The sequence below is a fragment of the Ascaphus truei genome, chromosome 4, assembly GCF_040206685.1.
Source record: "Ascaphus truei isolate aAscTru1 chromosome 4, aAscTru1.hap1, whole genome shotgun sequence".
Lineage (NCBI taxonomy): Eukaryota > Metazoa > Chordata > Amphibia > Anura > Ascaphidae > Ascaphus > Ascaphus truei.
Window position 1 is genome coordinate 198,411,080 of NC_134486.1, and position 144,179 is coordinate 198,555,258.

Below are 144,179 nucleotides of genomic sequence, written 5' to 3' on the forward strand. Positions count from 1 at the left end.
AATAAAATGCTTCAATCCCTGCCTGAAAAATAACCCAATGTACTCGGGCAGAAAACAGTCACAAACCTCAATACACCCGGGTATACCCGAATTCGTGGGACTAGCCGAGCTCGAATAAAGTGTGTCGCCAGTGTATACCAGGATTTATATATTTTTATTTTAAAGATATTAAAGAATGTACTGTATTGTATTAAAAACATGTGACTGTAAACCATAGTGACTGACCAATATTTTCACACCCTGATGAAATACTGTCTCAGTGTACTCTCAATTCTCACAGTGCTGTGCACATCAGATTTACATTTCAAACAACAGGCCTCTAAGGGTTGGGGGAGGGGGATGGTGTGATTAGACGCAGGCGTACTGTGTTTGTAGCTTGGCTATGGGCGGTTTAAGAACACAATGGCAATATGCTTGGCTAGGGAGGGATTAAAAACTCTGGAGGTGTGTGGCTGAAATAGTTAACAGCAGTGTAATTTCAAAAGGCAGTTCATCATAATAATTGGATGAATAAACCCCCAAAGACAACCCCAAATACAGCACATAAAAAGCAAGTCACTTTAACTCCCTTTGCCCCATGCACCAAAAATGTTTTGTGGCAGAAGAATTTAATAAAGGCTGTAGAATGTATTATTGTGTGTTGATGTTTTGAATTGCTGTGCACTTTAAATGTTTCAACATTGTACAGTACTGTACTGTATGTGTAAATAAATGTTTTTTGTACTGACTCCACCAATAAAAGAATAAGTTGAATTGCCTCAAATTGTTTCCATTTGCTCCTTTGCCAGTGTAACAAATGTACTGTAGAGGCTTGCTGCACTGTTTTTTAACTGGCAGGTCGCGCAATTGGCGTAGGAACTACGGCAATTGGCGTGGGAACTAGGTCAATTGGTGTGGGAACTTCTGTTTTAGGGCACCTAGAAATAAAATTTATTTGGCCCCTAGATGTTAGAAACCCCTTCACTTGACCCCAACAGGTTCCGAGCAGTAAAGCCGGCGAGAAAGGGTCACGCTGGCGAGGAGGGTCCTACCATTGAGCGTAATGGCAGAGAAAGCTTTGAACCAGCTAAGTCAGAATGAGCAGAAACCTGTAACCCACAACTTCAGTTCTGTTCAACCTAGAGGGCTCAGATTCGGTCACCATGTAGTCCTAGTTGCGGCAGGATTGCATGGCAAATTGCGACCCTCTCGTGGCAACAGAACGGAGTCAGGGTGATGTTAAAGTTCAGGTTTCTGCCATTGACTTGCATGGCAGAAAAAAAGCCACTTTGGTAATGTGCTTTTAAACTGTCTTTTTGTACCTCCGGTTCCGGGGGTTGTGCAAGGCTGATATTTTGAAACTATGGCAAGGGTCCCCCCGCATGAGGACCAGGTAAATTTCAACCCGCTCACACCCACAGAACGGGTTATTTTACATTTTATTCGTGCAATTGGCATGGGAACTACATAGGGCCGCGGTCATGTTCACGGGCAATTGGCGTGGGAACTTCTGTTCTAGGGCACGTAGGAACAAAATTATTTTTGCTCATAGATGTTAGGCACTATATACAACTTGTACAGTATATCGTAGAAGACAAATAATGACACGATACTGAACATTTAGAATAAATGCATAGTTTTATTTATTCGGGTTTATTACACAGTACAGTATACTGTACGGCCGGAAAACATCAGCATACAGTACAATATTACAAAACGAAATACCCCCATTAGCCGTTTTCTTTTCTGAGAAAAAACAAAAAGAAAAGTTTTAATGTACAGTACTGTACAGTAATGGTCAGCCCCCTAAAGAAGTACCCAGCCAGCCCCACCAAAATAATACGGCAACAAGACAGTACTCACCATTGAATTTCCCATTCAGCTTGCGCTGGCGCCGGTCCACTGCCAGTCCAGCTTTCTTCATCATCCACGTCGATAGTTGGCAGCGGGACTAGTCCACCTGTAGTCAGCAGGTGAGGCTGGAAATCGCTTAGGTACATGCAAGCTTCATCAAAACTGCACGCCAAATCCAGCTCAGCCTCAGGCTCAGGGTTGTCACTGACAGTGGGATGTCATTGGAAGCCGGTGCTGGTGCTGGTGCTGGTGCATTGCTTGGCAGCGACTTTCGCTTCTTAGTTGGTTTTAACACGACCCTTTGCCTTTTGCCGCCTCCATGATCATAGATACGGGAAATATCCGGTGACACACACCAATACCCTCCAACGAATTGGGGCTCAATACGGTGAAAACAGGGGTCACTTTTCCTTATTGCACGCTTCCACGTATGAGGAGTTGGCGAAAATTTGTAAAAGTCATAGTTTTCGATAAAATACTGATAAATTTGAGCAACTGTTGCCATCTTATCATCTGTTGCATTAATCGCGGCCCATATCAATTACGCGTAACTTCTGTCAGGTTTTTGGAAAGCAGGCTGCACTTGAACACTTATGGCGGGTGGGTCTCTGGAGAATAGTATAAGACAAACTGAAACTGGTCTTTGTCTTTCTTTAATATGAAAAGCCTAAATTGATACATTTTTGCAACCTCTTCCTTCAGTCTCAAGGCCAAGGCCAAGTTACAATAGCACACTGTGGTACGGTATCTTTTTTAAACGAAACACCTGCAAGCCGACACATTACTGATTCGGCGCATTACAATTCATGAATTTATGCCATCTGGCGGACACGCGAAGCATTGCAGCGTATTAAAATCCGAACCATTATCAATAAACACATCAACCGCGCGTCAGCCGGGCATGACCCTGGCTGGGAGCCTGGCATGCTCCGGATGAACAGCGTGGCATTCCAGGAACATGCCAGATACAAGCCAGTGATTACTTCGAATAAAAGCTGCCGGAGCAGTATAAAAAATAGAGATGAACGATTCCCTGTAGCTCGCCACTTTATGCACTGTCCATCCGGTTCGTCCATCCGGTTCATTACACAACTTAAAATTCAGTGCTATTGAACATATTTGTTTGAACACTAGAGGCGGTGACAGGGATTCTCACCTCAATCAGGGAGGGATGTACTAGATTTATGCACTGGGGACATTAGCACCCAGGGGCATGAATCTAGATTGGGAGCTTAAACATTTTTTATGATTTTTTTATTATTTTCTTATGTTTTCTTCCCAGGTGCTTCCCCCCCCCTTCTCCCCTCCCCCCCCTTTCCCCCCTCCCCCCCACCCCCCCGTCATCTCCCCATCCCCATTTTTTCATTCTCCCTATCTCTTTCCTTCATGCATTATTGTGTACTTTGGTTTTGAGTTATGACTATCTAGTCTCAATAATATAATATCATATTATACAAAATATTGTTACCCATATATTGCTCTAGTTTTGTGAAGAATATATTCAGACATGTAATTACTATGTATAAATTAAGGTGAGGATTTGGGATAGCACTATGATGTATATTTGTTACTTTATTGTAATTGCAGGTTTGGTGCTATCTTTTATCCGCTATATTATTGCTCTAGTTCTGCCCACCATTTATGGTATCCTGATATTTATTATTATGATCCCGTTTTTGTACCTTTTATTGCAACAGGTTTTTGCACAGAGCAATTAAATATACTTATCTGTACCCTCTTGGTTCATTATCCTCTGAACTGTTTAACCCATGATGTTGTTATATACTCTTATTATTACTATTAGTTTCCTCCGATGACAGGTTATATGTATTGTTCAGGTTTTTAATCTACATTTCTTGTTACATTTAATGTTGTTTTTATGTTGCACTCATTTCCTTTGTATATGTTTTCCACACTGTCAGTTTGTTTCACATTGCCCCGCAACCATTCCTCTGCTGACCGAGACGCATTCCCAGCCTAGTACAACATTGGCTACTAGTGGGAACCAATTATAGTACTCACGGACGTATTCGCGCCAATAATACACTTAGTGACGTCACAGCTGGGGGCGGGGCTATGGATACTTAACAGACGCTGCAGGCGAACATGAACACACTCTTTGACAATGGGATCCATCCCGAAACGCATCAGAGTGTGTTCTGACCCCCCCACCACCACACAATAAAGGTTTTTAATATCTTTGCTAGACTGTAGCTCCTGTTTGTTTCACTGCCGCTGTGCTCCACTTCCCGATTCTATGGACTGTTTTCCCCATTTCCTTGTATATCTGGATTAAAATACTGTGAATCTTAAATTTACATCAATGGTGATTAATTTCTTGGATCTGACCATATATATAGAAGACAATATGATCAAGACTAAAAATTATTTTAAAGATGTTGAAAGTAACAATTTTATTTTACCTACTAGTTGCCAAGGAAACTGGATTCAGAATATACCGTATGGTCAATACCGGCGGTTGAAACGTAACATCATGCTCCAATCAGCAGAGCACTCTGGGTACTTAAGGATGTAAGGGAGCAGTCCCCTCCTCCTAGCCTATCAGCCTTGAGGAAGCGTACATACGCAAAACGATCATCAGCAAAGGCTGACTTGATTACAGGCTGCATCACTTCGGGCTCCTGACACGTTGTTAATGCAGCATTTTAACTACTCAGACTTTTAGTTAAGGTTGCGATTTTGAGGTTAGTGGTTACAAAATACCACATAGACTGATAGCCTTATTTACCATACTACGCTGGTGATCAGGGAGACCATTTTGGACAATGCTAAGAGAAGCATGCTGATCACTTTATGCTGAGAGTGGCTGTGTATACAGCTGATTATACTATAAGAGCTCACTCATCCAGACACAGACCCAGCACCCTATCCTCTTACACTTTGAGGATTTTTATATATCCTGCCTTGCTAAGGTGTCATTTTCAGCCAGACAACCCACTGCATACTTACATTAATTACTGCTATTGGCAACTGGTGGTATGTTTAACAAACTGCTGGGGTATGCATAGCTATATCATTGTAGCTGTGCTGATAATTATGATTCCTATATACATATATTGAATAAGACAGTGCACACTGTGATTATACACTGCTGGTGACACAGCTCACATTTGATGTGCTGCATATAGGTATACCATAGTATATAGTTTGGTTCACACTGGAGTTAGATTATCTAACCAGACCATACATATACTATCCTAGTAGGCAGTTTGTCTAATCAGATTATATAATTACTATTCCAGTATGCAGATACACTATACAATGGGTGGTCTAGCTAAATAATACTCTCAAATACTCACGGTATTATTCAGGATTGAAATTTGGTATGCTTATTTTAGCACCTTATTCATGTGACCCTATAGTATACAAGGCAAGATTTTATATGTTGTACTGTCCTTAAGTTTGCACCACTTTAGTTTACCCTACTTAGAGATTAATAAAGGTTATTTTAACTAATCACAAGGTTATACTATGTCTGGTTATAGAGTGCTAACTAGCCGAGTTCTTTCTCTCTATTATTGACAATTAGTTCATTTCTCAGCGCAGCACCATTTACTATATATGTTCTTCAGCCACACGCAAACAGGCAGAGCAGACGTTAACTCCCTTCCCCTTCTCCCCACAGGTATTTTATAAATAATACCAAACTATTATGAGATAGATTTAAAGCACTATGGGCCTCATGCAGTAAGCGGCGGAAAATTGCATTCGCCAGGGGTTTGAATTCGCCATGTTTTTGGCGTATTGCCCTCGCTGTATGCAGGAAGGGCCGAATCCCTGTCAAATCACACTGAGAGCAACATTCCCAAACATGGCGATTAACCGGTGGTGAGACAGTCTGCCTGGCAAGAAGCTGCCGAGAAGCCGCCCCCTGCCGAGATGTGTCTGCAGCAGAGAGAGATCCGCCGCTCTCTCGGCGCAAACATCGGCAACATTAAAGAATCTTTTAAATACAATTTTATTCATAGTGTACATGTGCAGGGGGTCTCCGGAGCTGAACCTCATTAGTTTCAGGTCCGGGGACCCCCTGCTTCCCGAGATACAGGCCCAGTTATGAGGTGCCGGTATCCCTCTGCATTTCAATGTCCCGATCACGTGACCGCGGAATGTAAACAAAGCAGAGGGATACCGGTACACAATAAAGGGGCCTGTATCTCGGGAAGCAGGGGGTCCCCGGACCTAAAACCAAAGCGGTTCATCTCTGCTATGGTAACGAAGCAGCATGAATGTATTTTTAATAATAGTGTACTGTGAGCAGAATGTCCCCTGCGCTGAACCGCATTGATTTGTGGATCAGGGACCCCTCTGCTTCCCGAGTTAAAGGCCCCGGTATGTGTCAACGGGTGCCAGTATTGCCGTCATCTTCATAGCGTCCCATATGCGACATGCCCGCTATAAAGATGGTGGCGACACTGGCACCGATGCCCCAAACCGAGGCCTGTAACTCGGGAAGCAGGGGATCCCTGAGCCACAAATCAATGCGGTTCTGCTCAGGAGACCCCCTGTTCCCACACAATATTATTAAAATACATTAATGCTGCTTCATTACCATAGCGGATATCCACTAAGGCAATGAAGGGGTTAAGGCATAATAGCATGTTTATTGGGGACAATTGCCTCCAATAAACATTGCAATAAACAACATAAACCCCCTGTGCCCCCAACAACCCCTATTCCCACAGTACATATATTAAATTTTTGGGATGCACAGCATTGATACTATAGGCCTGCAGTACCAAATCTATGCCCCCCCCAAAAATTAAACAACACATAAATACTTTTCAATAAATACACCCCCCCCTAACACATACAGTACAGTAATGTGCTAAATAACTATTATCCAGATATGGATAATAGATTATTTGCCCATTATGAAACACATAAAACATGCATAAATAAAAACATGAAATGTTCATCTTAAAATCACCACATTGCATCTTAAACCAGCAGCTAGACAAATGTGTATCAAATGTCAAACAATTGCATTGTGTGTACATGATGCAATTAATGTGTGCATCATGTAACACTATGCAAATTCAATTTCAAAATAAAATACACTATGCCAGACACTATATAGCCACTATACATACAATGCCAGACACAAATTCAAATAGAAACTAAGCAAGTAAACATAAATACATTTACCATCAATCAATCAATTTCCTAAATCAATTACAATACAATCCAATCAATTATTCAATTCACTATTCAATTCCTAAATACAAACCAATGAGAAAATAATTCTAATTCAAAGTAACCACCATCATACTAATCTAACTACCAGAAATAAGCCATTATTCAAAAGCAAGACCCTGAAATATACTCCTGCAAAGAGGAATTAAAATGACATTGAACTAAATACAAATTAAATTACACACACAACAATGTAGAAATAAAGCAGCTAAATACATTTGAAATACATGAAAAAACATCAACATTAGCAAATCAATCATTTATTATTCCTGTATGTCTATCCATATATATATAAACATAACATACAGGGGCAATACAAGAGCATACAAAACAATGCATTTCCATCGAAAAAAATCTGTGTGTGCTGTGCACGCGCATAGTAAGTGATACTTCTTTGACTTTTGTCACAGAAATTGTATTTGTATTGGGGATGTTTTAATTAAAAATCAAAATACAATTTCTGTGACAAAACGCAAATAAATTTGACTTATAATGCGCGTGCTCAGCACACATCCCCTGTATTAGCTATTTGCACTAAGTGTGAATTCCTTGTGTGTATGTGTCTCAGTCAGTGTGTGTGTGTCAGTGTGTGTGTGTCAGTCAGTGTGTGTATGTGTGTCAGTCAGTGTGTGTGTGTATGTGTGTCAGTCAGTGTGTGTATGTGTGTCAGTCAGTGTGTGTGTGTGTGTGTGTGTGTGTGTGTGTGTGTGTGTCAGTGTGTGTGTGTCAGTGTGTGTGTATGTATGTGTATCAGTGTATGTCAGTGTGTATGTGTATCTGTGTCTGTCAGTGTGTATGTGTATCTGTGTCTGTCAGTGTGTATGTGTATCTGTGTCAGTCAGAGTGTGTGTGTGTGTGTGTGTGTGTGTGTGTGTGTGTGTGTGTGTGTGTGTGTGTGTGTGTGTGTGTGTGTGTATGTGTGTCAGTCAGTGTGTGTGTGTATGTGTGTCAGTCAGTGTGTCTGTGTATGTGTGTCAGTCAGTGTGTGTGTGTGTGTGTATGTGTGTCAGTCAGTGTGTGTGTGTGTGTTTGTGTATGTGTGTCAGTCAGTGTGTGCGTGTATGTATGTGTGTCAGTCAGTGTGGGTGTATGTGTGTCAGTCAGTGTGTGTATGTGTGTCAGTCAGTGCGTGTGTGTGTGTGTCAGTCAGTGCATGTGTGTGTGTGTCAGTCAGGGTGGGTCAGTGTGTGTGTATGTGAGTCCGTGTGTGTGTGTGGGGGGTGTGGTGTGGTGTGTGTGTGGGGGGTGTGGGTGGGTCAGTCAGTGTGCAGGGGTGTGTGGGTGGGTCAGTCAGTGTGCGGGGGGAGGTGTGGGTGGGTCAGTCAGTGTGCGGGGGGGTGTGGGTGGGTCAGTCAGTGTGCAGGGGGGTGTGGGTGGGTCAGTCAGTGTGCGGTGGGGTGTGGGTGGGTCAGTCAGTGTGCGGGAGGGTGTGCATGGGTCAGTCAGTGTGCGGGGGGGTGTGGGTGGGTCAGTCAGTGTGTGTGGGGTGTGTGGGTGGGTCAGTCAGTGTGCGGAGGGGTGTGGGTGGGTCAGTCAGTGTGCAGGGGGATGTGGGTGGGTCAGTCAGGGTGCGGGGGGTGTGGGTGGGTCAGTCAGTGTGTGTGTGTGTGGGGGTGGGTCAGTCAGTGTGCATGGGGGGTGGGTCAGTCAGTGTGCGGGGGGGTGTGGGTGGGTCAGTCAGTGTGCGGGGTGTGTGGGTGGGTCAGTCAGTGTGTGGGGGGTGTGGGTGGGTCAGTCAGTGTGTGGGGGGGTGTGGGTGGGTCATTCAGTGTGCGGGGGTGTGTGGGTGGGTCAGTCAGTGTGTGGGTGGGTCATTAAGTGTGTGGGGGTGTGTGGGGGGTCAGTCAGTGTGTGGGGGGGGCGTGGGGGGGTCATTCAGTGTGTGGGGGGGTGTGGGGGGGTCAGTCAGTGTGTGGGGGGGTGTGGGGGGTCATTCAGTGTGTGGGGGTGTGTGGGGGGGTAAGTCAGTGTGTGGGAGGGTGTGGGGGGGTCAGTCAGCTGTGTGGGGGGGGTGTAGGCGGGGTCAGTCAGTGTGTGAGGGGTGTGGGGGGGTCAGTCAGTGTGTGGGGGGGTGTGGGGGGGCCAGTCAGTGTGTGGGTGGGTCAGTCAGTGTGTGGGGGGTCAGTCAGTTTGTGGGGGGGTCAGTCAGTGTGTGGAGGGGTTTGGGGGGGTCAGTCATTGTGTGGGGGGGTGTGGGGGGGTCAGTCAGTGTGTGGGTGGGTCAGTCAGTGTGTGGGTAGGTCAGTCAGTGTGTTGGGGGGGTGTGGGTGGGTCAGTCAGTGTGTGTGGGGGGTGTGGTGGGTTAGTCAGTGTGTGGGGGGGAGTGGGTGGGTCAGTCAGTGTGTGGGGGGGTGTGGGTGGGTCAGTCAGTGTGTGGGGGTGTGTGGGTGGGTCAGTCAGTGTGTGGGGGGTGTGGGTGGGTCAGTCAGTGTGTGGGGGGTGTGTGTGGGTGGGTCAGTCAGTGTGTGGGTGGGTAGTTCAGTCAGTGTGTGTGTGTGTGTGTGTGTGTGTGTGTGTGTGTGTGTGTGTGTGTGTGTGTGTGTGTGTGTGTGTGTGTGTGTGTGTGTGTGTGTGTGTGTGTGTGTGTGTGTGTGTGTGTGTGTGTGTGTGTGTGTGTGTGTGTGTGTGTGTGTGTGTGTCAGTCAGTGTGTGTGTGTATGTGTGTCAGTCAGTGTGTGTGTGTGTATGTGTGTCAGTCAGTGTGTCTGTGTATGTGTGTCAGTCAGTGTGTGTGTGTGTGTATGTGTGTCAGTCAGTGTGTGTGTGTGTGTGTGTGTGTATGTGTGTCAGTCAGTGTGTGCGTGTATGTATGTGTGTCAGTCAGTGTGGGTGTATGTGTGTCAGTCAGTGTGTGTATGTGTGTCAGTCAGTGCGTGTGTGTGTGTGTGTGTGTCAGTCAGTGCATGTGTGTGTGTGTCAGTCAGGGTTGGTCAGTGTGTGTGTATGTGAGTCCGTGTGTGTGTGTGGGGGGTGTGGTGTGGTGTGTGTGTGGGGGGTGTGGGTGGGTCATTCAGTGTGCAGGGGTGTGTGGGTGGGTCAGTCAGTGTGCGGGGGGAGGTGTGGGTGGGTCAGTCAGTGTACGGGGGGGTGTGGGTGGGTCAGTCAGTGTGCAGGGGGGGGTGGGTGGGTCAGTCAGTGTGCGGTGGGGTGTGGGTGGGTCAGTCAGTGTGTGGGGGGGTGTGCATGGGTCAGTCAGTGTGCGGGGGGGTGTGGGTGGGTCAGTCAGTGTGTGGGGGGATGTGGGTGGGTCAGTCAGGGTGCGGGGGGTGTGGGTGGGTCAGTCAGTGTGTGTGTGGGGGTGGGTCAGTCAGTGTGCATGGGGGTGGGTCAGTCAGTGTGCGGGGGGGTGTGGGTGGGTCAGTCAGTGTGCAGGGGGATGTGGGTGGGTCAGTCAGGGTGCGGGGGGTGTGGGTGGGTCAGTCAGTGTGTGTGTGGGGGTGGGTCAGTCAGTGTGCATGGGGGTGGGTCAGTCAGTGTGCGGGGGGGTGTGGGTGGGTCAGTCAGTGTGCGGGGTGTGTGGGTGGGTCAGTAAGTGTGCGGGGGGTGTGGGTGGGTCAGTCAGTGTGTGGGGGGGTGTGGGTGGGTCATTCAGTGTGCGGAGGTGTGTGGGTGGGTCAGTCAGTGTGTGGGTGGGTCATTAAGTGTGTGGGGGTGTGTGGGGGGTCAGTCAGTGTGTGGGGGGGGCGTGGGGGGGTCATTCAGTGTGTGGGGGGGTGTGGGGGGGTCAGTCAGTGTGTGGGGGGGTGTGGGGGGTCATTCAGTGTGTGGGGGTGTGTGGGGGGGTAAGTCAGCATCATTGCCTTTAAATGACGTCATCATCCCCCCAAATCACATGGTTTTCACGGCCCAATCAGGGCCCTAGGAAACATTTGACGAAAATGTGACGTCATAGGCCTATAAAAGCCTATGTCGTCTCATTTTGAAGCCAGACGCAAAGGAGGATGGACCTCCTACAGATAGAAGAGGACCAGGGCGTGGTGCTAGAAGAGAAGAAGACCCGGAAGAAGACAGAAGACAGAAGAAAGAAGAATACAGATTACAGACGAAGCCCCCCTTTGATGAAATGGATTACAAATAGAAGACAAAAACACACGTGGATTGTAAGTGTTTATTATTTTATGGTTACCTTTGGTTTGGTTCGAGAGCTTCTGGTTCACCTGGATTTCGGTGAGTGGGCATCTAATGGTAAGTAAACAAAAGAAAAGTTTATTATTGTAACTTTTACAGGTTTTTTTGATTTTTTATTCATGGTTTTTTTTTAGAAAATTCAGGGGCATTAAATGGAAAAAAAAAACCATGAATAAAAAATCAAAAAAACCTGTAAAAGTTACAATAATAAACTTTTCTTTTGTTAACTTACCATTAGATGCCCACTCACCGAAATCCAGGTGAACCAGAAGCTCTCGAACCAATCCAAAGGTAACCATAAAATAATAAACACTTACAAACAGATGGTTTGTTATACAAACATTCAGGGACACTGAATGGATGTATTCTATGTGATTTTTTGATGGAAATGCTTTGTTTTGTATGCTCTTGTATTGCCCCTGTATGTTATGTTTATATATATGGATAGACATACAGGGATAATAAATGATTGATTTGCTAATGTTGATGTTTTTTTCATGTATTTCAAGTGTATTTAGCTGCTTTATTTCTACATTGTTGTGTGTGTAATTTAATTTGTATTTAGTTCAATATCATTTTTATTGCTCTTTGCAGGAGTATATTTCAGGGTCTTGCTTTTGAATAATGGCTTATTTCTGGTAGTTAGATTAGTATGATGGTGGTTACTTTGAATTAGAATTATTTTCTCATTGGTTTGTATTTAGGAATTGAATAGTGAATTGAATAATTGATTGGATTGTATTGTAATTGATTCAGGAAATTGATTGATTGATGGTAAATGTATTTATGTTTACTTGCTTAGTTTCTATTTGAATTTGTGTCTGGCATTGTATGTATAGTGGCTATATAGTGTCTGGCATAGTGTATTTTATTTTGAAATTGAATTTCTGGTAGTTACAGTAGAGGCAACGTTTATTCTAACATTTGCCGTAAACTAGCCGGGTTACATTCTGGGTATGTGCTGGGTATGTGGTGGGTATGTTCTGGGCTAGTTTGAGGCACGTTTAAGGCATTTCTGCATTGACTAACGACCCATAGGATTAACACAGCAGTGATCCCTGGCAGTCCAATTCAGTTTGAATGGGACTGCCAGGGACCCCCGCTGTTAATCTGATAGGCCATTAATCAATGCAGAAATGCTGGGGCTAGTTTAAGGAAAGTTTAAGGCATGTATTCAGAATGTACCTGGGTGTTTCCTGGGTTTTTTGGGGAATTGCCACTGGTTTTTGTTCGAATAAGAGTTGCCTCTACTGTAGATTAGTATGATGGTGGTTACTTTGAATTAGAATTATTTTCTCATTGGTTTGTATTTAGGAATTGAATAGTGAATTGTATAATTGATTGGTATTGTATTGTAATTGATTTAGGAAATTGATTGATTGATGGTAAATGTATTTATGTTTACTTGCTTAGTTTATATTTGAATTTGTGTCTGGCATTGTATGTATAGTGGCTATATAGTGGCTGGCATAGTGTATTTTATTTTGAAATTGATGTTGCATAGTGTTACATGATGCACACATTAATTGCATCATGTACACACTCAATGCAATTGTGTGACATTTGATATACATTTGTCTAGCTGGTGGTTTAATTATAAGATGCAATGTGATGATTTTAAGATGAACATTTCATGTTTTTATTTATGCATGTTTTATGTGTTTCATAATGGGCAAATAATCTATTATCCATATCTGGATAATAGTTATTTAGCACATTACTGTACTGTATGTGTGTGTGGGGGGGGGGGAGGGGTGGGGGGGGGGCGGGATTTATGTATTTAAATGGATAGGACAGGTTTATTTTTTTTACATACAGGGTTGGTTCCCTTTGGTCTGTGGGGACCTCTGGAGACCACCTGAGTGCTCCTCTGGCTTCTCACAGGTAAATGGCTGGCATGTCCACGGGTGACACCTGTGAGGAAGAACCGGTGGCCCCATCTGTGGGGGCACTGCAGACCCGTAGGGACCACCCGTGGGCCACCAGACCCCTGTGGGAACCACCCGAGGCCCCTCAGACACCTGTGGGTATGATCCGCAGCCCTCCAGAAAACCGCGGGCCTACCCATGGAGACCCCATTGTGGCCCACGGTGACCCATGGAGACCACGTGGTGGACCACGGCGCCTGGCGGGGACCACCCGTAGGCCTCAAGACCCTGTTTGACACATGGTACTGGGCTACTGTGAGGTCTACGGACACCAGTCAGACCCACCGGGGACTCCCGTGGGCCTGGGGTATTAACCCTGTATGTAAAATAATAAATCATGTATTTATGGGGGGGCACAGGGGGTGGGTTATGTAATTAATAAATATAATGATGTTTATTGTGGGGCTGTGTATTGTTTTTATTGTCGGTACTGGGGGTGGGGGAAGGGGGTATTGGCCGCAAGGGTATGTGGGTAAGCCTCCCTTGTGGGTAGTGGGTGAGGGTTGTTAAGCCTCAAGGGGTGGGGGGTTAGTGTGGGAGGGTATGTAGGCCTCCCGAGTGGTGGGTGAGGGTGGGTTAACCCCTTAATGACTGTAGCAGTTAATAACCGCTATGATGATTAAGGGGTTAGGGGACATTACATTGGCTTTTGTTATTCTTGTTAATGTTTTGCAGCATTGGAGAGGGCATGGACGGTGATGAAGATGAGGATGGCCTTCATCGTGGCAGCCGGACAAGGGTGAGTGCAATATGTATTGAATGTATTTATTGCTCTTTATGTATTTTAAATGGGCAAATGCACTATTATCCACTGGTGGATAATAGTAATTTTGCACATTACTAGACTGTGGGGCCTCTGCAGTAAACTGCGAGAATGGCCATTCGCTAGACTTAGAACTCGCCATGTTTTTGGCGGATTCCCTTCGCAGTATGCAGGAAGGTGCACATACAGTATCTGTGAGAGGAATCTGGCAGAGAGATGGCGAGCCCTGGCGGGAAGGGCTCCGCTGGCGAGATCTGTCAGCAGAGTGCGAGATCCGCCTCTATTTGCACTAGTCTCGCCGGGAATTAAAAAATATTTACATAACAATTTGATTAATATTGTAGATGTGCAGGGCGTCTCCGGAGACAAACCGCATTGATTTTATGTCCGGGGACCCCATGCTTCACAAGATACAGGCCCCGTTATGAGGTGCCGGTATCTCCTATGCATGGAGATAGCCCTATCATGTGACGCAGGAAGTTTCCATTCATAGGAGATACCGGCACCCCATAAGGGGACCTATATCTCGGGAAGCAGGGGGTCCCCGGATATAAAGCCAACACGGTTCATGTACGGAGACCCTCTGCACATGTACACTATGAATACAAATACTGTAATGCTGCTTCAGTACCTTAGCGGCTACACGTTAAGGCAATGAAGGGGTTAAGTCACTGTAGCATGTTTATTGGGGACAATTGCCCCCGATAAACATTGCAATACACAACACAATCAGCCTCTGTGCCCCCAACAACCCCTAACACCCCCCCCTTCTACACATAACCATAGTTATTTTTTAAGGCACAGGAATGGTACTATTACGCTGGCGGTGGCCCTTGGGATGTTCCCGCAGGGATCCCCGCTTGCCTACAGTATCAAGTCTGTGCCCCAAAAAAATAATTAAAAAACACATAAATACTTTAACATAACTACACCCCCCCTTACCCACCCACCATCACCCCAACACACCGGGAGGCCTACCCTCCATCCCTTGGGGACAATAACCCCTACCCCCAATACCCACATTCAAAACAATACACACACCCGCAATAAACATAACAATTATTAATAAACTATACATAACCCACCCACACCATATAGCAAATATATTGTGGTGTTACTTAACCCCTTAATAACAATAACAGTTAATAAGCGCTAAAGTTATTAATGGGTTAAGCCACCCTGCACCCATACATTTGTAGAGTGGCTTCATCATTCTCTTTATATATATATAGTGGTTGACAAATCACCAAAAAATCTACTCGCCACACAAAAAAATCTACTCACCACCTAGTACCAAACGTGTGCTGCTTGGGCCAATATTTACTCGCCCGGGGATTAAATCCACTCGCCCGGGGCGAGCAAATGTATAGGTTTGTCGAACACTGTATATATATATATTGTGACAGAAACCAGGGGATGGTAATATATTCCATATATAGGGCTCCCAGGATACTGAACAGGTTCTATCCTGTTTGGCCTGGGAGTGCAGCCTTATAATACATGCACTCCATCCCACAGTTTGGCAAGCGCTGGAACTGAGGGATGAGAGATCCACACCAGAGTTTGTCTTCTGCCTGATTTCTGTCACCTATCATGCTAATTAGAAATCAGGTATGTAAGACTGATTTCCTGTTTGCTCTCCCCCTCTCCCCAAGAGCCTGGAGGCTGGAAGGCTGCAGAACTACAGAGGGGAGAAGCTTCTTCCCCAAACAGGTTCAATCATTCTGTTCATTTGTCTAAGTCTGCAAAAGTACCTTGTTTTGTTGTTGGAAGTGGAAAAGCCACTTCCACCCTGAGTTAGGGAAAAGTCTAAGTTAAGTTATCGCTCAGGTGAGCAGCTTTTGTTTTGATGTGTTTCTGTTGTACTGTATACACTGTTGCAGTCTCAGTGCCTGGGACTGAATAAACCAGGCATAGCCTGTTTAAAGGAACAGTACGGGATGCCTCATCATTTAACCTACCCTAGAAGACCGTGTTCTAACAGTCCCGGACAAACGGCGGAGCCCCGGAGTAAGCTGTTTGTCGCAATATATATATAAATATATATATATATATATATATATATATATATATATATATATATATATATATATATAATATAATATTTTAAATATATCTTTATAAATATATGTAAAATATAAGTATGATTAAGCAATCTACAAAGAAATGGGAAAGGATATGCATATAGCAATTTAAAACATCTGATCTGTAATTGACAACATCACTGCCAAATTACAAACAAAGCCAAATGAAAATATAAACACATCTCATAAGAGAATATAGCAAGCACCTATCCAAACCAGTAAAGATTAAATTGCAATAAAACATACAATTGAATAATGTGTACATGATGCAAATAATATTTCCATCATTTACACAATAGCAATCAATGATCCAAAACAAATACACGATTGAAAGTAAACATTCAATATAAACAAAGCAAGTAGACAATAATAAATTACCAACACACAATTAATGCCCTCCGAAATACATTACAAGCAAATCTCAACCAAAAACCCTAATCAAGATTGTTATGCAAACACAAAACCATTGCAAAAATAAATCTATTTCTAACTAACAACATCATACACAATCAAAATTCACCAAATAAGCCACAATAAAAAATTAAGGCAGGGTCCCAACATAAACCCATGCAATCATCATCATCTGAAATGACATAACTACTTCTACATTACATTTCACACACACAATAGTAACCAAACAGGGAAAAGACTTGTAGAAGACATGAAAAAATGCAATAAACATGTGAAAAACAACCCTTTAATAAACATGTATGTATATAGCTCCATAGGCATATATATATATATATACATATATGGGCATGAAATGGACATTAAAAAATTAAATCAGACTTGTGAGAAAAAAACTAAACAAAAAGTTACAACTTGAATAAAATACATGGCTTTACTTTACTTACCATTAGATGACCAATGACCGACTTCCGGGGGAACCGCTATGTCTGCAACTAATCCAAAGACAGGAAACAGGAACCCATTAAAGAATAAACCATTGTAATCCAATGTGGTGTCTTCTTTCTTGTCTTTATAATCCATACCATCTGTGGTCTTCTTTTCTGTGTCTTCTTCACCGTCTGCGGGGTCTTCGGGGTCTTCGGGGTCTTCTGGCTTCTTCTTCTGTGACACACGTCCATCTTCTTCAGAGGGGAGGTCCTCTCCCCACGGCGTCAAGCTGGAAATTGAGACGACATAGGCTTTTATAGTCCTATGACTTCACATTTTGCATCAAATGGTTCTCACGGTCCTGATTGGTCCGTGAAAAGCATGCGATTTTGGATAAGGCTAACACAAATGATTATGTCATTTAAAGGAAATGAAGCCAGCCAATCAGAATGGCTGTGCTTCATTTCCCTTTAACATGACGTCAACAAAACCAACATGGTGCCGTCACATGGGACTACAGCCAATGAGATCGTGGAAACTAAATCAACGATCTCATTGGCTGTAGTCACATTGTTCAATTGTATGTTTAATTGCAATTTACTCTTTACTGGTTTGGATAGGTGCTTGCTGTATTCTCTTATGAGATGTGTTTTTATTTTCATTTGGCTTTGTTTGTAATTTGGCAGTGATGTTGTCAATTACAGATCGGATGTTTTAAATTGCTACATGCATATCCTTTCCCATTTCTTTGTAGATTGCTTAATCATACTTATATTTTACATAAATTTATAAAGATATATTTAAAATATTATATTATATATATATATATATATATATATATATATTTATATATATATTGTGACAAACAGTTACTCCCGGTGTATTGGGGTGATGGTGGTTATGCCTCACAGGGGTGGGTAGTGGGGGTTGTGCTTAGGCCTTCAGAGTGGTGGGTGAGGATGGGTTAACCCCTTAATGATGGTAGCGGTTAATAACCACTACGGTAATTAAGGGGTTAGGGGACATAACATTGGCTCTTTTTATGCTTTTTTATTTCAAAGTACACTGGCGACACGCTTTATTGCGCATCGGCCAGATCCGCAAGCCGGGAGATTTCCCGGCTTGCTAGTGGCCGCCCCTCGGCGTGCCGCGCGTCATAGACGCGCGGTCACGCGTCTTCGGGAGCGTGCGCCCCCTGCACGCGCGTCCAGGGGCTCCCCGAGGGAGCCCTGGTGTCCCGCGATCGCGGGACAGCGGCAGGGGGTTCCGGGGGACCCGGCGTACCCGGCAGCGGTAGGGAGAGCGCCCCGATCGGAGGGCGCTCTTCCGCTGCTTCGGCGCGCGCCCGTCACTCTCGGGCGCGCGCCAGGCTACTGCTGCGGCACAGAACGGGCAAATGCTCGAATAAACTGTGCCGCAGCAGTATTTATGTGTGTTTTACTTATATTTTGGGAGCACACACTTGATACTGCAGCCAAGCGGGTACCCCTGCGGGAACACCCGAGGGCCACCGCCAGCCTATAGTGTTATTGCTGTGCATGCCAAAACTGTTAGGGAGCTTAAGGGGTTACTGGTGTATTATTTATTTATATATATATATATATATATATATATATATATATATATATATATATATATATATATATATATATATATATATATATATATATATATATATATATATATATATAATTTGTGAGAGAAAGAAGTGACCCCGCATCCATGTGACAAATAATGGCAACTACAAAACCGACAAATAGGTAAAGATGTAATCATCTGTCGGTGGTGCTAAAAGGGCGTATAATATTGTAAAAAGAACAAAAGAGCCCCAATAAAAGCACTCAAGTATGCCTCACAATACAAAACCACATTGTTTATTTAGAAAGTGTCACAGAACATAAAGTAAAAATAAAAGCACAGAAAATTAAAACACGGCATGGATCCCCTGAGTGGTGCAAACTTGATGAAAACCTCTAATCAGGGAGTGACCCTGAGGGACAATACAAAAGTCTATATAGACAGATAAATGCTGGCAAAGTACCTGACAAGGTATATAACACAAAGCTATTAACAGACACAACTCAATAGTTAAGTAAGGTGGCTAATACAGTGGGTAGCAGAGTAATGCTGTCTCCCTAGTTCTGGGGACAAGTGTGTAACATTGCAATGTCAGCAAATTCACAGTTGAAAGCACATAGATACTCACAGAAAAGCACACCATAGTCTGTTACAGCAATAAATAGATACTTCACCTTATGTCAGGTACTCAGCAAGGTCTGTAGAGGAATCAAGGAGCAAAGCTCAGAGCACATAAGAGTGTCCCAAGGGGGGGACAAAACAGGGGATCCTGCCTACTGGACCTGCTCCTACGCATTTCGGCCTTTGCCTTCAACTGGGAGGGGTACTGTAGGCAGTAAAACATGCACTTTAAAAAGGGATCTAATTGGGCTAGTGATAGCAAACACCTGTAATGTTTAATAAGCAGCACATGGGATAGGGAGTATACTTGTGTGTATAAACGCTGTATCTTGAATACATTAAAGACTGAAAGCCAATGATTGGGATGTATTCCCTGAAGTCCTACCCACAAGAGGGCATAACTGGCAAACAAATGTCCCTAAGGTGGTACTGCGCATGTGCATGACGTCATGCACGATCGACTATGCCACGGGTGTCACCTAGAATGCGCCATCCAAAGGCCAACAGGATGGGGAAGCATTGAAAACTCCTCCTCTCCTAAATTCAGGGCACCGAGGGCAGGAACATGCATCACGACTGCAACCGCGCATGTCCATGATGTCATACGTAACCGCCCCCGGCGCCCTTCACTGGTCGTGGAAGGGATGGCAAATGCCTCAGATCTCACTAAACTCAAAGCGCCTCACTGCGCATGCTTGCCCTTAGTTGGTTGGAATTGCGCAATCCTGATGATATATATGACGTCCATGCTTGACATGCACATGCGCAGTATATACATCTCACCACAGTAAGGAAAGATCTGTCTTAAAGGGATATAACACATAGTATATAGATAACATAAATAAGCTGTACAACAAGCATCTATTGTCACACAGCAAGGGAGTTTTAAGTTATCAGACAGATAATGATTGCATATCAAATACTATCTTGACAATATTTGCTGTTGGTGACCAGTTATTAAAGAAAATCATAGTCATATGGATAAACAAGGACTGGATAATCAATTATATTGTCCTTAATGCAGAGATATCTGTACTATTGTTAATGTCCATACATATCAATAGCATGGGTTAAACATCCCTTGTAAACAAACGACAGAATCAGGAAAATCAGAAAAAACGAGCATAGCTTTAGGAAATCCCTATAGAGCGATCTTATATCAGAATAGGATGCATTTCTTTCTGTCCAGGCATCACATGTGACCTGAAAAAAGATCATGTATCCAAGGATTATACAATAATGATGACAAAATGATTTTTTCCTTCACAAGGGCTAGGTGATTTTGGTTCGCAGATGTTGGCAAAGTTCCATGGAAGAATATGTTGGAGACTCAGTCCTGAACATGATCGTTACATGGATGTCCCATCTATGATAGTATATTTCTCTTTTCATAATATCTTAATGGTCCTATTTGTTGCAGAGAATCTATACTCTGATCTGTTGGTGACTTTAAACACAATGGAGTAATTTTCAGGTTCTCAAATGTCCCATGCAAAGCACACTGAAGTTCAAACAGAGTTTGTAGAGTACCATTCATTTTTAGTCCAATGTTGTCAGTTCTTGGGTGATGTATTCCTCATTTCCGAAATTCCTGATGATCCTCTTCATTACAGCCAGGGCTCTTTTTACAGTCAAATTCGTTATGCAGATTGAGATGTAGTATAGATCACATCCTAGTGCTGAACTCATGCGGAGCAAACCCAGGACTCTGTAGTTGAATGCAGGTGGGAAAAGAGAGGAAAAAGGGGAGAGAGAGGGAGGTGCATGAGATTCTTATCACTACACTTTAAAAGCGAAAAGTTCTAACAGGGTATGCATTAAACAGGGCGGGAGCATTAGTGGTAATATCTAAATGAACATCGCGAAGCCCAGGTAGTCGTTCAGGTCTCGCGGTATCATTGAGTCCACCTGAACAATCCACCTGGACTCCCTTCGTAAGAGTGCCTTTTCCAAATCACCACCCCTTAATCCAAGGCTCACTTTCTCTATCGCAATTGCCTGTAACAGTGTCACATCTGATGCATGTGTCAGACAGAAGTGCCGTGCAACGGATGTTATTTTCTTAAAAGCCAAAAGATCTTTGGAGGCATTTTTTATGTTCCTAACGTGTTCGAGAACTCTGACTCTTAGTTCTCGTGTGGTCATCCCAATATACGGAAGACCACAAGGACACATTAGACAATAAATCACTCCTTTTGACTTGCAGTTAAGACAATCCTTAATTTTGAAATGTTTTATTTTGTTGGAGTCTGTAAACACATCTGTCTGACACATGTATCGACAGGCAGAGCAGTTTTTACATTTGGTAAAGCCTTTTCTTTTTATTGTGGTGAGGAATGTTTCCTTGGGAGTTGGAACAAAATTACTTGCCACAAGTTTGTCTCTAAGGTTTGGAGACTTGCGACTCGTCATTGTCACCCTATCACCCAGTTTCCTTTTAAGGTCAGGGTCAGTCATTAGGATGTTCCAATGACTTTGCAATGTCTGGCGTAGCTGATGCCACTGTTTGTTATACGTGCCAATAAAACAAATTTGATGGTCTTAATTAGTTTTTGTTTTTGGACATAGCAAAGTTTCCCTGGGGGTGTTAAGGGCTTTCTTGTAGCCTTTCTCTACACATCTGTTGCTATACCCTCTCTGTGAGAATCTTTTCCTCATCTTTCCTGCTCTCTCACAAAAAACCCTTTCTGTGGAGACATTGCGCTTCAAGCGCAGGAATTCACTGGTGGGGATGCCTTTAATTTGATGTTCCGGGTGGAAACTAGAAGCATGCAGTATGGCATTTGTGGATGTTTTTATGCGGAAAATGTCGGTGTATAATGTACCGTCAGGCCCAAGATTCACATAAAGGTCCAGGAATTCAACCTGTGTCTTACTGCAACTAAATGTTAATTTGATGTTCATGTCATTGTGGTTGAGAACATCGACGAAGCCCTTGAACCCAGCTACTGTCCCCTGCCAGAGGATCAGCACATCGTCGATGTATCTCAACCACAACAACACATGCTGCGTAAATTCAACATTAGCCTCCGAGAACACAATCTCCCTCTCCCACCATCCCAGGAAGAGATTTGCATAGGAGGGGGCACATGTAGCACCCATTGCAGTGTCTCTCTTCTGCAAATAGTACCTGCCCCTGAAGATGAAGTAGTTATGAGTAAGGATAAATCTCAATAACTTCAGGAGCAGGTCCATCAAGCCAGCGGAGACATCTTGCATGGCCAGATAAAACTGTGTGGCGCGCAAACCATCCTCGTGGTCTATACATGTATAAAGGGACTCTACATCACAGGTCGCAAGTATTGTCTCGTCATCGACCGTGATGTAGGCCAAGCGCGCCAGCACATCCATTGTATCCTTAATATAGGATGGCAGAGTCTCCACTGACGGTTGCAGAAAAGAGTCAATAAATTGGCAAATGGGCTCACATAACCCCCCTATGCCCGACACAATGGGCCTTCCCGGGAGTTGGGTCGGGTTCTTGTGCACCTTAGGCAGAAGATAGAATGTTGGGACTCTGGGGGATTTGGTGGTGAGGGCCTGACAGTTACGATCTGTGATATATTCATCTAACACCGCAGACCTCAATATATGATCAATCTCAGCTTTATAGCGGATTGTCGGGTCTGATGCAATTTCCGCATAACATACAGTGTTCTTTAATTGTTTATATGCTTCTTTTTCATACATCACCTCAGGCCAGATGACTATGTTTCCGCCTTTGTCACTGGGTTTGATGACAATGTCTCGCATGGCTTGTAGTTCTTTAATCGCTGTCAGCTCAGATTTTGTGAGGTTGGCATTTTCCATCTTTGTCTTGATCTTTTTGAAGTCCTCAGTAACCAGTTTTAAATAGACCTCTACTGGTGGACACGTCTGCCATGGAGGGCAGAATATCGACTGGGGTTTCCAATGCGCTAGGATGTCCTTTTCCTCAATCTGCATAACTCCTTGTTCATGAAACAAGGATTCCAAGTCCTGTAACTGAGCATTCTCCTGTGTGCTTAAGTGTACAAGTTCAACATTATCATTAGTGACATCACGATCTTTGGCAAAAAATTTAAACAAAAGAAGTTTCCTACAAAATAAATTCAGATCCTTTATCCACTCAAAGTGGTCCATACAGGATGTGGGGGCAAAAGAGAGTCCTCGTCGCAATACTGAGTTTTGGTTTTCAGTGAGAATAATATCGGATAGATTAATAATCGTCATCTCAATATCCGTATTAGTATTTGTATTACTCACTTCGTTTTTTGTGTGACGAATTTTCGTCCCCTTAACTCTCTTTGTTCCCCTCCTTGTCCTCCTTCTATGACCGGTGTCTTGGTACCTGGATCTAAAAAATGTAACCGGTTATCTTGATTGGATACAGATGGGATACTCTCAGCATCTGAAAGTTCCAAGTCTGATGCGGATACCCCAGAGGAAATGGAGACCGAATTAGTTTTCTTATGGGACTTTTTGTAGGAACCTCTATTCTTAGTAGATCTATTTCTACTATGCCACTTATAGACCGTGTTATTTTTATAATCTTCTTGGTCACGGTCAAACTTGTTTTTCTTAAATGCAATAAGATCTTTTTCAAACCTGTCAAGATCTTTTTCAATATGTTTGAGCTGAATAGTTTCTGCCTCAGTTAAATCTTTCTCAATGGCATCAATTTCAGCAGTCAGCTCTCTTACACATGCCTGGTCATGTTCTATGAGTATTTTTAACAGTGCAAAGGAGCAGGTATTTAAGCTTTCCTCCCATTTATTTTTGAGTGAAATGTCCGCAAATTCAAATGAGGGGAAGGTTTGCACTCTTAACCCCCTTGGTATGAACTGGTAAAGCAGGTATTTTTCTAAGGCGGTTTTGTTCCACCAGGACCGCAGTCTTTTTTGGGATAGCTATTTAAGGGTTTTAATTTTATCACCACTCCCTGTTGTTTGTGAGGGTGGATTTAGGAAAATATCAGGTGTATTGATATTGAATGCCTCATTAGCATATGCACGGCGGCGTTCTTCACTAGCCACAAAATCCATTAAAATTATGTTCTGTGACAATAACAAAAAATAGTCACAGGAGCAGGGGTCTAGAGACTAACCAAGTTAGTTTGATAGATAATTTGTGAGAGAAATAAGTGACCCCGCATCCATGTGACAAATAATGGCAACTACAAAACCGACAAATAGGTAAAGATGTAATCATCTGTCGGTGGTGCTAAAAGGGCGTATAATATTGTAAAAAGAACAAAAGAGCCCCAATAAAAGCACTCAAGTATGCCTCACAATACAAAACCACATTGTTTATTTAGAAAGTGTCACAGAACATAAAGTAAAAATAAAAGCACAGAAAATTAAAACACGGCATGGATCCCCTGAGTGGTGCAAACTTGATGAAAACCTCTAATCAGGGAGTGACCCTGAGGGACAATACAAAAGTCTATATAGACAGATAAATGCTGGCAAAGTACCTGACAAGGTATATAACACAAAGCTATTAACAGACACAACTCAATAGTTAAGTAAGGTGGCTAATACAGTGGGAAGCAGAGTAATGCTGTCTCCCTAGTTCTGGGGACAAGTGTGTAACATTGCAATGTCAGCAAATACACAGTTGAAAGCACATAGATACTCACAGAAAAGCACACCTTAGTCTGTTACAGCAATAAATAGATACTTCACCTTATGTCAGGTACTCAGCAAGGTCTGTAGAGGAATCAAGGAGCAAAGCTCAGAGCACATAAGAGTGTCCCAAGGGGGGGGACAAAACAGGGGATCCTGCCTACTGGACCTGCTCCTACGCATTTCGGCCTTTGCCTTCAACTGGGAGGGGTACTGTAGGCAGTAAAACATGCACTTTAAAAAGGGATCTAATTGGGCTAGTGATAGCAAACACCTGTAATGTTTAATAAGCAGCACATGGGATAGGGAGTATACTTGTGTGTATAAACGCTGTATCTTGAATACATTAAAGACTGAAAGCCAATGATTGGGATGTATTCCCTGAAGTCCTACCCACAAGAGGGCATAACTGGCAAACAAATGTCCCTAAGGTGGTACTGCGCATGTGCATGACGTCATGCACGATCGACTATGCCACGGGTGTCACCTAGAATGCGCCATCCAAAGGCCAACAGGATGGGGAAGCATTGAAAACTCCTCCTCTCCTAAATTCAGGGCACCGAGGGCAGGAACATGCATCACGACTGCAACCGCGCATGTCCATGATGTCATACGTAACCGCCCCCGGCGCCCTTCACTGGTCGTGGAAGGGATGGCAAATGCCTCAGATCTCACTAAACTCAAAGCGCCTCACTGCGCATGCTTGCCCTTAGTTGGCTGGAATTGCGCAATCCTAATGATATTTATGACGTCCATGCTTGACATGCGCATGCGCAGTATATACATCTCACCACAGTAAGGAAAGATCTGTCTTAACGGGATATAACACATAGTATATAGATAACATGAATAAGCTGTACAACAAGCATCTATTGTCACACAGCAAGGGAGTTTTAAGTTATCAGACAGATAATGATTGCATATCAAATACTATCTTGACAATATTTGCTGTTGGTGACCAGTTATTAAAGAAAATCATAGTCATATGGATAAACAAGGACTGGATAATCAATTATATTGTCCTTAATTCAGAGATATCTGTACTATTGTTAATGTCCATAAATATCAATAGCATGGGTTAAACATCCCTTGTAAACAAACGACAGAATCAGGAAAATCAGAAAAAACGAGCATAGCTTTAGGGAAATCCCTATAGAGCGATCTTATATCAGAATAGGATGCATTTCTTTCTGTCCAGGCATCACATGTGACCTGAAAAAAGATCATTTATCCAAGGATTATACAATAATGATGACAAAATGATTTTTTCCTTCACAAGGGCTAGGTGATTTTGGTTTGCAGATGTTGGCAAAGTTCCATGGAAGAATATGTTGGAGACTCAGTCCTGAACATGATCGTTACATGGATGTCCCATCTATGATAGTATATTTCTCTTTTCATAATATCTTAATGGTCCTATTTGTTGCAGAGAATCTATACTCTGATCTGTTGGTGACTTTAAACACAATGGAGTAATTTTCAGGTTCTCAAATGTCCCATGCAAAGCACTGAAGTTCAAACAGAGTTTGTAGAGTACCATTCATTTTTAGTCCAATGTTGTCAGTTCTTGGGTGATGTATTCCTCATTTCCGAAATTCCTGATGATCCTCTTCATTACAGCCAGGGCTCTTTTTACAGTCAAATTCGTTATGCAGATTGAGATGTAGTATAGATAACATCCTAGTTCTGAACTCATGCGCAGCAAACCCAGGACTCTGTAGTTGAATGCAGGCGGGAAAAGAGAGGAAAAAGGGGAGAGAGAGGGAGGTGCATGAGATTCTTATCATGCGCAGTGAGGCGCTTTGAGTTTAGTGAGATCTGAGGCATTTGCCATCCCTTCCACGACCAGTGAAGGGCGCCGGGGGCGGTTACGTATGACGTCATGGACATGCGTGGTTGCAGTCGTGATGCATGTTCCTGCCCTCGGTGCCCTGAATTTAGGAGAGGAGGAGTTTTCAATGCTTCCCCATCCTGTTGGCCTTTGGATGGCGCATTCTAGGTGACACCCGTGGCATAGTCGATCGTGCATGACGTCATGCACATGCGCAGTACCACCTTAGGGACATTTGTTTGCCAGTTATGCCCTCTTGTGGGTAGGACTTCAGGGAATACATCCCAATCATTGGCTTTCAGTCTTTAATGTATTCAAGATACAGCGTTTATACACACAAGTATACTCCCTATCCCATGTGCTGCTTATTAAACATTACAGGTGTTTGCTATCACTAGCCCAATTAGATCCCTTTTTAAAGTGCATGTTTTACTGCCTACAGTACCCCTCCCAGTTGAAGGCAAAGGACGAAACGCGTAGGAGCAGGTCCAGTAGGCAGGATCCCCTGTTTGTCCCCCCCTTGGGACACTCTTATGTGCTCTGAGCTTTGCTCCTTGATTCCTCTACAGACCTTGCTGAGTACCTGACATAAGGTGAAGTATCTATTTATTGCTGTAACAGACTAAGGTGTGCTTTTCTGTGAGTATCTATGTGCTTTCAACTGTGTATTTGCTGACATTGCAATGTTACACACTTGTCACCAGAACTAGGGAGACAGCATTACTCTGCTACCCACTGTATTAGCCACCTTACTTAACTATTGAGTTGTGTCTGTTAATAGCTTTGTGTTATATACAGTACCTTGTCAGGTACTTTGCCAGCATTTATCTGTCTATATAGACTTTTGTATTGTCCCTCAGGGTCACTCCCTGATTAGAGGTTTTCATCAAGTTTGCACCACTCAGGGGATCCATGCCGTGTTTTAATTTTCTGGGCTTTTATTTTTACTTTATGTTCTGTGACACTTTCTAAATAAACAATGTGGTTTTGTATTGTGAGGCATACACTGGCGACACACTTTATTCGAGCTCGGCTAGTCCCACGAATTCGGGTATACCCGGGTGTATTGAGGTTTGTGACGGTTTTCTGCCCGAGTGCATTGAGGTATTTTCCAGGCAGGGATTGAAGCATTTTATTCCCGCTGGCTGCAATACTGCACAGTATATATATATATACTGCATTACAATTCATGAATTTATGCCATCTGGTAGACACGCGAAGCATTGCAGCCTATTAAATCCTAATCATTATCATTTAACAGATCAGCCGCCCGTCAGCCAGGCATGAACCCAGGCTGGGAAGGCAAACGCAACGGGACTTGTCAGAGGTGAGGAGTGGCGCATTCCAGGTATCTGCCAGGTACATACTGGGTATTTGCTCGAATAAAGTGTGTCGGTGCAGTACTTGAGTGCTTTTATTGGGGCTCTTTTGTTCTTTTTACAATATATATATATATATATATATATATATATTGTTGTTAGCATGGATGGGTGCAGTGTGTAATCGCCCCAACAGTGGTTGTTTATGGGTTGCGGGTGGGTCGCTGGAGGGCTTAACCCCTTCATGACCGTTGCGGTATTAACCGCTATGGTAATGAAGGGGTTACGTTGACCCGCAACCCCCCTGGAAGCCATAAACACACACCCCAAATTTCAAATACCCACTTAATCCACTGCTTCTCTCCACCCAAAGCATGGTAATGGATGGTTAACCCCTTCATTGCCTTAGCGGTTGGCCGCTAAGGTAATGAATTGGGCTGTTAATGCATTATTCCTGCTTCGGATACATGGGGGGGGCTTCGGTGCTGGTATTACTGGGTATCAGCTCTTGGGCCCCCCTGCATGAATCCGAGGCAGGAAAAGTGCCTGTTTTTTTTATATGTCCCGTATCGCCGCTCAGCACCAGCTTTTTGCCAACTTTTGTTGGCAGAGCGATTTGGAGAAAATCTCACCATTTTATAGCGCCAATCAGCGCCGAAATGCTGATCGGGACTACTAGAATACAGTGGGTTTTAAAACTAATATGTAGAACAAAAGGTGTACAAACAGCGCTTATACAATCAACAAATGATAAAACCTTAGATAAATTGTCCGAATGGTAGTCCTGGAGCTGCCTGTTGAGATTGTTCTGGTATCTTGCACCCAGACTTGAATTTGTGGACAAAAGCAACCTCCTCTGGCGCTGAGGTGGGGACTTGAATTTTCTTCGTATAGACTGTGACCTCAGGAAAAACAAAAGTCAAAACATGCAGGAAGCCTGCAATAGTGTATTACCCAAGGGATACAAAACTTATATAAGGAGCAATTTATTGTTTGAATTATCTATAAAATATACATAAAAATATACATACAAATTTATAAAATATTTGAACCAGTGCTTGGCACTGACTGGTGATGTGAACAAGCTGCTTGCACACTGTCACAGTGGGAGGCTTGAAATTTGTGTCCAAGACTTCTGATCTTTGCTCCGCCTGGTAAAAATTGAAAACCTACTCACCAGATGTGAATAGGTCAAATGCACTGGTTAATGGTCTTTAAGGCCGGGATGCACCGTCTGCCTGGCGGTGTTTGCGTCTCCTGCTGCCGGGATCCTATCTCGTGCTCCGTTGTGAATCACTTCATGGAATGCACCCGATCCGCTCGCGCAATGACGTCACCAATTCTCGTCCACTGCTACGGTGTCCCAACAGTACCAAAAACCATCCAACGCGTTTCGAAAGCTCTATTGGTGTCTTTCTTCGTCAGGGATATGTGCTGAAAGCATCTATGCTGCTTTATATCTCAGTTTTTGATTGCAAACGGTCCATGATTGGTGTGATTAAATTAAAACAGTGTGATATCAATGTCTCTTGATTCAGATATTTGAAAGAGTATACATGATTTAAAATAGAGATGGAAAACAGACTGCAAGAATATTAATATACTGCAAGAATGTTAATACAATTGGGAATCTTTGACATGTAAATTATAGATGAATTAATCTTCTCTGTGTGAAAATGAACATGTATCTAATACGATGTTGTATTAACAAACATATTTGTTGTTAATTAAGTGACTAATTATTTAAGTCATACATGTTCATAACCTACACAGAGATGTCTGTTGAAAATTCTCATGATGTAATGCATATCATGGTGTCATATAGGGCATATTGCCATGCACATATTATGTACAGTCAAATTAACCCAATCATACCAAACCAATCATTGTGGATGTAAAATGGAAATACATGTGGAATATAAATACATATGGATTGAAAATACATTGATTAGTTGAAAAAATACATTAAACATAGTTAGAGACATAATCACAAAGTAGATCATATGATAACACAGCAATTGTAACAAAAGAGTGCGGTACTTGGTATGGTGACCACAGTCATGGGTATATTCATAAATTAGATCCATAAATAGATCCATAAGGAAGGAAAAAAGGCAAATATATGCATGTACAGTGCTATTGAATGGTGATAGTGCTAAATTAGATTAGTATGTGTCTATAAAATATGTGATGAACTAATTCATAACTAAATATTATAAGTGTTTATTGAATTATAATATTATATAATGTGATTATTTTACAATTGTTCCATCACTATTTGATGAATTATTGAAAATTTGGTGAAAGAAATGTACATAAATTTATATAAAGTGATAATTATTTTTAAGAGATGTATATAAATTTATATAAAGTGATAATTATTTATTTAAAAAGGAAAATTTTTTAAGTGAACAATTTTTTATTATACAGCTAAACCCCGTTATAACGCGGGTCTCGGGGTCCACCCCGAGACCACCGCGTTACTAACGGGGTCGCGAAAAAAAAAAATGGCCGCCGCGCTTTAGCGCATATTCATCCCGCGGGACAGGAGATGGGAGCGGGCATGTCCCTCCGCTCCCCGCTTCCCCCTGTCACCGCGGGACAGCCCGCGGGGCAGGAGATGGGAGCGGGGATGTCCCTCCGGTCCCCGCTTCCCCCTGTCACCGCGGGCCTCCATGATGCAGTGGCTATGTCGTGCACTTTTAAAGCAACTGCGCATGCTCAGTATTAGTAAGTCAGACATTTCGCACATGAAGCAGTTCCGGTCTGCACCAGCTGTATGAGCCATGTGTCCAGCGAGAGCAGGGATCTGACACGCTGTTCCTGCACCGCTGCTCTGTGCTGAGCCTTGTTGATCATCTCCTACCCCCTGTGTGCCGAACTATAGTCTGCACCATGCCTCCCACCATCCTGCACCACAATGCTGCGGGTAATGCCAACCACTGTGTGTGTTTGTCTCAAACAGTGTGGAGTGATTGTGTACGCAGTGCCATGTGTCGTTTTGTCTGTTATTGTGTCGTGTGTTCTGCTGTTAAATCATGCAGTGCTATGTGCATGTATGGTTGTGTATTGTCATTGCGTCTTGCAGTCTTGTGACTGTGGCATGTTGTCATTGCATCATGCAGTATCCTGTTGTGCTTTTTATAATTGTCAGCAATTAACAAATGTCTTCTGATCCGGAGAATGGCATTTAAGTTAATAGTTGTGATTTCAAAGCCACTGAAGTGTTGGATGCTATTTATGCTGGAAATAACAAACTGCCTTAAGTACAGTAGTGAGTGACATTTAAACCATGTGGCAATCATATTGAATGACTGGTGTGGGCTGTCCATGTTGTGTAACCCCACTTTGAGGTGGTAGCCAAAAAATTTCAGATTGTGACCACATTCCCTATAATACTTAATTTTCAGTGCAGTGAGGCACTCTGATTGTTATATCCTGTTCGTGTTATTTTGTACATTAGTACAGCAATACAATTACAGATTACCTGATAGCTGTGCAACATCTGAGTGTCATGTGCCCTGGACCTTTGTAACTACAAACTGGTCTGCAATTCTCTGATATGACAGGCTGCCACACACACTTCCACATCACAATTCTGCCTGTGTGTTCAGTATTCTTGTTTGAACAGACACTAAAGCATAAGGTAACCCTACAAAGGCAGAATAAATCAATACAGGAAAAACTGCTATAGATGAATACGTGGACGTTTGCTATACAGTGTAGGTGTAAACATTAATTGGGAGCCATTTACAGGTGTGAGAGAGAATGAATCAAAGCCTGTTACAGGCGTATGAATGAATAAAGTTGCTGGATGCCTGCAATAGGTGTATAAACAAATTATTGAAAGGGAGTGTGCTATAGATGTAGGAATAACTATAAATGGGAGTTTGCTATTCAGTAAATGGGAACTGCTAGAATTGTATGAATCAATTTTAGCCTGCTGTGTGTGTGTGAGTGTGTGAGTGTGTGAGTGTCTGTGAGTGTGTGTAAGTGTGTGTGAGTGTGTGCAGTGTGAGCAATGAGCAGTGTGCAGTGTGTGCAGTGTGTGTCAGTGTGAGCAGTGTGTGTGCAGTGTGAGCAATGAGCAGTGTGTGTGCAGTGTCAGTGTGTGCAGTGTGTGCAGTGTGCAAAAAAAAAAAAATTTTTAAAAATTAAAATTTTTTTTTTTTTTTTTTTAAACGGGAGCCACGGGAAAACCGCGTTATAACCGAATCGCGGTATAGCGAGGCACGTTATAACGGGGTTTAGCTGTATATGAAAAAAAATTTTTAAGTGAACAATTTTATTAAGTGAACAATTTTATATATATATGGAAAACCTTCAATTACTCTATGAGGAGAAGCCATATGAGGAGAAGCAATATTATGGAACTGTAGTCTAGTCGGCAGACAACATGTATTGTAGTTATTGATTATAGAAAAGCTGATAGATCAAATTCGATGTTTAGACCCAATGGACTAAGTGTTTTTAATTCGAATATCCAGAATGATTCCCTTTTCGAGATGAGGTTAATTTTATCTCCACCTCTATTGCTGAAATTGGGACACTCAATGGCATGACACTTAAGACCTATGGGGCTCTGAGAGTGGAATGTTTTAAAATGCAGAGATACATTATGTAATTCAAATCCCCTTTTTATATTGTAGATATGTTCTCCTAATCTTCTCTGCAGTGTTCTACCCGTACGGCCCACATATTGTAGACCGCACGGGCATTCTAACAGGTAGATCACGAATTGACTATGACAATTGATAAGGGTTTTGATGGGGTATTTTTTATGTGTATTGTTTGATACAAAATGTTGGGTTCTGATGCTATACTGACAGGCTATGCATTTGGCACAAGGATAGTATCCCCTGATGTTGTGTTTGGTGGTGTTGTCTTTATTACTAAAGGGGCAGCTAGGTGACAAATATGTTTTTAGATTGTTAGCTCTTCTGAAGTATATTTCGGGCTTATCTCTAAGGTATTTATTTAATAATTCATCTTGTTTTAATAAACCCCAATGTTTGGAATTTTTTTTAATAATTTCAGGTGCTAACGTGTTATACTGTGTAATAAATGCTACTGTACCTTCACTATTTTCATGTTGTTCTTTTGGTTTATATTTTATTAGGTCAGATCTTGTCATGTTTCTCACAGTTTCCACTGCTAAATCTAATTGATGTTTATTATAGTCACGATCTAAAAATTTTTTTATTATAGTCACGATCTAAAAAATTTTGTTTGAGATCTTGTGCCTGTTGTTCAAACATACAGGGATCAGAGCAGTTTCTTTTGATCCTAACCAGCTGACCTTTGGGGATATTTTTTATCCAATTAGGATTATGGTTACTGCTGGCTAGGAGATAATTATTGGACTGGACTGGTTTGTAGTACGTTTTTGTATGTAGAGTATTATTTTCAACATATAATTGAAGGTCTAGGAATTCAATACTGGTTTTACTCTCTTTGAAGGTGAATTGAAGATTTCTATTGTTATTATTCAAAAAAAGTTTAAATACATTCAATTCTAAAATGGACCCCCTCCAAATAAAGATAACGTCGTCTATGTAGCACCGCCAAAGGACCAAATTCGCCCCCAGCTCTAGGTTGGACCAGATGAAATCGTCCTCCCACTGCCCCATGAATAGGTTCGCATAGCTGGGAGCAAATTTGGTCCCCATGGCGGTGCCACATACCTGTGTTTTAAAATAAAATCAATTGAAACTAATAAGAATTCTGCTAGTTTTAGTGATATTATTTTATCTTGTTGTAACTTGGATGCTACAGCATCACAGCCCTTCTGATGTGATATTACAGTATAGAGGGAGGTTACGTCTGCCGTCACCATTATGTATTCTTCATGCTACTCCATGTCCCCTAAAATTTGTAGAATATGGGTAGTGTCTCTAATATGGGATCGTAACTTAACTACATACTGCTGCAGATGATGGTCAATGAATTCTGATAGGGATGAGATCAATGATCCTATACCCGATATTATAGGGCGACCAGGTGGTCTTTGTAGATCTTTATGTATTTTAGGAATCATATAGAATATACGAAGAAAATTCAATTCTATACGAAGAAAATTCAAGTCCCCACCTCAGCGCCAGAGGAGGTTGCTTTTGTCCACAAATTCAAGTCTGGGTGCAAGATACCAGAACAATCTCAACAGGCAGCTCCAGGACTACCATTCGGACAATTTATCTAAGGTTTTATCATTTGTTGATTGTATAAGCGCTATTTGTACACCTTTTGTTCTACATATTAGTGTTCATCTTGGGTGTTAGCTGCTGTACAACACAATACTACATTCAATATCATTATGAGTAGTTTATTTCATAACCGTAGTACTAGGGGTCTAGACATAGATCTAATATTTTCATCAAAAGAAACCCCAGATACACCTATGATACAGGATGATATTCAGGTAGAAGGCTTAGAAGCCACGTATGATAGATTAGAGAAATTAATGATTCATGAATCTCGACAATTGTGGGATGCAGTAGCATTAGAAAAATATCTAGAACAGAAAATGATTCCCCGCGGTCTGAGAATATTTAAATCACCGACCACTGATTTTAATAATGATCAATTTGTAATTGAGTGGAACAGACTACTTGACAACTGTTCTTTCGAACTAATGAGATTTCTTATTTTAAATAGAAGAAAATTACTCCAAAAATTGGATAATGAAATTACCGAAATCCAAGAGTATCTTGAGACAGTAAATAGTCAGGAAAAAACATTTTATGAAGACAAAATAGACAAAAAGACAAAACAAATAGAAGCAGACATTAAAGAAAATAAAAGAATAAAACATCAAAGGGACAAAATAGACTATGCCCAAGGTAAATATAGAAATTGGAAAAAAACATCTAATCAAGAAAAGTCTCAGAATTTTTATAAAGGACGACGTAAAAATAAAAACACATATTATGATAAAAAACGAGCACCATCTAAGGATGGACGTGAGATATTACATGATAGAACACCATCTAGACATCAGAATGGAAATAACAACAAAAGAGATAACACGAAGGAAATTACAGATAAAAGGCAAGATAGAATTGAGAATAAAAATACCAAAGAGGATGAAATTGTACAGCCCAAATATCATATCAATTCCCCATTCCACCAATTAAGAGGGTTACATTTGGAAAACACCCATCAAGATAAAACAAACCCTCCCCATACCTCAAAATCTAAAAAACCTGATAGCCCCGAAAAACACACTAAGCCAAATAATGGAGAGACTAAAAAAACAGGGGGCTCACAAACTTCCAGTCAGGAAAAGAGGACATCGTTTTCTTTTTTAGACTGGAAGAGAGAGAGAGATCAGGAGTTTCAGAGGAAACCAGAGAAAAAATGGGAGTCTCCAAACTCAAGAAAAAGAAAAATAGAAAAAGGGGTAGAAGAGGAGGGAAAGAAAAGACTAGCCAGAGCAACTAGCGAATAAAAGAAGCGAAAATTTCAAAAAGGCAATCAAATATATTTAATATCAGCAAATATAAATTGACTAAATATGAAAGACAAGTTTTAAGCAAGGGCCTAACTTTCGCTCCAACATGTGGCCCGAATCATTTTGGCCTACATGTTGACGTACAAAAATTCGTCAGAAAGCTGGCATTAAAAAGATTCTTTGCAAAGACCAGGAAGGGAATGGATACAGATGAGTGATACAGTAGAACAAAAATCTAGCAAATTTAAACCTAGATCCACATTCTACCCAAAATTTGCGAGGGGTAACTTGGTAGAATCGTTTGCGGAAATGGTGACAGCAGACATGGAGAAATGTATACTAAAAGAAAAAATAAGGAAGGAAAATCTAAGTAAAAATGAAAAGGAAGCTATGAAGCAGTTGGAAAGTAACGATCAAATAGTAATCAAGTCGGCAGACAAAGGGGGAGGCATCGTAATTATGGATGCCTCCTACTACATTGAAGAATCAAGGCATATATTAGAAGACATAGATACCTATAAAGTATTAGACAAAAATCCAACAACACAATATCAAGAAGAACTAGGATCAATATTAGACCAGGCAGTTAAGGATGGAGTCATAGATGAGAGAGAACAGGAATATATAAATAATAAACATCCAAGAATACCAATATTCTATATGATTCCTAAAAATCATAAAGATCTACAAAGACCACCTGGTCGCCCAATAATATCGGGTATAGGATCATTGACCTCATCCCTATCAGAATTCATTGACCATCATCTGCAGCAGTATGTAGGTAAGTTACGATCCCATATTAGAGACCCATATTCTACAAATTTTAGGGGACATGGAGTGGCATGAAGAATACATAATGGTGACGGCAGACGTAACCTCCCTCTATACTGTAATATCACATCAGAAGGGCTGTGATGCTGTAGCATCCAAGTTACAACAAGATAAAATAATATCACTAAAACTAGCAGAATTCTTATTAGTTTCAATTGATTTTATTTTAAAACACAACTATTTTCTTTTTATGGACAAATTTTATTTACAGGTATGTGGCACCGCCATGGGGACCAAATTTGCTCCCAGCTATGCGAACCTATTTATGGGGCAGTGGGAGGACGATTTCATCTGGTCCAACCTAGAGCTGGGGGCGAATTTGGTCCTTTGGCGGCGCTACATAGACGACGTTATCTTTATTTGGAGGGGGTCCATTTTAGAATTGAATGTATTTAAACTTTTTTTGAATAATAACAATAGAAATCTTCAATTCACCTTCAAAGAGAGTAAAACCAGTATTGAATTCCTAGACCTTCAATTATATGTTGAAAATAATACTCTACATACAAAAACGTACTACAAACCAGTCCAGTCCAATAATTATCTCCTAGCCAGCAGTAACCATAATCCTAATTGGATAAAAAATATCCCCAAAGGTCAGCTGGTTAGGATCAAAAGAAACTGCTCTGATCCCTGTATGTTTGAACAACAGGCACAAGATCTCAAACAAATTTTTTTAGATCGTGACTATAATAAAAAAAAAATTAGATTGTGACTATAATAAACATCAATTAGATTTAGCAGTGGAAACTGTGAGAAACATGACAAGATCTGACCTAATAAAATATAAACCAAAAGAACAACATGAAAATAGTGAAGGTACAGTAGCATTTATTACACAGTATAACACGTTAGCACCTGAAATTATTAAAAAAAATTCCAAACATTGGGGTTTATTAAAACAAGATGAATTATTAAATAAATACCTTAGAGATAAGCCCGAAATATACTTCAGAAGAGCTAACAATCTAAAAACATATTTGTCACCTAGCTGCCCCTTTAGTAATAAAGACAACACCACCAAACACAACATCAGGGGATACTATCCTTGTGCCAAATGCATAGCCTGTCAGTATAGCATCAGAACCCAACATTTTGTATCAAACAATACACATAAAAAATACTCCATCAAAACCCTTATCAATTGTCATAGTCAATTCGTGATCTACCTGTTAGAATGCCCGTGCGGTCTACAATATGTGGGCCGTACGGGTAGAACACTGCAGAGAAGATTAGGAGAACATATCTACAATATAAAAAGGGGATTTGAATTACATAATGTATCTCTGCATTTTAAAACATTCCACTCTCAGAGCCCCATAGGTCTTAAGTGTCATGCCATTGAGTGTCCCAATTTCAGCAATAGAGGTGGAGATAAAATTAACCTCATCTCGAAAAGGGAATCATTCTGGATATTCGAATTAAAAACACTTAGTCCATTGGGTCTAAACATCGAATTTGATCTATCAGCTTTTCTATAATCAATAACTACAATACATGTTGTCTGCCGACTAGACTACAGTTCCATAATATTGCTTCTCCTCATATGGCTTCTCCTCATAGAGTAATTTAAGGTTTTCCATATACTGTATATATAAAATTGTTCACTTAATAAAATTGTTCACTTAAAATTTTTTTTTCATATATAATAAAAAATTGTTCACTTAAAATTTTTTCCTTTTTAAATAAATAATTATCACTTTATATAAATTTATATACATCTCTTAAAAATAGTTATCACTTTATATAAATTTATATACATTTCTTTCACCAAATTTTCAATAATTCATCAAATAGTGATGGAACAATTGTAAAATAATCACATTATATAATATTATAATTCAATAAACACTTATAATATTTAGTTATGAATTAGTTCATCACATATTTTATAGACACATACTAATCTAATTTAGCACTATCACCATTCAATAGCACTGTACATGCATATATTTGCCTTTTTTCCTTCCTTATGGATCTATTTATGGATCTAATTTATGAATATACCCATGACTGTGGTCACCATACCAAGTACCGCACTCTTTTGTTACAATTGCTGTGTTATCATAAGATCTACTTTGTGATTATGTCTCTAACTATGTTTAATGTATTTTTTCAACTAATCAATGTATTTTCAATCCATATGTATTTATATTCCACATGTATTTCCATTTTACATCCACAATGATTGGTTTGGTATGATTGGGTTAATTTGACTGTACATAATATGTGCATGGCAATATGCCCTATATGACACCATGATATGCATTACATCATGAGAATTTTCAACAGACATCTCTGTGTAGGTTATGAACATGTATGACTTAAATAATTAGTCACTTAATTAACAACAAATATGTTTGTTAATACAACATCGTATTAGATACATGTTCATTTTCACACAGAGAAGATTAATTCATCTATAATTTACATGTCAAAGATTCCCAATTGTATTAACATTCTTGCAGTACTGCACCGACACACTTTATTCGAGCAAATACCCAGTATGTACCTGGCAGATACCTGGAATGCGCCGCTCCTCACCTCTGACAAGCCCCGTTGCGTTTGCCTTCCCAGCCTGGGTTCATGCCTGGCTGACGGGCGGCTGATCTGTTAAATGATAATGATTAGGATATAATAGGCTGCAATGCTTCGCGTGTCTACCAGATGGCATAAATTCATGAATTGTAATGCAGTATATATATATATACTGTGCAGTATTGCAGCCAGCGGGAATAAAATGCTTCAATCCCTGCCTGGAAAATAACCCAATGCACTCGGGCAGAAAACAGTCACAAACCTCAATACACCCGGGTATACCCGAATTCGTGGGACTAGCCGAGCTCGAATAAAGTGTGTCGCCAGTGTATATTAATATTCTTGCAGTCTGTTTTCCATCTCTATTTTAAATCATGTATACTCTTTCAAATATCTGAATCAAGAGACATTGATATCACACTGTTTTAATTTAATCACACCAATCATGGACCGTTTGCAATCAAAAACTGAGATATAAAGCAGCATAGATGCTTTCAGCACATATCCCTGACGAAGAAAGACACCAATAGGGTTTTAAAACTGCCGAGATATTGCTTCTCGCCAGCCGCGCGGCGAGTTTTTTTTACCGGAAACACAAATCGGCGTATTTTCCTTATCTCGACAGTTTTTTGGCATTTACTGAATTGCTGTAGGCATATTTGCCAAAAAACTGGCGAGATAGGTCTTCTCGCCGGTTTCTGCATAGGCCCCTGTATGAGTTAGGGGGGGGGTGTATATTTTTTAAAAGTATATATGTTTTTTAATTATTTTTTGGGGGCACTGAATTAGTACTGCAGGCCCACGGGGACACCTGCGGGTAACACCCGAGGGCCACTGCCGGCCTATAGTATCATTGCTGTGCATATTCTGTATGTACTGTATGTTATGGGCGTATAGGGGTTGTTGGTATAATATCTAAATATATATATATTTATTGTGGGTAGCGGGGGTGGGTGAAGGGGTTATTAGCCCCAACGGTGGTTGTTTAGGGCTTGCGGGTGGGTAGCGGGAGGTCTTAACCTCTTCATGACCATAGCGGTATTAACTGCTAAGGTAATTAAGAGGTTAAGTCCACCCGCAACCCACCCCCCGCAAGCCCTAAACACTCACCAAGGGCCAAATACCCCTTCACCCACCCCCGCTACCCACAATAAACAAGGCACGGCTGGTTAACCCCTTCATTGCCTTCGCGGGTAGCCGCTAAGGTTATGAAGTGGGCTTTAAATGCATTTTTCCTGCCTCGGATGCATGCCGGGGGGCTCCGGTGCTGGTATTAATGGGTATCAGCTCCGGAGACCCCCAGCATCAATCCCAGGCAGGAAAAAGGCCTGATTTTTTCTAAGTGCCATTCCGCCTCTCATCCGCAGCCTCTCCCCAGCAACTTGCCAACTTTTTGGGCCGAGATGGATTGCCGTGAAAATCTCAATTCTAGAGTGGCGAGTAGCGGCGCAAAGTGCCTTTTCGCCGCGCCGATGGCGGGAAAAAAAACCGCCAACAAACTTGGTGGTTTTTTTGCTTTTTGCAAAGTTTTTCGGGGCTTACTGAATCGTTTTATACATTTTTGGCGCAAAATGGACGAAAAGTGAGTTTGCGCCGCTTACTTCATGAGGCCCTATGTGTCAGGGAATCCTTCTGGATTGATTCCCTTGAACTGTGCAACTAGCTTCCCTATTCCACCTTTGGGGGCCAGTTTACACCGTTGTGTACCCTTCCGGTCACGATTTTCCATCGGAACCGGCATCCACAGACGCCTACAGGGGGCTTTCCTTCCACACATGTGCATTAGCTTTGGATACCATGCCACTACCTGCATACATGCGGAGGCGATTCCTGCAGCAAGTGCCATAGAGTGAGTCCCAGCGCATGGGATCTCAATATAAACGAACTTAAATTGCTCCCCTGTCTGACTGATGATGATGCCGATCTGTTGAACATTTCGCTGACCTGGATACTCATTTATTCTTACTTACATGTAAGTTATTTTATTGCCTTATTGTTTAATACATTTACAATTTTTCCTTACCTTGGTGCGCTTGTGTGCTTCTTTTCTTGGTATGTATTTATGTATTTATATTGATTTATTTTTGTTAGCAATTTATAGTACACTATGCACCTCATTATAATATATTATTATTTATATAATTTTACTAACACCAACATTATATGAAATCACCATTAGCCGGTTTAACTGTATTGAATCAGAGGTTTGCTGATTCCAACCTTTTTGAGCACTGTAGCTTTATTTACTTGGTCTCTGCACTATTTAACTGGCTACTCTGCACTAATCAATCTCTCCTGAGGAAGTCACGCAACGTGATGAAACACGTAGAGACGAGGTGACGTCATCTTAGACGGATGTTTGAGAGGAGGTCCTGAGTTTCCTGATACCTTGTTCAGCTGATCCGCCTTCCCTTCCAACTGTGAATCATACACGGAAGTGATTTGAGCATTTTGAGACGCTGAAACTCTTTTTATACAGTTACTGAGGCCTTCCCTACGGGGACAGGTGGAAGACTATTCCCCTTACCCCACAAGGGGGTAAGGGAAGAGCAAGGACTGCTCCTGGTGGCTGGTGGCCAGGAGTGAAGGTCCAGGGACATCCTAAAGGTGAAGACCTGAGTGATAAGAAAGCATTCAGTGTAATATAATTTAACGTTATATTGCACTATTAACATTCTTAACTCATTTTTTACACAATGGGATATGTGGTTCTAAATATGCCGCTAGCTGATAATATGGATGCTATAGATATGAGGTATAACTCAATTGGAAGCTTGATGTTATCTATAGATAATCTATGTGTTCTTTCAACATCACATATATCTGTTTAGGCATACAATATACACCTTCTATGATTCTTGATGTGGGTATTCAACTAGGTGCCAATTTGCTAATATAATGTGTCTATAGAAATTTGCTCACTAATCATTCCATCCTTTTTATGTTATACCAAACAGCTTATCTTTACAATAACGTTAGGATTTAACTTCATGTCCTTGAGCGCTACATACAGTAAAAGATGGTAACAGATAGAGTCACTTGGGATTTTAACAAATCACTTTCTGTAGCTGCCAGGCATAAGTCAGATTTAGGTTATTATACTAATATGAAAGAATATGTCTCGAAAGCATAGACTCACTGTGTCATTGGCTGTAAATTTATCACAGTCAGTCTGCGCCACATCGCATCCATTGTGATTGACGGATGTACGCTGAGAATTCACCATAAAGGAGTCAACGTCATCACGTATGGTATTCCTCCTCCCCTGACGAAGTGTACGCACGTACACGAAACCTACTGTACGTTGGGATTGTTTACCGACGCCACTGTCACGGACGCCACTGTCACGGTAGACCAGTGCTTACCAACAAATTAATTCCGGGATTCGGGACTGAGCATACAAGATGAGTAAAATAAATTGTAATTTATTTCCTTTTTTCAGACAAACACACAATACTTCACAATTACAGTCAATATACACTTACTGGGATGGGGAAACGAAATAAAGTGTCCACAGAATGAAACAAAGTCTCTGGGAACCCCTGCACACATGCAAGTGGGCGCGCGATGTAAGCCGTGCGACAGTTCTTGGCTAGGGGCGCAACTTGCCAGCCCGCTATCTGTGCCAAAAGAAAGTATTTCGTAATGTCCTTACAGGATTCGTTTAGGAATCCTTAGCTCAAATGAATTCTGGAAGAGGGGTGCAATTCTTCGTTACAGTGTAGTTAACACCTTACACTCCGGAACCGCTGACGCTGTACTTGGACACTTCTTGGTAAAATGTACAGCTTATTCATGTTATCTATATACTATGTGTTATATCCCGTTAAGACAGATCTTTCCTTACTGTGGTGAGATGTATATACTGCGCATGCGCATGTCAAGCATGGACGTCATATATATCATCAGGATTGCGCAATTCCAGCCAACTAAGGGCAAGCATGCGCAGTGAGGCGCTTTGAGTTTAGTGAGATCTGAGGCATTTGCCATCCCTTCCACGACCAGTGAAGGGCGCCGGGGGCGGTTACGTATGACGTCATGGACATGCGCGGTTGCAGTCGTGATGCATGTTCCTGCCCTCGGTGCCCTGAATTTAGGAGAGGAGGAGTTTTCAATGCTTCCCCATCCTGTTGGCCTTTGGATGGCGCATTCTAGGTGACACCCGTGGCATAGTCGATCGTGCATGACGTCATGCACATGCGCAGTAGCACCTTAGGGACATTTGTATGCCAGTTATGCCCTCTTGTGGGTAGGACTTCAGGGAATACATCCCAATCATTGGCTTTCAGTCTTTAATGTATTCAAGATACAGCGTTTATACACACAAGTATACTCCCTATCCCATGTGCTGCTTATTAAACATTACAGGTGTTTGCTATCACTAGCCCAATTAGATCCCTTTTTAAAGTGCATGTTTTACTGCCTACAGTACCCCTCGCAGTTGAAGGCAAAGGCCAAAACACGTAGGAGCAGGTCCAGTAGGCAGGATCCCCTGTTTTGTCCCCCCCTTGGGACACTCTTATGTGCTCTGAGCTTTGCTCCTTGATTCCTCTACAGACCTTGCTGAGTACCTGACATAAGGTGAAGTATCTATTTATTGCTGTAACAGACTAAGGTGTGCTTTTCTGTGAGTATCTATGTGCTTTCAACTGTGAATTTGCTGACATTGCAATGTTACACACTTGTCCCCAGAACTAGGGGGACAGCATTACTCTGCTACCCACTGTATTAGCCACCTTACTTAACTATTGAGTTGTGTCTGTTAATAGCTTTGTGTTATATACCTTGTCAGGTACTTTGCCAGCATTTATCTGTCTATATAGACTTTTGTATTGTCCCTCAGGGTCACTCCCTGATTAGAGGTTTTCATCAAGTTTGCACCACTCAGGGGATCCATGCCGTGTTTTAATTTTCTGTGCTTTTATTTTTACTTTATGTTCTGTGACACTTTCTAAATAAACAATGTGGTTTTGTATTGTGAGGCATACTTGAGTGCTTTTATTGGGGCTCTTTTGTTCTTTTAACAATATATATATATATATATATATATATATATATATATATATATATATATATATATATATATATATATTGTTGTTAGCATGGATGGGTGCAGTGTGTAATCGCCCCAACAGTGGTTGTTTATGGGTTGCGGGTGGGTCGCTGGAGGGCTTAACCCCTTCATGACCGTTGCGGTATTAACCGCTATGGTAATGAAGGGGTTACGTTGACCCGCAACCCCCCTGGAAGCCATAAACACACACCCCAAATTTCAAATACCCACTTAATCCACTGCTTCTCTCCACCCAAAGCATGGTAATGGATGGTTAACCCCTTCATTGCCTTAGCGGTTGGCCGCTAAGGTAATGAATTGGGCTGTTAATGCATTATTCCTGCTTCGGATACATGGGGGGGGCTTCGGTGCTGGTATTACTGGGTATCAGCTCTGGGGCCCCCCTGCATGAATCCGAGGCAGGAAAAGTGCCTGTTTTTTTTATATGTCCCGTATCGCCGCTCAGCACCAGCTTTTTGCCAACTTTTGTTGGCAGAGCGATTTGGAGAAAATCTCACCATTTTATAGCGCCAATCAGCGCCGAAATGCTGATCGGGACTACTAGAATACAGTGGGTTTTAAAACTGCCGAGATATTGCTTCTCGCCAGCCGCGCGGCGAGTTTTTTTTACCGGAAACAAAAATCGGCGTATTTTCCTTATCTCGTCAGTTTTTTGGCATTTACTGAATTGCTGTAGGCATATTTGCCAAAAAACTGGCGAGATAGGTCTTCTCGCCGGTTTCTGCATAGGCCCCTGTATGAGTTAGGGGGGGGGGTGTATTTTTTTTAAAAGTATATATGTTTTTTAATTATTTTTTGGGGGCACTGAATTAGTACTGCAGGCCCACGGGGACACCTGCGGGTAACACCCGAGGGCCACTGCCGGCCTATAGTATCATTGCTGTGCATATTCTGTATGTACTGTATGTTATGGGCGTATAGGGGTTGTTGGTATAATATCTAAATATATATATATTTATTGTGGGTAGCGGGGGTGGGTGAAGGGGTTATTAGCCCCAACGGTGGTTGTTTAGGGCTTGCGGGTGGGTAGCGGGAGGTCTTAACCTCTTCATGACCATAGCGGTATTAACTGCTAAGGTAATTAAGAGGTTAAGTCCACCCGCAACCCACCCCCCGCAAGCCCTAAACACTCACCAAGGGCCAAATACCCCTTCACCCACCCCCGCTACCCACAATAAACAAGGCACGGCTGGTTAACCCCTTCATTGCCTTCGCGGGTAGCCGCTAAGGTTATGAAGTGGGCTTTAAATGCATTTTTCCTGCCTCGGATGCATGCCGGGGGGCTCTGGTGCTGGTATTAATGGGTATCAGCTCCGGAGACCCCCGGCATCAATCCCAGGCAGGAAAAAGGCCTGATTTTTTCTAAGTGCCATTCCGCCGCTCATCCGCAGCCTCTCCCCAGCAACTTGCCAACTTTTTGGGCCGAGACGGATTGCCGTGAAAATCTCAATTCTAGAGTGGCGAGTAGCGGCGCAAAGTGCCTTTTCGCGGCGCCGATGGCGGGAAAAAAAACCGCCAACAAACTTGGTGGTTTTTTTGCTTTTTGCAAAATTTTTCGGGGCTTACTGAATCGTGTTATGCATTTTTGGCGCAAAATGGACGAAAAGTGAGTTTGCGCCGCTTACTTCATGAGGCCCTATGTGTCAGGGAATCCTTCTGGATTGATTCCCTTGAACTGTGCAACTAGCTTCCCTATTCCACCTTTGGGGGCCAGTTTACACCGTTGTGTACCCTTCCGGTCACGATTTTCCATCGGAACCGGCATCCACAGACGCCTACAGGGGGCTTTCCTTCCACACATGTGCATTAGCTTTGGATACCATGCCACTACCTGCATACATGCGGAGGCGATTCCTGCAGCAAGTGCCATAGAGTGAGTCCCAGCGCATGGGATCTCAATATAAACTAACTTAAATTGCCCCCCTGTCTGACTGATGATGATGCCGATCTGTTGAACATTTCGCTGACCTGGATACTCATTTATTCTTACTTACATGTAAGTTATTTTATTGCCTTATTGTTTAATACATTTACAATTTGTCCTTACCTTGGTGCGCTTGTGTGCTTCTTTTCTTGGTATGTATTTATGTATTTATATTGATTTATTTTTGTTAGCAATTTATAGTACACTATGCACCTCATTATAATATATTATTATTTATATAATTTTACTAACACCAACATTATATGAAATCACCATTAGCCGGTTTAACTGTGTATTGAATCAGCGGTTTGCTGATTCCAACCTTTTTGAGCACTGTAGCTTTGTTTACTTGGTCTCTGCACTATTTAACTGGCTACTCTGCACTAATCAATCCCTCCTGAGGAAGTCACGCAACGTGATGAAACACGTAGAGACGAGGTGACGTCATCTTAGACGGATGTTTGAGAGGAGGTCCTGAGTTTCCTGATACCTTGTTCAGCTGATCCGCCTTCCCTTCCAACTGTGAATCATACACGGAAGTGATTTGAGCATTTTGAGACGCTGAAACTCTTTTTATACAGTTACTGAGGCCTTCCCTACGGGGACAGGTGGAAGACTATTCCCCTTACTCCACAAGGGGGTAAGGGAAGAGCAAGGACTGCTCCTGGTGGCTGGTGGCCAGGAGTGAAGGTCCAGGGACATCCTAAAGGTGAAGACCTGAGTGATAAGAAAGCATTCAGTGTAATGTAATTTAACGTTATATTGCACTGTTAACATTCTTATCTCATTTTTTACACAATGGGATATGTGGTTCTAAATATGCCGCTAGCTGATAATATGGATGCTATAGATATGAGGTATAACTCAATTGGAAGCTTGATGTTATCTATAGATAATCTATGTGTTCTTTCAACATCACATATATCTGTTTAGGCATACAATATACACCTTCTATGATTCTTGATGTGGGTATTCAACTAGGTGCCAATTTGCTAATATAATGTGTCTATAGAAATTTGCTCACTAATCATTCCATCCTTTTTATGTTATACCAAACAGCTTATCTTTACAATAACGTTAGGATTTAACTTCATGTCCTTGAGCGCTACATACAGTAAAAGATGGTAACAGATAGAGTCACTTGGGATTTTAACAAATCACTTTCTGTAGCTGCCAGGCATAAGTCAGATTTAGGTTATTATACTAATATGAAAGAATATGTCTCGAAAGCATAGACTCACTGTGTCATTGGCTGTAAATTAATCACAGTCAGTCTGCGCCACATCGCATCCATTGTGATTGACGGATGTACGCTGAGAATTCACCATAAAGGAGTCAACGTCATCACGTATGGTATTCCTCACCCCTGACGAAGTGTACGCACGTACACGAAACCTACTGTACGTTGGGATTGTTTACCGATGCCACTGTCACGGACGCCACTGTCACGGTAGACCAGTGCTTACCAACAAATTAATTCCGGGATTCGGGACTGAGCATACAAGATGAGTAAAATAAATTGTAATTTATTTCCTTTTTTCAGACAAACACACAATACTTCACAATTACAGTCAATATACACTTACTGGGATGGGGAAACGAAATAAAGTGTCCACAGAATGAAACAAAGTCTCTGGGCACCCCTGCACACATGCAAGTGGGCGCGCGATGTAAGCCGTGCGACAGTTCTTGGCTAGGGGCGCAACTTGCCAGCCCGCTATCTGTGCCAAAAGAAAGTATTTCGTAATGTCCTTACAGGATTCGTTTAGGAATCCTTAGCTCAAATGAATTCTGGAAGAGGGGTGCAATTCTTCGTTACAGTGTAGTTAACACCTTACACTCCGGAACCGCTGACGCTGTACTTGGACACTTCTTGGTAAAATGTACAGCTTATTCATGTTATCTATATACTATGTGTTATATCCCGTTAAGACAGATCTTTCCTTACTGTGGTGAGATGTATATACTGCGCATGCGCATGTCAGTTCCAGCCAACTAAGGGCAAGCATGCGCAGTGAGGCGCTTTGAGTTTAGTGAGATCTGAGGCATTTGCCATCCCTTCCACGACCAGTGAAGGGTGCCGGGGGCGGTTACATATGACGTCATGGACATGCGCGGTTGCAGTCGTGATGCATGTTCCTGCCCTCGGTGCCCTGAATTTAGGAGAGGAGGAGTTTTCAATGCTTCCCCATCCTGTTGGCCTTTGGATGGCGCATTCTAGGTGACACCCGTGGCATAGTCGATCGTGCATGACGTCATGCACATGCGCAGTACCACCTTAGGAACATTTGTTTGCCAGTTATGCCCTCTTGTGGGTAGGACTTCAGGGAATACATCCCAATCATTGGCTTTCAGTCTTTAATGTATTCAAGATACAGCGTTTATACACACAAGTATACTCCCTATCCCATGTGCTGCTTATTAAACATTACAGGTGTTTGCTATCACTAGCCCAATTAGATCCCTTTTTAAAGTACATGTTTTACTGCCTACAGTACCCCTCCCAGTTGAAGGCAAAGGCCAAAACGCGTAGGAGCAGGTCCAGTAGGCAGGATCCCCTGTTTTGACCCCCCCTTGGGACACTCTTATGTGCTCTGAGCTTTGCTCCTTGATTCCTCTACAGACCTTGCTGAGTACCTGACATAAGGTGAAGTATCTATTTATTGCTGTAACAGACTAAGGTGTGCTTTTCTGTGAGTATCTATGTGCTTTCAACTGTGAATTTGCTGACATTGCAATGTTACACACTTGTCCCCAGAACTAGGGAGACAGCATTACTCTGCTACCCACTGTATTAGCCACCTTACTTAACTATTGAGTTGTGTCTGTTAATAGCATTGTGTTATATACCTTGTCAGGTACTTTGTCAGCATTTATCTGTCTATATAGACTTTTGTATTGTCCCTCAGGGTCACTCCCTGATTAGAGGTTTTCATCAAGTTTGCACCACTCAGGGGATCCATGCCGTGTTTTAATTTTCTGTGCTTTTATTTTTACTTTATGTTCTGTGACACTTTCTAAATAAACAATGTGGTTTTGTATTGTGAGGCATACTTGAGTGTTTTATTGGGGCTCTTTTGTTCTTTTTACAATATATATATATATATATATATATTGTTGTTAGCATGGATGGGTGCAGTGTGTAATCGCCCCAACAGTGGTTGTTTATGGGTTGCGGGTGGGTCGCTGGAGGGCTTAACCCCTTCATGACCGTTGCGATATTAACCGCTATGGGAATGAAGGGGTTACGTTGACCCGCAACCCCCCTGGAAGCCATAAACACACACCCCAAATTTCAAATACCCACTTAATCCACTGCTTCTCTCCACCCAAAGCATGGTAATGGATGGTTAACCCCTTCATTGCCTTAGCGGTTGGCCGCTAAGGTAATGAATTGGGCTGCTAATGCATTATTCCTGCTTTGGATACATGGGGGGGGGCTTTGGTGCTGGTATTACTGGGTATCAGCTCTGGGGCCCCCCTGCATGAATCCGAGGCAGGAAAAGTGCCTGTTTTTTTTATATGTCCCGTATCGCCGCTCAGCACCAGCTTTTTGCCAACTTTTGTTGGCAGAGCGATTTGGAGAAAATCTCACCATTTTATAGCGCCAATCAGCGCCGAAATGCTGATCGGGACTACTAGAATACAGTGGGTTTTAAAACTGCCGAGATATTGCTTCTCGCCAGCCGCGCGGCGAGTTTTTTTTACCGGAAACAAAAATCGGCGTATTTTCCTTATCTCGACAGTTTTTTGGCATTTACTGAATTGCTGTAGGCATATTTGCCAAAAAACTGGCGAGATAGGTCTTCTCGCCGGTTTCTGCATAGGCCCCTGTATGAGTTAGGGGGGGGGTGTATTTTTTTTAAAAGTATATATGTTTTTTAATTATTTTTTGGGGGCACTGAATTAGTACTGCAGGCCCACGGGGACACCTGCGGGTAACACCCGAGGGCCACTGCCAGCCTATAGTATCATTGCTGTGCATATTCTGTATGTACTGTATGTTATGGGCGTATAGGGGTTGTTGGTATAATATCTAAATATATATATATTTATTGTGGGTAGCGGGGGTGGGTGAAGGGGTTATTAGCCCCAACGGTGGTTGTTTAGGGCTTGCGGGTGGGTAGCGGGAGGTCTTAACCTCTTCATGACCATAGCGGTATTAACTGCTAAGGTAATTAAGAGGTTAAGTCCACCCGCAACCCACCCCCCGCAAGCCCTAAACACTCACCAAGGGCCAAATACCCCTTCACCCACCCCCGCTACCCACAATAAACAAGGCACGGCTGGTTAACCCCTTCATTGCCTTCGCGGGTAGCCGCTAAGGTTATGAAGTGGGCTTTAAATGCATTTTTCCTGCCTCGGATGCATGCCGGGGGGCTCCGGTGCTGGTATTAATGGGTATCAGCTCCGGAGACCCCCGGCATCAATCCCAGGCAGGAAAAAGGCCTGATTTTTTCTAAGTGCCATTCCGCCGCTCATCCGCAGCCTCTCCCCAGCAACTTGCCAACTTTTTGGGCCGAGACGGATTGCCGTGAAAATCTCAATTCTATAGTGGCGAGTAGCGGCGCAAAGTGCCTTTTCGCCGCGCCGATGAAAAAAAACGGGAAAAAAAACCGCCAACAAACTTGGTGGTTTTTTTGCTTTTTGCAAAGTTTTTCGGGGCTTACTGAATCGTTTTATGCATTTTTGGCGCAAAATGGACGAAAAGTGAGTTTGCGCCGCTTACTTCATGAGGCCCTATGTGTCAGGGAATCCTTCTGGATTGATTCCCTTGAACTGTGCAACTAGCTTCCCTATTCCACCTTTGGGGGCCAGTTTACACCGTTGTGTACCCTTCCGGTCACGATTTTCCATCGGAACCGGCATCCACAGACGCCTACAGGGGGCTTTCCTTCCACACATGTGCATTAGCTTTGGATACCATGCCACTACCTGCATACATGCGGAGGCGATTCCTGCAGCAAGTGCCATAGAGTGAGTCCCAGCGCATGGGATCTCAATATAAACGAACTTAAATTGCCCCCCTGTCTGACTGATGATGATGCCGATCTGTTGAACATTTCTCTGACCTGGATACTCATTTATTCTTACTTACATGTAAGTTATTTTATTGCCTTATTGTTTAATACATTTACAAATTTTCCTTACCTTGGTGCGCTTGTGTGCTTCTTTTCTTGGTATGTATTTATGTATTTATATTGATTTATTTTTGTTAGCAATTTATAGTACACTATGCACCTCATTATAATATATTATTATTTATATAATTTTACTAACACCAACATTATATGAAATCACCATTAGCCGGTTTAACTGTATTGAATCAGAGGTTTGCTGATTCCAACCTTTTTGAGCACTGTAGCTTTATTTACTTGGTCTCTGCACTATTTAACTGGCTACTCTGCACTAATCAATCTCTCCTGAGGAAGTCACGCAACGTGATGAAACACGTAGAGACGAGGTGACGTCATCTTAGACGGATGTTTGAGAGGAGGTCCTGAGTTTCCTGATACCTTGTTCAGCTGATCCGCCTTCCCTTCCAACTGTGAATCATACACGGAAGTGATTTGAGCATTTTGAGACGCTGAAACTCTTTTTATACAGTTACTGAGGCCTTCCCTACGGGGACAGGTGGAAGACTATTCCCCTTACCCCACAAGGGGGTAAGGGAAGAGCAAGGACTGCTCCTGGTGGCTGGTGGCCAGGAGTGAAGGTCCAGGGACATCCTAAAGGTGAAGACCTGAGTGATAAGAAAGCATTCAGTGTAATATAATTTAACGTTATATTGCACTATTAACATTCTTAACTCATTTTTTACACAATGGGATATGTGGTTCTAAATATGCCGCTAGCTGATAATATGGATGCTATAGATATGAGGTATAACTCAATTGGAAGCTTGATGTTATCTATAGATAATCTATGTGTTCTTTCAACATCACATATATCTGTTTAGGCATACAATATACACCTTCTATGATTCTTGATGTGGGTATTCAACTAGGTGCCAATTTGCTAATATAATGTGTCTATAGAAATTTGCTCACTAATCATTCCATCCTTTTTATGTTATACCAAACAGCTTATCTTTACAATAACGTTAGGATTTAACTTCATGTCCTTGAGCGCTACATACAGTAAAAGATGGTAACAGATAGAGTCACTTGGGATTTTAACAAATCACTTTCTGTAGCTGCCAGGCATAAGTCAGATTTAGGTTATTATACTAATATGAAAGAATATGTCTCGAAAGCATAGACTCACTGTGTCATTGGCTGTAAATTAATCACAGTCAGTCTGCGCCACATCGCATCCATTGTGATTGACGGATGTACGCTGAGAATTCACCATAAAGGAGTCAACGTCATCACGTATGGTATTCCTCTTCCCCTGACGAAGTGTACGCACGTACACGAAACCTACTGTACGTTGGGATTGTTTACCGACGCCACTGTCACGGTAGACCAGTGCTTACCAACAAATTAATTCCGGGATTCGGGACTGAGCATACAAGATGAGTAAAATAAATTGTAATTTATTTCCTTTTTTCAGACAAACACACAATACTTCACAATTACAGTCAATATACACTTACTGGGATGGGGAAACGAAATAAAGTGTCCACAGAATGAAACAAAGTCTCTGGGCACCCCTGCACACATGCAAGTGGGCGCGCGATGTAAGCCGTGCGACAGTTCTTGGCTAGGGGCGCAACTTGCCAGCCCGCTATCTGTGCCAAAAGAAAGTATTTCGTAATGTCCTTACAGGATTCGTTTAGGAATCCTTAGCTCAAACGAATTCTGGAAGAGGGGTGCAATTCTTCGTTACAGTGTAGTTAACACCTTACACTCCGGAACCGCTGACGCTGTACTTGGACACTTCTTGGTAAAATATTTGATGAATCTGACTGGGACTGGTCTGCAGGCATTTTTATAGTGTTAAGGGTCCTATACCTAACATATACACCCAATCCTCTCGTGGGAATAATTTTCCCCACCTATCCCCGACTTGCCAGAAATTTCCAAAAAGGGCAGAAGTTGCTTCCCAGTTTGCACAGAGCATGTACTAACCTTACACCTGAGCTCTTAAGCACACCAGGCCCAACCCATAACCTGGCGACAGTAAGTCTGTGGTTTGGCTACCAGTGTGAGGTGCCCATACTTCCCACCGGTATTGGACAATTAACAATATCCTGACCACCCTAACAACTAGGGTCTCTGAGGCTTTTAAACTCTGAACTTCTCATATTCACTGGGTCACCACCTCAGCAGGGTGCCTTTTGAAGTTCAGAGATGAAAAATCCCTCAGCTCATTCATCCATAATGTATTGGCATGTTAATGGATCCAGAAGACAGCGTAAATGAGGTACTTGCCGGGTCTTGGAGTATAGAGTACCGGATCGTTGGGTATGTAGCCAGGGTCAGGATTGGAGAGCATAGCGTAGTCATTGAGCCAAGCCAGGGTCAGTGCAGGAGAGAGCAGCGTCATTGTTGTTCCAAAGCCAGGGTCAGTGCAGGAGAGAGTAGAGTAGTCATATCTGAAGCCAAGGTCAGTGCTGGAGAGTTTCACAGAGTAGTATCCAGGCAAGGTCAGGCAGCAGGGTTCAGGCAGACAGGAACCAGGTGATTAGTGCAGCATCACACAAACAGAGGTTATGCTTGACCATGACTGGGAGCTCTGAGAGCATATGTATAGGACCTCCCAGCAATGGGAGGCAACCAGGAAGCAGGAGTGCGGTACAGGATAGGCTGCTGGATCAGGCAAGTTCATCCTATTACACAGCCAATAGCTATCACATCAGAATGTGCTCTTGCGACGCGCACAACCCACGCAACATAAAGGCAACCCGGTCGCGTGCCATCATCACGCGCCACAAACCCGCACCAACATGGGGGCGGAGACCAGAGGCGGGACCCGTGGAGATAGAGGCGGAGCAAGGACCGGAACAAAGCAGTGTAACATCGACATCAGGACGGAGGCCGAGACCAGAGGCAAGACCCGCTGACGTAGAGGCAGAGTGAGGGACATAACCACGGGACATAACCTCGCTGCGTAGCAGTTACACCAGAACGGGGGCAGGACCGAGGGGCGGAGACCACAAACCACCAGGTAGACCGTGTACCGCGCACGCAGTGCGTCAAGACAGGAGGGGTGGGAATGCCGTCCATGCCCAGGGACAGAAGGGGGCCACACAGAACCCACGCACCACGTGTAAGTACCACCGCCCGGTTGCCATTCTTGAGTGCCATGGTAGTCCAATGGGCGAGTGAGTGTTAAAAGGGCAGGAGCAGCTGAACAGTGAATCTTTACAGTTATCCACTTAATTGAAAGGGAATAATACATTGTAACCCCTTTCAGCCACAACCGGCTGCAAAACAGGGACAATAACGGTATTGTAGGGGAAAACATGGTGTTATGGGGACAATACATTTTAACCCCTTCACTCCAAACAGGGCTCATGGTTAACCAGCTGGGCATAATACCTTTATTATTGGGCTGGTTAACCCTCTCCCGCCACAGCCACGATGGTGGCGTCACACGTGTGAGAGGCAGCAGATGTCAGAGGAATTATACTTATACCAGAAATAAGGTCGTATGATGTTACCCAGTTTTTGAATACAATAATGCTAATATCGCCACACACTAGGTATTTTATTACCTAGTATCATCCATTGCTGCCATGAATATAGGTAACAGTGTATTTTTACAGCTGTAGCCAGGGCGGTGCGGTCGCACAAGTGAAGTGCTGGTTTTATTGGCAGTAGAAAACATGGGCAGTGCTACAACTATGCACATTGTTACTATATAGTTTTTATGTGCTGCATTGGATATTTTGGTCTCTGTGGGTATAGATGTATGTAGTGGCTTCCGCCGATACATTAACTGTTACACTGACTTACCAACAGTGATTTGCAGGTTATGAAGTATCATGCATACTCTGACAGTTTGATCTACCAATAGCAGAAGTACTAGCTAATTTGCTGTGTGTTCAAACCAGCTATAAACATTGCTACTATATAGTTTATATGTGCTGCATCAGAAACATTGGTCTCAGTGGGTATAGATGTACAGTAGTGGCTTCCGCTGATATATTAACTATTACACTGACTTACCAACAGTGATTTGCCGGCTATTGAAGTTGAGTTCCACTGGGTCTCAACACGGAGTGGAATTTAAGCCATTTTCTAAGATAATAATTATTTTTTCTCCCCCATTTATTGTACATATGAAATTGTTAGGTTATAGGGGATCTATAATAGTAGACTTAACCATGGATTTACCTATTATGCCTAGAGTATCAAATTTTGCATGATAGTCATTTGTACAGCCGCGGCCCCTTTTATTCTCCAACATCTCCGAATTTTTGGGGGGATTTTTTCCGAATGCCACGCACTGCACCGCACTTCACCGCGTTCATGCCGCATTCATACCGCATTCACGCTCATGCATTCAATATTATGAGCGCTAAAATACTGGAGCATATTCCGGAAAAAAAAATACTGCATCTGCCCGCGGTTATCAGAGTTGCACCGATACGGCCACATTAGGATAAAGGCGGCCGCCACTGTATATAGAGATGTAATAGTTAATGACTGATGTTGAACATTTTGTTTATAAAACTCTGATGTACACACCAGTATATATGTTGATTTATCCATTTACATATACTATAACAGTAGGATTAGATGTCTCCACACTCAATGTATATCCCCATGAAAAGAAGGGATGCTGCTGAATTAATTGTGTCTAATAATAATAAAAATCTGAAATATATTAAAATACAGTATACATAATTTAGATATATATTTTTTAAATCGATGACTAAGGGCTCTATGCAGTAAGCGCTGAAAAAGTGCAATGGCCAAGCTTACCGATTTGGCATGATGTTGGCGATTTTCCCTCTCCGTATGCAGTAAGTGCCGAATCCCTTCAAAATCAAGTCGAAAACATTTCCGCCCACTCTCACGATGATTTGCCGATCACACACAGGTGTATCGGCGTGCATGGCGGGGTGCTGTTAGGTTCGCCAATCAAACTTCTTGCTGAATCAGGCGAAGCAAGCATGTAGTATTGGATAGCGCGGCATATTTAAAGGCAACGTGTACTGTTAATCCTTCTCTGTGTTGTTGGGAGTGAGAGAGAGAGAGACGCACAGAGCTGGGCGATTTAATATTTGCATATTGACTGAGAGAGTTGTTGTGTATTGTGAGAGCTTTGTCCTTTGTTGTTTTGTTTACATCTTTGTCTTGTTTTGTATGTGTAAGTGTTTAGTGTGATTGGCTTTACATTTGTTTTCTGTTCTTTGTGAGTGCTAGAGGTATGGCCGCAAGGCGTGGGAAGAGTGATGCTGGTGTGAGTGGTACTGCTAGACATGCTAGTACGCGTTGGAATGAACGTACGGTTCAGGGGAGTGATGTTGCTGGGAGTGCGAGTGCTTTTGCTGGGAGTGCGAGTGCTGTTGCTGGGAGTGCAAGTGCTGTTGCTGGGAGTGTGACTGCTGTTGATGTGAGTGTGAGTGCTGCTGGTGGCTCAGTTGCTGATGGTGTGTCTGGTGGTGGCGTGCTTGCTGTTGGGCAGCTTTTGGAGTCTCTTCCATTGGAAGAAGGAGAGTCCAGTCAGCACCAGCCAAGCTCTGAGCCTAAACGTGCTCGGAAGAAACGTGTGGAGCAGCTACGTAATCCTCGCTTCAATGACAACGAAAACACAGCTCTTGTCACTGGGATTCTGGAGCACTACGATAGTCTGTTTGGCCATTTAGTATGTAAGTCTACCTTTGCATTCATTATTCAAATACATGTTATCGTAGGTCATGTGAGGTGTCATAATATGCAAATATGGGTCCATAATGTCTAGCAATTTAACTTTTGTTGTAAACACATATTTTTATCATGCTTTACAACGACAAGAACACTCAGTTGTTCAATTTGTGCAAACTTCATACAATATTAATGCAAGCTTCATTACATGTCTATGTTTACAAGTGAATGCTCATGGGCTAAACATATTACACCTAAACAAGCATGTTTGGTATCTCTTGGAACAGCTAGCATTTAGGAAATGGTTCGTTGTATTAGTAAGAATTAACGTCATATATTTTTTATGTATTTCAAGCGCGGACAAGTTCAGCATCCAAAACAGAAAAGTGGAGACAAATACTACTTGGTGTGAATGCGTGTGGGAATCGTGTCAGGGACCGGAATAATTGTCGCAAGAGATTTGCCGATATTAGGGCAAAATTAAAAAGAAAAATACAACAACAACAACGCTTGCATGCTTCTGGCACTGGAGGTGGCCCGCTAGCACAACATCTCATCTTAACTCAATTGGAGGAGCAGCTTCGGGAAAAATTACTTCCCGTCGTCGTAGAGGGTTTGGCCGGTGACAGAGATTTTGGAATTTATTCGTCAGAATTTCCACCAGGTGAGAAATGTTACTGTACTAGGCGTGTTGTAGGTTACAGTTATTTTCTATATTTCTGCTGCTATTTATACTTTCTTCCCAATAGAAGCATACCTACATCTATATATGTATATATGTCTCTCTCTCTCTATATATATATCTATCAATATATATTTATATTTCGTTGTCCTACTACATTCACTAAATAATATATAACGTGGCACTGCGTGCTCATTTGCATGTCATCTCCCACAATCCTTTGGTGCAGTGGAAGCAATTTATGCTGGCCGAATATGGGGAACAACAGGGTTGCACACATGTCTAAGACATGCAAATGAGCAAACATTAATATGTACTGTTGCAGTACATGCATATATATAATAGTAATTTATATGTAATTTATTTAACAACTACAAACACGACATTACTGCCTCTTCAAATCATGCATCGAAGATATTGCATGCAACGGCCAACAAACATCACTTGCACTAACATATTTGCTTTTGTTTTGAAAAAGGTCCTTTTTTGCTTCATCTCATATACAGAGAGCATAATGAGGCACACGTTGCATATGTTATGTAATTGTGTTCATAGGTAGCACACTTCAGACTACTATTTAGCTCATCTACCATTGTGTTCAAGCAGCTGCAATTAATATGTCATCACAGCATACATGTGAACTCAGGGGGTGGGGTTGTGCACACAGCCAAATAACAGGGTCATGTTAGGATCAACTTTGTTGACACCATTTTCTGCTGCTTGAATTAATTGAAAGGTCAGGGTGATATTAGTTTTTGGGGGAGGGACTACAGTTCTTAAAACCTGACAAGCTAAACAGAAGTTAATCACAGTCATTTGAAATGGTAACTCTATGTACAAATTCACCCACCAAACCATTATGTATCAAACCGTACGTTACACATTCGTTCACTCAGATCTATTGTTCAACTTATATCAACACCACATTATCACACCAGTAGCATCTGTGAGCGACACACTGCATGTGTTGTGTTGTTGAGTGGCAGCCACATTCAGGCCTGCAACAGCTTCTATTAATGTAGCACACATATCCTGTAACAAAAACAATAACTTTTCCAATATTACCTACTTAATGATAAGCATTGTCAACGTTGATCTCATGATAGTGATGTACATTATTATTGTGATATTACTGCACAACATATGCAGGGTATGTCCAATATTCATAATATTTTGCTAACGCATTACTGCATAAACATTGTATGTTGTATGTTAGTGAAGTAAAAAGTCCAAAGTACACTGGCATGTACATTGTTATTAAAACGAATAATGTTCAGTTTGCCACACACATTTTCAGTTCATGAAGTGATGCTGTTAGTTAGCCATAAATACTCAAGATACACAAACTCAATGTTCATTATGTACACATGTCCATTAACAACTGATTTTATTGTTCTATATAGTTGCTCCTGGAGGACATGTGTCACCTGAGACTGAACAAGTGTCTTCACCGGGGTCATGCAGCTCATCGCACCTGGAATGTGAGTGTATGAGGTGCAGGACATATAATATGTTCATTTATATATGTTATGTTGTCATGTTAATTAATTGTTTTTGACATGTTATTTAAATTGGATCACTTAGTGTCATTGAAAATTAATTTTTTTAAGAGAACATGTATTGTGTTTGTGATGTAAAGTATCATGTAGGAGTTGTGAGGTTTGGACAACCTTTCATTCATTCTTATTTCACACTGAGTCGAAACATAATTCTTAAGTCAAGGTACATTTTAATGTGACGTCATAAAACGTATGGAAACATGTGAGGTGTTACTTGTTATCACAGTGTATAATTACATAGTAAAACAGCAGACATTAGCATGCCATTTCATCATGTGTTCATTTTTTTTTAGAACATGATGATGCCAAAGACACAGAAATGCAGTCAAGTGACCATGAAGAAGTTCCTATTCAAAGAGTAACACAGGCCATTCCTCCAGCAAGTAACACATACGCAGCAATAGCAGCTTCTGAAGAAAAAATTGTTGTAGCAGAAAATCGTCGCCATTCAGATCTGATGTCAGTGCACGAAAGGATGATATCACTGCAGGAAGAAACGATATCACAATTGTCACATCTCCACAGAGTCTTTATTGAAGTTCCTAAACAGATACAAAAATTAAACACGACATTAGAAGCAGTAGTTATTCAGCTAACCCAAGCTAATCACTTGAGAATTACTACAACAGCACATCATTTCAACTTTAACCCATCAGAGGAAGGATCTTTAGATGCTGCTACTTTTTCACCCCATGCATCTGATCTTCATTCCCCAGGTCGGGATGTTACTGGTACAGTAGCTGACAGTTCTGTGCATGTTCCTCTCAACATCCAACCGCTGCCATCTGTAGAAAGTCTGGAGCTGACACCTACAAAGGAGGCACCAAAAAGAAAAATGCACAAGCAATTACTACTGACCAGTTTTTGGAAACAAACTAAAAAACACAAACATGAAACGGAGCAAGCATCAGTTGTGCACTGTGTACCAACTTGTTCACAAGTGTCACAGGCCACATGCCCTGCCCATGAAGTGTCACAGGCCACAAGTCCTGCCCGTGAAGTGTCACAGGCCACAAGTCCTGCCCGTGAAGTGTCACAGGCCACAAGTCTGCCCGTGAAGTGTCACAGACTACAAGCCCTGCCCGTGAAGTGTCACAGGCCACAAGCCCTGCCCGTGAAGTGTCACAGGCCACAAGCCCTGCCCGTGAAGTGTCACAGGCCACAAGCCCTGCCCGTGAAGTGTCACAGGCCACAAGCCCTGCCCGTGAAGTGTCACAGCCCACAAGTCCTGCCTGTGAAGTGCCACAGGCCAGTCAAACTGGCTCTGTTTTGCTTAAAGTTGTAGCCAAACGGAAAAAAAAACCCATCAGACAACAAGCAGGCCTGTGACTTGGTCTCAAAAGGAAAAAAAGAATAAATGTTATAATTAATTAAATCTGTATTTGGCCTTGTTTTGTTGACTTGAGATTATCTAATGAATATTGTATGTATGATCAAGACCTGTTGTTTCCAAATATTCAAGTATGTCTTGTACACGTGAAGGTTTGGAAATGTTCACAGTCCGAATGAATGCATAATGTAATTAATATTTATGTATTAATCATCTGTTCAGTAATGGTCCAACATTACACACTTGCAATGTTTTGAGAAGCTGACATTCACTTAGCTGCAAAAGATCGTATTTGGGTGTGTTTGGTAGGTAATTTAGGTAATCATTGCATGTTAATAGTATTCACATGCAAGTTAAAATAAATATATATTTAACTGCTAACATTCTACATTTCAGTTTTGTGGAGGATGAACTGTCAAATATTACTTACCTTCACCTTCCTTGAAGCTTCTTAATGTTGGCCTTTCATCATGTATGAGTACTTGTTTCAATAACATATCTGTGAATGTGTAGTAATATATATGTAGTATCTATGGATATATGTACACACACAGTGTATAACTAAAATAAATAATATATATATATATATATATATATATATATATATATATATATATATTAATGTTTTAAACATGTAAATTTGTCTAGAGGTTTTTTATCAAAAGATATATATGATGCTTCCTTGTGAAAACACAGTATTGAAAGAAAACAGGCCTTATGTTAGTGAAATAAACATGATCTGACCCTTTAAAATTATGGGCCTATTATTATGAAGCACTTAATTAACTCACCTTGATCACCATTTAAATAGGTTTCATACAAGGCCTACTTACTGCCATCAATATGTTCAGTGTAGAACTGGATTAAATAGATATATTATAGGTTGTAACACTACTGTACAGGCCTTGTAAACTCACAAAAGGCCTTGTTTGATGTTAACTCCAAATTGGACACAGCTGACTCTAATAGGCCCTCAAACATACTTACCCTGTAATGTTTAAACCTTTAAATAAGTCTGACCAATATAACAATCATATACACACATACACACACACACACACACACACACACACACACACACACACACACATATATATATATATCATTGTTGGTTTTTGAGACATATATATATATATATAAATATATATATATATACATATGTATTGAAATATACATATGTATATGTGTTTATGATATATATATATCTATATATCTATATATATATATATATATATATATATATATATATATATATATATATATACAGTTTGACTATGTGTATATATCTATATATATATATATATAGATATATAGATATATATATATAGATATATATATATATATATATAGATATATATATAGATATATTTATATATATATAGATATATATATATAGATAGATTTATATATATATAGATATATAGATATATAGATATATATATATATATATATATATATATATATATATATATATATATATTTATATATATATATATATATATATATATATATATATATATATATATATATATATATATATATCTATATATCTATATCTATATATCTATATATCTATATATCTATATATCTATATATATATCTATATATATATATCTATATATATATATAGATATATACACATAGTCAAACTGTGTGAGACAGACAGGGAGTTAACCAGACATAAAGATACACACAGTGAAATGTTGAAAAAAAGACAGAGAAAAACATTAGCAGGTGTGTGTGTATATCTCATTATATGTCACTGTAGGCAGTTTTTTCATAATGCCAACACTGTAGAATTTCTCACCCACATTGTTTTTTAATTAAAATCCTAAACTTGTTTTGAGAATGTAGATTATGTTAAAAACAATGTAACTTTCACAGTGAAAAGGCAATCTTAACCAAAAAATGTGTGCCAATTATTTCTACACATTCAAATTGGTGGTTTAAAAAAGGAGTGAAACATGGAACTTGAAGTCTGATCTTGACAAAAAAACCACAAAAGATAACATTTAAATAGTTTCACATTCAGAAGAAAAAACCTACAACTCAAGTTTCACACACAGAGAAGCAGCAATGGCACAGAATACAACATTGAACACCCATCCGCATAAATCTTATAAAATAATGATCGCAGAGGCCATCATATTAACTGAACAACACAAAGCCAACGTGGGGCAGATCTATGACGTATGATGGATCAGAAGTAAATATCCATTTTACCAAGACCCGTGCCACGCTGGAAATTTGAAATCATCTGTACGATTCACTTTATCAACAAATGAATGTTTTGAACGTGTCCAGGATAACCTACATGAAAGGTATGGATTTTGGCAGATTGCACCACAATTTAAAATTACCATGGAACATGGCACATATCTTCTGATAAGCAGCATATTTATTCCTAATACCAATAGCAATGGATCCGCTACTACTGTTCCGTCTGAATCGATACCTGCTGCAATATCTGCACCCTCCATTCCTGAAGCACAGATGCAATATGAACATAACTACAATGATGTTTTTCCAAACCTTTTTGGTCAAAACACATTAGAATGGCAAAACCAAGAACTGTACGTACCTCCGGACGTATTGTTTGAAGAAGGCAGTGGCGATTCCTATGAGCGCCTCATGGAGATGTGTGTCCTACAGGATTCAACTGTTGCGTCAACCATGGATGAAAATGCATTGTCTTTCTGGAGCGACCAGTTGCAGCCTAACGAAGTGTTACTTCTACAAGAATGGTAAATATAATAATTGTTATGCGTTGACTCACCATTAAAAGTTTACATTTTTTTCTATTCACCATGTTTATGCTAAATGCGTGGATACAGCGTAACATTGCAGACAGCATAACATGTAGCGTTCCCGAACACATTGTTTCCTATTACAATATACTACAACCAGAAACATTAGTACACATTGGTAACGGAATAAATATACCTAGTTTCCTATCTCTTAAAAAATATCATTGCAACATGTTAACATAACTTTAACACACACCTATTTTTTTTTTTCATGCAACATCTAACAAAAGAGGGTCAGCCACATATGACGTGGGACACTTGTCATGTGCCAAGGCATCCTTAAAAAGGATTATGGGTGTAAGCCCCGCCCCCAACCGACGTGTGCACGTCAAAGCCTATTGGCTGTGTCCGTTTGTTATTGTTACAGTCACTGCACTGTGTCATGCGCGCGCGTCTGTGTTTGTGGGCTTTCACAGTGCGGAAGCCCAATGTTAATTCAGTGGGAGGAGTGTTTGCGTGCACTTCACGCTGCCTTAACATGACGTCACACGTATTGTATTCGCTCATTGGGTGATCGCCCGTTGTTTCCGTCCACACACGTCCGTTTAAAAAGATTATAGAAGTACGTGTTTAGAACGAATGTATTTTCGCGTTCATTGGATTTGAAAGAAATATAATATGCTTAATGCTAGAAACAACATGTATTGAACGCACAACGTACACATTGTTTAGCGCATGCGCTAACACTTAGTCGACCCAATCGGGAAGTGCGTGCGCAAATTAAGATGTGCGCGCACATTATTATGTATACTGCCAACGGAAAAATCATATCCATAGTTATGCCTGCTACGCAATTAACAAAAGGATACATAATGATGTGTACTTGTAACCTTGCACTTCTAACATATAAGTGAATAACGCGTGGATATACACAATCATATAGAGATGTGTAACGCGTTGTCACTGCTACACATATAAAAGGTGCCATCTGTGACCATCATCTGTTTGCTGTATTTCAGAGATGTCGGGGAAGAATCAATGGGATCAATGTATGATTTCAGAAGAGTCCAACGTTATATGAGATGATTGTGAGGAGGAGCGACCGACTAATATACTACATATGCAACAATTTTTATAATGCTTGCAGCGCATATTAACAAACAATATAAAATGTGGTCCGGTTATGCCTATATTTCATAACCACTTAATTAACATAATGATGTTGCTAAACAGTGCAGTTTGTAAATTTAATGTGTGTTCTTTATTTTGTACTAACATTATATGCCATGCTCTGTGTAATATATAACAACCATTGCCACTCTGCAAACACATTAGTGTAGTATATTGTATAATGGAACGTATGACTGTAGAAATTATGTAAAGGAGACTTAAAACCAAGTAGCCATTTCATGTAAAAATTCTCATGTTACATGGGGATGTTGTTAAAATTGTTTTTGAGTGTGGCAAATAATTTTAATGCCAAGATGTAGTGCTCAATTATAATGCATGATGTTATGAATATTAGGTACAGATCATGTAAACATGTAAGTTTCTGTGTATGTTTAATTTACCAAACTAACTATATTTTACTGTGTTTATTAAACGTTCAACACATACATAGTAAAGTGAATATGATGATATAAGCTACCATAATAAACCTGATGGTATCATTTGACGGTGTTATACATGCATCATACACAAATTGATACAGACACAAACAGTTGTCTTGAAAAGTGTGCGTATGCAAATGTGCACGTGATTGACATTCATATGTTGAGAATACTTGTAAATGATCATCATAATAATGATGAACTGGCCTGAATGACATTCCAACTATATTAACAACATTGTCATTGTGTGAAATGAATTATGCAAAATTACTAATAAATTAGTGAAATATTTTGCTTTGTGTTAACAGTTTGACACTTGTTACATGTAGGTCACATCAACACACATGTGTGACTTATACATACACATGTGACAATGTAAAACTAATGTTTACAAATAATTGATACCATTACTAATCACATACATTGCAACATATAAGATGTACAAAGCATTGGTGTGATTACAGGCATTTATGCATGGAGTGTTATGATCACTCATGTGCATCCGTCATTAATCACCAGCCCTATGGAAAAAACTAGCAGCATTTCTCCCCTTCTCTCCACCCACCCCTATATTAGATTAATGGAAATTGTAAGGGAACATACATTAAATGTGATGTCATGTCACTAATCATTTTCAAATACAATGCACATGAAACCTCAATAGTAGCTAAACGCATGTACATGCTACAGAAACTAGATGTATGTAAGATTTGAATTTGACAAGTATGTTGGGTTTATACATCCTATAATTATACGTATATAGAGGTAGGCACATGTTATGACAGATGTCATTTCATATACATACCATGATCAGTCATAGAGGAGATATACCTATAAAAAAATGGAACAATATATAAATTGCAAACATTGACATGACATCTTCATTAACGTAAGCAACACACCAAAGTGTCTATTTGGTGTTACATATGAAACACCATGTATATTTTGTCACATAAAATATGAAAAGCAGCCTGGTGTACACATCATATTGATGCGCATGTTACAGTGTAACAATAACATTGTATGTAACCATACTGCAAGAATGAATGACTATGGCCATACTATGTGTATTGTGTTTGCATAATCAACAACACAATGTTACGAAATTACTCATTTGTTACACCTGTTCTATTCACATACACACAACTAATTTACATTCGAAGAAGGATTATATAACCTGTGCAAGAATAACATACCGGTGCCACATGCCTTTGTCCACATAGCAGAGAAGAGAAAGGTGTGCAACCCATATTCATCTGTGTCCTAACAGAAGGTTATGTTAAAAAATGTAGTGTTAATATAACATAATTAATACATAAAAGTAGTACTAGGAACATATATGTATTTATTTACAAGAAAAAAAATATTTATGACATTCTGGCATGTCTCGGCACCACTGGCTGTTTGTTCATTTTCAGCTGGTACATTGGTGGGATGCTCCTCTACCAAAGCCTCACCTACGTCTGCGTGTACATTATGACTGAGTGCCACATTGTGTAAAATGCAACAGGCAATGATAATATCAGACACTTTTTGTGGCTTATATTGAAGAGCCCCACCAGTTCTGTCGAGACACCTAAATCTTGTTTTGAGAAGGCCAAATGTCCTCTCTATAACGGATCGCGTAGATATATGGGCAGCATTGTACCTCTCCTCTGCCTCAGTTTGAGGGTTTAGCACCGGGGTCAACAGCCATGGCCTAATTCCGTATCCTGAGTCACCTATAATCAATGGAGCACACATAAGGTAACATTAGTGATAACATTCTAAAATAAAATCATTCCTAAACAAAAATGAGGTTTGTGTTACAACATCCAAATATGTACTCACCCAGCAGCCAACCAGGTCCAAAATGGCCTTCTTCGAAAACATGGAAGACTGATGAGTTCCTCAGGATAGAGGAATCGTGACTGGAACCAGGGAATTTGGCTACCACATGCATTATCTTCATCGTGGCATCACATACCACCTGTACATTCAGGGAATGGTAGTGCTTACAGTTGAAGTAAGCATGCTCACTCTGACTAGGCGGAATCAAAGCAACATGGGTGCAATCGATTGCACCCAGCACACATGGTATGCCGGCTATGGCATAAAAGCCATTCCTGACTTCAAGCCACTCTGTCTGCTCTTTAGGAAAATAAATATAATTCCTAGCGCGTCTATTGAGTGCATAGAGAAACTGGGTAAAGGCCCGCGAGAATGTAGATTGCGAGACCCCGCCCACTATGCCCCCAGTTGTCTGGAATGACGCGGAAGCAAGATAATGTAATGAGCACAGCATTTTAACAAGCCCAGGGACTGCACGACCTCTGGCTGTCAAAAAATCTAAATCTCCCCTTATCTCTTCATAAAGAGATAAGATTTCTGCTGAACTCAAATGATAGCGACTTACTATCTCCTCCTCACTCATCCCATCTAACAGGGTTCTCTCCCTGTACACACGCGGACGAGCCACAACTTCTCTCCTCTGTCTTCTCCTCTGATCTCCTGTCCCTCTCCCTGTCCCTCGGCCTGTCCCTGTCGTGTCCGCGTGCCTGTCCCTGTCACTGTCCCTGGCTCTGTCCCTCCCTTGCCCTATGTCATTCTCTTCATCAGCAAGCCACTCGTGCAAAAGAATGTTACGACGTCTCCTAAACATGCGCAACATTTTGAAATCTGTAGCTGTGAATGGCAGGTAATGGCCGTCCTTTAAATAGCTTTGTGATGATGTCAGGTGAGTTTGTAAAATGCAACGTGTTACATTAACATATTAAAGTACTTGCCTCCCAAGCTGTATCCATTTGATCTAAGAAGTATTATTTCTGTGTATTCAGCAGCCAATCCTGATATTTCACAATGATGTAACGTGTAGCTTTGTACAAGCATTCATTGTAAATGATTAGTGTAATGTGTAATGCATGTACCACTTCTGAACGCAACACTCAGTCATGTAATTATGCTAAAACCATGGGATTGACGTAGAAAAAGTTTGCTGCAACATGTCTAATTTGCCATGTTAGTGTCACATGTTCACAACAATTAATTCTCTTGTGCATATGCATACATTTATGGCATCAGGATAGTTGCTATTGAATCAGTTTGAAACGTGTAACAATGAGTAACTATTCTAGATTTGTGTATAAGTTAGCATGAATTGCTTGTAATGCAACGTTTACAATGTAAACATGCAATGTGATTGACTGTCCAATAGCAGACGTCATCAAAAAAGGGAGGACCCAAACTACATGTAAACATGAGAAGAAAGATGTACATGAACGTTTGATGATGCGTTACACATTACAAGCATTGTCTAATGTAAAGCAACATGAATATACGGTGGATGTGTTAGATGTGTGTTATGGGTAACATCATATAATAAATTGTCGCACAGGTCAGTAACATGTATGATATGATGTGATGTTCTCCTTTAAGAGTTGAGTATAGGTTTTTTCCTTAACACATCATCACATGATGAGTAATGTGACACGCAAATGATGAAAACATATAAAAGTACAATGTTATGCAAATAATAAACGTCAGGTGTGACACAATGCAGTGAATGCCCCCCACACTGTAACTTGTGAGTAATAGAACGTAAACAGTACTATAATGTTATACGTCCCCGCTCCATTGACTCCATTGATGTACAGAAGAGGTTTTTTTTCTAAGTGCTGTTCCGGCAACCTTAGCGATAGTTCTCCCCTCCAACTTGCCAACTTTAGTTGGCGGGACAAATTGGCCATGAAGTCTCAATTTCTTAGTGCCGATCAGCCCCGATAAGCTGATTTTGCTAATTGAATACAGCCGAATTAAAAAAGTGGCGATAAGTGCCGAAAACCGGCTTATCGGCAGGCGACTGGCCATAACAAAATTATCGGATACGAAAACTGGCGAAATGAAGCAATTATCGGCGCTTACTGAATCTCAAACCCAATTTTGGCGGGAAAATGGCGCAAAAACCCTTATCAACGCTTACTGCATGAGGCCCTTAGTGCTAAAAAAGATTATATATCCCTCCTGTACTATCTCACCTGTGTCCGAGAAGGTGACATTCTTAAACTTACAACTATATTTTTTTGTCTTATTAGTGTAATATTGTTGTTAGGATTGAGTATAGTCTTTCCCTCTTTTTTGTAAAATGAAATAAAGTTGTGTTTGTTATATCAAAAAATCAACAAAGGCTCAGATTGGTGGATACCGAATGAATGTAGCTACGGGGGCGGGGCTTCCACGCATATGCGCATCGAGGGTTTTGATGCGACTAAGGGCAGTGGGGAACTGGCAGAGTGCTGCCGTGTAGCCCAATGACAGTCCTGCATGTGTGTGGGGGAGGGGTGCGGGTGGCCTTGTGACGTCATTACATCGGTGGCGCAAAACGGAGCCTGAGGTAAGGGGTTTAAAAAGTGTGTGTATTGGTGTTTAGGATACTCCTTGATAAAGTGCAAGCCGCACGAAAAATGTAGGAGGTTTTGTACACCTTCGTTTCTTTTAATGGGCGAATTAAAGAATATTTTTTATTATATTTTTGACCCACTCTCTTTGTTGTGCGCTACAACTTCTCTCACAATGGTATTGAAGTATCATGCATACTCTGACAGTTTGACCAACTAATAGCAGATGTACTACCTAATCTGCGGTATCTCCAAACCAGCTACAAACATTGTTACTATATCGTTTTTATGTGTTGCATTCTAAACATTGGTCTCTGTAGGTATAGCTACAGTGGCTTTTGTTGATACATTAACTGTTACACTGACTCACCAACAGTGATTTGCAGGCCATTGAAGTATCATGCATACTCTGACAGTTTGACCTAAAAATAGCAGATACACCAGCTAATCTGCTGTATGTCCAAACCAGCTACAAACATCGGAGAGTCATTCCATCAGCTGAATCTGAGTTAAGCAATCAGACGTATTAATATTGGTGGTAGACTGTGGCTTAGCTTTCCGTATTGTTACTGGATCAATCATAGTGTTGACATATATGATCATTATGAGATCCATATACTAGGCGCAGTATACACCGATATGTTTACTAATCTACGCATAATGTTTGTTTTAGGACCAGCAACTCCGGGCCCAACCTCCTAGGCACATTCTGTCAGGGGTTCCTCCGTAAACCCCCCCTTGAAACTCATACCCTAGCAATCCTGCTTGATGGCATGCCCGGAAAGGGAAAAACATAAAAAATGGTTTTATTACAGACATTATACTGCAGTAATACAATGTTACTGGTCCCAAGAGCTAACTATCTTGGACCCTTATTCACGGAGCAGGGATAACCAAAACAGGCTTGACCTTTATTATAGAGCCTGGTTACCCCCCTCTCATCACAACTGCTTTTAAGCATCATACTGGATGAACCACCCTGAGAGTCCATATGAGAATCAAGGCCTGATTATCACCGTGAGAGTGTGAGTGCTCATTTTTTGTGGATACTGATCATCTGCCCAATTTTTACACACAGAATTGCACTATTTCTGTTTTTTTTCTTTTTTTTAATATGGACCAGTCACCTGTGCTCCCCACATTCTTCATCGTCATGATATTTATACATACTATATAAAGGATATGACTAATAAACTTAATCAGAGGAGTTAAGAGTTAACATGTGAATTTCACTTCTCAATGCTTAATTAGCACTTAAATTAGTATTCTGTTTATCTACTTAATGACTTTTTGTGCCAAACTTTCTGATGTAAGCAGTCTACAAAATCTGTAGCCCCTTACTTTCTGTCATACTCCAACAAAAATATTTTCTATGTCTATTAAAAGCCGATCATGCTAATTTGTTTTCACATTATTTTACTGAACCGTTAAAGATTAATCCTATTGAGTTAATGTTACAGCTTTTAATGGATGAGTTTTATAGCCAGTGTTAATAAAGTTCAAAAATATTGAAAATTGTAAAATTGTTGATTTAAAAAAGTATTATTTAAAGGTACAATATCACTAAGCAACTTAGAATGGAATTGTAATAATCATAATTATCACACAAACCCTTCAGAATACAGTTTGTTTTGTGTGGGGAAGCAGTAATCAGGGTTGAGGTATTGCATACAAAAATTCTTTTTTTTTTTAAGTTGATGAAATAGCAGTGACATTTTAGTGTGCATATTACTGTTCAAGAACAAACATTTGTAAAGAATTAATTTAACAATCTAATTGCTGTCCTCAAGTAAATCTAGCTATGCTAAATGCAAAAAACTGTTAATATAATTTAATAATCAATTAAAATAAAATTTCTTATGGACCTCTGAATTAAGTGTCTGTCAATTAAGGGTTTTTATTTCTCTTATCCCACCCTGGTAAGAGGAGGGGTGTTCTGTAATTATATATGTGGGTTTATAAAGCAGTAAAGAATTTCAATGAGAAAGATAAACTTCTGTATAACATCCAACAGACATTCGGTGGAGTACACTTTCTTGCTAGTTGCATCACATGACAACTAACTAAAATGGGAATGCCGCCATCGTAAGCTTTTCTACTATTATTCACTCTCAAAATATCTATCTTTTTGAGACTGATCCACCGCAATCCGTGGCCCAAAAGCAAGCCAATCGGAGGAAGATCAACGTCTGTAAGAATGTGTGCCAAACTGTAAAAAGAGTGACCATGCGGTACGAAAAACTGCATAAGGCGGTCTATGATTTTGTCATGGAGCATGTCAGGCAGCTGGAGGAGCCTTTATGCAGGCTAGACAGTGATATATGATGAGAGAGCTGTGCAGGCATCTGAGGACCTTTGAGGAAGCCACATTTAGTGAGCAGTGATGAAGCAGACATACAGTAACATACCATGCAACAATACTGCTGCGGCCGAGTTTATTCGAGCATTTGCCCGTTCTCGGCCGCAGCAGTTACCTGGCGCGTGCCGGAGGGTGCCGGGCGCGCGCCAAAGCAGCGGAGGAGAGGCCCGCCGATCGCGGCTTCCCCTCTCCTCTCCGGGTCCGCCGGGTCCCCCGGAACCCCCTGCCGCCGTCCCCCACATCGCGGGACACCAGGGCTCCCTCGGGGAGCCCTGGACGCGCGTGCAGGGGGCACAGGCACCCGATGATGCGTGACCGTGCATCGGTGACGTGCGGCACGCCGAGGGGATGCCACTTGCAAGCCGGGAAATCTCCCGGCTTGCGGAACTGGCCACACTTCAATAAAGTGTGTCGCCAGTGTAGCTGTCTACCTTGCTGTGTGAGTGTCATGGGAGACCAGGTTTATTAACACCTTTTATACTGGGATTATTGATTAAGCAAAGCAAGGAGGTAAAATAAATTGTAATTTATTTCAGGAAAAGACATACACACAATGTAACACAATTTGTGCGGTTAACACACTTCCTGAGAAAGGGGCTAACGAATAAACTGGTCCTTTAAATGAATTTATCAAAAATGACCTCTGTAGGATCCTGTTGCTGGGTACTGCACCGACACATTTTATTCGAGCAAATACCCAGTATGTACCTGGCAGATACCTGGAATGCGCCGCTCCTCACCTCTGACAAGCCCCGTTGCGTTTGCCTTCCCAGCCACGGTTCATGCCTGGCTGACGGGCGGCTGATCTGTTAAATGATAATGATTAGGATTTAATAGGCTGCAATGCTTCGCGTGTCTACCAGATGGCATAAATTCATGAATTGTAATGCAGTATATATATATACTGTGCAGTATTGCAGCCAGCGGGAATAAAATGCTTCAATCCCTGCCTGGAAAATAACGCAATGCACTCGGGCAGAAAACAGTCACAAACCTCAATACAACCGGGTATACCCGAATTCGTGGGACTAGCCGAGCTCGAATAAAGTGTGTCGCCAGTGTACATGCAACTACACACGCGGGGTCTCTTGACAAGGCTTATTTATTTAGCCTTAAAACATGCAGCACACAAAACAAAATAGCTTCTCTTCATCAGACAAAACAAAATAGCTTATCTTCAGTGTGGCAAACAAAGCAGTTTCTCTTCAGCATGGCAAACAAAGCAGTTTCTCTCCAGCATGCAGGACTCAACAGTTCATAAAAAATGTACTTTGCAAACAGACCTTATATCAGTAATCTCTTCAGTAACTCACTCCTGTCTCCTGCCTAGCTAGGCTGCATGTGTGCACATCCTGGGGTTTTTTAACACACCTTGATTAGGCAGCTGGGATCCAACTAATTGCCATGAGCTTCCCAGTTTAAGTTAACCTCATCACTGCTGCACTGCAGACTAAACATATGTCTGCCAGGCATATAGCTGGTGGCTTTTATTTACCCTGTCACATTCCTCCCCTTTTAGTGTGTGGCTGGGGCTACGCACGGCTGAAGCCTGACCATCCACACCTATTCTAGAAAAGAAATTAGCATTTGCGTTCTCTTTTCCCGGCCTGTGCTGAATTTCAAATGAGAAGGGTTGGAGGGCCATATACCACCTAGTTAATCAAGCATTGGAATCTTTCATACTATTTAACCACTTCAGTGGAGCATAGTCCGTCATCAGAGTAAAATTGACTCCTGCCAGGTAATGCCTTAAAGCCTCGATTGGCCACTTTACTGCGAGGCACTCCTTCTCAATAACAGTCGTTTTTTTCTCTCTGGAACAATTTCCTACTCAGGAAAAGGATAGGGTGTTCAACTCCCTCAAACCGTTGTGACAACACTGCCCCTAGCCCTATCTTTGATGCATCCGTTTGCACTACAAAAGGCCTGTTGAAGTCTGGGCTTCTAAGGACGGGACCCTGTGATATACACTTTTTTATGTCCTCAAAGGCTCTCTGACACTCGCTTGACCATACCACTTGTGTAGGGGCACACTTTTTTGTAAGGTCCGATAAAGGGGCTGCCACTTCCGAGTAGTTGGGGATGAACCGCCGGTAGTATCCTGCTAAACCCAGCAGAGAGCGTACCTGCATTTTTGTTTGGGGGGTCGGAACTTCTTTCAGGGCAACCACCTTGTCAGCTAGTGGCCTTACTTTTTCACCTCCCACTGCATACCCAAAGTTTTTGATTTCCACCTTTCCCAAGGCACATCTCTTAGGGTTGGCTGTGAGCCCTGCCTCTCTTAGAGATTTGAGGAACGCTTTCAGCCTATTTAGATGGGCCCGCCAGTGTTTACTATAAATGACAATGTCATCTAGGTAGGCTGCGGCATAAGTCCTATGGGGTCTCAGCACCTTATCCATGAGTCTCTGAAATGTGGCTGGGGCTCCATGCAGTCCAAATGGCATTGTCACAAACTGGTATATACCCATGGGAGTGGCAAAGGCTGTTTTGAACTGGGACTTTTCCTCTAAGGGTATTTGCCAGTATCCTTTTGTTAAGTCCAGCATGGATATATATTCCGCGTTACCAAGGGCATCAATTAACTCGTCCACCCTTGGCATCGGATATGTGTCAAACTTGGATACCGCATTGACCTTTCGGAGGTCCACACAAAATCTTACCTTCCCATCGGGTTTAGGGACCATAAATAGTTGGCTACACCACTCACTGCATGATTCCTCAATCACTTCTAAGTGTAACATTTCTTGTACCTCCTTCTCTACCAGGGCCCTACGACTTTCAGGCAACCTACAGTATAAGGATGGGAACGTATTTTTACCCCAGGTGCTGTCTCGATCACATGTGAAATTAAGTTAGTTTGCCCTGGTAAATCAGAAAAAACATCATGGAATTGTGTAACTATTGCTAACAAGTCCCCTTTTTGTTCAGAGGACAACTGTTTACCCATTGGGATTTTATCGTCACCCACGATGATCTCCCGTGGGGGCTGAGGACCCAAGTCCGTTTCCTCCTCCACCGGGTTGATGAATAGAGCCCGCTGCTTCTTCCAGGGTTTCAGCAAGTTCACATGGTAAATTTGTTTACACTTCCTGAACCCTGGTTGAGCGATCTCGTAATCCACATCACCCGTGCGGCGGAGTACTTCGAATGGGCCCTGCCATTTGTCCAGGAGTTTACTCTCGCAACTGGGTAATAATAACATCACCTGGTCTCCCGTGTGAAACACTCTCATGCGAGCATTCTGACTGTAATGTCTCTCCTGACTGTCCTGGGCTGATCTAAGATTCACCCTAGCAAAATGGCCGACCACATCTAGGCAGTTCCTAAGGTCTAGTACATATTGCAGGGTATTCTTAGAAGGGGACCGCTGTTCCTCCCAGGACTCCTTTAGGAGGTCTAGGATACCCTGGGGTTGGTGGCCATACAGCCGTTCAAATGGAGAGAATCCTGTGGAGGCCTGGGGAACTTCCCGCACTGTAAACAGCAGAAAAGGGAGAAGTTCATCCTAGGCTCTCTTCTCTGAATCTACAAATTTCCTCAGCATCCCTTTTAGAGTTCATTAAATCTTTCCACCAATCCGTCAGTCTGTGGATGGTAGACCGATGTCTAAACAGACTTGACCTCTTGTAATTTTAAGACATTCTGCATCAGTTTAGCCATAAAATTTGTACCTTGGTCTGTCAACATAACCTGTGGAAGCCCAACCCGTGAGAACAACTCCAACAACTTGTTGGCTACTTGCTTCGCCGTTGCTGTTCTCAGGGGGAACGCCTCAGGATATCTTGTTGCATAGTCAACTATTACAAGAATTAACCTGTTTCCTTTCACAGAAGGTTCTAGAGGTCCTACAAAGTCAACCCCAATCCTCTCAAAGGTAACTGACACCAAAGGTAGAGGAACCAAAGGGGCTGGTTTTTGTCCCTTCGGACTAGTTAGCTGGCACTCTGGACATGCTGCACATAACTTAGCAATATCACTATGCAACCCTGGCCTATAGAATCGGGACGAAATATGGTCCAATGTTTTATCCCTGCCCAGGTGACCACCCCAAGGGACAGTATGGGCTAGAGTGAACACTGATTTAACAAATGCCGTGGGAACAAATATCTGTCTGGTGACCTCCCCTGTATGTGTCTTCCTATTCACCCTATACAGGATATCATTTGATAATTCAAAATGGGGGAATACTATCACCCCCTGTGCATTCAAAATCTGGTCATCAATTTTTACCACCTTATCATACTGTCTAGCAAGGACTGGGTCTTCCCTTTGCCTCTGGTAAAAATCAATGAGGTATAGGTCTGGTAAATCTCCAGGGCCCATATCCCCCTCCCCCTGGGCATCCCCAACCATCCCTTGTGACCTCTGACTACTAGAATGGTCACCTTGAGACCCAGATTTCTGCAACCAGTCCTGTTTGTCAGAGTGTCTTTGCTTCTGAGTCTTTTGAACCCGGTGTCTACTGGGAAAAAGGTCTGCCGAGAAGGGGAACAGTTTGCCAGGGTTCTCCTGAGCCATAGAATAAGGCTCCTCGTGAGGGACTGGAGCCATTAGGTCTGAAATGAAAGGCCAGTCCCAACCAAGCACAACGGGGGCAGGGAGCCAAGGAGCAACTCCTACTTCGAGGGCAGGGAGCCAAGAAGCGACGCCTACTTCGAGGTAGGCCCCCTGACCTTTTACCTGTAGCCGGATTTTGGCCGTCGGATAGCGTTTTACATCGCCGTGTATACATTCTATACTCCATGGGGAGTCAAAAGAACACACGTTAGGCGGTAACAGTTCCTGGAAGACCAGAGTTTTCCCAGAGCCCGAATCTACAAGGGCCTGGACGGTTTTTCCCCCAATCTGGGCTGGAAGTAGCCAGGGCTTGTATTTTTCTCCAGTGAAGGCCGAGGTCACGGTCCAGCTGAATGAACAATCCATCAGTGAACAGTCCACCTGCCGGTGGCCTTGTTATCCACAGGCGGAACATTGAGAGGGTTCCCTCGCAGGAGGGAGCCTTGGATAGTGCTCCGCTGAACCGGATATTGGAGACCAGGCATCTGGTGGGTCTTGTGGGCGACGTCCTTGGAAGTTCCTCTCATTTTGTGACGAGCCGACATCAGGAAGGAGATGAGGGTCTCGACGGGGACCAGCATTTGGATTCCGCCTTTGCTGGAGCGACTGCTCCATCCATTGGACTTGGCGGTTGCGCGTAAACGGGCCGTAGGTTCCCCGTTGATCCGACCTCCCTCTTTGGCATCCGCAGGTGCCGGTGGAGTCGGATCCGTCGGGTCCAGGACACTCGCCGGCTCCTCGGATCCAAGGAAGTTCTCCACGAGTCAGACCGCCAAAGCTAGGGTTTCAGCAGCGTGGCGTTTTACCCACGAGCGTGCGCAAGGGGTATTATTTGTAGGAATTGTTCCAAAACCACCTGCTCAAGAATTTCCTCCTTAGTGCACTCATCGGGTTGTATCCAGCGCGTACACAAGTCCAATAACCGCTGAGCGAGGACCCTGGGTCTCATCTTAGCAGTGTACATCATGTTCCGGAACTGCTGCCGGTAGGTCTCTGGGGTCAGACCTAAGCGATCCAGCATGGCGGCTTTCACTTGTCGGTAGTCCATTGCCTGATCTGCAGGGAGGTCATTATATGAGGCCTGGGCTTCTCCTATGAGGAGCAGGGCCAAAGCAGTTGCCCAGCGATCTGCAGCCCAGCCCTGAGCTTTAGCAACCCTTTCAAATGTCAGTAAAAAAGCCTCTGGATCCTCGTTCGGAGCCATTTTCCTCAGGAGTACCGGGGGTTTGTTTGCAAGTTCTGGACTGGCAGACCCCTGGAATTGGGTCAGCAGCTTGACCATCCGCTCATCTTGTGCTGCCTGCTGCTGGGTTAGGAGCTGGGTTTGCTGCTGCAATAGTAGTTGGGCCTGCTCCTGCATTAACTGTCCCTGCTGTCTGGTCTGCTCGCACAGAAACTCTTAAAAAAAGTCTTCCATTTTCTCATTCTTTTTTGTGTGTGTGGCCCTTGTACTGCAGGAGTCTTTCAAAAATCCCACTCTAACACCATATGTTGCAGGGTACATGCAACTACACACGCGGGGTCTCTTGACAAGGCTTATTTATTTAGCTTTAAAACATACAGCACACAAAACACAATAGCTTCTCTTCAGCAGACAAAACAAAATAGCTTATCTTCAGTGTGGCAAACAAAGCAGTTTCTCTTCAGCATGGCAAACAAAGCAGTTTCTCTCCAGCATGCAGGACAAAAAAATTCATAAAAAATGTACTTTGCAAACAGACCTTATATCAGTAATCTCTTCAGTAACTCACTCCTGTCTCCTGCCTAGCTAGGCTGCATGTGTGCACATCCTGGGGTTTTTAACACACCTTGATTAGGCAGCTGGGATTCAACTAATTGCCATGAGCTTCACAGCTGAAGTTAACCTCATCACTGCTGCACTGCAGACTAAACATATGTCTGCCAGGCATATAGCTGGTGGCTTTTATTTATCCTGTCACAGAGCCCTTTCCAATGACCGGCAGGTACTCACAAAAGTCCTGGAACTGATTTTGCCATGCAATGCCAGATGCAACTGCTACGTTCTTCAGAAGTGGGAATTAGAAGAATTCTTGTCAAAATCTTTGAAGCTGGCTCGTGTCTATTCAGTACCGAGCATCTTTAAATTTGCTGCTGATGGTTTGGTGTTTGGAATCTGTGCTCCCCATTGGCTACAAGGCTCCTTATGGGTTTCAGCATCCCATTCACAAACCTCTACAGCCTATCTGAGCGTGGGAATTTCCCTGCCAGCCAATCACCGATTTGCTGGTATTGTAAAGCTGGGTGCGTAACTTTTCTCTTTCTGCAAAGGTGCATGTGCCAACCTGGTAACTCTGCCTTTTTGTATACTGAGCCCACCGCTGTCCAGGCTCCACAGAGTTTGGGCTCTGGTAAATGGTGGTCAGATATCCCTGTGTTTGCCCAGGATACAGGTACTCAAGCAGAACTGCAGTGCTCCTCCTGTTCTAACACCTTGGCATCCCTGAGGCTTTCAAGTCAAGACTCTGTACAGACCCATAGGCACCAAGCTTGGTAGCCATCTGGTCTCTAAGAATCCATGACTTGGAAATCCACAGTTCATTTACAGGTTATCAGTACATATACTTATTAAATATAACTCTTTAATCAAATATACTGTGGGGTCTATGCAGTTAGCGATGAAAAAGCACTTTCGGCAGGGGTTTGAACTCGCCATTTTTTTGGTGAGTTGCTCTCACGTTATGCAGGAAGGCCTGAATATCTGTGAGAGCAACCTTTTTCTAAATGGCGATTACTCTGCGGCTACGGTGGCAGCTCTCTCCGAGAACTTTAAAATGGCGTAATGTGCTCGGCAATGTTATTGTTGCATTTGGCGAGAATCTCACGAGACTATCAATTTCTTGATTGAGCGGCCTATTTAAAGGCTGCATTTATTTCTAATCTTTCTCTGTGTTGGGAGAGAGAGAGAGAGAAAGAGAGAGACAGAGACAGAGCTAGGCATTTGGAGGATTATTGATTGATATACAGTAGTTGCTGTGTTCTGTGATTGATTTGTCATGTGTTGTTTTGTTCTCTTTACATATTTTTGTTATTGTCAGTTTGAAAGTGTTTAGTGAGCTTGACGTTTAATTTTTTTTCTGTTATTTGTGAGTGCTAGAGGTATGGACGGGATACGTGGGAGTCAGAGGAGTGATGCTGGTGTGACTGGTGATGCTGAGGTGAGTGGTGGGCGTATGACTAGGTGTGGGAGTGCATGTGTGAGTCAGGGGAGTGATGATGGGGTGAGTGCTGTTGGTGGTGTGAGTGCTGGTGGTGGGGGGAGTGCTATTGGTGGGGTGTCTGGTGGTGGTAGAGTGTCTGGTGGTGGTAGGGTGTCTTGTGGTGGTAGGGTATCTGGTGGTGGTGGGGTGTCTGGTGGTGGGGGGTGTCTCGTGGTTGTGGGGTGTCTGGTGGTGGTGGGGTGTCTGGTGGTGGGGGGTGTCTGGTGGTGGTGGGGTGTCTGGTGGTGGTGACGATAGTTACGATAGTGGCAATACTGATGATAGTGGCGATAGTGGCAATGGTGGCACAATGCTGCAGTCTCTTCCATTGGAATAAGGGGAGTCCAACCAGCAGCAGTCAAGCTCACAGGTTGCAGGTGGTCGTAAGAAAACTAGAAAGGGGACCAGAAATATTCGGTTCAACGATGAGGAAAACCGAGTCCTTGTGACTGGTATTTTGGCCAACTATGTCCAGCTGTATGGGCATTTATTAGGTAAGAAAATAATTGCATTGAGTGTAAAAATGTTTTTGCCCATCTATGATGTGACATTTTTTTAATTTACAAAGAGCGTAAATTTACATATTTCTATATATCTATATATATATATATCTATCAATGTTGATTTAAACACACATTATCATTGTGTGTTTACAACGAGGATATAAATCAAGGAAATTTTAATTATATGTTCATTTTACATATTCGCAAGAATCAATTGCTTTGTATGTATTCCAATCGTTTGATTCTTCATGTCCCACACATTTTAGCTCAGTCACCATGTTAATTTGTTTTTTACAATAGTTCAAATATGTGCTTGTCATTCATTACGAAATAAGCTACTTACTTAAACAACATTATTTTATTATTTTTAAAGGCAGGACCAGTTCAGCTGTCCAAAAACAATTGTGGGAAAATATTCAACTGTCCGTGTCCGCGTGTGGCAATCAGCTTAGGACTCATAGGAATTGCAGAAAATGCTTTGATAACATCAAAAGGCAATTGAAGTTCAAAATACAAAGTTCCATGATGCATGTTTTAGCCACTGGAGGAGGGCCTCCAGCCCCCATGTAACGCTAACTCCATTGGAGGAGCAGCTGAGGGAGACATTTTTGCCGTTTGTTCTTTTGGGTTTGCCTGGTGATAGGGATCGTGGTGTACGATCACCCGTTTCCCCTGGGGTCAGTAGTTTTACAGGAGTACCCGTTTTGTAAAGAAATCTTCAATATAATTGTTACAAATGTAAAAAAATTGATAACATGTTTATTGTATTAGTATGACAACGTATATAATATGTGAATATAATAATTATTAACACATACTGTTTATGTAGACTCTTAAAAAAAACTATTACACACCCCTTCATACATATCTGCATTCACATACACTGGCGACACACTTTATTCGAGCTCGGCTAGTCCCACGAATTCGGGTATACCCGGGTGTATTGAGGTTTGTGACTGTTTTCTGCCCGAGTGCATTGAGTTATTTTCCAGGCAGGGATTGAAGCATTTTATTCCCGCTGGCTGCAATACTGCACAGTATATATATATATATATATATACTGCATTACAATTCATGAATTTATGCCATCTGGTAGACACGCGAAGCATTGCAGCCTATTAAATCCTAATCATTATCATTTAACAGATCAGCCGCCCGTCAGCCAGGCATGAACCCAGGCTGGGAAGGCAAATGCAACGGGGCTTGTCAGAGGTGAGGAGCGGCGCATTCCAGGTATCTGCCAGGTACATACTGGGTATTTGCTCGAATAAAGTGTGTCGCAGCAGTAGTATGTTGTAGTATTTACATGTTATATTTCCTTATTATGTTCACAAGTTTAAAAAGATTTAATATGTAGCATATACAGATGATCACAATTTAAATATAACTATAATTAGGAAAATGCATTACAGTCTTAAGTACTCTCACTTCAGATACTGTCATATTTACATAGTTGACATTATTAACTCTTTTCTCTGAATTTTATATAGTAGCCCCTACATCTCCCATCAGTCAACAATATGTGGCAACACCTGCATCTTCCGTGGCATCAGCAGTAATGGAAGGTGAGGCTATCATGTTTGGACAATATTATCTGTAAATGTAGATGCAACAAATTCATGAACACAGGACACTTGCAAATATGAGTGACATCGGCATAGTTAATAATACAATTTGGCACATCTGATGTTGCACTCGCATAAATGTAGTTAGTGAGTTGTACAATCACCAGCATGATATGATACAGCTGCGCCAGCCTTTATTTTATAGCAGCCGAAGCTGAGCCGCTCTTATAACCACGGCCAAACGCGCTCTGTTTTCCAACCATTTAGAAAATGACTTTTTTTCCCGATCTGTTTCTGATATCTTTGCGATCGGTGTTTCAGCATTGTCTGCAATACCGTCTAGAAACTCAAGTGGGCAATCGCGAGCTGTTGTCTTCAAAGTCTAATAGCAATTTAACCTACTACAGCTGTACATTTCTGTATGGTATACTGTTCATACTGTATACAGTAGTATGTATACAGTAGTATGAGGCTCCTTAGCCATACACATAAAAAATATGAGGACACATACAGTACTGTACTGTATACAGGATACTAAAGGGAAAAGAAGTACAGTATTACAAAAATACTGTACTGTATAACGTCATGTCTTCCGAATATAAAATATTTTAATGCCGGATTATCCCGCTCATGCGGATACTGTATGCGTGTCATCACATTTCTATATGTATTATTTATTAATCAATACTTTTGCTAGGCTTGCTCTTCTTTTCATACTGTTTTTATTTTATGCGCATGCGTGTATGTTTCATTGGAACCTTGTTGAAACGCATAGGCATGTTACAGTTTCACATTTCTGCACATTAAACATTATGATGACCTGTAATATATAATTAAAATATAAATAAAAATATTTCTTTGAACTGATAATCCATCATACAGCGCTCTCCCCCTCGCCCCCCGCACACACAAGGCTAAAGTATTTCTACTTCTTATCTAAACCTCTCCCACACCATTCATTTGTAATGGTTGGCTTTCTGGCTTTAATCTTCCCGAGCCTGTCATCACATTTCTGCGTATGCGTGTATGTCTCATTGGAACCTTGTTGAATTTCAAGTCTGAAAAAAAAAAATTGTTTCTTGACCTGTGCTTGCATAACAATTCTTGATAATCTGAGAATCAATCACTACTGTAGATTTTTAATTCTATACTAGTCACGTACGTACTTTATGAGGTGGATGGCATACTGTGATTTTTATTTGGGGGTATGGAGCTCAAAACATTATGATAACCTGTTGAAAATATTTTTTTTGAACTGATAATCCATCATACAGCGCTCTCCCCCTCCCCCCCGCACACACACAAGGCTAAAGTATTTCTACTTCTTATTGACTCCTCTCCCAAACCATTCATTTGAAATGGGTGGATTTCTGGCTTTAATCTTCCAGAGCGTGTTCTCACATTTCTGCACATTGGAACCTTCTCTTCACTTATTTGGTCAACCAGAAGACTTGTCGCCCTACAGTGTGTAAAGGAAAAACAACAATTAGTTACAGAAGACCACAAGTACATGTTGTACTGTACTGGATTTCTGGCAGCTACAGTAAATTCATCTGTGACGCTCCATCATTTATTCTCAGGCCTAAAGTATGGTGAAATATATATAATATAGTTATAGAAATATACATCAATATAAATTATAATAGATATATATATATATAATATAGTTATATAAATATACAGAGATATAAATTATAATATATATATATATATATATATACAGCTGCGGCCGAGTTTAATCTAACACTTACCCGGTCTCGGCCGCAGCAGATCTCGGGCGCGCGCTGAGGTGTGCCGCGCGCGCCGGAGCCTCGGAGGATCGGTCCACCGATCGGGGCTTCCCCCTCCCCTCTCCGGGTCCGCCGGGTCCCCCGGAGCCCCCCACCGCATCCCCCACATCGCGGGACACCGAGGCTCCCTTCGGGGAGCCCTGGGCACGCACGCATCAGTGACGCGCGGCACGCCGAGGGGATTCTCCATCAAAGCCGGGAAACCTCGCGGCTTGCGGCTCTAGCCATATTAGAATAAACTTGGTCGGTACTGTATATATATATATATATAGTTATATAAATATACAGCGATATAAATTATAATAGATATATACTGTATAATATAGTTTATAAATATACAGCGATATAAATTATAATAGATATATATAATATATATAGTTATATAGTTTATAAATATACAGCTATTTAAACTATAATCTCTCTCTCTCCCTCTCCCTCTCCCCCTTCCCCGTTCTCCCCCCCTGTCCATTTCTGCCCTGTTGACAGCAATATGGGACCGCACATGAATGCGGCCCCCGTGTTAACAGCTCCAGCCCCCCCCCATTCACAGATCTGTTCCCCCCCTTCTCATGTCCAATTTCCTCCCCTTCAGAGTTCAGTGGGTGGGTTAGTGACTGAGTGGGTTAGTGACTGGGTGGGTTAGTGACTGGTTGGGTGGGTTAGTGAAATGGTTGGGTTAGTGGTTGGGTGGGTTTGTGGTTTAGTGACTGGGTGGGTGGGTTAGTGACTGGGTGGGTGGGTTAGTGACTGGGTTGGTTGGTTAGTGATTTTAATTTAGTGACTTTAGTTTAGTGACTTTAGTAGGTGGGTGAGTAACGGGGTGGGTGAGTGACTGGGTGGGTGAGTGAGTGACTGGGTGGGTGAGTGACTGGGTAAGTGAGTGACTGGGTGAGTGAGTGACTGGGTTGGTGAGTGAGTGAGTGACTGGGTGGGTGAGTGAGTGAATGGGTGGGTGAGTGATTGAGTGGGTGGGTGAGTGACTGGGTGGGTGAGTGACTGGGTGGGTGAATGAGTGACTGGGTGGGTGAGTGACTGGGTGAGTGAGTGACTGGATGAATGAGTGACTGGGTGGGTGAGTGGGTGGGTGAGTGGGTGGGTGGGTGAGTGGGTGGGTGACTGCATGGGTGAGTGACTGCATGGTGAGTGACTGGGTGGGTGAGTGACTGGGTGGGTGAGTGACTGAGTGAGTGGGTGATTGGGTGAGTGACTGGGTGAGTGACTGTTTGAGTGGGTGAGTGACTGGTTGGGTGTGTGACTAGAGTGACTGGTTGGGTTTGTGACTGGGTGGGTGGGTGAGTGACTGGGTGGGTGGGTGAGTGACTGGGTGGGTGAGTGGCTGGGTGAGTGGCTGGGTGAGTGACTGGCTGGGTGAGTGACTGGATGGGTGGGTGAGTGACTGGGTGGGTGAGTGGCTGGGTGAGTGACTGGCTGGGTGAGTGACTTTCTGTGTGGGTGGGTGAGTAACAGGCTGGGTGGGTGAGTAACGGGCTGGGTGGGTGAGTAACAGGCTGGGTGAGTGACTGGCTGGGTGAGTGACTGGGTGGGTGAGTGACTGGGTGGGAGGGTGAGTGACTGGGTGGGTAAATGACTAGGTGGGTGAGTTACTGGGTGGGTGTGACTGGGTGGGTGGGTGAGTGAGTGGGTTGGTGAGAGGGTGGGTGAGTTACTGGGTGGGTGAGTGACTGGTTGTGTTCTCCCCCCCTGCATGTCTCCCCCCGCTGTCCCCCAAACCTGAAGCAGAGGCTGCAGGTAGGAGCCGGGGAAGGGAGAGGGCGGTGAGGCGAGTGGCGGCGCCCCTGGCAGGCATCCGCAGCTGAACGGAGGGGGGAGGACGGCAGCGCAGGGGGCTGTGAGGCGCTGTGTTACGCCGGTGCTGCCCGCAGACCAGACCCGTCCCCTGAGCTGAAGGGGGAAGTGGTAATACACGCACCCGCAGCAAAGGGAGTGTGTCCAGAGTGTGGTATAAAGTGTTGCCAGGCCAGGTGTAGAAAGGTAGACAATACTTGCCGGTACCAGTTGAAGAGATAGAGTGAAGAATGCTTGCCGAGGTCAGGGAGTGGAGAGTGGAGGTAGGTTGTAGTCCAAGCTGTGTTCAAGGGTGTGCGTTGTCCATGGAGTGCCGAGATCGAGAGCCAGGGGTGGTAGTCGTACGAGCCACGTCAGAACCTGAGAAAACACTAAGAGAATCCAGGAGTACTTCCATACAGAGACTATGTCGAGCAAAGACTGAGAGCGGAGAGGAGCTAGATAAAGCAGGGGTATCCAATCAGGAATGGAGGCGGGACCGGAAGAGCTACAGGGAGACACTGCAGATTGGTGCAGGCATAACAAGCCAGGTGAGTCTTGTTGGTAACCTGAGTATGCCCGTGCGGCGTGCGGGGTCGGAGCCTGAGGTCAGGGGGAAAGGAAGAAGAGTGTGCAGAATGAGCGTGCTCCGTAACGCATGTACGCGCGTGGACCACTCCAGAGGAGGGTGCAGGTGTGCGCGTGGGAGGCTGTGGGCGTGCCCGGCGCTGAGCAGAGGAATCGCCGAGGGGAGTGATCCCACGACGGCGGCAGGGGTGGGAAGTCGCGGAGACCGGTAAGGTAGAATTGAGTTGTGTGTCCAGGGGCTCCCTGTGAGAATAGTTTGCTCTGTATTGGGAGCGCGGAGAATGCCAATTCCTGACAGTACACCCCCTTCAGGAACGGCCTCATTACGGTCCATGAAAGGTTTCTCTGGAAACTTTTTCCTGAAGGACATAAGAAGGGTCGGGCGTGAATGTCCTTTAAAGGTACCCAGGATCACTCTTCAGGGCCAAAGCCCTTCCACTGCACCAAGAACTGGAGCTGGCCCCTGGATAGTCGGAATCCAAAAGAGAGTGAACTTCGTATTCCTCATTATTTTGGACAGTAATAGGGTCCTGTTTACGAGTCTGATCTGGAAAGAAGTGACTGGTGATGAATGGTTTTAAGAGGGACACATGAAAGACATTGTGGGAATCTTCATACTGTGTGGTAGTTGGAGCCGGAATGCCACAGGATTGATTTGTTCACAAATAGGGAAGGGACCCAGGAACTTAGGTGGCAATTTTGAAGATGATACCTTGAGGTGGATATTCTTAGAGGAGAGCCATACCAAATCCCCTGGCTTGTAACAAGGCGTCGAACGACGACGACGATCGGCCTGTAGTTTCGATCTGTGGGCGGAGTCGAGAAGGGTAGACTGAATCCTGGACCATGCGGTTTGGAGGGAAGAAATGCGTTCATCTACGGCTGGTACTGCAGAAGGGATGTTGGGGATGGGAAGACAGGGAGGGTGGAACCCATAATTTATAAAGAAGGGCGACTCCCGGGTGCCCTCGTTTTTGGCAGAATTGACGGCGTACTCTGCCCAAGAAAGGAGTTGAGCCCAATCATCCTGGAAATCGGATATGAAACATCTCAGGTAGTTCTCCAGGGATTGATTGATTCTCTCCGTTTGTCCATTGGACTGAGGATGATAGGCGGAAGAATTAGAAGAAGAGATGCCCAATCTCTTCGTGAAAGCTCTCAAAATTTGGATACAAACTGAGAACCTCTGTCAGAAACAATGGACGAAGGAATCCCATGAATCTGGAAAATCTGCTCCGTAAAGATATCAGCAAGGGCAGGGGAGGTGGGTAATCCCTTAAGTGGAATAAAATGAGACATATTTGATCACCTGTCCACGACCACCAAGATAGTGCTCATTCCTCTGGACCTGGGCAAGTCCACGATGAAGTCCATCGAAATGTGGGACCAGGGGTGGCGGGAACTGGAAGAGGTAACAGAAAACCCTGAGGCTTTTGACGAAGAGTCTTGCTTTGAGCGCATGTGGGACAGACACGAGTAAACTCCAGAATATCTTGAGACATCCTTGGCCACCAGAAATTCCGACGAATGAGATCAGTAGTCTTCTTAAAACCTGGATGACCTGCAAATTTAGAGGAGTGACCCCAACACAGAACCTCTCGAACAAATTTGGAAGGTACGAAGAGTTTGTTGTCGGAACGACCAAGTCCTTGGGAATGCGTCTCTGGGAGTGCAAAATCTTGTCAAGATTCTTGAAAGAAGACGTGGCGAGGATCCTCTCCTGTGGAAGGATGGTCTCCAAAAGTTCCTCTGGTCTCTCTTCAGAGAATGTATTCGGGAGAGTGCGTCTGCCTTTACGTTCTTGGACCCGGGGATATAGGAAAGGTGAAAATCGAATCGAGAAACAAAAAGAGCCCAACGATCCTGTCGTGGACCAAGGCGTCGAGCGTTTTCTATGTAATGAAGGCTCTTGTGGTCCGTGAGAATAGTAAACAGCTCTTTTGACCCCTCTAGCAGGTATCTCCACTCTTGAAGAGCCATCTTCATGGCCAGAAGTTCCCTGTTACCCACACCATAGTTCCTCTCGGCGGATGAGAATTTCTTGGAAAAATATGCACAGGGATCTAACTTATCTTGAGGCGTGGGTCTCTTAGAAAGAACGGCTCCAGCGCCGCAATCAGAAGCGTCGACCTCCAGGACGAAGGGAAGTTCAATGTTGGGATGACGGAGAATAGGTGTGGATATAAAAGCTTCCTTGAGTGTCTCGAAGGCGGAGAGGGCCTCGGATGACCAAGCAGAGGGATCAGCTCCTGTTTTGGTGAGTGCAGTGAGAGGTGCCACAATGGTAGAAAAATTACGTATAAACTTACAATAGTAATTAGCGAACCCTAAAAAACGTTGTATGGCCTTGAGAGAATTGGGTCTTGGCCACTCAGTAACTGCTTGAAGTTTACCGTTGTCCATCATAAAACCTTCATCGGAAATGATGTACAATGGCGACCAGCTTTATTCTAACTCGGCTAGCTCCGCGAATTTCAGAATATCCCGGTGATGTGCGGTTTTGTGTCGTTTTCGCCCGGAGTGTATTGCGTTATTTTCGCGCTGTGATTTAAGCATTTTATTCCCGCTGGCTGCAATACTGCAATGCCGTGTAAAAACGCATGGGGGCGTTTGCGAGCTGTTGTCTTTGAAGTCTAATACCTTCGCGGTTCAACCTACAGTACACAGTCTGTGCATGCGCGCGCAGTAATAGTAAAATTGCATATTTAATTTATTTTAAAGTATAGTACTGTACATGCTCAGACCCTGTTGGGGTGAAGTGAGGGGGTTCCTAACATCTGGGGGCAAAATAAATTTTAATTCTATGGTGAATACTGTATTGTTGCCGTATTATTTTGGTGGGGCTGGCTGGGTACTTCTTTAGGGGGCTGACCATTACTGTACATTAAAACTTTTCTTTTTATTTTTCCTCAGAAAAGAAAACGGCTAATGGGGGGATTTCGATGGATAATATTGTACTGTATGCTGATGTTTTCCGGCCGTACAGTATACTGTGTAATAAACCCGAAAAAATAAAACTATGCATTTATTCTACATGTTCAGTATCGTTTCATTATGTGTCTTCTACAGTATACTGTACAGTGGTATACAGTGCCTAACATCTATGGGCAAAAAGAATTTTATTTCTAAGTGCCCTAGAACAGAAGTTCCCACGCCAATTGACCTAGTTCCCACGCCAATTGCCCTAGTTCCCACGCCAATTGCGCGACCAGGCAGTAAAAAAACAGTGCAGCAAGCCTCGACATTTGTTACATTGTCAAAGGAGCAAATGGAAACAATGTGAGGCAATTCAACATGTTCTTTTATTGGTGGAGTCAGTACAAAAACATTTATTTACAAATACTTACTGTACAATGTTGAAACATTTAAAGTGCACAGCAATTCTAACCATCAACACACAATAATACATACTGCAGCCTTTATTAAATTCTTCTGCCACAAAACATTTTTGGTGCATGGAGCAAAGGGAGTTATAGTGACTTGCTTTTTATGTACTGTATTTGGGGGTTGTCTTTGGGGGTTTATTCATCAAATTATTATGATGAACTGCCTTTTGAAATTACAGTGCTGGTAACTATTTCAGCCACACACCTCCAGAGTTTTTAATCCCTCCCTAGCCAAGCGTCAATCGGCTGAGTCACCCTATCCTACCAACCCCCTCTCTCCACTGGGTCGTTAATCTTCTGCATATTGCCATTGTGTTCTTAATCCGCCCATAGCTGAGCTACAAACACTCAGTACGCCTGCGTCTAATCACACCACCCCCCTCCCCCAACCCTTAGAGGCCTGTTGTTTTAACGGTAACGCTTTGGAAAATCCCCTCTCGAATTTGAAATGTAAATCTGATGTGCACAGCACTGTGAGAATTGAGAGTAAACTGATACTGTATTTCATCAGGGTGTGAAAACATTTGTCAGTCAGTATGGTTTACAGTCACATGTTTTAAATAAATACAGTACATTCTTTAATATCTTTAAAATAAAAATATATAAATATATAAGTATAATGTAACATCATCCGTTCTGTGGGTCTGAGCGGGTTGAAATTCGCCTAGTCCTCATGCGGAAGGACCCTTGCCATAGTGGCAAAATATGAGCCTTGCACGACCCCCGGAACCGGAGATACCAAAAGACAGTTTAAAAGCACATTACCAAAGTGGCTTTTTTTCTGCCATGCAAGTCAATGGCAGAAGCCTGAACTTTAACATTACCCTGACTCTGTTCTGTTGCCATGAGAGGGTCTCAATTTGCCATGCAATCCTGCCGCAACTAGGACTACATGGTGACCGAATCTGAGCCCTCAAGGTCGAACAGAAACTGAGTTGTGGGTTCCAGGTTTCTGCTCATTCTGACTTAGCCGGTTAAAAGCTTTCTCCGCCCTTATGCTCAATGGTAGGACCCTCCTCGCCGGCGTGACCCTTTCTCACCGCCATTACTGCTCGGACCCTGTTGGGGTCAAGTGAGGGGGTTCCTAACATCTAGGGGCAAAATGAATTTTATTTCTAGGTGCCCTAGAACAGAAGTTCCCACGCCAATTGACCTAGTTCCCACGCCAATTGCCCTAGTTCCCATGCCAATTGCGCGACCAGGCAGTAAAAAAACAATGCAGCAAGCCTCGACATTTGTTACACTGTCAAAGGAGCAAATGGAAACAATGTGAGGCAATTCAACATGTTCTTTTATTGGTGGAGTCAGTACAAAAACATTTATTTACAAATACTTACTGTACAATGTTGAAACATTTAAAGTGCACAGCAATTCTAACCATCAACACACAATAATACATACTGCAGCCTTTATTAAATTCTTCTGCCACAAAACATTTTTGTTGAATGGGGCAAAGGGAGTTAAAGTGACTTGCTTTTTATGTACTGTATTTGGGGGATGTCTTTGGGGGTTTATTCATCAAATTATTATGATGAACTGCCTTTTGAAATTACAGTGCTGTTAACTATTTCAGCCACAAACCTCTAGAGTTTTTAATCCCTCCCTAGCCAAGCGTCAATCGACTGAGTCACCCTATCCTACCAACCTCCTCTCTCCACTGGGTCGTTAACCTTCTGCATATTGCCATTGTGTTCTTAATCCGCCCGTAGCCGAGCTACAAACACTCAGTACGCCTGCGTCTAATCACACCATCCCCCTCCCCAACCCTTAGAGGCCTGTTGTTTCAACGGTAATGCTTTGGAAAATCCCCTCTCGGATTTGAAATGTAAATCTGATGTGCACAGCACTGTGAGAATTGAGAGTAAACTGATAAATGTTTTCACACCCTGATGAAATACAGTGTCAGTCAGTATGGATTACAGTAACATGTTTTAAATACAATACAGTACATTCTTTAATATCTTTAAAATAAAAATATATAAATACTGTATATAAGTATAATGTAACATAATCCGTTCTGTGGGTCTGAGCGGGTTGAATCGGAGAAACATTTACAAAACATTCTTATTCATTGGTGCTCTGTAGGGGTGGCTGTCAATGATTGTGATTCGCAGGAAAGTGAATAAATATTTATTTTATTTAATCAGGAACCAAGAAATACAAATATAAAAATAATCAGGAATAATACATAATGCAGTCTTTATTAAGTTCTTTTGGCAGTTTGAAATTGGATAACCATTTGGAAAACATTTGTAAAACATGGGGAAACATGAGTAATGTACATTTATAAGAATATTATTTAATACTATAAACAGTACAGTACTATAATTTACTATATACTGTATAGTAAAATTATTTTTCCCGTCTATATCTTTTCCTCATTCTGTCTGCAGTACAGTAGTTCATTGAGAGAGGAGAGGTTTTGTGTACATCATTGCTGCTGTTTATATACTGTACATTTGACTGTACAAGCAGATTTGACTGGACACAACGCCCCCATCTCCCCCTAGGCCACCCTTTTTCCTGGAACAACAAGAAAACCAAAAATTAGTGCAGTTACTGTACTGTACTGTACTGTATGTGCATACTGTACTGTATTATGGCAGAACTACTATAGGTGGCTGGTGCAGCTTTCTCTGGAAAGAAAAAAATAGAGCAGTTAGTAGGCAGTTACTGTAGTACTGTCAAACTAGTCTACTGTATACTGTACTGGAACTACTGTATAATCTGACTGACTACTGTTATATTCTATGTACTGTAACCTGATGGCTGGTGCTGCTCTCTCTGTAAAGAAAAAACTAACTACTGTATACTCTTACTATCTGGAAAGAAAAAATATGTGCCATACTTACCTGTATCATACTGTACTTACAATACTACAGCACAGTACTACTTTCCTGATGCTTGCCCATTACGCGCGATGACAATGGGCAAAACAGTGGCAATATGGTCTATATATTGATTGCAGCGTTCCACGGTGAGTACATCGTTCCAAAAACTCATTATGCCTTTCAACAACTCGTTTTTTTTGGAGGGTTTTGTCACTTACCGGATATGGTCCTTCAGCTGATGCCAGACCATTTCGATCGGATTGAAGTCTGGCGACCTGTCATTGGAAAGAAAGGACAATTGGTTTAAGAGCTAAAAACAGTGGGGAACAAAAATGGGACACGGTCTACTGCACTTACTCCGCTGGCGTCTTCACCCAGTTGATGCCGCGCTCAAGGATATGCGCCGTTGACGCGGTGTGCTTGGGATCGTTGTCCTGGTAGAAGCGGTGACCATTGGGGAAGTCGCATGTGATGTACTGTATCTCGGGCACAATGTTGTCTTGGAAGAAAGCTTTATTCATGATTCCTATAGCAAGAAAAGAAAAGTGCTCAAAAAACTGCACAATAGTACAGTACAGTGCATACGGTAAGGCAACACTAGTCAAGTACAGTGCATTAGGCGACATTATATTTGATACATTTTACCTTCAAAGATGACAATGCATCCCGGTCCACGCCTAGAGATGGCACCCCACACATGCAGCTTCACAGGGTGTTTTGGCCGCGGCTTCAAAGATATGCGGCCTTTTTTATGGAACGCAAATCTTGCAAATCTCTCCAGCGACACAGTAGACTCATCAGTGAAGATGCAATCCTGGAAAGTCTCCCCGCTGTCAATCCATACCTGGGCCTGGAGCACTCTTTTGATTTTGTTTGCATCCCGTATCATGGGGTACACTCTGTAATGACAAGGAATTAAAAAAAATTGCGGCACAGTGCAGTACAGTTTGCGAAACAACACTTTTACCTCCTGTACTGTCCAGTACTAACCTCACACGTCCATATTTCCATCCAATGCTGCGTCTCATCTTCTTTATGCTGGTCTCGGATACAGTCAGATTGTGCTTTTCCTGCAGAGAGTTTTTAACCCTTAATGCACTCCTCTCATCATTCTCCTCACTTATTTTGTCCACCAGAACAGTTGTCTCCCTACAATGTAAAGAACTTATATTGTTTTATTAATATGCAGCAATATAAAATGTATATAAATGTATATAAATATACATCCTATGTATAAAACATGTACATATGTACTATGTACATCCTATATATACCGTTGTAAGATTAATTGAAATATACAAAACATGTATACTGCTGTACTATAAATAGAAAAAATATATATACTGTAGTACTATAAATATACAAATTAAATATACTGTTGTATTATAAATATAAATATACATCCTATATATACCGTTGTAAGATTAATTGAAATATACAAAAAAAGTATACTGCTGTCCTATAAATATAAATAGACAAAATATATAAACTGTTGTACTATAGAGTGGCGACCAACTTTATTCTAACTCGGCTAGCTCCGCGAATTTCAGATTATCCCGGTGATGTGCGGTTTTGTGTCGTTTTCTCCCGGGGTGTATTGCGTTATTTTCGCGGCTGTGATTTAAGCATTTTATTCCCGCTGGCTGCAATACTGCAATGCCGTGTAAAAACACATGGGGGCGTTTGCGAGCTGTTGTCTTTGAAGCCGAGAAATTCATGAATTGTAATGCAGTATATACTGTATATATACAGTATATACTGTATAACAACAACCCCTATAACCCCTAACATACACATACAGTACTGTATATGCACATCAATGATACTATAGGCCGTCCCCTGGCGAGATGTGTTTGCAGCAGAGAGAGATCCGCTGCTCTCTCTGCGCAAACATTGGCACATTAAAAATTATTTAAAATACATTTTTATTCATAGTGTAGATGTGCAGGGGGTCTCCGGAGCTGAACCGCGTTTGTTTCAGGTCCGGGGACCCCCTGCTTCCCGAGATACAGGCCTATTTATTAGGTGCCGGTATCCCTCTGCATTAAAAGGTCCCGATCACGTGACCGCGGCATGTAAACAAAGCAGAGGGTTACCGGAACCCCCTAAAGGGGCCTGTATCTCGGGAAGCAGGGTGTCCCCGGACCTAAAACCACAGCGGTTAAGCTCCTGAGACCCTCTGCACATCTACAGTATGAATTAAACACATATATAAATAAACACTCATTCCTTACCTTGCGGCTATGTGCTATGGTAACGAAGCAGCATGACTGTATTTTTAATAATATTGTACAGTGACAAGGAGGTTCCCTGAGCTACAAATCAAAGCTCAGGGGACCCCCTGCTCCAGCACAATATTATTAAAAATACAGAAATGCAGCTTCATTGCCATCCTGATAGCTGCTAAGGCAATAAAGGGGTTAACCCACCGTGCCTGCTTTATTGTGGGTAGCGGGTGCACTTAACCCCTTCACGGCCGTAGCAGTTAATACTGCTACAGTCATGAATGGGTTAACCCCTCTCGCTACCCCCCCGCAAGCCCTAAACAACCATCATTGGGGCTAATACACCCTTCACCCACCCCCGCTACCCACAATAAAAAAAATTCACACACAGCAGCCACCCAAAAAATAAATAAATAAATCTAAATAAATAAATAAATACATGAATATAAATAAATGCATTTAAAATACATTTTTATTCATAGTGTAGATGTGCAGGGGGTCTCCGGAGCTGAACCGCGTTGGTTTCAGGTCCAGTGACCCCCTGCTTCCCGAGATACAGGCCCCTTTATGAGGTGCCGGTATCCCTCTGCATTTAAAGGTCCCGATCACGTGACCGCGGCATGTAAACCAAGCAGAGGGATACCGGCACCCCCTAAAGGGGCCTGTATCTCGGGAAGCAGGGGGTCCCCAGACCTAAAACCAAAGCGGTTCAGCTCCGGAGACCACCTGCACATCTACAGTATGAATAAAAATGTATTTAAAATGTATTTATTTCTATTCATGTATTTATTTATTTATTTATTTAGATTTATTTATTAATTGTGCTGCTGCTGTGTGTGAATTTTTTTTATTGTGGGTAGCGGGGGTGGGTGAAGGGGGTATTAGCCCAACGGTGGTTGTTTAGGGCTTGCGGGGGGTAGCGGGTGCACTTAACGCCTTCACGACCATAGCGGTATTAACTGCTACGGTCGTGAAGGGGTTAAGTGCACCCGCAACCCCCCCGCAAGTCCTAAACTCACACCAAGGGCCAAATACCCCCTTCACCCACCCCCGCTACCCACAATAAAAAAATTCACGCACAGCAGCCCCACAATTAATAAATAAATTAAAAAAAATAAAACAAAAAAAAAAAAATATATATATATATAGTTTAGCCTATCCCATAGCCTCTCTTGCATTCCCAGTTAAAATCAATCCCACACTGATGAGACCCATCAAGGTCGAAACAGCTGTCTGTGGGTGGATTTCTGGGTATGCACCTTAACCCTGGCTGTGCTCAAAGCTGTGACCATGCAGCAAGCTTAAGCCTATAGGGAATCATGTTAAAAATGGTTATTGAGGCAAAAAGTGACACTGTGTGCTCATTTGCATGTCATTTCCCAGAATCCCTTGCTGCAGTGGAAGTGCTGTATGCTGGGTGATAAAGGGGAAAGGCGGGGTTGCAGACCTGCCTAAGACATGCAGATGAGCATACAGCTATATTTGCATATATATATATATATATATATATATATATATATATATATATATATATATGCAAATATAGCTGTATGCTCATCTGCATGTATATATATATATATATATATACAGTGTTCGACAAACCTATACATTTGCTCGCCCCGGGCGAGTGGATTTAACCCCCGGGCGAGTAAATATTGGCCCAAGCAGCACACGTTTGGTACTAGGTGGCGAGTAGATTTTTTTGTTTGGCGAGTAGATTTTTTGGTGATTTGTCAACCACTGTGTATATATATATATATATATATATATATATATATATTTATATATATATATATCAAACAAAACAGAAATATAAAGGAGCGCCTAATGCAACAACCTGCCTAACTGTGAGTAGGTTAGCTACTCTGGTATAACAACCTATGGGGTGGCCAAGGGGGATAAAATTAGAATATAAAATAGAACCTATGTTATTATAAGATAAAACATATATGACAATAGTTAAACTTTAATATAAAAAATGCGTACAAATTAAAAAATATAATAATAAATAATTTCAATGGAATAATAACAAAATACTAAAAAAAACCTTTAAAAAACATAGTCCCGTTCCAAGTAAATGCATCCAGGTACAAAGCAGCCCGTTTGAAAGGGATCACAACTCCCTAAGGATACCTATGGAAAGAAAAAAAAAAAAAACAGGCGCACACTTAGTGCATTAAAGTATAACAATAAGTTTATGGAACAATAAAAACAGACAAATGCCCACTCACAAGAAAAACGGTAATAAAGTGCAGTTATGAGATTGGCCCTCATATGCCAGTGGTAGCGTCCGGATCAGCAGTAGTGTCTTCTCCTACATACACATGGCGCCGGCACGGCGTGGTCTCCTTCACCGGAAATGACGTCCACCCGGTCTGGTGCCCCGCAAAAGGAAGCCCCGCCGGGAAACAGAGTCCTCGTCCGCCTGCCTTTGGTCACCGCACCACCAGGGGAAAAAAGGATGTATCCGCTCCTCTGTTTGGCTTAGCCGCTCCCAACTTGCATCAGTCTTTCTTGTTGGGAAAGTGCCTGCTCTGCATTAGCCACGCCCTACGCGTTTCGTCATGTGATATGACTTCATCAGGGGAACCCATTGGTTGTGACCCCACGATATTTATAGCAAGGTGAATTTGCATACACAATTACAAAGTTAATTAGAACATTAATTGTATGTATTAACCCATTCCATGAACTCAAATTTTCATGTTGCAATGGTTGCAATGGAAGGGTTATGAGGACACCACTGAGTTTGCGGAGAAATAGGTCATAGCTCATATTGATTATATATAAATATATGTTGATTCTGTATTTCAATTAATATAACTTTTTAGGACAGTAAACAAAAAAATACAAAAAAAATATAAAAAAATATAAAAAAATAAATATAATTATATAGAAACAACATTTGTTAATAGACTAATAAATATATTTAAATTCAAAAGTGAATTAGATGCATTCAATTAATATGTAAAAAAGGAAGTATCAAGAATTGGAGTAACTGATAACAATAAATGTTAACTACCCTATTAACCCTTAACAACATTAATCAGCAATACTTTGCTGCACACTAGATCCACCCGAGTAAGGTAACAACTATATACCTGTTGTGGGTCCATAACTGATACATAATATCATAGATAAAAACTGGAATCAGAGGTACAGCAAAAGTTGTTGTTTGGCAAGGACAGAAGAATAACCAACACGATGAATAAATAAGATGTGTACTACAAGTATATATAAATATGAATTGAAACTAATATATGAGTATGTGTTGGTAAGTATGTATGGTGATGGTGTGAATAAAGCTATGTAAAAAGAAAAGACTAAAGTGACACTAATAAAAATGTGAGTGTGGTGCAAATACTGTTAATGATAGAATGAGACCAGCCACGGACTTGAACAGACACATCCGCAGTTTGATGCAATATAAAGACTCATAAAACCCATATTGGGATCGTGTATAACATAGCTTCCAGAGATTGTGTGGGATATACATTTAAAGACCTGACATGTCACCATAGTTCAGAGGGAGTGCTGTAAAGCACTCAAACCAGACCTCCGAAGGATCACCCGCCTTGAGTGATCACACTATAGTGCTAATGTCAATGTGGTCATTGTGTCCCCTTGGGTGCAGCGTATCCAAAATATACATCCAATAGGTCTCCCTCATACACAATCTTTTGAAGCGGTCCCCACCCATAAAGGTAGGAGGGATATATTCGATGCCCATAACTCGTAGGGACCTAGGATCTTTTGAATGTTCGTTACAGTAATGGCGGGAGAGGTTGTGTGTTAGGCACCCATTTATAATGTTTCTTCGGTGCTCTAGAAACCTCGTGCTTAGGGCTCTTGATGTGCGGCCTACATATTGTAGACCGCACTCACATGATATTAGATATATAACATATTCACTAAGACAATTAATGTATTCTGCTATATCATGTGAGGTGCCATTGGAATAAGATTTAAATTTGTTGGTTTTAATCAATTGTTTGCACGTTAAACATCTGCCTCTCCCACATCCAAATTTCCCCTTAACCTTGATAGAAACAGAACCATCCACTCTTACATTATTGACTACCTTTGATGTTTTTAATTTGCTTGGTGCAATCATTGTTTTAATGCTCCTTGCTTTCCTAAAGATAACAGGAGCATGTTTTGGCAAAAGGTGACCAATTTCAGGATCGCTGATCAGAATATTCCAATGATCATTAATTACTTTTTTAATTTGTTTGGCAGACTGATTAAACTGTGTTATAAATTTAGGCACTGATCCTTTAGATGTAACCTCATTTTTGATTTTTGTTTTGCTTTTAGACTTTTCCAACAGAGATGCTCGATCCAATAAACTAGCGTCTGAAAATGATTTGTTGACTATTGCCATATCGTAACCTTTTTCCTGAAACTTAAGTGAAAGATTGTTACCCTGGGTATTGAAGTCTCTGTCCATTGAACAGTTGCGTCTTAATCTGTAAAACTGACTCTTTGGCACATTATCTAACCATTTTTTGTAATGATTGCTACCATATTGTAGGTAGCTGTTCACAGCCACAGTTTTGAAGTGTGTTCTAGTATGAATAACATTTTGAGGACCCACAAACAACTCCAGATCTAGAAATACTGTGGTATCTGGGTGTATGTTATAGGTGAATTTCAACCCCATCTTGTTATCATTGAAGGACTCCAGAATCGCCTCCAGGGTACCCCTCTCACCATCCCAAATAATAAGAATATCATCTATGAAGCGGCCATAGAAAACCAAACCCGCCCCCAGCACAGCATCCCCCCACACATGGGTACTCTCCCACAGTCCCATGTAGAGGTTAGCATAGCTGGGAGCAAATTTGGCCCCCATGGCCGTTCCACATGTTTGCAAATAATATGTGTTTCCAAATAAGAAATAATTGTGATTCAACATAAATTTAATGCATGCTAATAGAAATAACCTTTGTGAAGAGTGCAAGTTGGGGTCTAATGCTAAAAAGTGACTAATTGCCTGGATACCTTTTGAGTGCTCAATACAAGTTTAAAGTGAAGATACGTCACAAGTAACCCAGTGATAGATATCCTTCCACTTAATGTCAGAGACTGAGTCGATGACATGCAACGTGTCCCGTATGTATGAGCGCAATTTGGTGACATAGGGCTGTAAGTAATAATCCACATATTGGGTCACGTTAGACGTCATCGAGCCAATCCCCGACACAATAGGCCTCCCAGGTGGTTTGACTATATATTTGTGCAATTTGGGAATGTGATAGATGTTGTGCGGTGACCAAAGGCAGGCGGACGAGGACTCTGTTTCCCGGTGGGGCTTCCTTTTGCGGGGCACCAGACCGGGTGGACGTCATTTCCGGTGAAGGAGACCACGCCGTGCAGGCGCCATGTGTATGTAGGAGAAGACACTACTGCTGATCCGGACGCTACCACTGGCATATGAGGGCCAATCTCATAACTGCACTTTATTACCGTTTTTCTTGTGAGTGGGCATTTGTCTGTTTTTAATGTTCCATAAACTTATTGTTATACTTTAATGCACTAGGTGTGTGCCTGTTTTTTTTCTTTTTTCTTTCCATATATATATATATAACAACAATCCCTATACATATAAATATATATATATATATATATACTGTGTGTACCAATATACAGACACACTACATTACAATGAATTTCCTTTAATAATCCTAACTGATCTTACAATCTAAATCATCAAATGTCAATGAAAAACCTCACATTCCAATCAATACATTGCATTTACATTGTATTTATGATGCATAAAATCTATGCACCATATACATTCTGCAAATGAATGTGAACAATATCATTGCAAGCTAAATACAAATACTGTACCTCCAAACAAGTCAACTATTTTAACCAATCAAGTAAACAAAAATCAATATATAAGAACCAACCAGAAAACAAAATTTAAAACCAAGGCTAACCCTTACAATACAAAGGATTACATCTATCTAATTGTAAAAAACATTATACTGTACACACATTGAAGCATTGCAATAAACAACATACAGTACAGTACATCCCCTGTATCTCCCTGCCTTGAGTGTAATCTGTGTAAAGCCCCCTCCCCCCTAATGTTTCTGTTATATCTCCCTGCCTTGAGTGTAATCTGTGTAAAGCCCCCTCCCCCCAAATGTTTCTGTTAAATCTCCCTGCCTTGAGTGTAATCTGTGTAAAGCCCCCTCCCCCTAATGTGTCTGTTAAATCTCCCTGCCTGTGTTGCTTTGAGTGCTGTTTATGTAAATGTGGGGAGGGGGAGTGGGTTATAACCCCACCTCCTTGACTGTGATCTGTGTAAAGCCCCCTCCCCCTAATGTGTCTGTTAAATCTCCCTGCCTGTGTTGCTGTGAGTGCAGTTTATGTAAATGTGGGGAGGGAGGAGGGGAACCGATGTGCATACTGTAAGGTCTAACCATACTCATCCACTACCCACATACCGTTACCCCCCCCATACTGGCCATGGCCCCTCTGATTCTGCAAAACAGACACAAAAATGAAAACATCCAAAGTAATGTCCCCTAACCCCTTAATCACCATAGCGGTTTTTAACCGCTACATTCATTAAGGGGTAAACACACCCTCATCCAACACTCAGGACGCCTACATACCCTCCCACACTAACCCCTCACCCCGTGAGGCCTAACCACCCTCACCCATTACCCACAAGGGAGGCCTACCCACATACCGTTGGGGAAACCCCCCACCCACCCCCAGTACCCACAATAAAAACAATACAGTGACCACAATAAAGATCATTATATTTATTAATTACATTACCCACCCCCTGTGCCCCCCCATAAATACAAGCTTTATCCTTTTACAAACAGGGTTCATAACGCAGCCCCACGCGAGTCCCCGGTGGGCTGGTGGGGCACCTGACAGACCTACAGGGTACCAGCAGCCCTTTTTAAACAGGTTCTGGAGGCCTGCTGGTGGGTCCCGCCAGCACCATGGCCCCCAGGTGGTCTCCTTGGTCACCGTGGGCCACAATTGGTTCCCCACGGTAGACCCAGGATGTCTGGGAGACCCGGGTCAGACCCACAGGTGTCTGCGGGGCCTCGGGTGGTTCCCATGGGGGTTTGGAGAACTCACGGGTGCTCACTACGGGTCCGCGGTGCCCCCACAGAAGTGGGACCACACATCTTCATCCCCGCACCTACGGGTCGGCGGTGCCCCCACAGAGGTGGGACCACACAGCTTCATCCCGCAGACTATGGGCCGCGGTGCCCCCACAGATGTGAGGCCACCGCTTCATCCCCGCATGTGTCACACATGGAACCACCAGCCTGATACCCGTGAGATACCCGAGAAAACCGTGGTCTCCAGAGGTCTCACGCGGAACCACGGAACAAGCCCTGAATGTAAAAAAAATTAACCTGGCCTATACATTCAATACATACAACCCCCCCCCCCCCAACACCTACAGTACAATAATGTGCAAAATAACTATTATCCAGATATGGATAATAGATTAATTGCCCATTATTAAAAACATTAACTAGCATATTCAAATAAATAATAAAGTGCTACTGACCTCATCAAGAAGAAGTCTCCATCGCCAGCAACATTCTTGTCTTGTCCACAAAATACATTGCCAAAACAAAGCCAATACATTGCAATTACATTCAGATATCAATTAACCCCTTAAACACCTTATCGGATAATAACCGCAATGGTAATTAAGGGGTTAAGCCACGCTGGCCCGATACCCACCCTTCACCCATGAACTTGTACAGTGGCTTCATCATGCAACTATATATACAGTATATATATACAATTTTTATTATGTTAATGCACTAGGTGTGCGCCTGTTTTTTCTTTTCCTTTTTCTCATATATATATATATATATATATGAGAAAAAGGAAAAGAAAAAACAGGCGCACACCTAGTGCATTAATATAATAAAAATTGTATTTCAAGGAACATAAAATCTGACAAATGCCCACTCACAAGGATAAAGCAATATATAGCGTGTATGAGATTGGCTCTCATTTGCCGTTGACTCACTCCTCTCTGTGTAGCTCCAAGTCCTGGCATCGTCACGTGACTTCCCTCGTGTTGCCGGTGAGCCGGTGAACCGGAAGCGGAAGCTCACATGCAGTGTTCGGCTGGGAAGGGACCCTCTAGACAGCAAAGGTCCTCTAGGTTCTCTATGGTTAGGCTGTATCAGAGCCGTCTGATACACACCAAGGAAGGAGTCTCTGGCAGCAGCAGGCCTCGATGCTCGTGGGCAAATGGCGGTCTCATGCTAGTCACGCCCTACGTGTTTCGTCATGGATAGTGACTTCTTCAGGGGCTCCTTGAGACCGCCATTTGCCCACGAGCATCGAGGCCTGCTGCTGCCAGAGACTCCTTCCTTGGTGTGTATCAGACGGCTCCGATACAGCCTAACCATAAACAGTATATACACACACATGATGAACCAATATACAAATAAATGTAGAAGGGTTATCAAAACCATACTGTACTACAAATAACACTTCACCATACAGACACACTACATTACAATGAATTTCCTTTAATAATCCTAACTGATCTTAAAATCTAAATCATCAAATGCCAATGAAAAACCTCACATTCCAATTAATACATTGCATTTACATTGTATAAATGATGCATAAAATCTATGCACCATATACAATCTGCAAATGAATGTGAACAATATCATTGCAAGCTAAATACAAATACAGTACCTCCAAACAAGTCAAATATTTTAACCAATCAAGTAAACAAAAATCAATTAGCAATCATTAGTTATATCCCTAAACAATTGACAGTCCATCCCAAACAATGAAACAATTAACTAATTCACGCCTGGAGCAGAACAATTCAGCATGTGAAAAAATATAAGTACCAACCAGAATACAAACTTTAAAACCAAGGCTAACCCTGAACACAAGCAGACAATATCAACAATTACATCTATCTAATTTTAAAATACTTTAAACACACAATGAAGTATAGCAGCATAGACAAATTATTTTAAAACACATGAAAGAAAGCTTTTAAAACAACATAATTTCTTACCCTGTATGTATATTTCTCTCTAGACATATATACATACATACATACAGTTGCAAGAAATGATATACCACAAAAAAAAATACACATTTTAAAAAAGCTTTTAAAAAAATTAACAAGTTAAATAAAATACATTTCTTTAATTCACTTACCATTACTTGGCCCCACCGACTCCCGTTGCGCACCTTACTCCCGAATCAATCCACCAGGCACAGGAACCCATAAAATAATAAACCATACAAAAAATAAACATTAAACTAAAAATCCAAATCAATCCACGGGTCTTCTACTTGTAATCCATCTTCATCTGTATTCTTCTTTCTTCTATATTCTTCTGGGCGGGGCGGGGTCTTCTATCCCTCTTCGGCCACGCCCTGGTCTTCTTTCTTCTCCGGAGGTCCTTCCTCCTCGGCGTCTGGCTTCAAAATGAGACGACATAGGCTTTTAAAGGCCTATCACGTCACATTTTCATCATATGGTTCCCACGGCCCTGATTGGGCCATGAAAACCATGTGTTTTGGCCGATAAAAATAAAAATGATGACGTCACTTAAAGGCAATGAAAGCACAGCCAATCAGAATGGCTTTGCTTCAATTGCCTTTAAGATGACGTCATTAAAAGAAACATGGCCGGCCTCACATGGTATGGTAGCCAATCAGAGCATGGGAACTCCATCCCTACTCGGATTGGCTCTAGTATACCATGTGACAGAGGCTTGGGAGGAGAAAGGATGTGACGTACTACAGCCAATCAGAGTAGGGATGGAGATCCCACGCTCTGATTGGCTCTAGTACCATGTGACAAGCTTTCAATGACGTCACATCCTTTCACCCACAATAAAAAAAAATCAAACACAGCAGCAGCACAATTAATAAATAAATCTAAATAAATAAATAAATAATTACATGAATATAAATAAATACATTTAAAATACATTTTTATTCATACTGTAGATGTGCAGGTGGTCTCCGGAGCTGAACCGCTTTGGTTTTAGGTCTGGGGACCCCCTGCTTCCCGAGATACAGGGCCCTTTAGGGGGTGCCGCTATCCCTCTGCTTTGTTTACATGCCGCAGTCACGTGATCGGGACCTTTAAATGCAGAGGGATACCGGCACCTCATAAAGGGGGCTGTATCTCGGGGAGCAGGGGGTCCCCGGACCTGAAACCAACGCGGTTCAGCTCCGGAGACCCCCTGCACATCTACACTATGAATAAAAATGTATTTTAAATGTATTTATTTATATTCATGTATTTATTTATTTATTTAGATGTATTTATTTATTTTTTGGGCGGCTGCTGTGTGTGAATTTTTTTTATTGTGGGTAGCGGGGGTGGGTGAAGTGGGTATTAGCCCCAACGATGGTTCTTTAGGGCTTGCGGGGGGGTAGCGGGAGGGGTTAACCCCTTCATGACCGAAGCGGTATTATCTGCTACGGCCGTGAAGGGGTTAAGTGCACCCGCAACCCCCCCGCAAGTCCTAAACTCACACCAAGGGCCAAATACCCCCTTCACCCACTCCCGCTACCCACAATAAAGCGGGCACGGTGGGTTAACCCCTTCATTGCCTTAGCGGCTATCAGCTTCCATTCCTGTAGCTCTTTTTTGAGAGTCCTCAACAGGCTGGGATAATTAGCTTGATATAGCGAACCTACCTTTTTTGTGATCTGCACTCCTAAGTATTTCATGGATGTGGGACGCCACTTAAACTCAAAATTGAGTTCAATCAGCTTCTCAATCTCTCTAGGTATGTTAAGGCTTAAGGCCTCTGATTTAGTCTGATTTATTTTATATCCAGAGATCTGGGCAAAACGCTCTAGGAGCTCGAACAGATTGGGTAGCGAGATGAGCGGCTTAGTAAGAGTTAGAATAATGTCATCTGCGTACAAAGCCACTTTGTGTTCTTGGGAGTGGATTTGTACACCAGAGATATCAGCGTTGTTGTGCTGCAAGTGGCTCGATGCATAAGGCGAATAACAGGGGTGACAGCGGGCACCCCTGCCTCGTGCCACTTTTAATTGGAAATAAGTCTGAAGGGAACTCCTGGTGGACCACTTTAGCTGCTGGTGCAGCATAAAATGCTTTGACTGCCTGCCGGAATATGCCTCTGAACCCAAATGCTCCAAGCGTGGACTCCAAGTACGGCCAGTCAATCCTGTCAAAGGCCTTTTCCGCATCTAGGCTTAAGGCTACGCTTCGGATCTCGTTGGCTCCTATAAATTCTATTATATCGACAATCCTTCTAGTATTATCGGCCGCTTGTCTATTTCTTACGAAGCCAACTTGATCCGGATGGATTAGCCTCGGCAGGATGACACTTAATCTGTTGGCCAGTAATTTGGAATAGATTTTAACATCTGTATTAATTAATGATATTGGCCGATAGCTTTGGCAATTTGTGGGATCTTTATCCCCTTTATGAATTACCGAGATTGACGCCTGGAGCATCTGTCCCGTGAAAGTCTCTCCTGCTAATACTCCATTAAACAACCGGAGCATATGTGGAGCTAAGACTCCGATAATTTTTTTATAATACAGATTGGAGAACCCATCCGGGCCTGGGGCTTTTGATGCCTTTACATTTTTCACTACCGCTTCCAATTCCTCTCCTGTAAAGTCGCGTTGGATTGCCTCTCGCTCCAATCTTGTCAATTGTGGCAGTGCAGCGTCCGCTAAGAATTTCCGCAGTTTACTGCTTGTCTTAGCGTTGTGAACCACCTTCTCCCCATTATTTAGCTGTGTGTAAAATTTCGCAAACTCCCCTACTAGAACTTTGGGGTTAGAGGAGACCCGCCCCTCTGCTGTCTTAATAGAATGAATATTAAAATTTGGTTTCCGATTACGGAGTCTGGTGGCTAGCATAGTGTCCGGTTTATTAGCTTTCTCATAAAACTTCCTCTGCGTCCAACTCATGTCTTTCTCAGCTCTGGAGGTAAGGAGGAGATTTAATTCAATCCTAACATCCTTCAACTCCTTCAATGTGTCATCTCTACCTGTCCGGTTATGTAGTGTAGAGAGCTCGTGTAACCTTTGATATAGCTGAGTTAATTTGGCTTCCTTTCTCTTTTTTCTACCCGCAGCTATACCAATTAGTACCCCTCTTATCGTGGTCTTGTGAGCCTCCCATAAGATAGACTGGGATTCCACACTGCCTTCGTTTGTCTGAAAATAGTTTGAAATTTCAGCTTTGACTTGTTTCTGTATATCCGGTATTTTAATTATAGATTCGTTTAGCTTCCAGTTTGCTCCCGGTTTAACAGACCCAATTTGACTGCATCTTAGCTCTACTGATGCATGATCCGACCATGTAATATCATGGATGCTCGTGTCGGATATTTGTGGGACCATTCTGCCAGACACAAAGAAGTGATCAATCCTACTGTAACTGTCATGGGGATGGGAATAGAAGGAGTAGCTACGATCTCCGTGGTGCTGCTCTCTCCATATGTCTACAAGAACAAGTTGTTTTAGTCCCTTCAGTAAGGGGACATTCCCCTCCCTCCGCATGGGTTGCTGAGACGAGGAGCGATCAACTCTCGGGTCCATGACCGTATTAAAGTCTCCACCTAAGACTATGTGTCCCTCCGCCCACTGCTGTAGTTTCCTAAAGAATGTGTCAAAGAAGTAAGGTTGCCCTTCACTCGGTGCATATACACAGGCCAGTGTTATTCTATTCTGCATGAGGAGTCCTATCAGAACAATGAATCGTCCCTTAGGATCTCGTTTGATCTTTTCGACCTGGAAGGGAGTGTTATTATGTATCAGTATAGCTACTCCTTTTTTTTTTCTTCACCTGAAGATAGGTATATCTTTCGATAATGTGTGTCTAGGAATTTTGGGCTGTTCTGAGAACTAAAATGGGTTTACTGGAGGAAGACTACATCTGCCCTTCTCCTTTTAAACTCCAAAAAGGCGACCCGCCTTTTCTGTGGACTATTGAGCCCCTTGGCATTTTGTGATAAAAAAGTTACCGCCATTGTATAAGGAGGAGTGTGTGTAGTAGTAGTTTACAATCAAACTTGCGCTTACCCCGACCTAAGATCTCTTGACGGACTTGTGAGTTGTAGTGCTGGCACCTGCAGAGCTTCTTCTGTCTTTCGCCGTTTGGGGTTGGGGTGAGGAAGGGATAAGACATGAGGAAAAAACACATATACATATCACACATCAAAACATAAAGAACCGTATTGGTCCTGTATGACCTCGAGTTCATTGCCCGGTAGAGATATTCTCTCTCTGGACCCCCCTCCCTCCCAATCCAGTTCCATGGCCCCGAGTCCCGGCCATGGACATCCGGGTCTTTGCCAGGAAAGTAGGCCAAGCCCATCTTCCTGGAGTTGACGCACATACCTGCAGGCAGAGTGGCAACAACCCCCCCACCCGCCGACAGTCATGCCTAACCAAAACCTTACCTCTAACCACTAATCTATCTACTACTGTAACCTTAACTACCCCTATCCCTCCTCTCTCTTCTCTCCTTACGCTATCCCTTTTAAACCTAACCTAATTGCCCCTTTAAGTCGACCACCCCCCCTCCCTCCCTTCTGTTGTCTCTCCTACCTTTGAACCAGACTACTTCTCATGTAGTGGAACTCGCTTATATTCTCCCCTTCCTGCCAGCGGTTTAGCGTTATTCTTTATTCCTAGGCCCCCTAACACAGCTTCGAGTCGCCACCCGCTTCCATTCTTGCCTCATACCTAGGTCCTTGCTGCACCCCTAGCAACCCCACATCTACCCCTGCGGCAGACCTCCTCTAACGCTTGAGACCTCTGTCTCATGTCCCGCAGCAAACGTTCCCGTCTCCCTCCCCCCTCCTCTTCATACTCCTCTCCCCAGCGGCGGAACTTGCACGCCTCCGCCAGGGAGGACCGCTCCACTTAAGGGTCGTCGCATCCTCCTGCTCGTCATGCTGTCTTCTGCTGTTTCCGCTGTAGGCGTCTCCTCCCCCGATCTCGCGATATCCGGCTCGGCTACGTCACCAAGCTGGGCGAGGCGGGCTCAGTCGGGGGCAGATCTTCATGGAGAGAAGGTGGATCCGAAGGCAGCTCTCTGGGCGGGTCCCGCTCACGGAGCACTCTCTCCTGCCGAAATCCCCGCCGCCATGGAAATCCTCGCGCCCTGTCCCCGTCTTCCATCCCAGGTAAGGAAGAGGTAGCCCTTTTATATTCTGAGAAGGGGTATTAGTTCCATAGGTTTGGAGTCAATTGTACCGACCCCCGTTGCTTGCCATCTTAACACCAACGTTGTCCACACCTAGGGTGACCGCTTTAATGTTCTATGGGGTACAAACTTTTCTTGAATTCCGCAACAGGCGCAATATAACTGCCATAACTTTATTAGTTCAATGTCTTAGGGACTCTTGACTCCCCCCCCCCCGTCCTTCTCGTGCCTCCTTTCCTTTGGGGAAGAGGATCCCGACCTTCTCGGTGAGACATTGTATTGTATTGTATTGTATGTCTTTATTTATATAGCGCCATTAATGTACATAGCGCTTCACAGCAGTAATACATTTGGTAATCCAATAAATAACAGATAATATAAATAACAGATCATGGAAATAAGTGCTTTAGACATTAAGGAAGAGGAGTCCCTGCTCCGAGGAGCTTACAGTATAATTGGTAGGTAGGGAGAACGTACAGAGACAGTAGGAGGGAGTTCTGGTAAGTGCATCTGCAGGGGGCCAAGCTTTATGTGCCATGTGTTCAGAATAGCCACAGTGCTATTCATATGCTTCTTTAAGCAAGTGTGTCTTAAGGTGGGTCTTAAAGGTGGATAGAGAGGGTGCTAGTCGGGTACTGAGGGGAAGGGCATTCCAGAGGTGAGGGGCAGTCAATGAAAAAGGTTTAAGGCGGGAGAGGGCTTTAGATACAAAGGGGGTAGAAAGAAGACATCCTTGAGAAGAACGCAAGAGTCTGGATGGTGCATAACGAGAAATTAGGGCTGAGATGTAAGGAGGGGCAGAAGAGTGTAAAGCTTTAAAAGTGAGGAGAAGAATGGAGTGTGAGATGCGGGATTTGATCGGAAGCCAGGAGAGGGATTTCATGAGGGGAGATGCTGAGACAGATCTAGGAAAGAGTAGAGTGATTCTGGCAGCAGCGTTAAGGATAGATTGTAGGGGAGACAGGTGAGAGGCAGGAAGGCCGGACAGCAGGAGGTTACAGTAATCAAGACGGGAGAGAATGAGGGCCTGAGTCAGAGTTTTAGCAGTCGAGCAACAGAGGAAAGGGCGTATCTTTGTTATATTGCGGAGGAAAAAGCGACAGGTTTTAGAAATGTTTTGAATGTGAGGGGCAAATGTGAGAGAGGAGTCGAGTGTGACCCCAAGGCAGCGTGCTTGGGCTACTGGGTGAATGATCGTAGTTCCAACAGTAATGTGGAAGGAGGTAGTAGGGCCAGGTTTGGGAGGAAGTATGAGGAGCTCTGTTTTAGCCATGTTGAGTTTAAGGCGGCGGAGGGCCATCCAGGATGATATAGCAGAGAGACATTCAGAAACTTTGGTTTGTACAGTAGGTGTAAGGTCGGGTGTTGAGAAATATATTTGTGTGTCGTCAGCATAGAGGTGATAATTAAACCCAAAAGATGTTATTAGGTCACCTAGAGAGAGTGTATACAGAGAAAAGAGAAGAGGTCCCAGGACAGAGCCCTGGGGTACCCCCACAGAGAGATCAATAGAGGAGGAGGAGGTATTAGCAGAAGAGACACTGAAAGTACGATGGGAGAGGTAGGATGAGATCCAGGATAGAGCTTTGTTCCGAATGCCAAGAGTATGGAGAATGTGAAGGAGAAGAGGGTGGTCCACGGTGTCAAATGCTGCAGAGAGGTCGAGTAATATGAGCAGAGTGTAATGACCTCTGTCTTTGGCAGCATGGAGGTCGTCAGTTATTTTAGTGAGGGCTGTTTCCGTGGAGTGAGCATTACGGAAGCCAGATTGTAAAGGGTCTAGGAGAGAATAGGTGTTGAGAAAATGGAGCAAGCGAGCGAATACAAGACGTTCAAGGAGTTTAGAGGCAAAAGGCAGGAGGGAGACAGGCCGATAGTTAGAAAGACAGGTAGGGTCAAGCTTGCTGTTTTGAGTAATGGTATGACTGTTGCATGTTTGAAGGAGGATGGAAAGGTTCCAGAGCAGAGGGAGGAGTTAAAAATGTGCGTGAGCGTAGGGATTATAGTAGGAGGAAGAGGTTTTAGGAGATGGGAGGGAATGGGGTCAAGAGGGCAAGTGGTAGAGGGAGAAGAGGCGATCAACAGCGACACATCCTCCTCTGAGACAGTGGAAAAAGAGTCAAGGAAGGCAGGAGGAGAGTTAGGAAGAAGTGTAGGATGGGAGGGAGAAACAGAGGGGATGTTCTGACGTATGGATTCCACCTTTTCCTTAAAATAGTCAGCAAAGTCCTGAGCAGCGATGGAGGAAGGAGAGGCAGCTGAGGGTGGTTTGAGTAGAGTATCAAAGACAGAGAACAGTCGGCGTGGGTTAGACTTGTGCATGTTGATTAGTGAAGAAAAGTAGGCTTGTTTAGCTTGCGAGAGGGCAGAGTTGAAACAGGATAGCATAAATTTGTAGTGAAGGAAGTCTGCGAGAGTATGAGATTTCCTCCAGAGGCATTCAGAGGAATGAGTGGAGGAACGCAGCATGCGCGTGTGGGAATTTAACCAGGGTCTAGGGTTTAAAGGGCGAGTGCTGCAGAGAGAAAGCGGGGCATGTAGATCAAGAGAGGAGGACAAGGCAGAGTTGTAGTTCCTGACCAGTTTATCAGGGTCTGTAGCAGAGCTTAGAGAGGAGAGGGAGGAGTGTAACGTGGACTCAAAGTCAGGTAAGTGAATAGAGCGCAGGTTTCTGCAGAACCGGGGGGTAGATGGAGGTGGAGAAGGGGAGAAGCGAGATAGAGAGAATGAGATGAGGTGATGGTCAGAGAGAGGAAAAGGGGAAATGGAGAAATCAGAGAGAGAGAGAAGTTTTTAGTGAAAACCAGGTCTAAGTAGTGGCCATCCTTGTGGGTGCTGGCTGCAGTCCACTGTTGAAGGCCAAAAGAAGAGGTTAGAGAAAGAAAGCGGGAAGCCCAAGGGAGAGAGGGGTCATCAATGTGGCAATTGAAGTCTCCAAGGAGAAGAACAGGGGAGTCTGAGGAGAGGAACAAAGAGAGCCAGGATTCAAAGTGAGAGAGAAAGGCAGAAGGGGGATGAGTAGAGGTAGGTGGGCGATACATGACCGCCACATGAACAGGGAGAGGAGAGAAGATCTGGACAGTGTGAACCTCAAAGGAGGGAAAGGCAATAGAGGGGGGAATAGGAATAGTTCGGTAATGGCAGAGAGAGGAGAGCAGGAGCCCCACACCTCCACCCCTGCCATCAAGGCGCGGAGTGTGGGAGAAGGAAAGGCCACCATAAGAGAGGGCAGCTTCCAGAGCAGAGTCAGACTGAGTGAGCCAGGTCTCAGTTATAGCAAAGAGAAGCAGGGAGAGAGAGAAAGAAGTCATGCACAGAGAGGAACTTGTTAGAGAGGGAGCGAGCATTCCAAAGGGCACAGGAGAAAGGGAGAGAGGAGGGAGGGTGGCAGGGGATGGGTATGAGGTTGGAGGGGTTAACACCAGAAGGAGTAGAAGTTGTATGTGGGAGGCTAGGATGAGAGCAAGTAGAAATAAGGCAGGGACCAGGATTGGGAGAGATATCCCCAGAAGCAAGGAGTAGAAGCATGTATAGAAAGAGGATGTCTGAGGATGATTTATAGGGGTGTATTTTAGTGCAGGGTGTATAGTTGTGTGGTGACAGAGGATGCAGGTAAGAAAGGAGTTCATGTGAACTGAGAAGTGGGGAAGAAAGGAGAGATGGAGATATATGAATAGAGTTAGAGACATAAGGAGACTGGTGGAAGGAAGTGCATAATTTGAAAATAAGTGCGGTTGCAGCAAATATAAAAAATAAAGGCGGCATCACAGCAATAGTTAAGTGTTGAGATGTGCAGTCTTAGATAGATGATATCCTCTTTTCCAACGTAGATCAAAAGCAGGAATCAGAAGCAGTAGGTGATGTCCACTTTTCCACTTCTTTTTGAACTTCCTTTTTAAACTTCATATTCTACTTGAAACATTTCTACTTAAAAGCAAATCTGCTTGCAAGCATGGCTGCTAGCAGCAATGGCTGTTAGGAGTTTACTTATATACTTTTAGAAAGTCACCTGGTTGGCACAACAAACTTAATTAGCACATGTGAGGGTAGTTAAAGCAAATGGTTTTTCTAAGGTGGGTGTTGCCTTGCCTTGCCTTGCACAAGTGTGAAAGCTGAATTAAATTAAGACAGTAGGGGGATGATTTACAGACAGACAATTGGAATATGTTTTTACCTAAATAGAACTAAATACACAGCATGGGAGGATATCAGGATAGACAGACAATTGGAATATGTTTTTACCTAAATAGAACTAAATACACAGCATGGGAGGATATCAGGATAGACAGACAATTGGAATATGTTTTACCTAAATAGAACTAAATACACAGCATGGGAGGATATAAGGATAGACAGACAATTGGAATATGTTTTTACCTGAGGAAAGAGAAGAGATGAGTGAGTGATTCAATAGTCTTCCTTCCTTTTTAAACTTCATATTCTACTTGAAACATCCACCCTGTTCACCTCCAGGTCTCCACCCGGAGCGGTGTCCACGGTCCCCTTGACCCCCAGCATATTCAGAAAGGACAGACCCTCCGATGGGTGTTTAAGCACATGTTGGCGGCCATTTTTAATGGCCACAAGTGCAAATGGAAAAGCCCATCTGTACCGGATCTCCCTGTCTCTTAATGTCTTCGTGACATGGGCTACTGCTCGCCGTCTGGCCAAAGTGATGGGGGACAAGTCCTGGAACACCGTGAGGGTAATTCCCTCGTAGGTGATATGAGGGGTGGCTCGGGCAATCCTGCTCACCTCCTCCTTTATGGAGAAGTAATGGAGCTGCAGGATAACATCTCTGGGGGGATTTGAGGGCATCGGTCTCGACCGTAGGGCCCTATGGCACCGATCCATCCTCAGTTCTGATTCCTGTTTGTCCGGAAGGATAGAAGCCATCCATCGAGTCAGCAGGGCCTCCGGGTCCAGTATGTCCTCAGGGATCCCCCGGACTCTTAAATTGTTCCTCCTGTCCCTGTTCTCACCATCTTGTTGGCGGGACTCTAACTAAGCCACTCTCTCCTCTAAGGCTTGCATCCGTGAGTTAGTTTCTTTATGTTGTTTAGAGCTGACATCCATCCGCTCCTCCAGTTCATTTGTTCTTGTCCCAATCTGGAGGATATCTTTCCGGAGCCCCTCCACTTCTCCCCTAAAGAAGGATTTTAAATCAACAAGCAGCCGAGATATTTCCTTTTTTATTATTTTGGACTGCTCCGCAGCCGCCGCCGTTCCCTCCATGTCTTGGGCTGAATCGGAGTCAGATATCGCCGAAAGCTCTGCTGTTCCAGCCTTGCCATGGCCAGTGAAGTAGGCCCGTACATCTGACTTGCGCCGGGTCTTTTGCCTCGTCGCTGCCATAGCTCTTCTGGGCTTAAATGCTGATCCGGGGAATGTTTATGATTCCTTAGCGCTATTTAGAAAGTTTCCAAAATCGGTTTTGTTATTGTTTAATATCTATTTTCTGCCAGCGGTTGGTGGAGCTGTGCAATTACACCACCATCTCCAACCTGCCGCGCATGCGCATCAGTCGATATATTATTATATTATTATATTATAGCAGAGTGTATACGTCTGTACTATAAATATAAATAGACAATATATATATATATTGTGGTACTATAAATATTAATATTCAAAACAAATATACTGTTGTAATATAAATATAAATATACAGTACATCTTATACAGTATATACCGTTGTAAGATTAATTGAAATATACAAAAAATGTATACTGCTGTACTATAAATATAAATAGACAAACTACTGTATGTTGTAATATAAATCAACAGAAATAACAACAGTATCACAGTAGATACAGAACTGTACTGTAGATGTACAGTACAGTTTTCTATATTTTTTTTTGTTAAGTTTTATAAATATACTTACGCGTTTGTTACCCTTGGTGCCTTTTTCCGGTCTCTGTTTTTTCCTTGTGCATGATAGCTCACGGTGTTCAATGGCAAAACGAGGTCAGAAGTAGCTAACCAGCGTTGGATAGCAGAAATTCGGTGTCCGCTCCTGTACATCTCCTTAATTTGCATGCTGAGCTCCTTTGAAATCTTTTTAACAGGCATTGCTGTGAGTAGAAAGAAATACAAACACAAGAATGTATATTCGATGTTTAGTCGATGTGTATTCTATGTGCAGTCAATACACAAAATGGATGGTGTATTTATACGGTAATGACTCACATTAGACTCACACGCCAACTTTCAACACCTGTACCTGGTCGCTAAGCATAAAAGGTCACACACTTTGCATAGCCCAACACTCCATGATCTTTATCTGAACTTGCCCTTGTCCAGATACTGCATTGTGCCACCTGCTTCCATGGAGCATCCCCGTTTCTATGGACGCAAGAACCCACTCACCTCTGCCGTGCCTGTCATGCTGAAAAAGCGAAAGGCGGTTGCCATTCCACGCCAATGGCAAAGCGACAGGCAAAGGCCAATAAAGAAAACCGTCTGCTGACCCCAAAGGTTAAGGGTTTTCTTAGACGTAAGCCTCATTATGTGAAGAAGATATACGGTGATGTACTCTCGACACAAAACGAATGGCAGCCAACCCATCGAATCCGCAGACCACTTCCTCACATATGCTTTGACGACTCTGCTGTATCTGTCCCGGAAATCTTCATCCCGTCTTCTCCACCCCCATCTTCTCCGGTTCCATCTGACGACGCTGCAGCCTCACTTTCTCCTTTGCTCTTAGACGACTCTGCTTCTCGCCTGGAAATCCAAAGGTCACATTCTCCATCCCTCTTCGACGACGCTGCCGCTTCTCCTCTACTGGGTATCCACAGGTCACCTCCTCCACTCTCCATCAATGCCGCTTCTGTCCATGGAACCCCCATCTCATCCTCCGTTGCACCCATCCCCCCAGATGTCCAGACGCCATGCACAAGAAGCAGCTCGTTAGACCGGATGCTGAATGGGATAAGTGTGGATCTCCCCGGAAATTCTATTGTGCTGGCAAAGATAGATCTGCTTCTGGAGACAATGCTAAATGTGGAGCAACGGATGCTACAAATGGAGCAATGGATGGATCAACGGATGGAGAAGATAGAGGCTGACATTGCGGGCATACATTATTTGCTCGGTGCTAATGCCCCTGTTTCCCCGACGCCAGAGCAGGGTGGTGACATGGATGTGATGAATGGGACCTTCGACCCCCTTCCATCACCAAGCGCCCCCCCTCCACTAGAAGATGTAGTGTACATGTATGCCGTTGAGGAGGACATGACAACCCCGTCAAGATCACGCCAGGAGACAACACGGTGACCACGACCGGAGGAAAGCTTCCTCCCAGACAACCTACCATCGCCCGTCGCCACAAGCACACCTGTTCCCAAAAGACCTACACCGGCTCACATCGAAACAGTGCCCGAAACACCCTGTGCGATCTGCCACCGGGGCTCAGGGAGAAGTATAGGGTGATGAGTGCTAGTGTACCCCACAAGTATGCCTTGATCATTTTTATGCACCATGTTCCCTACACGTTGTACTGTGAGTGGGTGTTCAAAGTGAACTACGAAGGAAATCGCGTTAAAAAGGCGCTTCCTGTCAATTTAAGGAAAAACATTGTGGAAGAAATGCGGCACTTTTATGCAGTTACAGATCCTGTAATGAAAGGCGTTCGAGACTGCATTAATGGCGTTTTGCGCCATGCAAGGAATCGGCCATGGATGGACAACGTGGAGGACTTTCAGTGAGACCATACAGTTGTGCTGAACTGTATTGTACTGTACATGTTTTGCCCTACAGTACCTGCTGTACTTAAACAAAGGAGATGTTGTTGTGTGTCTTTTTACACAGGACATGCACAACTCCAGTCCCTGAGTGCCGCAAACAGGCACGGTTTTCAATGTTGCCCTGAAAACCTGCCCTGTTTGCTGCCATCTAGGACTGAACTGGTGCAGGTCTGACTGACAGTGTTGCGCACCATCCCACTGTACTGTACTGTACTGTATACAGTACTGGGTTTATTTAATAAAGGAGATGTTACTTAAAATGCTTCAACATTGTACTGTATTTGTAAATAAATGTTTTTGAACTGACTGCACCAATAAAAGAACATGTTGATTTGTTTTACTGTACTGTGCATTGTTTCCATTTGCTCCTTTGATAGTACTGTATAACAAAATACAGAATAACAAATGTCGAGGCTTCCTGCACTGTTTTTTTACTGCCTGGTCGCGCAATTGGCGTGGGAACTGGGGCAATTGGCGTGGGAACTAGGTCAATTGGCGTGGGAACTTCTGTTCTAGGGCACCTAGAAATAAAATTCATTTTGCCCCTAGATGTTAGGAACCCCCTCACTTGACCCCAACAGGGTCCGAGCAGTAATGGCGGTGAGAAAGGGTCACGCCGGCGAGGAGGGTCCTACCATTGAGCGTAATGGCGGAGAAAGCTTTGAACCGGCTAAGTCAGAATGAGCAGAAACCTGGAACCCACAATTCCGTTTCTGTTCGACATAGAGGGCTCACCATGGCTCACCATGGTTCGGTCACCATGTAGTCCTAATTGCGGCAGGATTGCATGGCAAATTGAGACCCTCTCGTGGCAACAGAACGGAGTAAGAGTAATGTTAAAGTTCAGGTTTCTACCATTGAATTGCATGGCAGAAAAGAAGCTACTTTGGTAATGTGCTTTTAAACTGTCTTTTGGTATCTCCGGTTCCGGGGGTCGTGCAAGGCTGATATTTTGCCACTATGGCAAGGGTCCTTCCGCATGAGGACCAGGCGAATTTCAACCCGCTCAGACCCACAGAATGGATTATGTTACATTATACTTATATATTTATATATTTTTATTTTAAAGATATTAAAGAATGTACTGTATTGTATTTAAAACATGTGACTGTAAACCATACTGACTGACAAATGTTTTCACACCCTGATGAAATACAGTATCAGTTTACTCTCAATTCACAGTGCTGTGCACATCAGATTTACATTTCAAATTCGAGAGGGGATTTTCCAAAGCGTTACCGTTAAAACAACAGGCCTCTAAGGGTTGGGGGAGGGGGGTTGTGTGATTAGACGCAGGCGTACTGAGTGTTTTTAGCTCGGCTATGGGCGGATTAAGAACACAGAACACAATGGCAATATGCAGAAGATTAACGACCCAGTGGAGAGAGGGGGTTGGTAGGATAGGGGGACTCAGCCGATTGCCGCTTGGCTAGGGAGGGATTAAAAACTCTGGAGGTGTGTGGCTGAAATAATTACCAGCACTGTAATTTCAAAAGGCAGTTCATCATAATAATTTGATGAATAAACCCCCAAAGACAACCCCCAAATACAGTACATAAAAAGCAAGTCACTTTAACTTCCTTTTTCTCCATGCACCAAAAATGTTTTGTGGCAGAAGAATTTAATAAAGGCTGCAGTATGTATTATTGTGTGTTGATGGTTAGAATTGCTGTGCACTTTAAATGTTTCAACATTGTACAGTAAGTATTTGTAAATAAATGTTTTTGTACTGAATCCACCAATAAAAGAACATGTTGAATTGCCTCACATTGTTTCCATTTGCTCCTTTGACAGTGTAACAAATGTCGAGGCTTGCTGCACTGTTTTTTTACTGCCTGACCGCAAAGTCGCAAGATCGGCAACATTGTAAAAAAAGAGCAATGAGCGCACAATTGGCGTAGGAACTAGGTCAATTGGCGTGGGATCTTCTGTTCTAGGGCACCTAGAAATAAAATTCATTTTGCCCCTAGATGTTAGGAACCCCCTTACTTGACCCCAAAAGGGTCCGAGCAGTAATTGCGGCGAGAAAGGTTCACGCCGGCGAGGAGGGTCCTACCATTGAGCGCAAATGGCGGAGAAAGCTTTGAACCGGCTAAGTCACAATGAGCAGAAACCTGGAACCCAGAACTCCGGTTCTGTTCGACCTAGAGGGCTCAGATTCGGTAACCATGTAGTCCTAGTTGCGGCAGGATTGCATGGCAAATTGCGACACTCTCTTGGCAACAGAACGGAGTCAGGGTAATGTTAAATTTCAGGTTTCTGCCATTGACTTGCATGGCAGAAAAAAAGCCACTTTGGTAATGTGCTTTTAAACTGTCTTTTGGTATCTCCGGTTCCGGGGGTCGTGCAAGGCTTATATTTTGCCACTATGGCAAGGGTCCTCCCGCATGAGGATCAGGCGAATTTCAACCCGGTCAGACCCACAGAACGGATTATTTTACATTATATTCGCGCAATTGGCGTGGGAACTACTTAGGGCTGCGGTCAAGTTCACGGGCAATTGGCGTGGGAACTTCTGTTCTAGGGCACCTAGAAATAAAATTATTTTTGCCCATAGATGTTAGGCACTGTATACCACTGTACAGTATACTGTAGAAGACACATAATGAAACGATACTGAACATGTAGAATAAATGCATAGTTTTATTTATTCGGGTTTATTACACAGTATACTGTAAGGCCGGAAAACATCAGCATACAGTACAATATTATCCATCGAAATCCCCACATTAGCAATTTTCTTTTCTGAGGATAAACAAAAAGAAAAGTTTTAATGTACAGTAATGGTCAGCCCCCTAAAGAAGTACCCAGCCAGCCCCACCAAAATAATATGGCAACAATACAGTACTCACCATAGAATTTCCCATTCAGCTTGCGCCGGCGCCGGTCCACTGCCAGTCCAGCTTTCTTCATCATCCACGTCGATAGTTTGCAGCGGGACTAGTCCACCTGTAGGCTGGAAATCGCTTAGGTACATGCAAGCTTCATCAAAACTGCACGCGAAATCCGATTCAGGCTCAGGCTTGTCACTGACAGTGGGACCGTCATTGGAAGCCGGTGCTGGTGCTGGTGCTGGTGCATTGCTTGGCAGCGACTGTCACTTCTTAGTTGGTTTTAACATGACCCTTTGCCTTTTGCCGCCTCCATGATCATAGATACGGGAAAAATCCGCTGACACACACCAATACCCTCCAAAAAATTGGGGCTCAATACAGTGAAAACAGGGGTCGCTACATAACCTTTTCCTTACTGCACGCTTCCACGTATGAGGAGTTGGCGAAAATTTGTAAAAGTCATAGTTTTCGATAAAATACTGATAAATTTGAGCAACTGTTGCCATCTTATCATCTGTTGCATTAATCGCGGCCCATATCAAATACGCATAACTTCTGTCGGGTTTTTGGAAAGCGGGCTGCACTTGAACACTCATGGTGGGTCTCTGGAGAATAGTGTAACAGAAACTGAAACTGGTCTTTGTCTTTCTTTAATATGAAAAGCCTAAATTGATACATTTTTGCAACTCTTCCTTCAGTCTGAAGGCCAAGGCCAAGTTACAATAGCACACTGTGGTACAGTATCTTTTTTAAACGAAAGACCTGCAAGCCGACACATTAATGATTCGGCGCATTACAATTCATGATTTTCTGCCATCTGGCGGACACGCGAAACATTGCAGCCTATTAAAATCCGAACCATTATCAATAAACGCATCAGCAGTTCATGACCCGTGGCTGGGAATGCAAGGTGAATGCGGCATGCGCCAGGTGAACAGCGTCGCATTCCAGGAACCAGCCAGGGACAAACCGGTGATTTGTTAGAATAAAAGCTGCCGCAACAGTACCCCAGGAACGGAGTAGAGGTCTGATGAAAGGTGCATTTCTACAGCTTGGCGTACAAATGGTGTTCACGGAGATGAGAAAGGACGTAGGAGGTGTGACATATGTGGTCATGGAGATCTTTGGAAAAAATCAGGATATCATCCAAGTATACTATTACAAAAATATTGAGTACATTACGAAAGACGTCGTTGATGAAATACTGGAAGACAGCGGGAGCATTACATAAGCCGAAAGGCATTACAAGATACTCGTAGTGTCCGCTATGCGTGTTGAAGGCCATTTTCCATCCATCCCCCTTCCTGATGCGCACCAGGTTATAGGCACCACCTACTGCTGCGACACACTTTTTTCGAGCAAATACCCAGTATGTACCTGGCAGATACCTGGAATGCGTCGCTCCTCACCTCTGACAAGCCCCGTTGCGTTTGCCTTCCCAGCCACGGTTCATGCCTGGCTGACGGGCGGCTGATCTGTTAAATGATAATGACTAGGATTTAATAGGCTGCAATGCTTCGCGTGTCTACCAGATGGCATAAATTCATGAATTGTAATGCAGTATATATATATATACTGTGCAGTATTGCAGCCAGCGAGAATAAAATGCTTCAATCCCTGCCTGGAAAATAACGCAATGCACTAGGGCAGAAAACAGTCACAAACCTCAATACAGATTCCCAGCAAGCTCAAACTCCCACACCCACCACAAAGTGAATATATATTTATGTCAACCAGAGAGCTACTGAGCGTGGCAATTGTATATAACAAGAGACAGGGGGTGCCCAATGCTGCATCCAATTGACAAAACATATAAAGTAAAATACTTCAATAATAATAATTGGTTATTTAGTTAACCCTTTGGCCAAAGGCGTCATAAGCCTGCATACCAACGTCAAGGTATAACCAAAATAATGCAGGTCCTACACTACACTGTGAACCCTTCCCTTTACCTCTGTGAGAGGGGAAAACCATAATGGGTCTTGTTCCTGCAGCAAGTGAAATGACCTTCCAAGTTAAAAGGGTGAAGGAGGAGGAGTGAGCTCTGGGGGGAGGTGCCACAGCCTCCAAAGAGACATAGGTTAACACAGATTCCCAGCAAGCTCAAACTCCCACACCCACCACAAAGTGAATATATATTTATGTCAACCAGAGAGCTACTGAGCGTGGCAATTGTATATAACAAGAGACAGGGGGTGCCCAATGCTGCATCCAATTGACAAAACATATAAAGTAAAATACTTCAATAATAATAATTGGTTATTTAGTTAACCCTTTGGCCAAAGGCGTCATAAGCCTGCATACCAACGTCAAGGTATAACCAAAATAATGCAGGTCCTACACTACACTGTGAACCCTTCCCTTTACCTCTGTGAGAGGGGAAAACCATAATGGGTCTTGTTCCTGCAGCAAGTGAAATGACCTTCCAAGTTAAAAGGGTGAAGGAGGAGGAGTGAGCTCTGGGGGGAGGTACCACAGCCTCCAAAGAGACATAGGTTAACACAGATTCCCAGCAAGCTCAAACTCCCACACCCACCACAAAGTGAATATATATTTATGTCAACCAGAGAGCTACTGAGCGTGGCAATTGTATATAACAAGAGACAGGGGGTGCCCAATGCTGCATCCAATTGACAAAACATATAAAGTAAAATACTTCAATAATAATAATTGGTTATTTAGTTAACCCTTTGGCCAAAGGCGTCATAAGCCTGCATACCAACGTCAAGGTATAACCAAAATAATGCAGGTCCTACACTACACTGTGAACCCTTCCCTTTACCTCTGTGAGAGGGGAAAACCATAATGGGTCTTGTTCCTGCAGCAAGTGAAATGACCTTCCAAGTTAAAAGGGTGAAGGAGGAGGAGTGAGCTCTGGGGGGAGGTGCCACAGCCTCCAAAGAGACATAGGTTAACACAGATTCCCAGCAAGCTCAAACTCCCACACCCACCACAAAGTGAATATATATTTATGTCAACCAGAGAGCTACTGAGCGTGGCAATTGTATATAACAAGAGACAGGGGGTGCCCAATGCTGCATCCAATTGACAAAACATATAAAGTAAAATACTTCAATAATAATAATTGGTTATTTAGTTAACCCTTTGGCCAAAGGCGTCATAAGCCTGCATACCAACGTCAAGGTATAACCAAAATAATGCAGGTCCTACACTACACTGTGAACCCTTCCCTTTACCTCTGTGAGAGGGGAAAACCATAATGGGTCTTGTTCCTGCAGCAAGTGAAATGACCTTCCAAGTTAAAAGGGTGAAGGAGGAGGAGTGAGCTCTGGGGGGAGGTGCCACAGCCTCCAAAGAGACATAGGTTAACACAGATTCCCAGCAAGCTCAAACTCCCACACCCACCACAAAGTGAATATATATTTATGTCAACCAGAGAGCTACTGAGCGTGGCAATTGTATATAACAAGAGACAGGGGGTTCCCAATGCTGCATCCAATTGACAAAACATATAAAGTAAAATACTTCAATAATAATAATTGGTTATTTAGTTAACCCTTTGGCCAAAGGCGTCATAAGCCTGCATACCAACGTCAAGGTATAACCAAAATAATGCAGGTCCTACACTACACTGTGAACCCTTCCCTTTACCTCTGTGAGAGGGGAAAACCATAATGGGTCTTGTTCCTGCAGCAAGTGAAATGACCTTCCAAGTTAAAAGGGTGAAGGAGGAGGAGTGAGCTCTGGGTGGAGGTGCCACAGCCTCCAAAGAGACATAGGTTAACACAGATTCCCAGCAAGCTCAAACTCCCACACCCACCACAAAGTGAATATATATTTATGTCAACCAGAGAGCTACTGAGCGTGGCAATTGTATATAACAAGAGACAGGGGGTGCCCAATGCTGCATCCAATTGACAAAACATATAAAGTAAAATACTTCAATAATAATAATTGGTTATTTAGTTAACCCTTTGGCCAAAGGCGTCATAAGCCTGCATACCAACGTCAAGGTATAACCAAAATAATGCAGGTCCTACACTACACTGTGAACCCTTCCCTTTACCTCTGTGAGAGGGGAAAACGATAATGGGTCTTGTTCCTGCAGCAAGTGAAATGACCTTCCAAGTTAAAAGGGTGAAGGAGGAGGAGTGAGCTCTGGGGGGAGGTGCCACAGCCTCCAAAGAGACATAGGTTAACACAGATTCCCAGCAAGCTCAAACTCCCACACCCACCACAAAGTGAATATATATTTATGTCAACCAGAGAGCTACTGAGCGTGGCAATTGTATATAACAAGAGACAGGGGGTGCCCAATGCTGCATCCAATTGACAAAACATATAAAGTAAAATACTTCAATAATAATAATTGGCTTATGACGCCTTTGGCCAAAGGGTTAACTAAATAACCAATTATTATTATTGAAGTATTTTACTTTATATGTTTTGTCAATTGGATGCAGCATTGGACAAACCTCAATACACCCGAGTATACCCGAATTTGTGGGACTAGCCGAGCTCGAATAAAGTGTGTCGCCAGTGTAGATCCAACTTGGAAAAAATCTTGGCCCCCTGTAATTTATCGAACCGTTCGGTAATAAGGGGAAGGGGGTAACGATTTTTAATATTTATGTGGTTCAAACCCCTGTAATCGATGCAAGGCCTCAACGACCCATCCTTTTTCTTGACGAAGAAAAAACCAGCCCCTGCTGGGGAATTGGAGTGACGAATAAAGCCTTTCTTGAGATTCTCCTGGATATATTCATCCATAGCGTGAGATTCTGGTAACGACAAGGGGTAGGTCTTGGACTTGGGTAGGGAGTAACCTGGAACCAGATCGATCGGACAATCGTAAGTCCCGTGTGGCGGCAAAATGTCTGACTGTACCTTATTGAAAACGTCCTGGAATTGGTAGTAAACAGAAGGTAGAATAACCTCAGGAACAGAGGTATTGGCCAGCAGTTGATGAGTCTCATCTGACCTCGGCCTCCAGGAGATGGGAGCAGAGGAAGTCCAATCAATGAGAGGATTGTTAAGCTGTAGCCAAGGAAGACCAAAGGTGATGGGTATCCCAGGAGTGTGAATGGCATCGAGAACTAAGATCTCCTTGTGCAGATGTGAGGACAGAAGCAAGGGGACCGTCTCTAAGGAGATGTGTGCCAGGGTAAGAGGACGTCCATCGATACCGACGAGTGCGATGGGAACTTTCTTCCTCACGAGCGGTATGCGGTTTAACCTGGCGAATTCAAGGTCCACGAAGTTTCCTCCAGCTCCTGAGTCAATGAAAGCGGTGGTAGAAGTCTGGAACTTATCGCCTGAAAGGGAGACTGTAAATGTAAGTTTCTTAGGGAGTTCACCTCTATGAAGGGGACGTGGAGACATTACACCCAGAGAGAGCCCCTCTGTACTCACTGGGTGTTCCAGTTTCCCGGACACAGTGGACACTCCCGAACCAGATGCTCCATGGATCCACAGTAGAAACACAATCCCCCGGCGTGGCGGAAATGTCGTATCGGTGTGCGGGTGCATTGTACCCCCAATTGAATTGGCTCTGGCAACTCCAGTGCAGGACGAAGAGGTGTGGTCGCACTTGGGAGAGCATGAGTGCTGCTGGGAGTACTGGAGAAAGGAATTTTAAAGTTATGGAAGCGAGTGCGCTGACGCTCTGAGCGGCGTACCTGGATATGTTGATCCACTCGGACGGCCAAATCAATGAGGACCCCCAATTGATCCGGCCTGGATTGGCAAGAGAGTTCATCCTTGATGGGATCTGCCAGGCCTTGCCAGAATACGGAGACGAGAGCCTCTTGTCCCCAGTTAGTCTCGGCTGCTAGAGTCCGGAGCTCCACAGCATACTGTGTCACCACTTGCCGTCCCTGAGTGATCTGGAGAAGAGAAACAGATGCCATCTCCCGACGTGCGGGGGAATCGAATACTTGTTGGAACTCGGCTTTAAATGCCGGGTAATCTTGGGTAAGGTCAGAACGTCACTCCCAAACCGGGGAAGCCCAAGCCAGGACGCTGCCAGTGAGGAGGTTATAAATGTAGGCTACCTTCTTGTGACCAGTATTGTAGAGATGGGGGGCCATTTCGAACTGCACCTCAAACTGGTTTAGGAAACCCCTACATTCTTGAGGTTCACCTGCATAAGGCTTGGGGGGTGAAATCTTTACATTGGAGCTGCTAACTGCGCTTGGGGAGTGGGGGTCTACAACTGGCGAGGTCGCGGTCAGTACTCGGGCTGAGAGTACTGCGACCTGGCGTGTGAGTGCCACAATTTGATCAGCCATGGCCTGGTTTTGCTGAAGCAGATTGGAGAGAAACTGTTTTAGTTCGGTCTGGTCTGCATCTTGTGGGCTCGACATAATGTTACGCCAGTGCTGCCCGCAGACCAGACCCGTCCCCTGAGCTGAAGGGGGAAGTGGTAATACACGCACCCGCAGCAAAGGGAGCGTGTCCGGAGTGTGGTATATAGTGTTGCCAGGCCAGGTGTAGAAAGGTAGACAATACTTGCTGGTACCAGTTGAAGAGATAGAGTGAAGAATGCCTTGCTGAGGTCAGGGAGTGGAGAGTGGAGGTAGGTTGTAGTCCAAGCTGTGTTGAAGGGGTAACCAGAGTGTGCGTTGTCCAAGGAGTGCTGAGATCGAGATCCAGGGGTGGAAGTCATACGAGCCGCGTCAGAACCTGAGAAAACACTAAGGGAATCCAGGAGTACTTCCATACAGAGACTATGTCGAGCAAAGACTGAGAGCGGAGGAGCTAGATAAAGCAGGGGGTTCCAATCAGGAACGGAGGCGGGACAGGAAGAGCTACAGGGAGACACTGCAGATTGGTGCAGGCATAACAAGCCAGGTGAGTCTTGTTGGTAATCTGAGTATGCCCATGCGGCGTGCGGGGTCGGAGCCTGAGGTCCGGGGGAAAGGAAGAAGAGTGCAGAATTAGCGCGCTCCGTAATGCGTGTACGCGCGTGGGCCGCGCCAGAGGAGGGTGCAGGTGTGTGCGCGGGAGGCCGTGGGCGCGCCCGGCACTGAGCAGAGGAATCGCCGAGGGGAGTGATCCCGCGACGGTGGCAGGGGCGGGAAGCCGCGGAGACCGGTAAGGTAGGGTTGAGTTGTTTGTCCAGGGGCTCCCTGTGAGAAGAGAGTGCTCTGTGTGGGGAGCGCGGAGAACGCCGATTCCTGACACGCGGTGAGACAAGCGCCGGTGGCCGTGGCAGGAAGCCACAGCTGAACAGAGGGGGGAGGACAGCGGCGCGGGGGCTGTGAGACGCGGTGAGGCGAGCAGCGGCGGCCGTGGCGGGCACAGCTGAAGGGAGGGGGAAGGATGGCGGCGCGAGGGCGGTGAGGCGTGTGTGTAGTGGGGTAGGTGTGAGCAGGAGGATGGCGACGTGGGGGGAAGGGGGAGACAGTGAGGGAGGCTGTGGAGTAGCAGTGAGTGTGGGGTCCTGGCAGGAGTAGGAGTAACTGTGCGGTGTGGGAGTCACAAAATGGACAGTGACAAGAGGGGCACACGGTGTGAGGGTGGGGTGATTGTCAGGCCCTGCGTAGGCGTGGCCGTGACATCAGCCCATCCCGCAGGTCAATGAGGTGAGGGTATAAACACACATCCAAAAAATTTTCAGTCTTATATATAGATATAGTTATATAAATATACAGTGATATAAGTTATAATAGATATATACTTTATAAAATATACTGTAGTTATATAAATATACAGCGATATAAATGATGTGTGTGTGTCATAATAAATGTTCAAATGTGTGTGTGTCATACTGTTTACAGTAAACAGTATACTGTGAACTGCATTGGGGGTTGTGAGTGAGTGAGTCAAAATGAGTAATAATGAAGTGAGTGATAATTAGGGAAAGAGGTGCAACATACACATTTTTTTATCTCAAATAATTGCTAGGAAAAAGATTTGGTTAAAAACAATAAGCCATTTAACCAGTAAAAGTGCTTTTACAGTACTGCACGGTAAAGAAAACATACTGTATTGAATAAATGTTACTTACGCAGTAATAACAGTTGGTGTCCGCTTGACATTTCTGGCCTTACCATGGGCATGATAGCTCACGGTGGCTGCTGGTACAACGAGGCCAGAAGTACTTTACCAGCGTTGAATATCTGAAATTTGGTGTGCTCTCTTGTACATATCCTGTATTCTCATGCTGAGATCCTTAGAAATCTTTTTAACCGGCATTGCTGCGTTTAGAAAGAAATACAAGCACAAGAATGTATATTCGATGTGTAGTCGATGTGTATTCAATGTGCAGTGAATCAACAAAATGGATGGTGTATTATACTTGAGTCTCATTACAGTACGCCCACTTTTAACACCTGCACCTCGTGGCCATGCATGAGAAAAAAGTTTTAGTACACATTACAGTACGACCACTTTTAACACCTGCACCTCAATCACAATAGGGACACAGTGTATAAAAGGTGACTCAAATTGCATAGCATATCACTCTCTGATTTGTATCTGAACTTGCACTTGTCCAGATGTACATTGGCGAGAGCCGCAAAGGACAGCGGTGGCACTGTGGTTCTTGGTACATGGGCAATGGGACCAGGGGACTCCGGAATAGGGACCTCAGAAGGGCAGCAGCCAGGTGTTCGGTGCATAGTAATAGTCCAAGAATACGGGACACAGGACAAAATTACATTGGGGAATTCGGGGCAGACAATGGCTTTTGTGGAATCAGCATGTAAGAAGTTGCGTGAGTCTTTAGCTCCCAAGGAATCCAGGGTGGAGATTAGCAAGGGTATTGGGCGGGTGGGTTCACTGCAAGATATTGTGCAGTAGTCTTGATACGAACCAGGCTTGTAATCCCAAGCAATTCGAGAGAGCTGGTAGCAGTGTTTACGTAATTATTGGTTGTGGTACATGCAGTTGCAGGATCCGCCTCCTTTGGCCTCTGAAATTTGGGGGGAATCAAATCTGAAGTTATGGCCTTGGAGAAGGGCATATTAAGCATCACGGAGACAGTAGGGAACAGCACGTCCAAACCCATAGTGGGGCCATCGAGAACAGGGATGGACGCCTCAGGCAAAGCAATGAGGTCCAGCATGAGTGTCTTCATCCTAGAGAATGAAGACATGCAATCCAGAAAGGGCACTTCAGACACCGCACAGAAACCTGCGAGTAAAGACTCTGTTTGAAAGGTGAGAAAACAGATCTTATCTGAGAAAGCAGGAAGCCGGGTAAACGATGCAACAGGCTTAGGAATATAAGTCTTGGGGTTAACACTGGGTACCTCCAACAGAGAGAAGGAAAACAGAGAACTAGAGCTTGGCTTAGGAGTGGAGGTCCCAGGTACCCAGGTCTCGCATGATACTGTGGGAGAAGCAATGCGAAATATTACTGTTTTAAACATAGGGTTCTTAACATCGGGAGCTCCAGGCACCTTCCTGAGAGGTAACCCTAGTTTTGCGACAGGACAGTCAATAGTAAGTACCCCAAGTATTGTGGGAGACACAGGGAAATATAAGTCCATCTTAAAGACAAGGTTTTTTGAAAAAAGGGACACAGCGGGTATTACTGAAAGTTCCAAATGCGATACCCCTGAGTTCGTGGTAGTAGACTTTCAGACAGTAGTGGATAACCCAAATACTGTGGGCGAATCAGCGTGAAACAGTATTATTAAAGGAGTGGACATCCCAGACTTAAAGTCATCTTTAATCATCCCAGAGGCTGTGGCATGATCCGTGAAAGAAACTGGGGTAGACTTTCCAATAGAAACAAGGGACATCTTGCTTGTCACAGAAGTGGGTGATTGAGAACCAGCAGGAACCGAACTAGCTACTGTAATAAAATCAGAGAACATTGTGCTTGTTTCATAATTGGATCCCTGTGAATCCCTAGTGTGGGCATCAGACTCCATGGGAGACTCAGTGACAGGGGTCTTGAAACCAATTAAAGGAATTGCAGGTATCACAGACTTAATAGGAGAAATACCTTGCAAAACAGGAATTTTAGTAAAGGTGATAGGCATCTCACAGACTACCTCAGAGGTGGAGAGCAGGCAGTCAGGCTCTACCTCAGGAGTCAGAGAGAAACCAAGGGTTAACACAAGAAGTGCTGGTGAGACTCTAGAAGCCGTAAGGGGAGACTCAGAGCGTAGTAAGGGATTAGGGGCAGATAAGCTGAACTCTGAAGTGATAGCCTGAGGGGCCGTAGAAGGGAGGCTAATAGCTGTCACCGGTTCCAAGGAGACAGACTTAGAGTCAAGGACAGGAATAGCAACACTCTGAGACAGAGGAGGAAAATCATTGGGAAAAGGCATATCTGATAGGCCAACGAAAGTGAGCTAGGGAAGGTTGCTTCTACAACAGAAGATTTAGTAGCGGCAGAGCTTAACTCAGCGGCTGCTGTAGAACTTTTAACTACAGTGAGAAGGGACTGCAGGTTTACAAAATCAGGGGTAAAGAGAGTTTTAAATTTGAAAACCTGATACTTCAAAAAGGAGGGGCCTGACTGTAATTGTACAAAGGGAGCAACAACAGATACGCTGATCTCAGAAGGGGAAACTTGGAAAGGGGCATAATATGTACTGTTCGCTTTTAACCCTAGGATTTGAAAAGAGGAGAACACAGACAGTACTGCACCGACACACTTTATTCGAGCAAATATCCAGTATGTACCTGGCAGATACCTGGAATGCGTCGCTCCTCACCTCTGACAAGTCCCATTGCATTTGCCTTCCCAGCCTGGGTTCATGCCTGGCTGACGGGCGGCTGATCTGTTAAATGATAATGATTAGAATTTAATAGGCTGCAATGCTTCGCGTGTCTACCAGATGGCATAAATTCATGAATTGTAATGCAGTATATATATATATACTGTGCAGTATTGCAGCCAGCGGGAATAAAATGCTTCAATCCCTGCCTGGAAAATACCTCAATGCACTCGGGCAGAAAACAGTCACAAACCTCAATACACCCGGGCATACCTGAATTCGTGGGACTAGCCGAGCTCGAATAAAGTGTGTCGCCAGTGTACAAGGGGGGCAACCACAACTGTGCTGGTCTCTGAAGTGGGTATTTGGGAAAGAGTGTCTGGGACATCAGAAACGACTACAGATTCCATGAAAAGGGGTCTATGCTCAGAAGCAGGGATTTCAGCTCTCTGAGTGGCAGACGGGGTCAGCGAAATACCTAGGAGTGGGGATTCTACGAACAGGCTTAGGGAAACAAACGGTTCTAGAATACTTTTAACTGGAGCCAGTATAATTGCCAAAAGTTCAGGGGGCGTAGCCCCGAGAATTTTAGCTGAGTCAGGGGGCATAAGGGGTTCATCCTCTGAAGCTAATAAGGTGTCCTTGACTGGCGGAGTACAGGGATTTACCAAGGGAGGTTCATAGGGATGACCTGCAGGGGTTAACATGGGTAAAACCTCAAGGGTTAAGTTAGTCTGTACCTGAGAATCAAACAGGAACACCCCAGGGAGGAGGAGAACGCGATGCACCGCCGTGAGGAAAAAGTGAAGGCTGGTCACGTGACTAAAAAACTTTATTGCAAGAAGTGTAGTGCTGACAAGTCCTTTGACATGTTTCAGCCAAACGCGTCAAAGGACTTGTCAGCACTACACTTCTTGCAATAAAGTTTTTTAGTCACGTGACCAGCCTTCACTTTTTCCTCCTTCACTCTTTCCTCACGGCGGTGCATCGCGTTCTCCTCCTTCCTGAGGTATTCCTGTTTGATCTACATCATTTCCGGTTGCACGCCGGGCTGCTTCTCAGGCCGCACACATCCTCACCGCCGGTCACAGACCACCCATCACTACGGATGAGTCGTTCGAGGGTTGACGGTGCAACTTTAAAGGAAGAATTTTCACAGGCACGGCGTCATCGGCTACACTTGGGTGAGTCCTTCTAACTCGATTATACTAGTGCTCCAGGGGAACCAATTGCTGGGAGAGACTGTAATAACCAGTGTTAGCCTTGCCTAGACCTGCAACTCATTTATTCAATTTGGCCAGTGTTAGCAACTTATCCACACTTCTTGAGCACCTGGTTGGTTTACCCTGCGTTTACCTGTGTTTACCTGTACCTGAGAATCAGGAAAAGAGACGCTAGTCTCCGAGAGTGGGGACATAGGGTTTTCAGCTTCTTGCCCTAGAGACCTAACATTAGTCTGCGGGATACAAGGGTTAACAATGGAGACCTCAAGGAGCAGACTAGCAGGGGTTAAAACAGGAATAACCTCGGGGACAGAACCCAGGGAGGTTAACTCAGAACTAGGGACCGTGGCAGCTTCTTCCTTAGTGGGGAGTGACAGGGAGATTGTTTGGCCTTTCTTAGGAGAGGGTGGTAACCCCACAGGTTTAGTAATAGGACTGGAAGCATAGAAATTGTGATTAGAAAGTGCGTAGGCAGCGAGAAGAGGGTCCCGCTCACTTAAGATTAGGTCAAAATCTTGGTATAAAACACGGGCGGCATCAAGAATCTGATCTAGAGTCTTTTGATCTGAGGTGGAAATAGCAAGGTGCATTTGGGAGGACAGGGCCTGTTGAGTCTTTCTTTCCTCTTTAAATTGCTGAGATCTAGTAAGGAGTTCTTTACGAATCAGTCTTTCCTGAGGGGTTAAACCTTTATACAAGAACTCACTCTCAGGCGGAGGCAGTCTCTCAAACAGGTATGGTCTTTCAAACAGGGACTGGTCCGCAGCCTGGGACATAGGTACAGTTAAACAGTTACCAACCCCCGCCACGGCGCGGTCCGGTTTTGTGGGGCCGAGCATACTGTTACGATTGTGCTCGCCACAAACCGGGACCGGACCGCGGGGCGGAGGTGGGGTTATATAATCACCAACCTTAGTCCGTGCAGACTGATCCGGAGTGCGCAGTTTGTAGTCGTACGTAGCAGGGTCAGGATTGAAGAAGGCAGCATCGTCGTTATTCAAGCAGGAGTTCGGCAACAGGTAGTCAGGAGTTCCCCACTTCAGCTTAGGAGCATGAGCGCGGGAGTGGCCTCTGCGCGAAGTGCGGCCTCGTCCCATGACACCGGTCTCAGCAGGGGGAGACAGCAGGCTGGCCGAAGTACACCGCAGGGCAGCGTCGGGGAAACCAACGCTTCAGCACAGAAGTCAGGAACGGGCCTCTGCATGGAACTAGCAGCAGGCCTCAGGAAACAACGCTTCAGCACTGAAGTCAAGAATGGACCTCTGCATGGAACTAGCAGCAGGCCTCAAGAAAAAACGATTCAGCACTGAAGTCAGGAATGGGCCTCTGCATGGAACTAGCAGCAGGCCTCAAGAAACAATGCTTCAGCACAGAAGTCTGGAACGGGCCTCTGCATGGAACTAGCAGCAGGCCTCAGGAAACAACGCTTCAGCACAGAAGTCAGGAACGGGTCTCTGCATGGAACTAACAGCAGACCTCAGGAACTTAGGAACTAGGGATAAGAATTAGAGAGGTTAGTACACCAGGATACAAGCCAGGGAGGCTTGTGGCAGAGATAGTAACGTCCAAGGTAGGAATTATGTTCGGCTCTGATTCAGAGCCAAAGCCCAACCTATAATGAGCGGAGATCCAATCACATGGGAAGGGTGTGGGAGCATTCCTCTAATGATAGGGCACAGGGCAGAAGCTACAATGAAAGGCAGCACATGTGCCCTTGATTGCCAGAGAAAGCTTGCAACTGCAGAGGTCTGCAAGGCTATAATCAAAGCCAGGAGTGGATTCCTTACAGAGAGTTCCAAGGTACTGGAGGATAAAAGTGTACAAATAAATCACAGATGTTACAAGTTAATGTCTCACAGTGGCAACGTTGTAATGCAGAGTCCAGATCTTCCTCCAATCTTCACCTCCAATAGTTTGCTTGGAGTTCCTGCCCCTGTATGTCGTACGAAGGAGCAGGAGGGTGGCATGGATGTGACCTTCACCCTTCCATCACCAAGCGCAACCCCTTTGTCTGAAGATTATCTGTACAGGTATGCCATTGAAGAGGATGACATGACAACCCTGTCAAGACCACGCCAGGAGATGACAACAGAGATAAGGCGACTAAGACAGGAGGAAAGCATCCTCCCAGACCACCTACCCGCTGCCAAAAGCACACCCGCTCTCAGAATCACACCCACACACGCTTGCATAGAAACGGTGCCCGAAACACCCCAAAAATACAAGATACAAAAATAATGGTGCAGTATAATAACATATAGTTAGGAAAAAATCTTGGCTCTATTGAGTGCCTACTTACACCAAGTAAGTGATTAAATCAGCATTTAACAGGTCAGCAGGTAAGTGATACACCACAGTTGCAGGAACCCGGACAGCTGGTAATGCAGGAGAGATCTCACTCGAGTAGGGATTTCATGGAAAACAAGGGGAGACCATGGTGTAGATCGAAAATTCAACTTTATAAGTTAAAAGCATATAAGAAATGTACTCACAATAAGTACATAATACATGTACACATTGCGTTTTCTTGAGGCAGTAGAGCGCTGGAAGATGGAACTCTCGCTGTTACACTTCCAAGTGACCCTCGCCGGATCGCGATGGATGGTGTGTGACGTCACAACCAGTAAAGGGATGACGACTTCCGTTATGGCACACACGGAAGCGGGCAGCAGGGAGACGCAGCAGACTCGACACCTTCAGTTTCTCAGCAGCTGTGCAGACTAAAGATGGCTCAAAGATAGCTCTACGCATTTCGCTGTGTTCACCACAGCTTCCTCAGGAGCAAGTGATACCCCCAGTGGGTACACAACATATATAGTGTGTGTAATCAATCAATTAATTAAAATTGGCTACATTTAACACAGGTCCTCCTTCTTAAAGGTACATGACTCTGTGGTCAAAATAAATCTCATAAATATAAAACGATTAAGATTATAATAGACCCTCGGTCAAAAAGCTAATACATAACATAAAATGAATAACTCATGGCAGTTAGGAGAGATGGAAGAGAGAGAAAATAGAGATCGGTCAGTATGCATATACTGCTGCGGCCAAGTTTATTCGAGCATTTGCCCGTTCTTGGCCGCAGCAGTAGCCTGGCGCGCGCCCGAGAGTGACGGGCGCGCGCCGAAGCAGCGGAAGAGCGCCCTCCGATCGGGGCGCTCTCCCTACCGCTGCCGGGTCCGCCGGGTCCCCCGGAACCCCCTGCCGCTGTCCCGCGATCGCGGGACACCAGGGCTCCCTCGGGGAGCCCCTGGACGCGCGTGCAGGAGGCGCACGCTCCCGAAGACGCGTGACCGCGCGTCTATGACGCGCGGCACGCCGAGGGGCGGCCACTAGCAAGCCGGGAAATCTCCCGGCTTGCGGTACCGGCCACACTCTAATAAAGTGTGTCGGTAGTGTAATACATAATTGTCAGTAGACAACAAAGGTCTATACAATGTAAAAGAGGAGGGGAAGGAGGGGAGACCAAAAAGGGGGAGAGGGGAACAAGGGGGGAGGGCAGGGAGGAATTGGGGGGGGGGGATGGGAAGGGGAGAGGGCACAGCAGAGAATAGACAAAAAGAGGATAACAATGGTACGAAATCAGGTAAGGAATGGTGTCAATTCAAAGTCTGCATTCAGACCATTGGGCATGTGTAATTTACGTATTAGAATGTCCCTGTGGGCTACAATACGTGGGCAAAACTAAAAGAGCAATTAAACCCGCATCATAGAACATCTTAGTAACATCAGACGAGGGGTATTGACACATAGTGTTTCCAAACACTTTGCGAATTATCATAACTCAAGCACGAAGGGTTTGAAATTCACTGGTATAGAAAATGTTATGCAACACTGGAGATGCCGCAGCAGAGAAGTTGATTTAAGTAAACGTGCAATATTTTGGATTCACAGACTTAACACCCTCATGCCCAATGGTCTGAATGCAGACTTTGAATTGACACCATTCCTTACCTGATTTCGTACCATTGTTATCCTCTTTTTGTCTATTCTCTGCTGTGCCCTCTCCCCTTCCCATCCTCCCTCCCCCCATTTCCCCCTCCCCTCCCCCCTTGTTCCCCTCTCCCCCTTTTTGGTCTCCCCTCCTTCCCCTCCTCTTTTACATCGTATAGACCTTTGTCGTCTACTGACAATTATGTATTATATGCATACTGACCGATCTCTATTTTCTCTCTCTTCCATCTCTCCTAACTGCCATGAGTATTTCATTTTATGTTATGTATTAGATTTTTGACCGATGGTCTATTATAATCTTAATTGTTTTACATTTGTGAGATTTATTTTGACCACAGAGCCATGTACCTTTAAGAAGGAGGACCTGTGTTAAATTTAACCAATTTTAATTAATTGATTGATTACACACACTATATATGTTGTGTACCCACTGGGGGTATCACTTGCTCCTGAGGAAGCTGTGGTGAACACAGCGAAACGCGTAGAGCTATCTTTGAGCCATCTTTAGTCTGCACAGCTGCTGAGAAACTGAAGGTGCCGAGTCTGCTGCGTCTCCCTGCTGCCCGCTTCCGTGTGTGCCATAACGGAAGTCGTCATCCCTTTACTGGTTGTGACGTCACACACCATCCATTGCGATCCGGCGAGGGTCACTTGGAAGTGTAACAGCGAGAGTTCCATCTTCCAGCGCTCTACTGCCTCAAGAAAACGCAATGTGTACATGTATTATGTACTTATTGTGAGTACATTTCTTATATGCTTTTAACTTATAAAGTTGAATTTTCGATCTACACCATGGTCTCCCCTTGTTTTCCATGAAATCCCTACTCGAGTGAGATCTCTCCTGCATTACCAGCTGTCCGGGTTCCTGCAACTGCGGTGTATCACTTACCTGCTGACCTGTTAAATGCTGATTTAATCACTTACTTGGTGTAAGTAGGCACTCAATAGAGCCAAGATTTTTTCCTAACTATATGTTATTATACTGCACCATTATTTTTGTATCTTCTATTTTTGGGGTGTTCCTGATACCATCGCTCCCTTCCAAAAACTTGTATCTACATTATCTCGAGGGGAATCTGTACATATTCCCCGTAGGAAGGTTGAGAATCTGTTTTTTGTTGCACCTTACAATTTCACTGTATATGTGTATTTATCACTTTAATCACCAGCACTGTTGTTTAGCGCCGTTCTAAATCACTTGGGTTCATAGAAACGGTGCCCGACATCAGCTTGCGCGACCTGCCCTAACATGTCAGAGAGAAATATAGGCTTGCAAGTGCTTGTATCGCCAAGAGATATGCCATGTATATCTTCAAACACCACGTAAGTTACGAGGTGTAATGCGGGTGGACCCACAACATGAATTACGAAGGGAGTCGCGTCAAAAATGCTCTTGCTGAAAATTTAAGGAGAACTATTGTGGAGGAATTGCGGCGCTATTTTACAATTACCGATCATTTAATGAGAATCGTGAGAGACTCCATAAATTAGATTTTGAGGCACACAAGGGCTCGTCCCTGGAAGGGCAGACTGGTGGGGATCGAATTCGCTGCGTGATTGTTCGTCTGTTCAAAAGTTATAAATAAATGTTTTTACTATGCTCCAAATACATAAAAAAATGTTTATTCTTTTAAATTGTTTCATTGCGTCACCTTTTATAAAAAAAATACATTGTTTCTAAAACATTTCTAAACACTTTCGAAAGGCTCGGGGGTGTCTCTTGTTCACATACACGCATGCGCATAAATGTGATGACAGGCATACTGTATGCATTTCAACAACGTTCCATGAGACATACTTTACTGTATACTGTAGGCATGCAGTATTAAAACAATACATATACAATATATACTGTATACTGTAGAATAAATACATACTGTATAGCATAAAAGATAATAATTTTTAAATTTTGGGGTTTCTTATACAGTATGTAAAAAAGTATTGTACAGTAGAGGCAACGTTTATTCTAACATTTGCCGTAAACTAGCCGGGTTACATTCTGGGTATGTGCTGGGTATGTGGTGGGTATGTTCTGGGCTAGTTTAAGGCACGTTTAAGGTATTTCTGCATTGACTAACGACCCATAGGATTAACACAGCAGGGATCCCTGGCATTCCAATTCAGTTTGAATGGGACTGCCAGGGACCCCCGCTGTTAATCTGATAGGCCATTAATCAATGCAGAAATGCTGGGGCTAGTTTAAGGAAAGTTTAAGGCATGTATTCAGAATGTACCTGGGTGTTTCCTGGGTTTTTTGGGGAATTGCCACTGGTTTTTGTTCGAATAAGAGTTGCCTCTACTGTATATGAAAACAGCATACTGTTTAAGGTTTTCTATAAAGCTATCACTAAATTGTTGCCTCCAGTACTTTGATTTTTAAATCAGAGTCATCAATGCGCGAGCAAAGGTGCAAAAAGCGATTTTATCCATCGAAATCCCTCCATTTGCCGTTCTCTGCTTGATTGCAATGTTTCTTTTCTGAGGAAAAATAAATTTATTACTGGTACCATACTGTATGTTAAATTTTTCCGTTATTGCTGCTGATAGATTATTCTATTGTTCAAAATGTATACCATAATGTTTTAACTCAAAAAAAATGTAACAAATTTGAATATTTTTTAAATTGTTTCACTTTTTCATTGTGCAACCTTTTATGAAAATGTCAGTGTTTTCTAAAACATACAGTAAGTAGTGAATAACATTTCACATACTGTAATGATTGGTTACAATTAGTCAGTCCCCTAAAGATGTTCCCACAGTCAGTCCCTCAGTCCCCTCAGTCAGTCCCCACAATAATTTTCTCGGGGGGGGAGGGGGTGGCACTTGTTCACATACACGCATGCGCCTAAATGTGATGACACACATATGCATTTCAACAAGGTTCCAATGAGATACAGTACGCGCATGTGCCTAGCTGTCCACCAATTGTTCAGTATCTACTGTAGTAGCTGCTCAGCCAATGATATTGCTGGACAACATTTTCTCGAATTGTGACTAAAATAATATTGCTAAATAAACATAAGAAAAGCGATTGATTACAGGAGAACGGACCGAGCTGCAGTAACTAATCGCTTGACAGTGTGCATAATGTATTGATATTTTAAAAAAAGAATATAATACGGCAGCTGTACTGTACCCTCACCATAGATTTTGCCAATCGGTTGGCGCTGAGTCACTGCCACCAGTCCAGTATTCTTGATTTTATACGTAGTTGACAGGTAACTGCAGGCCTGCTACATATGTAGTTGAGAGCTGATGAAGCTGGAAATCTTTTTGGTACATGCAAGCTTGCTGGTATCTGTACGTGAAATCTTGCTCAGACTGCAGGTATCCTGGTGGGGACAGATAGCAAGGGTTGCCGGTCACCAGATTTTCACTGATGGTCAGACCGTTATTGTAAGCCAATGCTGGCGCCGGCACTGTTCCATTGTTGGCCTGGGACTGACGAATCTTAGTTGGTTTTACCATGACCTTTCGCCTTTTGAAGTCTCCATGATCAAAGATACTGGAAAAATCTGGCGCAACACACCAATACCCTCCTATTGCAGGAGCAATACGAAAAAAACACGGATCGATACATAACTTTTTCCTTATTGCACGCTTCCACACACGAGCATCTGGTGAAAATTTGTGAAAGTCATAATTTTCGATAAAATATTGATACATTTGACCAACTGTGGCCATTTTATCATCTGCTGCATTAATTGCGGACCATATTAAATAAGCATACGTTATGTCGGGCTTTTTGCACACGGACTGCGGCGGTGGTGTACTCATTACAGGACAGGAGAAATCCAGTACAGTTATGTAAAAAAGACACTGTGCATTGAGTTTTTATTATGAAACACCTAAATTGATACAGTATTGTAACTTCTTCAGTACCCAGGTCAATTCACAATGGCCAACTGTGTTTTTTTTTAAACACCTGCAAGTTGACACATTACTGTCTATACACATTAGAATTCATTACAAATCATGAATATCTGCCACCTGGCGGATACGTAAAGAATTGCCCACAATTAAATCCAAACCATTCTTTCTTTTCCTGAGTGTTGCCCTGGAATTACTCTAAGGCTGCGAACCCGCTGCGGCCTGCGGCGCATGTGGCCGCGGGCCACCAGCTCCTTTCCTCCAGTCTGAAGGTCCCTGCTGGCTCCTTCAGACATGGCTTACTGCATGCTGTGACGCGTCAGCCTACCGATGCAGCAAGCTTCTTGTGATCAGAAGCGCTGACGCGTCACGTGGTGCAGCAGTCAGCCAATGAGGAGTGAAAGGAGGCTGCTACGGGGAGGGATGCAGCCACCCTGTCTGTGCAGCAGTGCATAGCACCGCCCACCCCCTCCCCCCTCCTCTGGTGCCCGTTTCACAGGCTGCCCCTGCTCCGGGAATGGGGGAGAGGAGAGGGGCTCCGGGATGGGGGGGCGGAGAGGGACCGACAAGGGGGAGAGGGACCGACAGGTTGGGGGGGGACAGCACGAGAGCCCTCCCACTCAAACCATGCCCCCCCGCTCAAACCACACCCCCCGCTCAAACCATGCACCCAGCTCCCGCTCCCTACAGACCGCAGGGAGTGGTCAATTGCAGGGGCTGAGGGGCTGCTTTGGAGCTGAGGGGCTGCTGTGGGGATGAGGGGCGGCTGAGGTGCTGCAGCGCTGTGCTGTGGGGCTGTGTGATGGTCCAACCCCCTCACGTTATGGCTGCGCCCCCCACCCGTTTTGGCCATGCCCCTGCTCCCGCCCCCCTCCCACTCTTGCTCCCAGCTCCCGGCTCCCTACAGACCGCATATCGCGGTCTGTGCATGTCAGCGCGCCGCCTGTCTGCAGTGCGGGCGCGCTGACTGAGGGAGCCTTACAGGTACTCATTGAACCATCAGCACCGGTAGACTGTATGTATAATTTTTTTTCATTGTGGTGTGCAGCATACTCCTTTATTTATATGGTTCGGGTTTACAAATATATGTGCAAAGTATATTTGTGCGCGTATGTCTGTGTAATACCTGAAAGAGCATGGTAGCTTCCCTTAATACATATATTTTGGACAGGATTTATATCCCCACTCTAAAAAGTAACAGGTCATTGATAGTACCCTAACAGTTATTTTCTACATTTTTTCTACTTTTTTACACATATTATCTTACAAGTGGTTTTTTATAGTTGATTTATGATGAATCTATATATTTTTGTATATTAGGTTTTCATTTTTATTTTCATTTTTGAAATTGATTATATTATTATTATTATTATTTTTATTATTATCATTATTATTATTATTATTATTATTATTATTATTATTATTATTATTATTATTATTAAAACCGGAGACAGAACATGAAACCCAGACAGAGTTCAGTGCACATCCAGTGAAACTTGTACACGATACAGTGCCTAAATATATATGTATAGATATCTATTAAATAAAATGGTCTTTTAGTTTAACATTTTGGCCAAATTGTTGTAAGCCCCTGAGCCACTACACATCAGACCACATCTCAAGGGTCCCTAACACTAATATAGAGTCTTAATAACCTGTGCATTACCAAGAAGAATGATTTATAATAAATCTGTCAAAATTAGTTGTATAGTTCTAAGTCTGATTGAAGCTTTTATTAACCTGTACATTACCAGGAAAAGCACTCTGTATTAGATTATTCACAATCATACTGCAAGCAAGCAAGTTCCCCTGAGAGTGGGAGATGCTATGGAGTGAGCTTTTAACCATTTAAATGTGGGAGGGGGTGAGCTTCAATTAGGTAGGAGGTTGCCATCCTCCAATCAGCTAAGACCAGCTGAACAAGAATTGTAAAACATACAGGACACCTACAAGCTCATATTGAACCCCCAAAATAACCACAACATGTATATATAAGCATGTAAGTGTCACAGAGGAGTGCTACTGAGCATGGCAATATATATTTAAAACCAGAGACAGAACATGAAACACATACAGAGCTCAGTGCACATCCAGTGAAACTTATACACGGTACAGTGCCTAAATATATATGTATAGATATCTATTAAATAAAATGGTCTTTTAGTTTAACATTTTGGCCAAAGTGTTGTAAGCCCCTGAGCCACAACACGGCAGACCACATCTCAAGGGTCCCTAACACTAATATAAATTCTTAATAACCTGTGCATTACCAGGAAGAATGATTTATAATAAATCTGTCAAAATTAGTTGCATAGTTCTAAGTCTGATTTAAGCTTTTATTAACCTGTTGTAACGCCTGTATGTCCGCAGACCTGGCCAGTCCCCAGTACTGAGGTGGGTAAGGTTATAACATGCACCCACAGCAGTGAGGGTGTGCCCGGAGTGTGGTAATGCATTGCCAGGCCTGTAGAGAAAAGGTTAGCAGATACTTGCAATGTCCAGGGTATGAGAATTTGGATAGTAATGTCCGTGTGCCAGAGTTCAGGGGTAATAGAGATCAGCGTAATCAAGTCCATAAGCCAGTGTTCGAGGATAGGAGAAGGCAGCGTAAACGTATCTGAATGCAGGGTCCAAGGGCAGGAAAAAGCAGAGTAATCCAATTCAAAGCAGAGTTCAAGCCAGTGAGATCCAAAGGTAAACAGGGACAGGAAACAGCACTGAAAGAGACAAGAGAGCCAAGCATAAAGACTGCACACACAGAGGTCACAAGAAGCTATGCAGAGCAATGAGCTAGAGGACAGACAGGGGTTTTAAAGGAGGGAGCACCAATGGGAGAGAGAGGAGGAGTGAGGGGTTGAGCACCAATGGGAGAGAGAGGGTAGAGTGAGAGGTTGCAGAGATAGGTCAGAAGGAGTGAGGGAGGAGATAGGTAAATCAGACACGGAAATAGCTTGCACACTATGATGGGCGGAACCAGGACTCAGAGAGGACCTACAAGTGGAGCGTGTGCGTGCGCCTTCTGCAAAGGGCTGGATGCGTGCGCACAGTCTGTGCCAGTGAGCGTGCGGAGCATCGCACCGTGGGGGCGCTCACCACGGACGGCGAGAGGGCAGGAGGGGCTGCTGAAGGTAACATGACGGGGGAGGGAATAGAGCGGCACCACGAGCGCTTAGTGCCGTGAGAGAGATCGGGAGATTGGGGATAAGCACGCACCTTGCTGGGAACGTGCGTGACAGCCGGACGTGCGTTCGGACAGGGCGCAGAGGAACGGGTGCGGGAGGAGGAAGGGAGAGATGAATGAGGAGGCGGAGGAGGAAGGTCAGAGGCAGGGAAAACAGGGGTGACAGGGACACATTGGGAAGCAGGAATCCCCTGAACCGTCACAGTATCCCGCTTGAGGATCGATCTCCAGTCGATCCTGCCATGGTTTCTGGGGAAATTTTCGATGAAATTGCCAGAGGAGTTTGAGGGCGTGGATATGATGAGAGGAAATCCATGACCGCTCCTCTGGGCCATACCCCTTCCAATGAACGAGGAACTGTAAGTTGTTTCTGGACCAACGGGAGTCGATTATGGAATGAACCTCGTATTCCTTTTGTCTGTGAATGGTCACAGGGTTAGGTTTGCGTGAACGGTCCGGAAAGTGGGAGCTTTGGATGAAAGGTTTGAGCAGGGACACATGGAAAACGGAAGGAATCCTCATGGTTGGAGGAACTGCCAAACGGTAGGCAGCTGGATTAATCTTCTCCAGTATCTTGAAGGGACCCAAGAATCTCGGGGACAATTTCGGAGACGGGGTCTTGAGCCTTATATTTTTTGAAGACAACCACACTCTGTCTCCGGGTTTAAATGAAGGACCCGGTTGACGACGACGACCTGCCTTAGTTTTTTGTCTTGAGACGGCAGTTTGTAGAGTCTTTAGAATCTTCCTCCAAGAGTTTTGAAGAGTAGAAACATGAGAATCTGCTGCGGGAACACCAGAAGGAGAAGAGGAGAGGGGAAGACTGCTGGGGTGGAATCCAAAATTAATGAAGAGAGGGGATTCTTGCGTAGATTCATTTTTCAGGGAGTTAATTGCAAACTCGGCCCATGGTAAAAGATCCAGCCAGTTGTCTTGAGACTCGAAGACGAAACATCTGAGATACTGCTCTAAGGTCTGATTCATTCTTTCCATTTGACCGTTGGTCTGAGGGTGATATCCAGAAGAAAATAGAAGGAAAATCGCAAGTCTCTGAGAAAACACACGCCAAAATTTAGAGATGAATTGAGAACCTCTGTCAGAAACAATTGAAATAGGCACACCGTGTAATCTGAAAATTTCTTTAGAAAAAATATCAGCCAAAGTAGCAGAATTAGGGAGGCCATTGAGGGGAATAAAGTGTGAATGCTTGGAAAATCTATCTACAACAACAAGAATTGTATTCATTCCTTTAGAATTGGGGAGCTCAACAATAAAGTCCATAGAAATATGTTTCCAAGGTTGCTCCAGGATGGGAAGAGGCATGAGAAGACCAGAAGGTTTGTGATGAGCGGATTTACTCTGAGTACAGACCGGACAAGCTTTGGTGAAATAAAAAATGTCTTTGTTCATCCCAGGCCACCAAAAGGTCCTTTTAATAAGATCCGCTTTTCTCTTGAAGCCTGGATGGCCGGCAGATCTAGAAGAATGCCCCCAAAGAAGAATTTTGTGGCGAAAGCGTGGAGCTGCGTATAAGCGTATAAGGTACCTTAAGTCTCCTGGGAATGTGAACCTGGGCTTTGTTGATTTCATCCAAAATATCAAAATTGTTGGCAGAAATTATGCACTTGGTGGGGAGAATAGATTCAGCGGACTCATTGGAGTCGTTCTCCGTGGCGAACTGGTGAGAAAGAGCATCTGCTTTGATATTTTTGGTACCGGGAATATAAGAAATGGTTTAGTTGAAACGGGAGAAAAACAGAGACCAACAAGCCCGACGAGACCCTAATAGTCGAGCCCCTTCAATATACAATACATTTTTGTGATCGGTGAGGATGGCAACAGGCTCCTTGGTACCCTCGAGAAGATGCCTCCATTCCTGACGAACCAATTTTATGGCCAGTAGCTCACAATTCCCAAAATTATAATTTCTCTCGGCAGACGAGAATTTCCAAGAAAAAAAACCAAAGGGATGGAGCTTCTCCTGGGAAGAGCATCTCTGAGAGAGTACTGCACCGGCTCCTTCATCAGAGCCGTCAACTTCTAACGTGAAGGGAAGCGAAGTATCAGGATGTTTTAGGATGGGTGCAGAGACGAAGGCCTTTTTGAGAAACTCGAAGGCGTCAATGGCTTCAGGAGACCAAGTTATAGTGTCGGCACCCTTTTTAGTAAGGGCGGTGATGGGTAGAGCAATGGAAGAAAAATTACGAATGAACTTCCGGTAATAATTGGCAAAGCCAAGAAAGCGCTGGACGGCCTTGAGAGAATTTGGGAGCGGCCAGTCAGAACAGATTTCAATTTTTCTCTGTCCATAGAAAAACCCTGGTTAGAGATAATATAGCCTAGGAAGGCTGTGAATGTTTGGTGGAACAAGCATTTCTCCATCTTGGCATATAAGCGATTAGCATGAAGCCTAGAGAGTACCAGTTTGGTATGGCGAATGTGTTCTTGTAAATCCTTAGAGAAAATGAGAATGTCATCCAAATATACGATAACAAATGTTCCTAACACGTCCTGGAATACATCGTTCATGAACTCTTGGAAAACGGCAGGAGCATTGCATAGCCCAAAAGGCATCACTAGATACTCATAATGTCCAGATCGCGTATTAAACGCAGTTTTCCCCTTCTCTTATACGGATGAGATTATATGCCCCTCTTAAATCAAGTTTGGAGAAGATAGAGGCTCCTTGTAGACGGTCGAAAAGTTCAGAAATTAGGGGAAGAGGATATCGTTTTTTTACCGTAATTTTGTTGAGTCCACGAAAGTCGATACAGGGTCTTAGGATCCATCCTTCTTCTTCATGAAGAAGAAGCCTGCCCCAGCAGGGGAGGTTGAGTTGCAGATGAATCCTTTCTCCAAATTTTCTTGGATGTAAGACGTCATAGCCTCAGTTTCAGGAATGGATAAAGGGTATGACTTCGACTTCGGGAGAATGGTTCCTGGAATTAAATCAATCGAACAATCGTAGGGACGATGGGGAGGCAGTACCTCAGCTTGAAATTTGTTGAAAACATCCAGGAACTCGTGATACACCTTCGGCAGAATAGAAATATTGGAAAGAACGGAATCCACACCAGTGAGCACAGCAGCAGAAGGAGT